Source organism: Schistocerca serialis, chromosome 3 (assembly GCF_023864345.2).
Source record: "Schistocerca serialis cubense isolate TAMUIC-IGC-003099 chromosome 3, iqSchSeri2.2, whole genome shotgun sequence".
Lineage (NCBI taxonomy): Eukaryota > Metazoa > Arthropoda > Insecta > Orthoptera > Acrididae > Schistocerca > Schistocerca serialis.
Window position 1 is genome coordinate 321024166 of NC_064640.1, and position 121896 is coordinate 321146061.

At 41.4% G+C, this 121896-nt stretch overlaps 1 protein-coding gene across 2 annotated transcripts; it reads left to right on the plus strand.

The window, feature by feature from the left end:
* Positions 1–39907: 39907 nt before the first annotated feature.
* Positions 39908–98721, plus strand: LOC126470129 (uncharacterized). 2 transcript variants are annotated; one of them, XR_007586134.1, is made up of 3 exons: positions 39908–40027; positions 76976–77035; positions 96903–98139. XR_007586134.1 is itself a non-coding variant. In XM_050097743.1 (3 exons), the coding sequence occupies exons 1-3, from the start codon at positions 40419–40421 to the stop codon at positions 96941–96943; spliced, it is 456 nt and encodes a 151-aa protein (XP_049953700.1). In that variant the 5' UTR covers positions 40046–40418; the 3' UTR covers positions 96944–98721. The 2 variants fall into 2 exon arrangements, 1 of the variants encoding a protein (XP_049953700.1); XM_050097743.1 differs by lacking the exon at positions 39908–40027 and adding an exon at positions 40046–40773 and having other exon boundaries at positions 96903–98721.
* Positions 98722–121896: the final 23175 nt, after the last annotated feature.

Sequence of the window (121896 nt, forward strand, 5' to 3'; positions counted from 1 at the left end):
TATTGGTGTAAAGTTAGTATTAATAAAGGGAACATCCCTCTGTGCTAACCACTTCCACTGCTTGGGCAGGGTCAGTTTTGAATTTTCTGATGGGAACCTGCTGTTTTTGTTTCATATTTGGTTTCTACCTCGAAACATACGTAGGATTTACTCAAACCATTGTCTGCCGTTCGTGGTAGATGGCACTGTAATTGACAAATATCAAGTGTGCCATCCTTCGCAATTAAGAACCGACGCATTTCATTTTACATTTCATTTACAATGTAAATGTAAATCTTTTTGTTCTAACGGTTGATATTTATCGAAATTTACTTTAGCGTTGCAAATTAGACTGTATAGTACAGTAAGCTCAGGCATTTCAATGTCTGGTTAGAAACTACGTTTAGTGCGATCCAGGAAAAACGACGTGAATGTAATAGCTTTCCGTTCCCATAGGGACACTTGATTTCGGTGAATCCCCTTGCCTCTCACCATTGGGGTGCCTGATTTCGGTGAATCCTCTAGCCTCTCACCATTGGGGTGCTTGTTTTCTTCGAGTAGCCATAGCACGTGCGCCTGTCACTATCACTTCCTGGACATTTGACATTGTTAAAATCTTTGTGGTTAAGATTCCGACGTAGCCGCGTAGCGGCAAGCGCGATAGTTACGACGGTTGGATGAAAGTACACACCAAAATCAGTCATCCTCACGGCGGTGCCACCGAAATTAAGCATTCCAATGGTTTGGGGGAACAGAAACCTACATTACCACACAATTAGCTTATTTGCCGTAAATGTCAATGTCTGTCCATGTTACTTGTACTGTTCAAGCACATCAGTCTGAACTTAAGTATCAATTATTAGGGCATAAAGGTTTTAAATGCAATATAGTATCAAATACGTCTGTTCTTAATTGCAAAAACAGGAACACTTGATTGTTGTCGATAACAGCGCCATCTACCACGAATGTGAAACGGTGGCTTGATTAAACGTACTTATTTTTTGGCGTAGAATTCTAATATATAATAAAAATTGTGGGGTTCCTGTTTGAAAATAGAAACTTGACCCTGTTCACGTAGGACTGGTGGTTAGAAAGTGGCCAGTTGTAGCACAGACAGATGTCTCCTTTTCTGATATCACCTTTCCACCTGAAACATTTTTTTCGTACAAGAGGCGTCGTTTTCGAGACGTTTAGTTGTCCTAAGTCGAAACAAACAGTCAAATTTGCCCAAACTTTTATTAAAGTATCCTGTAAACACTTGCAGAAAATTGGTCAAGAACTTTTCGAGATTTTTTTCTAACAACTTTTCGCCTTTATATAGACTATAGATTTCTGAATTACATGACAACTACATTGATGGAAAAAAATCGCAACAACAAAAAATAAGTAAGACAGATTGACGAAAGTTTGGTAATACATTTGTCTAGATAACATATTTAAGTGATTAGCATTGGAGGATCACAAGTTAATGTAAGCGCGAGATAAGCCATTGCAAATATGAAATGCTGGCACATTAATAACGGGTGTAGCTACCAGAATGTTGAAAGCGAGTATGCAAAAGTGCGTACATTGCACTGTATAGATGACAGGTGTCAGTTTGTGGGATGGAGTCCATGTCTGTTGCACTTTGTCGGTCGATACAGGGACGGTTAATGCTGTTTGTGGATGACGCTGGAGTTGTTGTCCGATGATTTCCCATATGTGCTCGATTGGAAATTGATCTGAGGATCGAGTAGGTCAAGGCAGAATGTCAACACTCTGTAGAATATATTGACTCACAACAGCGGTATGTGGGCATGTAGGCGAGCGTTATTCTATTCTATCGCTTGCGCCTTGTCCCGCGGTGACGCAGGGTCGGCCATGGTTAACCGGACTTGGCATGTTAATGTTAAGGGGTGGCCGGATGCCCTTCCTGCCGCCACCCCATACTCCCCTGGACGGAAGTAGTGTATCCCAGCTGTCTGCGTCTAGTGTAAATCGTGAAATATCGAGAATGTGTTTCAAATGTCTGGGAGTCGTGTAACTGAGGCGGGACGTGGGGACCAGCCCGGTATTCACCTAGTAGGACGTGGAAAACCGCCTAAAAACCACATCCAGGCTGGCCGGCACACCGGCCGTCGCCGTGAATCCACCGGGCGGATTCGATCTGGGCCGGCGCAGTAGGCGAGCGTTATCGTGATGGATAAGAACCCCTGGACTGCCGTTCATGAATGGCAGCACAACAGGTCGACCCACCAGAACTGACATACAAATTTGCAGTCAGAGAGAGTGGGTTAGCCACGAGGGTGCTCCTGCTGTCATACGAAATGGCGCACCAGACCATAAGTCCAGGTGAAGGTCCAGTATGTCTAGCACACAGAAGGTTGGTTGTAGGCCCTCAACTGGCCTTCTCCTAACCAACACACGGCCATACTGGCACTGAGGCAGAACCATCTTTCATCAGAAAGCACAACAGACGTCCACACTGCCCTCCATTCAGTTCTCACTTGATACCGCTGAAGTCGCAAATGACAGTGCTTTGAGGTCAGTGGAATGCACGCTATAGAGCGTCTGGCTGGGAGCTGTCCATAAGTAACGGACTTGTAACAGTTCGTTGTGCCGCTATGCTATCAACTATGTTCAGATTGCTGCTGCAGATGCAGCACAATTCGTCAGAATTATACGCCGATATTACTATGGTCTACCCTCTCGGTAGTGCCACGTGGCTGTCCGAAGCCCTGTCTTCTGGCGACCGTACATTCTCATCACCACCACTGCTAGCAATTATGTACAGTGGCCACATTCCTCCCAAGTGTTTCTGCAATATCTCAGAAGAAATATCCAGCTTCTCGTAGCCCTATTACACGAACTCGTTCAAACTCAGTGAGGTGTTGATAATGGCGTCTTTGTCGCCTTAAAGGCAGTCTGACTACCATACTAAAATGTAGACTTTCACGGCCGGAAATGTCATTTCCATTATAATTATCCGGGCTGTTACGCCGTGGTCGGCTGATGAATTCTGTGTCAATTACCAACATTTCGTCCCCGTCTGCGGGGGACATCTTCAAGAGGGTCTGTAGCTCGATTAAAGGTCCAACACACCCACTGGCTCGCTGCTGGACCTTCCATCGAGCTACAGACCCACTTGAAGATGTCCCCCGCAGACGGGGACGAAACGTTGGGAATTGACACAGAATTCATCAACCGACCACGGCGTAACAGCCCGGATAATTATAATCGAGTCTGACTACCATCAGCTCACCTCGTCCAGTCTCAAAGGTAACTAATGTTCACGACCGTTACAGCGTGTATTTAAAGCAAACCTGATTTGTGTCCTCATAGTGGCGCTACTAGCGCCACTCTTATGCGACTGGCGTGAAAGATGATTCAGCTGTCTCTACCATTGACCTTTTATGCAACCCGCAATGTTGCAGCTGGCCTTCAAAACCACATGTGAGATTTTCACACTCCCCCGCTTGCTAGGTGCAACATGTTAGTCCTACAGTAAAAATGGACAGGACCTTTTTGTAGGAAATTTAATGTAGCTAAATTTTGTACTAGGATACGTTTTCGTTAGAGGCAGTAATTTGCAAGTCATTCAAGCAAAACGTGCAAAAGCGACCATTCAACGCATCTCACACTCCCATACTCAGCCCCCGCTAGTCAGAGTTACGGCACTCCCTCCTAGCACTGTATAAATGTTGCGAAATCAGGAACTACTCCACACATTCGACCTTTTCTGGCTTTCATTGATTAGCCTTATTATACCACCGGCTTAGTCGAGCAATTACAGATTGCAAAAATTGACGTTTGTGTAAATTTTACCTAATAGTTTTGTGAATTTTAACAGTATAAAGTAAACAATTGCATCGTTGTTTTCGTCAGAGCTTCTGACTACAAACGTAATTAGTTTCATCGAAACGTTTACAAAAATCGTTTTCCGCTCGTTACCGTCACGGGCAAGTTTAAATCAATATGTTAACGAAATAGCTGACTATGCTTGTGGCATAATCGTCCAATCAATAGCGACCAAAAAAAGTCGAACATCGGGAATAGTTCGTGTAGTCGGAAATTTTTGTACAGTGGTAGGAGGGAATGTCACGAACAACATACTAGAAATCCTGACTGGTGAGGGATGAGTGTGGGTGGAGCTGCGTTTGATGGACACTTTTGTTCGTTTCCTTGAATAATTCTGGAACCGTCGACTCCGTCCAAAACGTATTCCAGTACAAAATTTAACTACATTAAATTTCCTACACTAAGATGCTGCTCATTTTTTCCGTAGCATTAACAGTTTCGTGTAGCGAGCGAGAGAAAATGAAAATCTCTCGCTCGGCTTATGAAGGCTAGCTATAACATTACGGGTTGCATTGAACGAAAGGGGTATGGGCAGCTGCATCATCCTTCATAGTCATTATAATCAAACTTTTGCTACTTGAGCCAGTGTAGACGTAAAAATATTTACCCTATTGGAACCCAACTGTATAGGAATGATGTTCAGATGTGCACTGCAGGATTTCCATTATTAGTAACGTTGTGTCATGACTTGCCGATAGAAGCTGGAACAAGACCTATGGGTGCAACACAAGCATCAGCGTGCATTACAATTTCAGAGAATCGACATGTGTCTAGACAATGTGACTTGGACTTTACTCTAAAGTTGTTTTATCGAAACAACAGCAATAGATCTGCTGCTCTTAGCGAGTATCAACGCATTAAAGGAATACGGAGAGGTCCTCTTTCTGCATCGTGGTGGAAAAACATAATTCGGAAGTTCGAATTGACTGGTCAAATGGGAATTACTCCTTGGAGAGGCCGATGGCAAATTGCGAAACGAATTGTTGAAGACGTAACTGTTGATATGGTTGAGAATGGTGAACCCACTTTGTGATCTCCAAGCAGTGCACAAGCTGTGTCACAACCGCTGAACATTCCACGGTCCACCGTTCGAAAAATGCTGGGAACAATAGCGAAATGGAATCACTAGGGGGTTGCAGGCTGTCGAGAATGCAGATCGTCGTCATATAAGAAATTTTAGTAACCTCGAACGCAAAATTAACAAATTTTACATTCTATGAGAAAATTAAAATATGATTCTTTCAATGGTTTATTCGTTATTTCTTTTCTGCACGTCCTTACTGAGAGGCACTGGGAGTCACTGGGATCTTCGTTATTTTTATGAGTAATCCAAACTTCACTAATTCTATGACAAATAAAAAAATACCAATTGTACTCATGAAATTTTAAATAGCTCACCGTCCAAACACAGAACAAGTAATCCGACATTCATAAATTGCGTTGTAATAATCTTTTACACGGCAATGTCTAAATACAAAACAAAATCAACAAAAGAAAAAATTGCGTACACTAGTTACATGTAGAATATCAGGCTCCATACCATTACTCTAAAATGTACATCAAACCTACAGAGAAATTAAACTGAGAAAAAAAACAACGAAATACGACCACAAGTTACATACTGGTTACGTAATATAGTCAGTCTAAGACATCATGTCATACCTCATTAACTATCATCACTTAAGCAATTGCCACCACTACTCGACTGTGAGTTTAACCTTATCCTTGTCCACCAGTACAAATACCTGCTGCTGAGCTAGTCAGTCCATCAACTTTGATCAATACACGCAGTAAATAGTTAGCAATAAGTGCTTGAATCCACCAGTAGCTCTCGTATCTTACTCTACTGCTCATTTCTCTGTTGTTACACATTTAGACGACAAGAACTTGCATTTCGACTAGCCTTCGTTACACTTTAATGTGAAGTATCACCACTGTGATAATGCAAATACGTGGCTTCAGTCAACACACCAACAAGATCATTACTGTCCACGACATCAAAATGCATCAGTTAATTCCGGTATTTGTTGTGCAATGCAAACTCTTGTCCCCTGTGACAACCTTACTGACCAATGCAACAAGAGCCGCTACGTTAGTATTACGCCACTGGCTAATAATTAAAGCATCATTGTACCAAATATTCTGATAAACATGCTACGTGAACTTGATAACCCAGAACAAACAAAAAAAAACACTAACTATTCTAAACACAAATATTAATGAAATACAATTACACTTGCTGTCCCTTCAGGAATGAAAAATATAAAAAAAATTTACACATTTACAAGTACAAATACATTATTCCCTATCTTGCGAGTCACATGGAATCATTTCATTCTGTGGTTTTCTTGGGGTCAAAAAAGTTGCTGACAGGTTCCCTAGAAACACTGTCTCGGTGTCAAAACTCTCACATGGTTACCCGGACGAAAGTCTTTAGGTCACTCAAATCGGCATTTTGAACATGCACTGAACAGTAAACTGTATCTCACATTAAACACAAATGTCATAGTCACTCTCAGAGTACCATCCACACGAATCTGGTCGTCCAGAAATGGCCCTACAACTACTATTACCCACGGTTCTGTCCTTTCAGTTCATGGTGTAATTAAAAGTCGTAAGTTCCAACAAACAGCACTTATTCCCGCACCAATTAAAGAAATGTCTCCTACTGCAAATGCAAATGTCAATGTCCCACTTTAGTTTCTTGCGTTCATACAATAATTAGTCACCAAACGACAACTGTCCTCTTTAAGTATACCAAGCGTCCCACGTGCAATTCACGAAGCACACTTAACAAGTCACTGCCAAAAGTTTATGGATCCCACCGTTCAGTGGTCAAGACAAAACAGAACAATCGTCCTGTCTGCTAAAGACAAAATCTTTTCCACCACTCACAACGTGGAACCACCAGTCCTTCACTTTCCACCTTATGGAGACATACGAGCAGTCATCTTGTTTCACGGCTCCACAGTCCAGTACTAGTTAATAGTTGCTGGTAAAAAATGCCCGCCGGACTCTGCCGCGCGTCGTTCATCCCGCGCGTGGCGCCGCCGCACGAGCCCTTGAGCAGAAGAAACCACCCGCTGTTGCCTCTGCGGGATACTGTCTCCAGTCGTAAGGGTGGCGGAACTTATGAATGGCCAGTGGTACGTGCGTGTCGCCCCAGGCCATTGACCTGCTGTAGTGGGCGCGTGGAGTGTACCTCGACCGGCAGTGGAGTGGCGAGCGCACCGGCTCTGTTGCTTCTCCCATGCCAACGTCAGCTTGGCTTACGTGGTACGGGCTTGTTCTGCATGAGCACCTCAGCGCTACGACACCCAATCAGTCAGACTCTTCCGTGCATCTCGCAACATTACAGACAAAAGGATATTCTTACAGTATTTAAATACTCATTGATTACATGTATGATCTATTAGATACATTGGTAATAAAAGAATCTTTGTTCCAAAAAACGTAAAATCATACACCCTAGTTTTCTACACATACAACATCAACATTTATCCCTTTTCTACATACAGCCCACACTTGTGCTATTGATTGTACCTGTCGTCCCTCATACAAAACATGAAAGTGTAAAAAAAAAAAAGAAGGAATAAGAAACAATCTATACAGCTCATAATTAAAATATCAAATAGTAGACTACTCTAACATCCTATCACAGTGAAAATATTAGAAACTGTTGATTCTAAAAGTACAATATACCGTGAACCTTTGTGCTTGTGACAGACTGAAATTAATATCTCTTTATATATTTTACCTTTTTATTATATATAACAACATTTCTAGGATATGTATCTACCATCCACATGATGTCAGATCCTGACCTGCCATCGAGGTTCATCCAAATCGAACAATAAAGCACAATAATGTTTTAGTTATGGATCAGTAGCATCCCCTTTACAGGAGTGTGCGCACTGATCACACTACTCTATGACTCTCACTCACCAGACATCACATTTTCCTTCTCATTCAATCCATTAATACACTAACAGAAGTCAGCTAACCTTAACACCACCACACTCACGACAACATACCATACCTTTGCTCCCTTATACTCAACCACATAACACATGAAGCTGTTTCGGAGATAGCATTCCAGTCTCCGAATTCGTCCTTTCACTCTGGCACCTCTCTCCATCGGCTAACCTCTGCATTCACTTTACCGATTATTCATCCTGCTAAATATCAACTTAGAATTGCGACATTTCATCTAAGAACAAAAAATACACAAATTATTCATCCTGCAAAATAACTGTACACATTCTTGGTACCGTTCTGATTAGTTATACTGGTACCAGGCTTCAACAACAACAACAAAAGTTATTTTTTTCATATTGCAAATGTTATGGTAAGAATTAGATTTACACTTATATTACATCTTACGTCAGTATTCCACAACGTTCACCATCTGGATCTCATACTCCCTTTATGTCCCTTCACGTTGTGCAGTTGTCCTCATCTCTTCATTCGTATTTCGGCTCTCTGTCCGTCCATTACTGCATCATTTCCTGGTCTTCCTTCGCCATTCGCATCAATCTCGATTGCAGCATACACAGGCCTCTCTGTAACATACCTCTAAGACATCTCCACATTATTAGTTCTACTCACCTTTATTTACCACTGTTTCATCACGTCGAATCTCTCTTTATTAATCACACTGCTTCACGTCGCTTCTCTCCTTAAATATCAACTTTATCCACTACTATTTATCACGTCGCTTCTCTATCTACCCTCTTTATCCACTCATTAATCATCACGTCGTTTCCGCTTGATCCTTATTCAAATGGCTCTGAGCACTATGGGACTCAACTGCTGAGGTCATTAGTCCCCTAGAACTTAGAACTAGTTAAACCTAACTAACCTAAGGACAACACTAACATCCATGCCCGAGGCAGGATTCGAACCTGCGACCGTAGCGGTCTTGCGGTTCCAGACTGCAGCGCCTTTAACCGCACGGCCACTTCGGCCGGCGATCCTTATTCATATGACAAAAAATACGTACATACACCACTCTGTCGACTCCTGTTCATGACTCATTCGACCAGTCTATTCCGTCATACTTCCTGACATCCCGCCTGAAAATTGTTATGTTCGATTTGACCCCGCACAACGTTATACACCACAAATAAATACGCTGACTATCTACCATAACTTGCCTACTTTCGATCTATTCTTAACTTTTCCATAATTTGATGTTAGAAATGTGGTGAAGCCCACGCGATTGTTTTCCCTTGATCGTCTCAATCAGTATAGCATTTTCATGGACAATCTGCCTCACTCTGAATAGTCCACTATACACCGTAAAGAATTTGCTAGTTAGGAATCTGTGCTTCTTTGATAATCGATGAGTTTTAATTAGAACCTTGTCTCCTACTGCCAATTCGATCTTTCCTTTCTGCTTCTCCTGCCTATCCTTAGCTGCTTTCTTAATACGCTCTATCGCAACCTTGACAATTTCTGTGTGCCTCTGCTTCCCTGATCGCGGAAAATCTACCAGCTCCCTGACTCGATCTGGTGGTGGTTCATTCTTTAGTACCGTAATTGGTGATAAACCAGTTGCTCCATGTGGTAGCTCATTGAGGATGTCCTGAAAATCTTTGAGAAAAATACTCCAACTTCTATGTTGCCTATGGCAATAGATCTTACACAACTTTCCCAGTTCTTTTACTACTCTTTCACTGGGGTTACTTGCAGCATGGTATCGGGATATGAACACCGGTTTTATCCTTCTTGTCTTCAGTGTGGTTAGCCATTGTCTGGATCTATATTGTGCTCCATTGTCAGCTATGAACTTTTCTACAGTTCCTACTTCTCGCAAAAAGTTTTTAACGATCGCTGCTGCTACTGTCCTTCCCATCGCACGTTTCAATGCGGTAAAAGTCACATACTTTGACACCAGTTCCACTGCTACTAAAACATATCTATATCCTTGCACTGACTTAGGCAGCAGGCCAAACAAATCTGTTGCTCCGAATTCCTTCAATCTACCTGGCACTATCGGAAAAAGTGGTGCTTTGCATGAGATAGTTAACGATTTTGCCTTATGGCACAATTTGCAACTACCAAGCACGTTCTTGATCCTCCTCTCCATACTAATGAAATAAACTGATTCCCTTAACTTCTTACAGCATTTCCTTGCCCCGTACTGCCCGTAACTTAGGTGCGTGTACCAGATCAACTTGTTGACTATTTCATTTGGTATACACAACACCCAGTCCTGTGTGTTCGGATTTCTACGGTAGTAAAGGACCCCGTTCTGAATTGTATAAAAGCGCGCTATATTGGCATCTAAGTTCGCTCTAACTCTGTCCTTCACCATTCTCCATGACGCGTCTTTATCCTGCTCTTTCGCGATATTTGTGAGTACCGCCCTAGGCCGGCCGAAGTGGAGCGCGGTTCTGGCGCTGCAGTCTGGAACCGCGAGACCGCTACGGTCGCAGGTTCGAATCCTGTCTCAGGCATGGATGTGTGTGATGTCCTTAGGTTAGTTAGGTTTAACTAGTTCTAAGTTCTAGGGGACTAATGACCTCAGCAGTTGAGTCCCATAGTGCTCAGAGCCATTTGAACCATTTATTTGAGTACCGCCCGTACGTATTTCTCGAACGGCACACCCTTCATATACAATATATCATATCTGTTCTCGTTTACCTCCTCATCAAAGCATTGACCATGACCTACTGGGTTCCTTGACAACGCATCTGCTACTATTTTCTGTGGCCCAGGAATATACATGACCGTAAACTGAAACTCCTGTAAATAGAGTGCCCACCTAGCGAGTCGTCTATGGTTAAGTTTGGCCGACATCAGAAACTGTAGTGACTTGTGGTCAGTTACAATTTGGCATCATCAATATGCTTTGCTTAACCTGGTCCTGCTTACTTTTCGACCAGAATTCATTTAAAAACTTGTCACAAAATATCTTGTAGCTACTACAGTCTTTAATAACTTCCTGCATTTTCGCTCTAGCCTCGTCCCTCAAATGGTTACACACAAACTTCATTTTGAGTTTTGAGGAACGGTCCCCACGATGAAGGTAATGAATCTTGAAATTGAAACAGCCACAGGCATGGATGTTGGTAATTATCAGGATCCAGAAAACAAGTGTACGTTTGTACCGACACGAAGTGCCTCCTACATTCTTCCTCCGCATTTATGTTTTCTGACCTTGGGCTATACCCAGTTGGGTTTGCCACCTGTTTTATCCGACACAACCGTTCTTCTAACTCTCTGAGTTCGTCTTCCTCTTTCTGCCTATTTTCGTTTTTTGAATTAATCTCACTCTCCCTCTGCAGTCTACCTGGTGGTGTTTCGCCTTCGCTTCTGCACGCTAATTGCAACTGTGCTAGTTCTTCCCTATGTTTCCTATTTGTTTCTAATTGTGCCTCTTTAAACTGTAATAGTGATTGTATCTCCTCCTGGTCGGCATAAACCTCTCGCTGCGTATTGTCAGAGCCTGTTCCGCCTCTTATACTGATCTTTTCTACATCTGCGCTAATCGTATTCATTCTGACCACTACCTACGCAACTTCATCCCTGTGTTTATTTAGCGCCACTTCCTGCCGGGTGACTTGAGCTTCCACGCTGTCTAATGCCCCTTGTTTATCTGCAAGTAAGTCCTCCACTATCTCTTTGATTCGCTCATCCGGCAACACGTCCCTACGTTCTGTAATATCGCTCTCTATTGCACTTATTCGTACCTCCAAATTATTGGCTTTTTCTTTCACGGCATCACATACTTGCATCACCGCATCCAGATTCTTCTCCCCCTCATCTAAGCGATTATTAACTGCGGACAGACGCTCATCGATAACTGTGTGTAGCTTCCTCATTGCCTCTTTATTTCCCTTATCCATTGCCTCCAATCTTTCCTTATTTGCCTCTAATCTTTCCTTATTTGCTTCCAATCTTTCCTTAGTCGCCCTATCTCTCTCCTTATTAACTCTATTCATCGCTTCCAATCTTTCCTTAGTCTCCCTATCCATCGCTTCGAATCTTTCCTTATTATCTCTATCCATCACTTCCAATCTTTCCTTATTCTCCCTATCTCTCTCCTTATTATCTTTATCCATCCTCTGTAAAAACTGCAGTAGCACATTGTCATTTGCTACTTTCGGTGTGCTCACCTCGTTCGCCTGAGAAACCGTAGCTTCGCTAAGGGTAGCTGCACTTTCACTGCATACCTGACCTAGTCCCGGCTCGCCCGCGTCGTCGGGAAAAGCCCCTGATTGTGAACAAAGCCCACCGCTTAAAGGATCACCTAGCCGCGGTCCGCTGAACAATTCAGCCCCTTCCGAGTGTTTGCCGTTCTCGCTCATTAACCCAAGGTCGACACCTACTTCCTGCTGCACTGCCACGTTCACCCCAGAATCACTATTCTCCATGGTGACTACACTTTTCGACTGCGACCTAATTACTACGGACATTACGCAAAAAAAAAAAAAATATATACAACGATCTTCCAGCCTTGGACGACGTAGCAAGCGATTACATAAAAAAAATAAAAGATCCTCACCAATCCAGAAAGAAATTGCAAACAAAAAAAATTTTACTTCTTAGCGCTATCACAATACATTCCATAAAAAAATCTTAACAGCAAACCCTAACAGCAGAATATCCTGGCAGGGTCGAAATTATGAGAGGCACCCACATGCCTTGCTCATACTGGGGCATCAAGCAGTGAGGCCTGCAAGATGAGTGGTCTGCCAAGCGAGTGGATTCATTCTTATCTATCAAGTAACATGAACTCTCGTACTCACAATTAAGTCACAAATTATCCTCCTGTATGAATAATACGCAACAGAAACACACATCTGACTATCGGTAATTTACAGAACTCTGACTGTTCACTACGCACTGGCAATACCACATTTTCTTTTTTTCTTTTATTTAACGGCTTTTATCAACACGTGGCCATCACACTAAATATGAATGGCGCACACATTATAAATTCGGGACATCATGACAACATACAATTCGAAGGAAAAGTCCACCAATCTTTTTCTTTTCACTATCTTATTTATTTCGATAAATTCTATAACCTAAACACACAAATTCTATAATTTACAACAATAACACATGAGAAATTCCGCCCAGTGGGCATGGCTTTACATTGGTGATTCTCTACCTTATGGTCTCGTAATTATTTAACGCTACAGTGCACTTTCTGGATAGGATGGTGGATCTTTTATTATATCTCACACTTCGACTCTCACAATCATCATCACGAAACTTTCCTCGAGATCGAGCGGTACAGAAGGAACAAGCATAACCCACTACCTCTGCAACTACCTAGCTACTCTCCCATGCAAACCACACATACCCAAATTACATGACATACACCACACTACAACATGGAATACAACACAATAAATAGTCACAACACTATCACTTTCAGCTTTTCCACTTCAATTAGTATTTATCCCAGTTTCACACGACACTGCCCCACTTTGTAATTCTTCTTTCCTACTATGAACTCTGGAGATATATGCACGTCTTCCTGTGCAATGCAAGCCAAGTGGCGTTGCTGGATAGACGGCTGACTCACCTTGTTTCTCTCTCAGAGTATTATAGTTTGAATCAAGCGTCACACGGAAACATATCTCGCAAAGTAATATTAAGAACATATTCATCACACACATGAGTCCTCAACTGATACCATGGACGAGGGGGTTGCAGGCTGTCGAGAATGCAGATCGTCGTCATATAAGAAATTTTAGTAACCTTGAACGCAAAATTAACAAATTTTATATTCTATGAGAAAATTAAAATATGATTCTTTCAATGGTTTATTCGTCATTTCTTTTCTGCACGTCCTTACAAATGATTCCACGAAGTTTCATTGTCCTATGATCACTCATTTCTCATGAGCCCTCTCACGTAGCGGAAGTTCCATTATAACAACGTGGTTATAATGAAACTTTCGCTGCTTGAGATGGCGCCAACGGCCGTGTCGCAGTGGTAACACCGGTTCAAGTCAGATCACCGAAGTTAAGTACTGTGGCTAACTCTCGGATAGTGACCGTTCGGGTCTGCCGCTCTGTTGCCAAGCGGGATGCACTGTCTTTATGAGGCCAACTGAAGAGCTACTTGATTAAGAAGTAGTGGATGCGGTCACGAAAGCTGACAACGACCAGGAGAGCGGTGTGCTGATCACATACCCCTCCAGTGATGCCTATCGATTGAGGATGACACAGCGGTCGGTCGGTATCGGTGGGCCTTCCACGGTCTGTTCGGACGGTAATTACGTATGTACAGGGTGTAACGGGTATAAGTGCAGGAATTTTTATATGTGGTAACTTAATACGTACACACATCAGTGTGACTGCTTTTTTTTCTCTGCATCAAACAGTCTTCCCATAAACACACCATATAATTTACTCCCTAATATTTTCTATACTGTCGTAACTGCATCACTAACAGTAAGTGGTCTAACCGTTTTGCGTCCACACGTCCACGTTTTAACACCTGACCTGCTGTCCAGGGAAAATAAGCATTAATGACTTGCTCTTGCCACATGTATTTGGAGGTACTAACCAACCTAAAAAATACTACTCTTAATAGCTGTAGTTTTTAGTTTGAAAATGAAGTAAATACTAATGTATTGTTGTTCAGTACACTCTCCTCAGTAACCAATAAAAGCAGAATGAGATTTTCACTCTGCAGTGGAGTGTGCGCTGATGTGAAACTTTCTGGCGGATTAAAACTGTGTGCTGGACCGAGCCTCGAACTCGGGACTTTTGCCTTTCGCGGGCAAGTGCTCTACCACTTTTTTTTTCATTTTGTTCGTTATTGATCGTTGTGTTTGGTCGTTGCGGACGTCGCAAGACATCCTGTTCAAGTTCGGTGGTTGACCGTTCGACTCAGTTTTTTATTACAGAGGCCAACCGGCTCTCTGACCGAACACGCTGAGCTACCGTGCCGGCACCACTGAGCTACCCAAGCACGACTCACGCCCCGTCCTAACAGCTTTACTTCTGCCAGTACCTCGTCTCCTACCTTCCGAACCTTACAGAAGCTCTCCTGCGAATCTTGCAGAACTAGCACTCCTGAAAGAAAGGATATTGCGGAGACATGGCTTAGCCAAAGCCTGGGGGATGTTTCCAGAATGAGATTTTTACTCTGCAGCGGAGTGTGCGCTGATATGAAACTTCCTGGCAGAATGAAATTGTGTGCCGGACCGAGACTCGCACTCGGGACCTTTGCCTTTCGCGGGCAAGTGCTCTACCATCTTAGCTACCCAAGCACGACTCACGCCCCATCCTCACAGCTTCATCCTTTCTTTCAGGAGTGCTAGTTCTGCAAGGTTTGCAGAAGAACTTCTGTAAAGTTTTGAAGGCAGGAGACGAGAAGAAGTAAAGCTGTGAGGAGGGGGCGTAAGTCGTGCTTTGGTAGCTCAGTGTTAGAGCACTTGCCCGCGAAAGGCAAAGGTCCCGAGTTCGAGTCTCGGTCCAGCATGCAGTTTTAATCTGCCAGGAAGTTTCACAACCAATAAAAGCCTCTGCCTTATATCCGTTACAGGTATATCACAAAGGGGAAAAGTTCTAGCAAAAATCTCGAAAAGTTCTTGACAGATTTACTTCAAATTTTTACATGATTCTCTAATAAATATTCAGACGAACATAGGCTACATCATTTTTAAGGAACAATGTACATACAGGTTTCCTGTTAAAACCAACTGCTGGAAAGAAACTGGAGTATTGTGAAAATGTGAGATTTCGTTTTCTTTGTCGCGATCAGCTTCAGCTGCTACCACAGGACGTTTAAACAGTTGGACAAATTGTTTCTCCCACATATATATTCTTTTTCCTAATTTGCAATTTTAAACAAAAATTGTACAGACAACAATGTGGTTTTATGTTTTCTTCCTCGCCGTCGGTTTTAACACAATGCAGGAAAGTCGTATTTGTAGCTTAACAGCTTAAGGTTAGAATACTACTATGGAATCTGAATTGTTCGAATCTTTGTAACCCTATGTGTTCGCTGATTGAACTTACATGAAATACTGTCATTGAAGCTACTATCCTCACATATCGAGCAGCGGGAGGAATCTCTCTCTTACCCAGTATACCAACAATGCCAACCGATTTACCTATTGATTTTAAGCGGCTTCAGTTCCCAGTCGAAGTTTTGTTTACAATATCAGTAAACAATGCTGTAACTTGAGGATGGGGAAGTAGAGATGGACAGAGAGAGAAGGAGAGGAAATTAAAATGGAGAAGGGAATGGAGGATACTGACAGAGATAGGAGACGGACGAGAAGATAAACAAAGAGAGGGGGGTAGAAGATGGACAAAGACAGGGGGCAGCAGGCATTACCTCTCGCCACGGACAGAGCAGTGGCCGACGGCCTTCACTTATCGACCGAGGCCAGCGGCGTTTGCGTAGAGTTGTCAGTGCTAACACACAAGGAATACTGCGTGAAATAACTGCAGAAATCAATGTGGGACGGACGACGTATATATCCGTTAGGACAGTGTGGCAAAATTTGGTGTTAATGAGCTACGACAGCTGACGATCGACACGAGTGCCTTTGCTAACAGTACGACGTCGCCTGCAGCGCCACTCCTGGACTCGTAGCCGTATCGGTTGGACCCTAGACGGCTGTCGAACCGTGACCTGGTCAGACGAGTCCTCATTTCAGTTGGTAACAGCTGATGGGAGGATTCGAGTGTGGCGCAGACCCCTCGAAGCCATGGACCCGAGTTGTCAACAACGCACTATGCAAGTTGGTGGTGGTTCCATTATGGTATGGGTTGTGTTTACATGGAATGGACTGGGTCCTCTTGTCCATCTGAACGGATCATTGAATGGAAATGGTTATGTTCGGCTAACTGGACAGTATTTGCAACCATTCATGGACTCGATGTTCCCAAACAACGATGGAATTTTTATGGATGACAATGCGGCATGTCACCGGGCCACAATTGTTCGCGATTTGTGTGGTGTACACTCTGGTTAATTCAAATGCCCGACATGAATCCCATCGAACTTTATGAGGCATAAACGAGAGGCCAGTTCTTGCACAACATCCTGCACGTACAACACTTTCGCAATGTTGGACGGCTACAGAGTCAGCATGGCTCAGTATTTCTGCAGGGGACTTCCAATGACTTGTTGAGTCCGTGCTGCGTCGAGTTGCTGCATTACACCGGGAAAAACGAAGTCCATACGACGTTAGAAGGTATCCCATGATTTTTGTCACCTCAGTGTGTATCCAACTGTCATACATATTTAACAGTTGCGAAGCACTGCCGGGTTCCCTAGAGTAAAATGTGAAGAACGCTGGACGTATCCAACCTCTCTAGAAAATACCCAAAGTTATTGATGAATAGCTATCCGGATAACATGATGCTTTCTGCCTGCTGTAAAGAGTTCATCAATTGAGTGAGAAATCGGTAATATGAGAATTTATTCTCCTTCGAAGGAGTAAAAAAAGAAAAGAAAGAAAGAAAGAAACAGTAGAAGCGACCAGGTTACGTAGTTCCATGACTCCTTATACCTTATACGAATAATAAATACATTATCGTTTTCCAAATCCATACTGGATTCTACGACGACAACGTTTTGCTCACAATAGGTCGTTATATCAGATTCAAAATGTTGTTGTTGTTGTTGTTGTCATTGTGGCTTTCAGCGCGAAGACTAGTTTCAAGTACCTTTCCACACGTGTCTCCCCTGTGCAAGTCACTTCAGCTCTGTGTAACTACTGCAGCCTACACCAATGTGACCCTGGTTGGTGCATTCGAGCCTTTGGCTCACTCTACGCTTTTTACTCTCCGTACTTTTTTCCATTACCAAACTGATGATACCTTGGTACCTCAAGATCTATCCTATCAATCAAACCCTTCTTTTAGTCAAATTGTGCAATAAATTTCGTTTTCCCCTGTTCGTTTCAATACCTCCTTAACAGTTATTCGATCTACCAATCTAAACGTCAGCATCCTTTTACAGCGGCACAGCAAAAACTCCTATTCCCTTCTTTCGTGAACTACTTATTTTCTAAGTTTCGCTTCGGTACAGGGATACACTCGACACAAATACTTTCAGAAAAGACTTCCTAATGTTTCAATTTATATTCAGTGGTAACAAATTTCTCATTTCAAGAAAGTCCTTTCTAGCTATTACTATTCCATTTTCTCCTTTTTCTCTACTTCAGCAGCCATCAGTTATTTCCTAACCGCCCTCAGCATCGTCTAATTTAATTCTAACACGTTCTGTTGCCCTTGTTATACTTTTGTTCATATTCATCTTACAACCGTTTTCAAAACTATATCCATTCTGTTCAACTGCTCTTCCATGCCCTTTCCGTCTCTGACAGGATTACATCATCAGCGAACCCCAACGTTTTTATTTCCTCTCCCTGAAGTTTGATACCCTTTCCAAACGTCTCCCTGGTTTCCTTCACAGCTTTCTCAATGTACATACTGAACAACACAGGGGTAGGTTACCACCCAGTCTCACTCCCTTCTCAACTGTTGCTTCCCTTTCATATCCTTCGATTCCTACAACTGAAGTTGATTTCCGTTCGAATTATAGAGAATCTTTCACTCCCTGTATTTTATCCCTGTTAACTTCAGCATTTTAATTATTGCAGTAAACATTGTCAAAAGCTTTCTCTAAATTTACAAATACCATAAATTTAGGTTTGTTCCCGCAGTCGGGCTTGTTTCTACAGCATTGAGTTTGTCCTCTAGCCGTACCTGCTTAGCCATTTTGCACTTTCTGTCAGTTTCATTTTTTAACCGTCTGAATTCCAAGTTGCATGCATTTCATACGTTCTGCATTCGTCAAATAAATTCATTATATCGTGCGTTAACCGAGAATTCCTACTGGGCTTTGTCTATTTACCTATTTGGTTCTCTAAGAATTTCTACTGGGCTTTGTCTATTTACCTGTTTGATCCTCTGCTGTCTTCACTACTTTGTAACTCAAATCTACTCATTCCTCTCCTGTCGTCTTTCTTGCTTTATTTCTGTCAATCATTGCCTAATGCTCAATTTGAAGCTCTCAACGACCTCTGGTTCTATCAGTTTATTTAGGTTCAGCCTCCATAGTTTCCTACATTTCCGAAATTCCCCCAGTTTTAATATGTAGTTCATCACCTGTGAATTATGGTAGGAATGTACATCTGCCCCTGGAAACATTTTGCAGTTTAAAATCTGGTTTCGAAATCTCCGTTTTACCGTTCCGTAATCAAACTGAAACTTCCAGCGCATCTAGGTCTCTTCCACATGAAGTATCTTCTATTGCGAGTGTTAAACTAAGTGTTTGCAATTATTAAATTAAGCTCTGTGCAGAATTCTATCAGGTGACTTCCTCTTTCATTCCTTTGCTCCAGGTTATACTATTCCACAATTTTTCCTTCTCTTCCTTTCCCTCCTATCAAATCTTGCATCACAATTAAATTTTTGGCTCCCTTAACTATTCGAATAATTTCTTTTATCTCATCAGACATTCTTCCAATCTCATCATCAACTGCTGAGACAGTAGGCATACGAACTCTTACTGTTGTGGTAGGCAGTTGCCTTCGTTGCTGCCTTGATTACTATAATGCTATCACTATGTTCTTCGTAGTTGCTTTCCTGCATTCCTATTCTCTTAATCATTATTAGACCTACTTCTGCTTTACCTCTAATGGTTTTTTGTGTTTATAAACCTGTATTCACGTGAGCAGCAATCTTTTTGTTCCTGCAGCCGCACTTCCCTAATTCCTACTACATCTAGCTTCAACATACCGCTCTCTCTAACCTACCTAGCCGAGTAAGGGAATAATATTTCACCTTCCGCCCCGTACAATGCCAGTTTTGTTGTTCCTGATGACGAAATCAATTTGAGTAGTCCCTGTCCGGAGATACGAATGGGGGTCTATTTTACCTCCAAAGTGTGTTACTCAAGAGAATGCCATCATCATTAAGCTATACAGTAGAGCAACATGCTCCTGGAAAAATTGTGACTGTACTTCCTCTCTGCTTTCAGCTGTTAACAGTACCAATATACCAAGGCCATGTTGGCTAATGATACAATACCAGATCACCCAGTGGTCCAGACTGTTGCCCTTGCAACTACGGAAAGTCTGCTGCCCCGTTTCAGGAACCTGGCCTCTCCATAGATACTTCTCTATGATGGCTGCATATACGGTACGGTAATCTAAATGTATATCGCTGATGCGTGCAAGTCACCCCACCTTGGCAAGAGCCTGGGTTCATGGCTGGTGTAGGGAGGGAGGGAGGTGTAGGGGGGGGAGGGGAGGGGGAATCCATACAAAGCATTTCGCGAGTCTCTTCCTCAGTTCCCTGTCCATGCACCCACAGAGAAGCCTCCTTTTCTTACTAGATGCCTCTTCTCAAAACCCCATTTCTCACTTTGTCTACCAACTTTATCCCTTCCATCCTCCTCCAGATCCATATCTCAAACGCTGCTATTCTTCTTTCTTCCTCTTTCATCGGTCTCCATATCTCAGCCCCCTACAAAGCATTTCGCGATTCTCTTCCTCAGTTCCCTGTCCATGCACCCACAGAGAAGCCTCCTTTTCTTACTAGATGCTTCTTTGGCAATTGCTATACGGGGTTTTACCTCCTTTATATCTCGTGGCGTCCGTAATTATGCTTCCCAGATATTTGAAAGCAGTACTTTTTCTGTACTTCCTGTCTTAACTTTATAGTTGATATTACGTGTCACCATAAACTTTTGTCTTTTTCCACTTCTTATTCCGAATACCTCACTGGTATTATTTAATTCTTTTAACATTCCAGTCATAGTTTTTTCGCTCTCTGCTAATAACACCATATCGTCCGAAAATCGAATATCCCTCCAGTCGACACCATTCTTCCTTAGAATGACCATTAATTTATTCTACCATACTCTGTCAAAGGCTTTCTCCAAGTCAATGAAAACAGTATAAACTTCTCTTCCTCTTTCAATGTATTTCTCACCTATACTTCTCAGCAGTCCAGTTGAATCTCTTGTATCTTTCCCTCATTTAAATCCATACTGTTCCACTGCAATACTTTTTTTTCCAGTCTTCCGAGAAGTCTTCTGTTTATGACCTCTAGCAGAAATTTCGCTGCATGAAAAACTTGTGGTTCTAAAATCCTAAACTTTCTTGGCATTGCTTTTCTTTTCAATCGGTATCGTTATTGCTGAGAAAAAGTCATCTGTCTATTCACCTTTTTCACACATCTTATTAGATAAATAAGTTAGCTCTTTCACACCACTACTCCCAAGACTACTAATACAACTCTGATCTTAATCCATCAATTTCACTTGCTTTATGATTCTTCATCTCCCTTAAAGCATCCTTTGTCCTCTTCTATAAATCTCTGTTTTTGATCAACCTCATACAGGCACTCTACATATCCTTGCCACTTTCCCAACACTTCCTCCGGTTTATGAACCATAGTATCATCCCTTCCATTTCCATACTTGTCCTGCTTTTCTGTTCTTCAAAGACTATGTCAGCAGCTAATCTATACATGTTTTCATATTTTTCTTCGTTTTCTACTTCCTCCCTTTCATCCATGTCTTCCTTGCCTGTTCTGTTTCTCTCGTGAATGCATTATTCAGCTTTCTGTGCACTCTTTTCCCTTCCTCAATTCCTACTGTCGCCCAGTGACTTCTTTCTTTCATCTTACCCAGCGCTGTCTTTGGCACCCATCTTTCCTGATTCTTTCGAACTTCCTCACCCCTACAAATTCTTCTGCAGAATCCTTAAGATTTTGTGTCATCCTCTTCCGTTTCTAGTTTGCACTCTCTTCGTTGGGCTCTCCATCCCATCTTGACATAAATGTGTTTTCCAACCAAGAATCCTTATCTTCTTCCTTTAGTCTTTCTAGGTCAACTTTCTCTCTTACTTTTCTTCCTCTCACTCTTTTCAACCTTATTTGCAAGTCCGCCACAAACAAGTTCTAGTCCAAATTCGTGTCTGCTCTAGGGTATGCTCTGGCATTTTTAGGCAGTTTTTGTACCTGTTCTGAATTATGATATAATCAGTTTGGTATCTGTCATCATTCGACATAGATATCCCTGTGTATCTTCGTCTTCTGGGATGTTCAAACAATATGTTTCCAATCAAAAGAGTATTTTGTCTGCAGAAAGCAGCCAGCCTTTCATCCCTGTCGTTCCTATTTCCCAACTTAGATCTTCCAGCCATTCATTCTTCTTTTCCCTCTCCTACCACTGCATTCATATTCCCCATTACGAAGATGCAGACGTTTCTTTTTTCATTATTCAAATTTCTTCAAACTTTTCATAATATTCCTCTACTTCCTCATCAGTGTGTTGACTTGTTGGCATATATATTTATATTAAAACAACATCCTTCTTGTAATCTCTTAATCTCATCGTCAACAGTCTCTCATCTATGTGCTTCACTTTCATTGTGTTTCCCATCAGCCATTTTCCTATCATAACTGTCGTACCATACCTGCCACTCTTCTCCCTGCCTAAGCTAAACAATTTGTACTGTCCATTACCCAGTTCTCCCTTACTCCCCCATCTCCCTTCGCAAATACTTAATGGATGTATATCCAGCCTATTCTTCATCATTTCTTGTTTGACATTTTCCAGCTTGCCTGCCCGCAATAGTATGAGCAACAGTGGTGTACTGAGTGATTAAAATTAAACTTTCGCTACTTGAGAGGGCCCCCATGAAAAACAAGTGAACGTAGGACAACGAAATTTCGTGTAAACATTTGTAAGAACGTGCACAAGAGAAGTAACGAAAAATCATTGAAATATGACACAATTTTATTTACACATGAGAGGGTAGCATTTGTTAATTGCGTACAATATTTACATTCCGGATTATAAATGTTGCTCATTGTGGCGACCATGTGCCTCTACCACAGCTTGGAACCGCACTAGAGGTACCGTATCATGTTCTTCCACCACAGTGCGGAAAGACGAATTCTCCACATTCCTTAAATGCGTCGATTTTTGCGAAGAGCAGCAGCACTATTGCTGTTGTTTTGATAAAACGGTTTTACGCGTAAAGTCCTGCTCACCTAGTCCAGAGTCACGTTGTCTGTTTGCAACAGTAATGGACGCTGATGCTTTTGCGACGTACCAGTACCAGCACCTAACGCCAAGTCACAACACTAACGCTACTAACAAAGCAAATCCTGCAGTGCACAATCTGAACATCACTCCTATAAAGCTGGGTACCCATAGCGTAAATAGTTTCCCGTCTACGTCGGCCCAAGTAGTGAAAGTTTACTGTTATAACCCCTCCGTGCTTCTTGTGACATTAGACACTTATTCGGTTGGACTAGAGACTCTGTGTGGCTGTCCCGACATAGGATTTCTGTAGTCTCCCTTTATCACTTCAGACGGAGTTCGCAGTGGTACCTCTCTGAAGCATGCTGTCAGCCTCTTGTTTTACTTCAAAATGGTTCAAATGGCTCTGAGCACTATGGGACTTAAATTCTGAGGTCATCAGTCCTCTAGAACTTAGAACTACTTAAACCTAACTAAACTAAGGACATCACACACTTCCATGCCCGAGGCAGGATTCGAACGTGCGACCGTATTATTTTAGTGCTGTCCATTTTAGCTAATACACCATTTCAATCATCCAGACGAGGCCCTAAATTCTAACTTCTCCTATTTGCAGAAAAGAGTAGTTTATATTCACATCTCACTGTTTTAAGAGGTATTTTGTTGCCTACAGTAAGATCGCTCCATATTATTTCATCCCTCGTAGTCCAACTGAAGAATTTACCTGTCTCCAGTGACAAGAAGAAATTACTCTTTTACTCAAAGACAATTCTCAAGTGAAGTCCCAGCTACTTATGAGGGTCCACTGGACATTACAAACTGCGGTACATGGTTCTTAATAGGGCGTGTGATCCACAAGGACGGCAATGCATGTCCTACAACGTGCTCCCGTGCTGACCACAAGGTTGGTAAGGAGCTTAAAGCCATATTGACTGTTGATTGACTGTGACTGTTTCCAAATATGAATAAGTTTTACAAATATGTGACAGGTAGCGGTATTTGTTAAACTTTTTTCATATTAGCAGGGAGTTCTTGTGGTAGGGCATCAGATTCCTCTACCGCGGTTGACAGCTACTGGATGGTCGAGGGTGTATGTGGACGTGCTACAATACGTCTCCCCAACGCATCTCACACTTGCTGGGTGTAATTTATATCAGGGGAACAGGCATGACAGTCCATTCGGCGAATATCCTGTCGTTTTAAGGGCTCCATCTACGCTCTTCGATGCGGTCTCGCAGGGACAGCGACACCTACAACGTGCTGACATTAGGAAAGTTTCCAACCGATTTCTCATACACAAACAGCAGTTGACCGCAGTTGCCTGGTGAAACGTTGTTGTGAGGCCTCGTGTAAGGAGGCGAAATGCGTACCATCACGTTTCCGACTTTGATAAAGATCGGATTGTAGCCTATCGCGATTGCGGTTTATCGTATCGCGACATTGCTGCTCGCGTTGGTCGAGATCCAATGACTGTTAGCAGAATATGGAATCGGTGGGTTCAGGAGGGTAATACGGAACGCCGTGCTGGATCCCAACGGCCTCGTATCACTAGCAGTCGAGATGACAGGCATCTTATCAGCATGGCTGTAACGGATCGTGCAGCCACGTCTCGATCCCTGAGTCAATAGATGGGGACATTTGCAAGACAACAACCATCTGCATGAACAGTTCGACGACGTTTGCAGCAGCATGGACTTTCAGCTCGGAGACCATGGCTGCGGTTACCCTTGACGCTGCATCACAGACAGGAGCGCCTGCGATGGTGTACTCAACGACGAACCTGGGTGCACGAATGACAAAACGTCATTTTTTCGGATGAATCCAGGTTCTGTTTACAGCATCATGATGGTCGCATCCGTGTTTGACGACATCGCGGTGAACGCACATTGGAAGCGTGTATTAGTCATCGCCGTACTGGCGTATCACCTGGCGTGACGGTACACGTCTCGGTCACCTCTTGTTCGCATTGACGGCACTTTGAACAGTGGACGTTACATTTCAGATGTGTTACGACCCGTGGCTCTACCCTTCATTCGATCCCTGCGAAACCCTACATTTCAGCAGGATAATGTACGACCGCATGTTGCAGGTCCTGTATGGGACTTTCTGGACACAGAAAATGTTCGACTGCTGCCCTGGCCAGCACATTCTCCGGATCTCTCACCAATTGAAAACGTATGGTCAATGGTGGCCGAGCAACTGGCTCATCACAATATGCCAGTCACTACTCTTGATGAACTGTGGTGTCGTGTTGAAGCTGCATGGGCAGCTGTACCTGTACACGCCATCCAAGCTCTGTTTAACTCAATGCCCATGCTTATCAAGGCCGTTATTACGGCCAGAGGTGGTTGTTTTGGGTACTGATTTCTCAGGATCAATGCACCCAAATTGCGTGAAAATGTAATCACATGTCAGTTCTAGTATAATATATTTGTCCAATGAATACCCGTTTATCATCTGCATTTCTTCTTGGTGTAGCAATTTTAATGGCCAGTAGTGTAGAAAAATTTGATTTAGTTCAAAAAGGATGTCTTAAACAAGGCATTGAAAGATTTACGTAAATGTAGAAGTATGGGAATGAGTTGAAAATACAAATCATTCATAAAATCTAGTGTCTGACTGGAAATTATCTACGACATTGAGAAACAGTTGACAAATGAAGCACTAGGGGTGATCACTTTGGATTCGTCTTTCAAAATTGTAAAGCTCCCTAGTTTCGCGCTGGAACCTCGGTTTCTACCGTAAGCCTACACAACACTTGAAATATACCAACGTCAGCATGAAAACTCCTACAGAAAAGAAAAACTTCATAGTAGAGAAATAAAGATAAATGTCGGCATATGATGGCCTAAGAGTTCCTTTACAGCAGCCTTGACCACCGTAGTTCGGATGACCAGACGTCTCGATTTTTCCGCCACAGTCCCGATTTTCACATAAATGTCCTGGTGTCGCGTGAAAATTATTCAGGACACATAATTGTCCCGGTTTTTAACCTAGAAACAAAATGCGTGCAATAATATTTCTCATTTAATTATCTGTGAAAAACAAATTTCATCGCAATAGAACGTAATATAAATATATACACTCCTGGAAATGGAAAAAAGAACACATTGACACCGGTGTGTCAGACCCACCATACTTGCTCCGGACACTGAGAGAGGGCTGTACAAGCAATGATCACACGCACGGCACAGCGGACACACCAGGAACCGCGGTGTTGGCCGTCGAATGGCGCTAGCTGCGCAGCATTTGTGCACCGCCGCCTTCAGTGTCAGCCAGTTTGCCGTGGCATACGGAGCTCCATCGTAGTCTTTAACACTGGTAGCATGCCGCGACAGCGTGGACGTGAACCGTATGTGCAGTTGACGGACTTTGAGCGAGGGCGTATAGTGGGCATGCGGGAAGCCGGGTGGACGTACCGCCGAATTGCTCAACACGTGGGGCGTGAGGTCTCCACAGTACATCGATGTTGTCGCCAGTGGTCGGCAGAAGGTGCACGTGCCCGTCGACCTGGGACCGGACCGCAGCGACGCACGGATGCACGCCAAGACCGTAGGATCCTACGCAGTGCCGTAGGGGACCGCACCGCCACTTCCCAGCAAATTAGGGACACTGTTGCTCCTGGGGTATCGGCGAGGACCATTCGCAACCGTCTCCATGAAGCTGGGCTACGGTCCCGCACACTGTTAGGCCGTCTTCCGCTCACGCCCCAACATCGTGCAGCCCGCCTCCAGTGGTGTCGCGACAGGCGTGAATGGAGGGACGAATGGAGACGTGTCGTCTTCAGCGATGAGAGTCGCTTCTGCCTTGGTGCCAACGATGGTCGTATGCGTGTTTGGCGCCGTGCAGGTGAGTGCCACAATCAGGACTGCATACGACCGAGGCACACAGGGCCAACACTTGGCATCATGGTGTGGGGAGCGATCTCCTACACTGGCCGTAAACCACTGGTGATCGTCGAGGGGACACTGAATAGTGCACGGTACATCCAAACCGTCATCGAACCCATCGTTCTACCATTCCTAGACCGGCAAGGGAACTTGCTGTTCCAACAGGACAATGCACGTCCGCATGTATCCCGTGCCACCCAACGTGCTCTAGAAGGTGTAAGTCAACTACCCTGGCCAGCAAGATCTCCGGATCTGTCCCCCATTGAGCATGTTTGGGACTGGATGAAGCGTCGTCTCACGCGGTCTGCACGTCCAGCACGAACGCTGGTCCATCTGAGGCGCCAGGTGGAAATGGCATGGCAAGCCGTTCCACAGGACTACATCCAGCATCTCTACGATCGTCTCCATGGGAGAATAGCAGCCTGCATTGCTGCGAAAGGTGGATAAACACTGTACTAGTGCCGACATTGTGCATGCTCTGTTGCCTGTGTCTATGTGCCTGTGGTTCTGTCAGTGTGATCATGTGATGTATCTGACCCCAGGAATGTGTCAATAAAGTTTCCCCTTCCTGGGACAATGAATTCACGGTGTTCTTATTTCAATTTCCAGGATTGTATTTTCACAATACACCGTAAAAGCCTACCGCATTTGATGTAACTCGCCTTATGCCTAAAGAAAGAGTAAGAGATATGTCGATGAGAACAGCAGGTATTACCTACCCCCCTTGTAACTAGCCGACCTTCCACTTTATGGCCCTCGAGACAAGTAAAACCAAAACCAAAGGAGGTATAAAGGAGTATCGCTTAAGACATTTCTCCTAATGTGATTGCAGTCACATGAACGTTAATTTTGTGAAGAATGTGAACGTTTCGGCGTATGTTAGCAGTGATTTTTGAATATTGTTTCGCATATACGCACGCTTGCCGTAGCGGTCTATAGTCAAACTAAATCTTAAATTTTAGTATGAAATATATAGTTTGTAGTATCTGATTACTGATGATTAATACTGCACAGTTTTAGGAGTAACAAATTGTACCTAAGTAAGGGTTAAAAATTATACCTAAGTACCCAATAAGGGACTAAACATTGCAGAATATATATTCAGGGTAGTACAGTGCAAAAGTATATATCAGTCTTTTTTATTTCCGAAGAAAAGAATTTTATTTATGTGCAATGGATCTACTTGTTCCCTGCCACTTTACAAATTGAAAATACATTCTTGCTACGGGTTTTTCAGGTGCTGTATCGTCATAGACCTATTATCGGTTTCAAAACATTTCTATAACGGACAAAAAAGGTACGCTTAAGTATAGTAATGAAGTTAAGTATAGACACAAGTGTCCCGGTTTTTTCTCTTTGAAATCTGGTCTGCCTACCTATAGTAGTATCGCTGAGAGAAACGCTTTGTAATAAATAAGTAAAATATGCAATGCGCGTCACATGCCATAGTACAAGGGCTGACTGAAAAGTAATGCCTCCACCTTCGTAACTCTTCAACAGTTGGCAGCATTGGTATGCGGCAGATACTGGCTTGTTCCGTAGTCTTTTCTCTAGAGCTCCAGTTGGCGGGAAACCTTAGCATTGAACATTTGTGTTGTTGTAGTATAAAGTATGGAACCTGCACAGACGGTCGGTCAATGTGATTTAAGCTACGTGCAGTCATTGAATTCTTGACAGCAGATGGTGTCATCCCAAAGGAGATACATCAGAGAATGAAAGCAGTTTATGGTGATTGTATTGATATGAGTACTGTGCGTCGTTGGGCGAGTAAGTTTAAAGATGTTGAGTCGGGAACATCTGACCTGCGTGGCAAAGAGTTGGACGTCCTGTGACAGCAACAACCGAGTTTGAAATGTTCAAATGTGTGTGAATTTCTAAGGGACCAAACTGTTGAGGTCATCGGTCCCTAGACTTACACACTACTTAAACTACCTTATTCTAAGGACAATTCACACACCCATGCCCGAGGGAGGACTCGAACCTCCGGCGGCAGTGGCCGCGCGCTCCGTGACATGGCGCCGTAAAACGCGCGGCCACTCCGCGCGGCCTCCACCGATTTTCACTAGTAAAATGTTGACGGATTGATTCAGGACGGTCGTCGTATCACTCAGAGAGAAATTGTAAGCACAGTCGACATTTCACTAGACGTTTGGGTTGGATTATTGCTTTGCTTGGCTATCGGAAGATCTGTGCGCAATGGTTACCCCGAATGCTGACTCCTGAAATGAAAGGGCACAGTCTTGAAATTTGCCAGGAACTCCTCTCGCGTTATGAGAACGAAGGTGACGCCTTTCTCCATTCAGTTGTGACAGGAGACGAAACTTGGGTACACCATTACGACCTGGAGACAAAACGTCAGTCTATGGAATATTGACACAAAGACTTGCCCCAAAAAAAGAAATTTAAGACGCAGGCCTCAGCTGGAAAAATCATGGCCACAGTGTTCTGGGACGCAGATGGTGTAATCCATGTTGATTTCCTTGATCGTGGAACAACAATACGGTTCAAACGGCTCTGAGCACTATGGGACTTAACAGCTGAGGTCATCAGTCCCCTAGAACTTAGAGCTACTTAAACCTAACTAACCTAAGGACGTCACACACATCCATGCCCGAGGCAGAATTCGAACCTGCGACCGTAGCGATCGCGCGGTTTCAGACTGTAGCGCCTAGAACCGCTCGGCCACTACGGCCGGCGGAATAACAATAAATTCAGAGCATTACATCACAACGCTGTGAACTGTGAAACGATGGCTAACAAGGGTCCGAAAGGAAAAGGGAAATGTTTTCTTGCAGCATAACAACGCTAAACCACACACTTCACGTGCCACCACGGCACAACTTAAGAGACTGAATCTCACCACGGTATGGCATCCTCCATACAATCCAGATTTAGCACCGTCTGACTTCCATCTGTTCACGATAATGAAAGATGATCTGCGGGGACATCATTATGCTTCTGATGAAGACGTTGAGAGAACTGTGAGAGCGTGGTTGCGGAAACAGAGTGTCGACTTCTTCCGTGAAGGCTTCAGAAAACCTGTGCATCGTTGGCAGAAATGTATCCAACTGGCTGGTGATTATGTGGAAAAGTGAATATTGGTAATTAAAGATCACATTCTAAGGATTATTTCTGCGTTTGACTTATTAAAACATTCCCATCCAAACCCAATTAACGAAAGTGGAGGCATTACTTTTCACTCCACCCTCGTATTTGAATCCACATATTTTGATTAAGCGGCGTTTACGCGTGAAAAGATGCATGACGTCCTTCCTCCACTACTTTCTCTCATTTCCATCTGTCATTACCATCTACACTGCTCTTCTTCTCGCCACGCTCCTCTAAATTAATTTTTACTGTTTTGTTTGTAACTTCTTTTAGTTTTCTCTCATTTCTTTTTTTTTCAGTGTTGAAACCACAATCAATAGAATGATGCTGCTAAGACATCACGAATTCGGGAGGATGACGTTTCAAAGCCGCGTCCGGCCATCCTGATTTAGGTTTTCCGTGATTTCCCTGAATCGCTTCGGCAAATGCCGGGATGGTTCCTTTGAAAAGGCACGGCCGACTTCCTTCCCCATCCTTCCCTAATGCGATGGGACCGATGGCCTCGCTCTTTGGTCCCCTCCCCCAAAATCAACCACCCAACCAACCAACGAAAGACATCAGAATACGCAGCCATTTATCTGCCCTAACGTTGAAGCCATTGAGTACAACAAGGTGGGTGATTCAGTCGCCTCTCTTAAATATAGAAGAGGAGAGGTCTGTGACACACTGGTTGAAATAAGCGAAGACGAAAATACGGACAATTTGCTGTTATTTTGGCAAACCTTATGTGTAATTTTACGTTCCTTTCTTCAGTGGTGTTCAGTTATGGTATTTTACTCCACATTAATTACGTCAGCAAAAACACACGAAAATTACACAGATATATCGAAAGTCATTGACTTACTCAGAAAGACAACAGAGTGTTCACAAACTACCGAGAGGACGACAGATTCCAAGGTTACCCACTACACGCTAAGGAACTGGCAAACCAGCTCGAGACTTGGTGAATTATTTAAACAACACCTCGCAGACCAGCCCGATATAAATAAACCGACTGTATATGGTACACAGCAGATACGAATGGACGGAAGAAGAAACAGTTCCATTATGTAGGAGAACATGAGAAAATTGAAGATTCAGAATCGCAGTACAAAATAGAAATATACTTTAAAGTACTGGATATTATGATATGTACTGCCAGTGAAACATTTAAACGGCTTAAAAGGCAAAGTGAGCTTTTATTGGTTGTACGACATCAGTAATATTAAAGACATATCATCTGACGTTCTAGATGAAAAGTGTTCCAAACCGTGCGACAGTTCTAGTCACGGCCAGGCTAAGGACAGCAGTCTTGTCAATTTTCAAGACGAACCGATAACTAGTCTGAACGTTGGTAAAGCCTTGTAGCACGCAAAGTGAAACTTTGAAACTCATACAAAGAATGTGGCTTTGCACGCAACGTAAGTATTACCTTACGAATTTTGCAAACACAGCCGGTGACAGTGGCGAGTGGAAAAAGATCATTTTCTGAGCTTAACGTTATTATAATGTACCTGAAGTCAACAATAGACCATTTACAGCTGTGTGAGCTAGCAACGCCGTGTGTTGAACATGAGCTTGCCGAATGTTTGGCTTTTTACGTAATCATAGAGGAGTTATTTTGATACCAAAGCAAGAAAAATGTCAGTAATATAAGTGTGTAAACAAATATTTATCATTGATTTTAGTTTTGATTTATTTATGTATGACGAGCATTTTCATTCATTTACTTAATACATATTTGTTGTAAGGTAGGCCTATATAACGGCGAAATAGGTTGCCAAATGTCACCCGCCGGTGCAAACTCAGTGCTGGAGCAGCTATTTTACCTACTACTTTTCCTTTTTCGCTGAGCCTCATAATTCATCTCAGAACTAGTTGATGTAGTTAAGGACGTTTCGTGCCTTTTGCAAATTTTGCTAACGCATGCGATCTACCAATCTTAAGGGTTGTCGTCAACAGTAGTGCGTTTGTTTCTTTGTCTTAATGGCGTGCTACGAATATGTACCACATGTGAAGGTAATGTCCATGTAAATACGCTCTTGTTACTCTCCCTCCGCACCACACGTTCCCTTCTGCTCAGGGAACGAGAAAAAGTGAACAGATTATAGTAATATTACTCTGAGAGTGACATAACTTTATTTTTGTTGACATAACTAATTTTGGAGCTATAACTCAAACTATATTACACTGTAAACGTTTCACTTCTGCTTCACTGAATGGTACCCCGTTCCTGGCTCTGGCCTTCTAGACGTATCCACGTCAGAAAGATCTATGAGTAACTGTGATATGTAAAAATACGACGTGATGGCTGAACACAGTACACACACTGAACGATACTGTAACACTGTACTCCTTCCCACTGTGCGAATTTTCAGGGGTATATTCAGCCCTTGGAACGAGATGGTATTCCCCGAAGGGACTGGCCCCGTCTTAAATCCCATCTAGCACGTGTGGGACGCTCTAGGGAGATGTATTTCAGCACGACCGCAGCCCACGTGCGTCTGCGACCATCCATTAGTTTCCAACTGCGTTAGTGGAGGAATGGAACAACCTAGCACAAAAACTCCATACCTACCTTGTGGCCGGAGTGGAAGCACGTCGCAAAGCATGCGTTGCCCTCAGCGTTGATGACACACACTATTAATAACTGTACCCCGCCTTTCTCGTTGTCAGGGGGACAATGATGGCAGTAACTTTTGTGTAATTATTCGATTTGAATAAAAGCGTTATTTCTGTTCGTCTCATTGCGTATTACTTTCAGTTACCGTCTGTACCATACTGTTAGCAGTTCTTTCTATGTATGGTCCAAGTTTCACCGAGCTATGTTACTGGACAGTGACATATCATGCCAAATTTATTTTCGTCATTAAGTTTTGCACACCAGTGTATCTCATTTAATAGTAAAAAATAATACAATTTAAGAACACACAAAGTAAATTTACTTTTTGAAGGTGACATCCTGCAGGTGAGATCCATTTTTGTGCAGACGTTCCACCGGTATCTTAGACAAAGTGCGAATGGTTCGAAGCAACATTTGAACAGGAATTTGGGAAATTGCTTCTCCGACCTTAACTTTCAGTTCTTTCACTTTGCTTTTAGGGTGACCACTCAAGAACAAACACACGCTGACGGATAAGAGGGTCTCGGAGGCCATAGAATGTCACCATTTCTCGAAATTATACGGTTGCCAAAAACATGGTGCACAGCAGCCATCGATATTCGTGCTGTGTGCGACTTCAGGCCGTCTTGCTGGAACTAGCCGTTGTTAATAATTTGTTTCAATGTCTGAAGTTTTTACACAACTAAGGATTCAGGCAAGGCGACTTGTCTATTAGATGTCACTGTAGTCGCAAGACAATTCTCGTCCTCAAAAAAATAAGGACATTTTTTGCCGTATGATGACACAACACGCCACACAGTAACTTTATCCTCGTACTATGGACGTTGATGTAACTGATAGGATTTTTTTGTGCTCAACAACGAAAATTTTCCTTTTAACAGATCCATTAAAACTGAAACAGCCTTCGTCCGAAATCTGCAGATTGTTGACAGACTCATCCGTTCACAGAATTTACGTCATAGTAGTTTGAGTTTCTAACCAATCTTCAACTTGTATGGATGGAAATGTACGTTATGTACCAATATTCTTCGAACATTTGAACTATGCAACTGTAAGGCCGAAGCATGACAACGGAAACAACTGAAATATTTGAAAACAAATAAGTCGTCAGGTCTGGATGAAATCCCAATTCGGTTTTACAGAGAGTACTCTATAACACTGGTCTCATACTTAACTTCGAGTTATCACAAATCTCTCGTCCAGCACAAAGTCCCATGCGAAAGGAAAAAAAGCGCGATTCCTGTATGTAAGAAGGGTAAAAGAACGGACCCGCAAAATAACAGATCAATATCCTTAACGTTGATTTGCCGCAGAATTCTTGAACATATTTTCAGCTCAGATATAATGAATTTACTTGAGACTGAGAAGCTTCTGCCGGCGGTTGTGGCCGAGCGGTTCTAAACGCTTCAGTCTGGAACCGCGCGCCCGCTACGGTCGCAGGTTCGAATCCTGCCTCGGGCATGGATATCTGTGATATCCTTACGTTAGTTAGGTTTAAGTAGTTCTAAGTTCTAGGGGACTGATGACCTCAGAAGATAAGTCCCATAGTGCTCAGAGCCATTTGAACCATTTTTGAAAAGCTTCTGTTCACGAATCAGCACGGTTTTAGAAAGCATCACTCGTGCGAAACTGTCCTTGCCCTTTTCTCACATGATACTGCAAGCTACGGATGAAAGGCAACAGGTTGATTCCATATTTCAAGATTTACGAATCATTTGGCACGGTACCCCGCTGCAGACTTTTAACGAAGGTACTAGCAGATGAAATAGGTTCCCAGATATGTGAGTAGCTCGAAGACTTCTCAAATAATAGAACACAGTACATTGTCCTCGATGACGAGTGTTCATCAGAGACAAGGGTATCGTCAGGAGTGCCCCAGCGAAGTGTGACAGGACCGCTATTATTTTCTATACACATAAATGATCTGGTGCACAAGGTAGGCAGCAATCAATAGTTGTTTGCAGATGATGCTGTGGTAGTAGGCCGCAATCTATGGTTGTTTGCAAATAATGCTGTAGTGTGCGGGAAGATAGCGACTTTTAATGACCCTATGAGCATACAAGATGACTTAGACAAAATTTCTAATTTGCATGATGAATGGCAGCTAGCCCTAAATCTTGAAAAATATAAGTTAACGCGAATGAGTAGGAAAAACAAACCCGTTACATTCGAATAGAGCATTAGTAGCGTGCTGCCTGACACAATCACGTCATTTAAATATCTGGGCGTAACGGTGGAATACGTTATGAAATACAACTTGCATGTGAGGATTGTGGAAGGGAAGGCGAATGGTCCACTTCGGTTTATTGGGAGAACTCTGGGAAATTGTGGATGATTTGCAAAGGAGAACGCATACAGGACGCTAGCGCGACCTATTCTTGAGTGCTGCTCGAGTATTTGGGATCCCCATGAGGTCGGATTAAAGGACGACATCGAAGCAGTTCAAAGGCGGGCTGCTAGATTTGTTACTGGCAGGTTCGAACAACGCGCTAAATATTACGGAAATGCTTCTTGAATTTAAATGGGAATCCCCGGAGGGATGACGACGTTCTTTTCAAGGATCATTATTGAGAAAATTTATAGAACCAGCATTTGAAGCTAGCTATAAAACGATTCTACTCCCGCTAACATGCATGTCGCGTAATATTTCTTGCATGTCAAACTTGGTGAGTGATTTGATGCTAGGGTTCTAATTCTTATTTGAGCGCATGTGCGTTCCCCCAAATTTTCACACATTTGCTAATCTTTGAGCGTATTTAATTTGTCTACTGGACTGATTGATAATTGGTTAAGGTGCGTAGCGTGCTCGCCGTTTGAACGCTTGTGTGTTGTATAAAAATTTTACTTAAGATTGATTGCAGTCAGGGATAATTAAGTTTGTGTGTAAAGCGTTAATTTAATCTGTTGTTACTGCATGCATTTCAAGGTTGTTTTACATCTGCGTTTTAGAGTGAGATGGTGTCTGAGTTTCTTGACAGGTCTAGCATGTGAACCGTCCTGATTTACCGGTGGTGTCCGAGTTGAAACTTATTCTTTTGAACTTCAGCTGACATTTTTTATTGGACTGTTAATTTTTACATTGTCATGATGATTGTAATAAGATGTATTTAAAATTTTTCACGGATGGTGTTGACGCCTTGTTTGCCCAGTCCTTCCATCCCCGAGGCAACCTAGCGGCATGTCGCGTTTCAACTAAGATACCAGCAATTAGGGCTCATAAGGAGGTATTCAGGCAGTCATTTATCCTTCTCTCTATTTGCGAGTGGTTTAAAAGTGGTTCAAATGGCTCTAAGCACTACGGCACTTAACATCTGAGCTCATCAGTCCCCTAGACTTAGAACTACTTAAATCTAACTAACCTAAGGACATCACACACATCCATGCCTGAGGCAGGATTCGAACCTGCGACCTTAGTAGCAGCGCGGTTCCAGACTGAAGCGTCTAGAACCGCTCATCCACAGCGGCCGGCTTTGCGAGTGGAACATGAAAGGAAATAGCTAGTAGTGGTACAAGATTCCCTCCGCCATGCATCGTACGGTGGTTTGTGGAGTATGTATGTAGATGTCGACTGAACGATGTGGACCTTTTATGACAACACTCCACGCAACTTCGATATCGTCTGGTGTACGAACGCTTCGCACACGGCCTGGCGGATTCTTTCTCATTGCTGAACCTGTTTCCTCAAAATCACGTATCGACGTGTAGTTGCATGTGCATATGGAAGGTGATCGTGGCGTCTTAAATTGCACTGACTGCGAAATTCTCTACGTGCATCCCCCGTATTCTCGTTGTTTCTGTAAAACGGTTCGATGGCAAAAGCAAGTTGCCCACCACTCCAAATGTTCGTTTTAACTAAATGGCAAGATAGTGTAAACTTGTTTCTATATGTTAATGAGCGTTAACAGTGGCCCAGGACAACCAACACAAACTTCAAAACATCCCGTTTCCTGGAATCACCCTCCACATTTTTCCGCAAAAAAAAAAAAAAAAAATATATATATATATATATATATATATATATATATATATATATATATATATATATATACCAATGTTAGATGGACTAACCACACAATCTGAGCAGCCGTCTTAGGTTGTTTGTAGATGATCAGAAGATCAAAACCATTGCAAAAAGATTCAGATAGACATGTATAGTGCGAAAATCGGCAGTTGACCCCAAATAATGAAAAGTGTGGTGTCATCCACACGAGTGCCAAATGGAATCCGTTAAACTTCGGTTACACGATAAATCAATCAAACCTAAAGGCCGTAAATTCAACTAAATACCTAAGAATTACAATTATGAAAAATTTAAATCGCAAAGAACATGTTACGGACAAGGCGAACCAAACACTGCGTTTTATTGGCAGAACACTTAGAAGACGCAACAGATCTACTAAAGAGATTGCCTACACTATGCTTATCCGTCCTGTTTTAGAGTACTGCTGCGCGTTGTGGGATTCTGACCAGATAAAATTAACGGAATACATCGTTAAAGTTCAATGAATGGCAGCACATTTTGTATTATCGAGAAACAGAGGAGAGAGTGTCACGGACGTGACCTGACACAGGATTTGGGGTAGATATCATTAAAATAAAGGCGTTTTTCGTTGCGGTGGGATCTTCTCGTGAAATTTCAATCACAAACTTTCTCTTACGAATGCGAAAATAATTTGTTGACGCCGACCTACGTAGAGGGAAACGATCATCATAATAAAATAAGGGAAATCAGAGCTCGCACGGTAACATCTACATCTACATTTATACTCCGCAAGCCACCCAACGGTGTGTGGCAGAGGGCACTTTACGTGCCACTGTCATTACCTCCCGTTTCTGTTCCAGTCGCGTATGGTTCGCGAGAAGAACGACTGTCTGAAAGCCTCCGTGCGCGCTCGAATCTCTCTAATTTTACATTCGTGATCTCCTCGGGAGGTATAAGTATGGGGAAGCAATATATTCGATACTTCATCCAGAAACGCACCCTCTCGAAACCTAGCGAGCAAGCTACACCGCGATGCAGAGCGCCTCTCTTGCAGAGTCTGCCACTTGAGTTTGCTAAACATCTCCGTAACGCTATCACGGTTACCAAATAACCCTGTGACGAAACGCGCCGCTCTTCTTTGGATCTTCTCTATCTCCTCCGTCAACCCGATACGGTACGGATCCCACACTGATGAGCAATACTCAAGTATAGGTCGAACGAGTGTTTTGTAAGCCACCTCCTTTGTTGATGGACTACATTTTCTAAGGACTCTCCCAATGAATCTCAACCTGGTACCCGCCTTACCAACAATTAATTTTGTATGATCATTCCACTTCAAATCGTTCCACACGCATACTCCCAGATATTTTACAGAAGTAACTGCTACCAGTGTTTGCTCCGCTATCATATAATCATACAATAAAGGATCCTTCTTTCTATGTATTCGGAATACATTACATTTGTCTATGTTAAGGGTCAGTTGCCACTCCCTGCACCAAGTGCCTATCCGCTGCAGATCATCCTGCATTTCGCTACAATTTTCTAATGCTGCAACTTCTCTGTATACTACAGCATCATCCGCAAAAAGCCGCATGGAACTTCCGACACTATCTACTAGGTCATTTATATATATTGTGAAAAGCAATGGTCCCATATCACTCCCCTGTGACACGCCAGAGGTTACCTTAACGTCTGTAGACGTCTCTCTATTGATAACAACATGCTGTGTTCTGTTTGCTAAAAACTCTTCAATCCAGCCACACAGCTGGTCTGATATTCCGTAGGCTCTTACTTTGTTTATCAGGCGACAGTGCGGAACTGTACCGAACGCCTTCCGGAAGTCAAGGAAAATAGCATCTACCTGGGAGCCTGTATCTAATATTTTCTCGGTCTCATGAACAAATAAAGCGAGTTGGGTCTCACACGATCGCTGTTTCCGGAATCCATGTTGATTCCTACAGAGTAGATTCTGGGTTTCCAAAAACGACATTATACGCGAGCAAAAAACATGTTCTAATATTCTACAACAGATCGACGTCAGAGATATAGGTCTATAGTTCTGCGCATCTGCTCGACGACCCTTCTTGAAGACTGGGACTACATGTGCTCTTTTCCAATCATTTGGAACCTTACGTTCCTCTAGAGACTTGAGGTACACGGCTGTTAGAAGGGGGCAAGTTCTTTCGCTTACTCTGTGTAGAATCGAATTGGTATCCCGTCAGGTCCAGTGTACTTTACTCTGTTGAGTGATTTCAGTTGCTTTTCTATTCCTTGGACACTTATTTCGGTGTCAGCCATTTTTTCGTATGTGTTCGTTTTTTCCCCGTGCTGTTCGAGAGTGGAATAATAGAGGATTAGTGTGAAGTTGGGTAGATGAACCCTGTGCCAGACACTTAAGTATGTTTGAAGAGTAGCCATGTAGATTTAGATGTAAATGAAAAAATATCGCTGGCCGGAGTGACCGTGCGGTTCTGGGCGCTACAGTCTGCAACCGAGCGACCGCTACGGAAGCAGGTTCGAATCCTGCCTCGGGTATTGATGTGTGTGATGTCCTTAGGTTAGTTAGGTTTAATTAGTTCTAAGTTCTAGGCGACTAATGGCCTCAGAAGTTAAGTCGCATAGTGCTCAGAGCCATTTGAACCATAAAATTACGCCGGCCGGAGTGGCCGTGCGGTTCTGGGCGCTACAGTCTGGAACCGAGCGACCGCTAGGTCGCAGGTTCGAATCCTGCCTCGGGCATGGATTGTGTGAAGTCCTTAGGTTAGTTAGGTTTAATTAATTCTAAGTTCTAGGCGACTGATGACCTCAGAAGTTAAGTCGCATAGTGCTCAGAACCATTTGAACCATTTTGAAAAAATTACGTGTCCCGCTGCGAAAATATCGTTCCCATATTTCGAAATGTCCATAAAATAAAAGTTGTGTTAGTTTAAGGTGTATTCCCGTGAGGCTATCGAGTCCGATGTAAGTCTCGAGAGCTACTCGCAAGAAAGGACCCTGCTGGTTCGCAGACGCTAGCATTGTTGTAGTTCACAAGGTACCGGGCATCGCTTTAGTTTCTTCGAATTGTGTCGGAAAACCGTCTATTCGCGTCCCCATCGGTGCAAGCCTAAATATTTAACGGTTCTCCGTCGGAGAGGATGTTTTTTTCGTCGTTTTCGAGAGCAGTTTCCGACGGCGGGAACCGAAAGGCGGGCTTTTCGAGCGGTCGATCGTCGCACGTTGCGCCCGTCGACACGCGTAGAGGAGCGCGGCGGTGGCGGAGGCCGGCGTATCCGGTTTTTGAAGCAGAAGAAAGTGGTGCGCTAGGAGACGTCTCCTTTGTTCGGAGCGGAGTGACCGGGCCGCGGCAGCTGTGTGTGTTTTTGTTGCGGCACGGCGCGGCGCGGCAGGCGTGCGTCTGTTGCCGAGCAGCGCTGCGGCGGCCGGGCAGCGCAGCCCGAGGCCAGCCGGGGAAACCGGTTGTGGTAGCTGCGGCCATCTCAGCGTGGCCGTGGCGGCGGCGGCGGGCAGGTGGCAGCTTCCTCTCGCGCGGGGCCCTCCCAGCGCGCCGCACGCAGGCGGGACCGCCGCCACTCGCCGCCTGTGCGCGCCACGCTCCACAGCCTTCCGCCGCGCCGCCGCGCCGCCGCGCCACCAGTAAGTAGCCGCTACTCTGTCGTCTCGCACACCCTCCTCCTCACTCTCGCTTATCTGCCGACGAGAGACGCCGTGTCCGTCTTTGTTTAGCGTTACTGTGTCGTTTCGAAACAAGTGAACGCGAGTCGCAAAGCTCTATTTGCTGCTTCACGCAAGTGGTTTATGAAATCCTCTTTATTTCTCCAGTTATTGTCACGAAGCACGATTTCTCGCGCACCGTTTCCGACTCTTACATCCTACGAACATCTGTCCTAGTGCAGTCGTGCGAGGGCTCTCTCAACGAACTACCGAAAATTATCAAAATCAGCCGCGCTCTGCGATGACGCACACGTCTCGAGTCTACTAGCAAAGCGACGTCACCCCCACCCACTGTAGCGCTGGGGACGCGTGTATGGTAGTAGGACGGCGGCTGTCGTCAAAATGTTGGGGAACATATGTCGGCAGTATTGTAAGCGACGTCCCGCGGCGGAGGATAGTGGTCCAGCCGGGCTGTGATTTGGGCCGCGCTCGAGCGTGCCCGTCCAGCTGGTATCCTGGTAGGCTGCCTGGCAACAGAGCCGGCCGGCGACCATTCGAGCCTACAAGGTCACCAGCCCTGTCTCCTTCCCTGGCTTGCATCGCCATTCTCTCCCTTCCTTTCTGCCGTGTAGCCAGCAGCGGGCGCACAGCCGTTCTTCTGGGATGGCTCTTCCTCCCCTGCGCCTTCCGGTGCTGCTGCTGCTGCCTCGCCGACTCGTCGTCTCCTCGTAAGTCCAACTTGCACTCTTTATCTCTTTCGATTCGATCTCGTCTTCGCCATCTTTGCCAGTTCTTAAGTTTTATAGAAATACTTCCAAATTTAAGCGGTACGCGCCCGTAACTGTGAGTGGTGAAGCAGTGATGGCGGGAGATTTGATGCAACAGGTCCTGTCAAACATTCTGTCACCAGTAAGTCCGTATAGCTGTAGCCGATTCTGCAACTTCTCGCTCTTACTCTTTATCGGCCATATGTCTACTAAGGTTTATATGCTACCGGTTACAGCGACGCGTTACTGTCAAGTAAAAAAAATTACTGTCCATTGTTTTAACGATATTGTGATTTTTCACGGCTCTACATTGACGATGTTCGACAGTGAAGTTAATGTAACTTTTTTAAAGAAATTTCGCGAGCAAAATTTTGGAGTTCTTGTCAGTATACTATAGCAATTATGAACAGAAATTTTGTAGAAGTTTCTAGATTCTACCAGAAGTGTGATGCGTACCTGAGTCATTTCCAGTACTTAATACCTCGGTAAGTAAATCGTTATTATTTCTTTTCTCCGGTAAATAAATCGTTATTATTTCTTTTCTCCGGTAAATAAATCGTTATTATTTCTTTTCTCCGGTAAATAAATCGTTATTATTTCTTTTCTATGCAGGCCTATGTTTACTTTTCCCTTTCTAAGGAGGTTGTCAGAGTTCTTCAGCCAAGTGGAATTAATTATTACGCCTGTCAGTCTTCAATGCCGATTGTGTATGAACTGTGCGCTGTCGTCACTAATTCACAAGCTACGTAAGAAAAACATTCTATAAAGGCATATTCTCACAGGTTCAGCTAGTTTTGACGAGACAGAAATTTGAAACAGAATTTCTAGTACGCGTTCGTGAAACTACATCGGCCGAAATTGTTAGTGACACTTTCGTTGTACATTTAGAACAATGTACGTAAACATAACGTGGGCTGCCTGATTAAGTCCCGGAGAAAAAGTATGCAATGAAGACAGCATTCGCTTTTCTTTCGGAACGGTATCGATGATCTCATATACGGGAATTCAGTTCGGGCACAAATGAATGTCAGATATGCGTTTTACATGTAAGAGAATGCAATTTCTGTAATGTACCGCTATATGACAGCCATATCTAAAAGGCGTCACGAGCCTGAATGTCATTTTTAAGAGCGACAGGTTATTTCTTGGAGAAGTGCTTTTTCATACTACCATACTTAGTAAATTTCATTACACTACCATAACATACAGTGTCACAGTAAATGTCTTACTTATACTCCAAAATGTCTGTAGATTTATTGATAATAGGTCTTGGCTCTTAAAGTATAATGCTGTTAAGTTTATGGAACTTGTAACGAGTCTGCAAAAGAGATAAGCATGTTTTTCACTATTTTGCTGCTTCCATTTATCTGAAAATTCTGCAATATCGTTACTGTTAATGTCACATTTCTTTTTTGTTTTTCTTTTTTTATATAACGCTTAGCTTTTTGTATATAACGCTTAGCTGTAGTAGCCAGATAAGCAGCGAAATGTTGCTGCACAAAAAATATATATTTCATCTGTTGCTAACAGCTGTATAGATACGCTTTAAATCATGTATCTCTCATAACTATCTCTGTAAGTAATTTATAGTAACATTCGTAATAACGAGACTAACACTTCGTTAACATTTATGACTGCTTTTCTCTGCATGCGAGATCAATTTTGATGCAGACGAAAATTGACGTTGTGCTACACTGCAGAAATAATAATGAAAAACGCTACTCAGAACCTGTTTCTTTTTGTGGAAAAAAGGAAGAAAGTATAGTTTAACGTCCTGTCGACAACGAAGTCATTAGAATCGGAGAGTAAGCTATGATTGGGAAAGGAAGTCGGCCGTGTCTTTTCCAAAGGAACCATCCCGGCACCTGTCTTATACGGTTTAGGGAAGCCACGGAAAACGTAAAAGAGAATGGCAGGATTGAAATTTGAATCGCTGCCCTCCCGAATGCGAGCCCAGTGTCTTAACTACAGCACCACTTTGGAACCAATCAAGTCAGCAGTGCTAAAAGACTATAGATGCGGTCTGTTCAGCTCGTTTTGTGGGCTTTTGTTATGGACCACTGAATGATGACCTGAAATCTCTGAAGTTATCAAATTATCGCAAGAAACAGCTTCCAGTTACCGCATGCGTTTGTACCAGATGTATTGTGTGTGCCATTTGTACACGGAGCTTTTGTGGTTCGTGAACCAATGTACGCTCCTAGGAACACAAATCCTATACAGAAATAAGTAACGAGAAACTTACATGGGCATCACGCACCCTTCCCAGGGTACCCTGCAAAGGGAAACTATGCAATTTAGATTCTGTATAAAGACTAAAGACCGGTTCCGCGCGTTGATTTGCGTAACAATCAAATCAAATTTTGATGTGTGTGTATGCGGGATGGAGAGAGAGAGAGAAAAAAAATGAAACATGCCGAAATTGCACACATCATTGGAAGTTAACTCTCACACCTCGCAAAGAACATCGTTGTCCATTAACTCCGGGCGGTCTACACAGCGTAACGTCGCTGTCGTCATCTTAAGGTAATTTGGGTAATACGTGTGTACGTCACCGGCAAGAAATGTCTACCTGCTACTTTGCACCATGTTTCTAGGCTATAAAACAGACTTAATTAAATCGAATCGCCCGTTGCGAAATAAAAATGTAGCAGTTATTAGTGTCAAGCAGCAATTTATTGGTCACGCGAACACAGAAGACATATTAAATGGTTCAAATGGCTCTGAGCTCTATGGGACTTAACATCTATGGTCATCAGTCCCCTAGAACTTAGAACTACTTAAACCTAACTAATCTAAGGACATCACACAACACCCAGTCATCACGAGGCAGGGAAAACCCCTGACCCCGCCGGGAATCGAACCCGGGCGCGGGACGCGAGAACGCTACCGCACGACCACGAGCTGCGGACGAAGTCATATTACATAGGACCAATGTGGCACTGTCATTTCGTTTGTTTCGATGATCATTTGCGAACATTACTTTAGATGTATACTCTAATACACAATGACGTAGTTTTCTAGAATATAAAGTTACCTAGGAACTTTAAAGATCTGAAATGTAACGACGCATTAACATTCTATTTTCAGTTTTCATTCAAATGTTTCACTGGTGTGTTTTTAGACACAAAAACAGTATACGCTGTTTATCCTTTGAAAAGCAATAATTCCAATGAAAAATTATTCATTTAACTGTAAAAATATGTTCCTGTGTAGTTGCTAATTATATATGGATATACCCGTAGGAAATTCATTTACTACCGCAAAGAAATACGCTGTAAAACAAGAAAGGGTGTCACGGCCAAAGATTAGAGGTTTTCTGTTGGTCATCAATTCCAATTCATCAGCTACCCTAATTTCACTTTTAGCAACAGAATGTAAAGCAAAACTAAAAAGGATTAACTATGGGTTAGTCAGGCACTATACGAGTAACTTGCAGTTGTTATCAGTCACGTTAAGCATAAAAATTCAGCAGTGACAATCCCTGCTCAAAGAAAGAAACTCATCTGAAGCATTACGTGCATTGGGTGTTAATTTTGCAAAGGTGACAGAAAGGAACAAGCTACATTGCGGATGTATTTCATAAATGGCATGAGAGCAGTATAATATAGAATACGAATGAAACAGTAAGATTAATTTTCTCCGTCCCCTTTTCTTATTAACATAAAGGAAACTGACAACTAAAGCGCACTGTCGAAACACGTAATACAATTTTCACACCAATAAATGTTTGTACCTCATAAATAGTCTAACATTAGATTATTCATCACAGCGTTTTTTTTTATCGTCGAAGAGCTTATGTACTGCTTCATAATTGGCCTGATTTATCCAAATTGAGGAACATTCTGCAATTGTTTTGTATGCATATACATTGGCTCCATGAGACCATTATGCTTTTTAAAACTTGGTCGCGCACGTAACAGAAAAGTTTACACTAACAATACTCTTAGTCTGATGCGAATGAGACAATGTGCGTTCCAATGAAAATTATGTCCTGGGTTAAAGCAGTTCAACGTTTTTGAAGAGGCCTGGTAATGCCACAAGTTTCAAGCTTGGCTCCGACGAAGAAGATTTGTCTTGGACGTCGACAAGCTGTTCTCTAAACGGCCTCCGCAGCAAGGATGGGTGAGCAGCATTGCGCTCTTCACCGTTATGGACTCGCTAATATGTAAACGGGGCTTTGCTGTGTGAGCTTTCCACGTGAAGTGCTAGCGGCAAGAAAAGTCGTGTCCATCAACCTATATAGGCAACGGATGACCAAACAGCACGACGCGTCTCTTTGACAAGCGTGATGTAGCGCTGTCGTTCGGACGTAAACACCCACACAAATGGAAATGTATGTTTTAGGATTTTGGAATACCGAGTGATCATTTTAGCTCTGTTGTGTCAACATTGGCCGAAGAATTTTATATCGGTTATATCACTTTACACAGAAGTGGAACAGCGTTGCATATCTGTATCTGAACATGGTTTTACTGTACTTGGGGGTCACATAATTCTTGAGGCTACAAGCGTTTCTATGGAAGCTTTTATTAATATATGGTAGTCACAAAGAGTGTCCTACGATTATTTAAGGTTTTCAAAATTGACACAACAAAACTGTTAGAAATTTTTTTATTTGACTTTCGATTTCGAGCAGAGTGATTTCTACTCCATCCATTCGTTCTCGCGATTTTTCCACGGTGAAAAACTCCATGAAAATATCTCATAAAATTAAGACAGTGATAAAAATAATATAAATTAAGACAGTGATAAAAATAATACGAGGTTCTTATTACAACTTCTACTTTATTTATTACAACCACATTTCGTCTCCCTCTGTTTAATTACATCAACTCGACATGTAAGGCACTACATTCCTTACTGGAGTGTAGCTGTTCTAGTCGGCACAATAGGTCGTCCTTACTTTGAAGGGTTTCCTAATTTGGTATCAGCTTGGGTTATACGCTGCTTCCCGCAGGAATTGAAAGGATTAAACTTGGCCTCGCCTACTTCGAGGTTGCTAAACAAATTACTGATGCATTTGTGAAGGAAGGAGCGTATGCGTCGACTGTAGCCCAATTAGAAACATCATTCCAGTATTCACCTCTAACGGTTTTTACGAAATCATGAAAACAACAACACCAGGAGGGCCATATAATAATACCTGAACTACACTTTTTCCGAACAGAAAAGCCGGCCGTTGTGGCCGAGCGGTTCTAGGGGCTTCAGTCTGGAACCGCGCGACTGCTACGGTCGCAGGTTCGAATCCTGCCTCGGGCATGGATGTGTGTAATGTCCTTAGGTTTGTTAGGTTTAAGTAGTCCTAAGTTCTAGGGAACTGATGACCTCAGATGTTAAGTCCCACAGTGCTCAGAGCCATTTGAACTACTTGAACCGAACAGAAATATAATGACAACTATAGCGCCTCCACGTCCAGTCCACACCCATAGCAAAAATGTATGTATATTTCTGAAAATGTCCTGGCGAAACTTACATGGAAACATTTACTGAAAACTTTCCGTCGATATCTGTAGGATGACTAAATTAAGACAGAAGCAGATATATTGACAATTGTGATGATGTCTGGTTATCATTGCGTCTACGTAGTGTTAATAATTCTATGAGGCTGGACATAAATGCAGCGTTATATCTTTTGAGGAACAAAACCATGCATGATGTTTTAGTCGGTGGCCGTTTGCGTCGTAATTAAATACCGGGCTGACCTTTTAGAGGCTGGTTCTTCATGGTTTTCCCAGATCAATACACATAATTATCGGGGCAGTTTCTTCAGCGAGGCATCAAGCGCAGTTAGATTTTCATTCGGTAAAATAAGTTTCAAAAACCCGTCGGGAAAACGTGACCTAGGTTTTCCATTGTTTCCCACTGTCTCATCAGGCAAACACTGGGAAAGCTTTTTTTCTAACAAAGCTGTACTATTTCGTAACTCATTCTTTTTTTCTTCAGAACTAGTGTAAAATCACTGATGATGTCGACGGAGTATTAGTTTAACTTCTCTCTCCTTTAGCGTAGCAACAGCTTAACAATAAGACCTGCAGTTGACTGGCACTCGCTGCATAAAATGGCAGCTAACTCAAAATGAATGAGAAAAAAAATGAAACATATTTCATGTAACTATGAGAAACGTAAAGCAGTGTAATCATCAACTGAGGAAATAGCTCTAAAAATTCTTGGAAGATCAAAAAAATGGTTCAAATGGCTCTGAGCACTATGGGACTTAACGACTGAGGTCATCAGCCCCCTAGAACTTAGAACTACTTAAACCTAACTAACCTAAGGACATCACAGACATCCATGCCCGAGGCAGGATTCGAACCTGCGACCGTAGCGGTCACGCGGTTCCAAACTGACGCGCTTAGAACCGCACGGCCACACCGGCCGGATTGGAAGATCAGATCGTCCATCTGACACCCTTACCAGTTTTGAAAAGGCTGACTAAGAGTAGGATGTAAGGAAGCTAGAGTTGAATATCTCGCCAATGTCGAGCTTATTAATGTCCTTCCACAAGCTCAGAAAAGAGAAGAAAGGGATGAAGAATTAGCTGCCGCTTTATCGAATGAGCCATGCCGGTACTCGCATCAAGTGATTTAGGTAACCTTGGAGGACGTAAATATGGATGGCGAGACGAGGATTTCTGACAACTTTCCTCATGAATACGACTTCACTCTCTTAATCATTGATTCGTCTCGCTCAGCAAAAGCTTAAGAGAAAAATCAGAAGTGCCACGGCATTTTAAGGATTTTTTTGTAACCAGTGCGAAAATGTCAGGTAGTATCAGCAAGAGTTTCACTGGGAGAGTTTTGGGCATCGTAGAATGGCTCCAGTCTTAAAATTACGAAACAGCGTTTACCGAAAACAGTGAACATCTTGTCTCGCCTAATAACGGTGGGCAAAATTAGAAAGTGTATTCACATCCGCTTAGGGATGCTAAAAATTATTTTGTTTTTTACTTATTGCTACTGAAATTTCGGGTATACTCAACTTCAGGTACAGCCTAAAATGGAACTCTGAACACAGAGATACCGCCAAAACATCAAGCGAATACGATCTGTGCTCATATCATAGAGCCGGCCGGAGTGGCCGAGCGGTTCTAGGCGCTACAGTCTGGAACCGCGCGACCACTACGGTCGCAGGTTCGAATCCTGCCTCGGGCATGGATATGTGTGTTGTCCTTAGGTTAGTTAGGTTTAAGTAGTTTTAAGTTCTAGGGGACTGATGACCTCAGAAGTTAAGTCCCATAGTGCTCAGAGCCATTTGAACCACGTCATAGAGAACACGAATAAACCCAAAACAATGTAAGAACCAGGACTCATATTTGTAAACGGAAACAACAATGTTTAATAATCACACGAAGGCTGTGGACCCATTCTATATCGAACGACTACAGTTGTATTCATGTCGTTTTAAACGAGGGTGTACGTTTTTCGTACAGGATCCGCGATTGACGAAGGGAAGGGCGGTAATTGTATACAAGGTAGCATCTGCCTCACAAGAAACAGTGACTTGCAGGGTACAGATTACAATTTACTCCCGTCTTTTTCAGACACGACATATTCTCTTTGCAATGACCTCGTCTGTCGCAATTTCGGAATCATCCTATAGAAGAAGTGACTTTCATTAACAAAGAAAATCAACAATCATGTCTGAAAGCGACTGTTCTCAACGGGTTGGCGTAACCCCAACTCCGTGTTTCTCGTGATAGAACTGTTTGAAGCTGGCTAAATCTGTTTCGCTTTTTCGCATTAGTTGAAAACGGAGTTGGTTTGATGGTCGGCGATTTGAGAGACGAGTTGTCGATACGGAGGTGGGTAACAAGCGCCAGATGTTGCCGCAGACAGGGCGGGAAGCGCCACGGGGAGCAAAATAAGTGCGGCCCTTATACCTGCGCCTCAGGGTCGCACGGCACTGCGCTGCGTTGCGAAGTTTCCGCAGCTCGGTTGCGCGCCGGCCAACGGATTGCTGCCTCCGTAACGAGCGCGCCTCGCAGCTCGGCGGTTGGCTCGGGCACACCCGCGCCGGTACCCGTTTAGCTTACGTATTTGACGATCATTGTTAGCGTCTTATGTGGCTAAATTCTTCATAGCGAAAACACGCCACAGAAACGTGGCTATACATGATCCCAGCCAGCCCTTGTCTTCTATTGTGTGTTCATCTCTGTTAATGCCTACTCATCACCGTGATCATTACCAAGAGCGTCGCCATGATCTTTTAGTTTCGCGATGTAAGGCGAAACAGTTTTGAAGTTTCACGAAAAAATATTGTGGGTCACTTGCTGCTGGTCAATTTTAGTTACGTGTTCCGGCTTTCTTCAAACTGACACTGCATTGAAACGTCTGCCTATGTGTTGGGTGGGATGCGAGCTTTGTGTGGGAAGATCAATTTGTTTCTAGGAAGAGTGGAAGGAAAAGCTGGACACGCCCGTGGTCCTTCTATATGCCACGACCGCACATTCTCCCATTCTTCTACACCTCAGCTCGTGTTCCATGTCTTAAAGATGTCGACGAGGTGTTAAATTTCCTTTTGATCCTCATCCCATCCTGATGACTGAAGAAAGATAGGCTGGTGTTTAACGACCCGTTAACTTTGAGATCATTTTAGACGGAGCACCAACTCAGCTGACAAGTATGGTAGAAACAAGAAGGTATGGCTATATTAGTAACCCATCATGTCATTCGCCTTTAGTGGTGTATTTTTATTTTATTTTTTTTACGTTCAGAAAATGTACATAACCGTTTAACATCATTCATAACTAATTTTTGCTCTGCAGTGGAGTGTGCTCTGACATGACAGATTAAAACTGTGTGCCGGACCGAGACTCGAGCCCGGGACCTTTGCCTTTCGCGGGCAAATGCTCTGTCGACTGAATTGGACTCGCATTCGGGTGGACTGCGGCTCAAATCCGCGCTTGACCCTCCGGATTTAGGTTTACCGTGATTTCACCTAAATCGCTTAAGGAAAATGCCGGGATGGTTCCTGTGAAAGGGCGCGGTCAGTTTCCTTCCCCATCCTTAATCAATCGGAGCTTGTTCTCCGTCTCTAATAACTCGTTTTCGACGGGGCGTTAAACCCTATTCTTCCTTCCGTCCTTCTACCGACTGAGCTGCCCAAGCACGACTCACGACCTCTTTTCACAACTGTACTTGCCCCAGTACCTCGTCTCCTGCCTTCCAAACTTGACAGAAATTCTCCTGCCTGACTAGCGGGACTAGTAACCCTGGAAGAATGGCAAATCAGTCGGTAGAGCAGTTGCCCGCGAAAGGCAAAGGTCCGGGTCTCGAGTCCCGGTCGGGCACACGCTTTAATCTGCCAGTAAGTTCCATCATTATCATCGCCTTTAATGATTCGGGGAAATCCCTCAAATCCGAAATAAGGAGGCTAAACGGTAATTTGAATCCTGTTGCTGCCGAAAACTAGATCAGTGCCTTACCTGCACTCAGTCTCAACGGGTAATGTCGCAGCTGGGCGTCGAACTGAGACCAGTGCATGTGCCACTGAAGAGAAGTACTGGTTGTGTTATGTAAGAGGTCTGGCAACCGCAGCCAAAAATCCGCATGGTGAGTAAAGCCTTCCACTCTTGCTGTTAAAATACTTTTATTAAAAAGTTATTATCGATTTCGCATCAGTAGAGAGGCATCTTCGCCGGCCAGTGTGGCCGAGCGGTTCTAGGCGCTTCAGTCAGGAACCGCGCGACCGCTACGGTCGCAGGTTCGAATCCTGCCTCGGGCATGGATGTGTATGATGTCCTTAGGTAAGTTAGGTTTAAGTAGTTCTAAGTACTAGGAGACTGATGACCTCAGATGTTAAGTCCCATAATGCTCAGAGTCACTTGAACCACTTGAAGAAGCATCTTCAGGTGATAGATTTTTAAGAAGTCATAGCGCGGTAAAGTGATTGCGTGGAACCAAATCCCATCGTTCATTGCCTAGATAAAACCGGTAGCACGCTAAAAACGGTTGTCTGTGATTAAATTGACTGGTATCGCGCGGCACCATGCCGTAGACATCATAGAAGTGTGCACGGCGCTAGTGTAAACTGTATCTAGACGATGAACAATGGGACTTGGCTCTAAGCAACCATTTTGCCGCGCCATGACTTTTTAAAAAATCTGTTACCTTAAGATGCATCTCTATTGATGCAAAACCGGTAGTGCCTTTTAATAAAAGTATTTTCACAGCCAGTGCGGAAGGTTTTATTCACCATGTGAAGTAACGAAGAGACGGACTAACGGATGATCGAGTGAGGTGGCGCGGTGGTTTACGCACAGGCTCAAAACCGCATAGCATGCGAATCGAAAGAATTTGCATCTCGTGTAATCCATATTGCTTTAAATGACTAAGAAACGTGTGATACCGCCTTTTTTCCATGTTCATTAAATCATAAAGTACATCGCAGTGTTATGTGCGTTTGGGAACGGTATGCCTGAGAATGTGTGGAACGTGCATCCTCGCATAATGAGAAAACGCCTAAAATCGCGTAGAATGGTCTATTTACGAGATGCAGGAATAATTGAGCGACCTTCCGGTCCTCGCAGCAATGTGTGAGCTAACCAGTATACACACAGGCGAGGAAGAGTCGTGTCCTCACTGGCCGGTTTACTCAGTGAGTACAGCATACAGCTAAGATACCTTGCCGCTGATGCAATTATGACTGCGTTTGATCGATCGTACGTTTACTTGGCTGACATTTCGATATCTGCTTGAGTCAGTCGCCGAGTGGCTCTCGTAAGTGGGGACTCTGTTGCTGGTATACAATAAAGCTTATTAATACACTATGAAAGAAATGAGCGCCAAATTTCTAGGAAATATTGCTGATGCTGGTCAGGATGAAACTGTAATGGAAGATCAGTGGTTTCATTCTGGTATTTTTTTAGTATTTTATTTTCTTCTTTTGTTTAGAATTGTAGTGAAAAGTAACGACGAAATGGGCGCCGAGGGTCAGTGAAGGAAATATGGCAGCGGCCAGGTAGCGTTTGAACTTGGAAAAGGACGTTATTTCATGATCGTAGAACGTTATTGAAGAACTAATCATGTGATTGTCAAGGCGGGGAGCAAGGTGTGGGCGAGTCAGAGGTGGTTGTTCAAATGGTTCTGAGTACTATGGGACTTAACACCTGAGGTCATTAGTCCCCTAGACTTAGAACTACTTAAACCTAACTAACCTAAGGACATCACACACATGCATGCCCGAGGCAGGATTCGAACCTGCGACCGTTGCAGCAGCGCGGTTCCAGACTGAAGCGCGTAGAACCGCTCGGCCACAGCGGCCAGCAGAGCTGGTGATCATAAGGTCTGCGATAGGAAGGGATATTTGCTTAGCCTTATGTGCTAAGAACCGACATCATTATACTGACAACCAAAGTAATCAGTTTCTACCTCTAATGGGGATCGTATGATGCCGCAAGCCGTATCCCAGGCTTTCTTAATTACAATCCACATAATACAATGACTTTCTCCACTGTCCTCTTGGCTCTAAAACGTAGTCACTCGTTCATCGAAGACAACTTCCGAGATGTAATCACATGTGGGGCTGCTCAGCGCTTTTCAGGACAAGAAAAAACATTCGAGCGAATGTCAGGTAAGAACTGTAAGATTTGTTGATGAAGACAGTGAAATTAATATCTGCTGCGTTGTTGTTAACGTCAGAAACGTTTAGGTGGTGTCATTAATCTACAGACAGAAAAACCTACGAGTCTACCGTAAACCTATTTTGTGAAAAGTAGGCCTAATAAAAACTAAACTTCTCATAACGGTCGTAATTATCTAAGGCAACAGTTTTCATTACAACTAAATGACATGTTCTTCCCGGTATTCATTCCTCACTGCAATTAGATATGGAGAATATAGAGCGTCTGATCGCCGTTGTGGTAAGAGCAAAGCCAATCATATACGAATAAGAAGTATGTGTATGTGTGATATACAACATAAACTAAACACCAAAAAATGATAAAATAGTGTCGAAATTGGCTCCAGTATTAAAAATGAAAACAAAAATGTTCTTGGTAGACAGCGGTCTCCCATTAACTGCTTACTTTTTGTTCTGGAAGCTCACAGCTGTCCATGTTGACAGTAATGCTCCAGTTAAACGACTGGTTGAGCTGTTTTTCCATGTCTTGTAGATGCAGCACAAAGATTTCCAACAAGTGAAAGGACCAGGAATAATATCACATATCGCTTGCGATAAAAAATTTAAACATTTCTTTCAATCATCACTTTTGATGAAGTTCTGTCAACAGCACTGATGACACAAAACATGTGCTATGAATAAATTTTTGAATCCGAGTTTAAGAAAAAGATATTCTTAGAGTTTTGAGGGAGATCTCCAGGTCGTTTTTCCGAATGCCCAAATGCCTATTTACCGTCCTTTATCTGAGAATAACTCCTCTAATCTTTTACCGCGAAATGAGAATATTTCGTCTTTAGCTACATTTTGCGGAGCGAGTCTTTAGTGTGTTAGATATTCAGAGCATTAGCGTTATACCAAAGCTGTAACAGTTTGTGCAATAAAGCAGAAGCAAGTCTGCGTCATTATTGACTAACAGACCAGGAGTTACAAGAAAACTAGCATTACGGACGCTGTCCCGACGCTTCAGTGTTGCACGTAGATGTGGAACTAGTGTCTGAAACATCTAACCGATGCTGGCGTTATTGCTTTCTATTTATCGAGAAAGACAGCATCCTTAACTGCAAGGTAAAATGTGCGAAATGGCAAAACGCACCAGAGTTATCCTGCGGGCCTGCTAACGGATCGCGGAGTATTTATCTTTATGTTCGCCACTAGGTACGGAGTAGACGGCACGAATATAGAGCTTTTGCGTTTTACAAAGGAAAAAAGACTTCAGAGATGAAAGGATCGTAATCAGAAACCGGTACCGCAAGTTTCTGATTATGGAGTTGTTTTATTTCGGTGCATGCAGCGTCAGTTGCACGCAGCTGCATAAGAGGAGAAGACATTACGGTAAGTTTTCTGTGGTGATTTCTTACTTTCCTTTCACGTAAACTGTTCTGTTACTTATGACTAATAGATTCACCCTTCGCCGAAAGTGAGAAAGGAGGGGACCATTCTTTTATAATTTTGCACAGTGACCGTCAGATTTAGACAAAGAAGATTATGTTTCCGCACTATGAGGGATTCAAAAGAAAAAAAAAGAGAAACGGCTAAAAATGTAGCAGTGTTTTGCTCTATTTTCCGCGAATGTTCCGTCGTTTCTTCTTATTCTTCTTAGGCCCAGTTAAGCATAGTTTTTTTTAAACACTGTACCCTAGTTTCTGTCAGCCTGTAGTATCGCAGATTCTGGGGCAACGCATACACTAATGTTTGCTAGAAATTTTGTTCCGTTAGTATACAATAATGTTCCCGATGTAACCGTTTTCTTTGGATAGACTTTTTTCTGTTCTCCATGCACTATTGGATATGCAGCTTCGAGATTTTGGAACGAGACGCAGTATAAAAAAAAAGAAAAAAAGAAAAGAATGAATATGGCAAATTTCGAACTATAGGTAATTATCAGAACAATACTTCTCGTGGGTAAAGTTCTTCAATTTTTTGTAATATGTAATTTTTCGCAGTTTCTTGGAGATCACAAAAATAATGATAGATGCCTAGTATCCTAATTCTATATATTTTCTGAAGTCTATGTACAAGTGCAGCCACTGAAAGGTCGATTGGCAGCTACGTCACACGCACACGCACTCTCTCTCTCTCTCTCTCTCTCTCTCTCTCTCTCTCACACACACACACACACACACACACACACACACACAAACAAACACATACATGCGTACCCCACGTCTTCCTGGACGAAAACTAGAGAAATGGTTTTTTACAACTTTGCTTACATCTCTCGCCATTTCTGCTCTGCGAAACATATACAGTTCTGCAGTCACGCTAGCGAAAGAAAGATTTGCAGTTGAGTCCCTTATATGTTACTTAAGCACATATCTCATGTCTGCAAAGCAGACAATGATACACTGGAGACTAGTGAACTGTTAAAATCAGTCTTTTACTATTGCCTCCGTCGTTTTCAACAACAAACCTAAGCTTTTGTGAAATGCAACTCAGTCAGTATTCTGGCATAACAGAATCTTGTGTTAAATTTTATTTCTTCCTTTTGGCAATTATCTGCACCAAATATTTGTGACCATCTGAGTCACTGCACTGAAGTTCAACAAAAAAAAAAAAAAAATTACGCAATAAATAGAACCACCGGGTGCTAAACTAACTAGACAGCTACCGTCATGAACGTGCATTGCACTTCCAGTTATGCAACTCTTAACACTCTACTGTCCCTTAAATTTCAGTTTGTCAGATAAGCTAAACGTAGCGAACACTCCATAAAAGAGTGCGACATTATGCCTCAATAACGCCTTCCTCAGTAGTCTTCTCTCAGCTCCTTCCAAGCTCCGTGTAGACTCCTGTCATTCTGTTATACTAACATCAGTGGGAGGAACTGCCGGAGACGTGAAACTATGACGTGTACTCGAATTAACCAATAGTTTATGGTTGGAGAGACAACATCACGGTTACGGTTGTCTGCGAAAACCAGTTACAGGTGTTGACCACTGACGCATTGTGTATACGAATGGTGTTAACCCCCTCAGCATCAGCCAAGGCCTGAAGATGCTGCACTGAAGCACCGAAACTGGTAGTCATACAATAAATGACATTACAAGGATGGCTGTATGTGTTTCATTTCCATATATAACCAAATGGAATCCTGCTGTCTGCGAAAGGCACGTGTTTGGGTTAAAGTCGTGGCCCACATCTGTCACAAATCTTCAGGATCTCGTTTGTAATCGTGAGAGCAACAATTACGTTATCGACTGATATTAGTCTATGCCTACTAACGAACAACACTTTCTTAGGATGTTAGAAACTGTCACTTCGAGAACTGTTAACCGAAGACCATTCGCCTCCATTTCTCAAGTACTTTTTGGAATTAATTAACGTTTCTATTTGGTTCTAAATGAAACATTGGACAAAGAGAAACTATACATAAATAGTTTTTTCGTTGACCGCTGTAAAGAATTTTCAGGTCGTTATCACATTCACTGGTGAGGATCTCAACGGCCTTGCCTTGCACAGTTGCTCGCCAGTCAGCTCTATTCGGACAGCTGTGCATTTGACGACGCTATTGTGCAAGTCTGTATTCATGTCCTTGGGTGACATTCTTATCATGGCTAGTACTTGCCCCTTTCTTGGAAGAGAACTGTACAGTGGAAACTTACTTTGAAAAACAAAAGGTAGACTGAAGCCAAAGGCCCCTTTCACACATACTGCATCACTGCAGAAATCAGAAGACAAAGACTTAATATCGGTAGAAGGCTACAGCGACTTCATTCTTGAGAATCATAAGAACGAAATCCACATAGTAAATGATACTAACACCGTGCAAAAGTATGTGATGATTCTCTTTCACAAAACATAATGTTGTCACGGTGTGATTACTAAAATACTTCTCCTTAATACAGTACATTCCTAGGGAAATTAAGTCTTAAAAAACAATAATATCTAAAAAAATTCGTTCAGAAGCGGGACGCTGTACAAATGAATGAAGTGTATATTAAGAGTCATTGTCGTACCGCATCTGCAACTGTTTCAGCTCCGTATCTGATTTGGAGTGAACGTGTTATGGGACGGTAATGGATCACAACGTAACATACCTGTCGTTGCCGCTGGTGCCAACCGGGTTACACTTCTTCTATCGGTCTGCAGAGCCTTAGTCTTCATATTTCTTCACAGAACGGACAGCGTCTTTTCTGTCGTTCAGTGGAAACTGCTTAGTTATCTCGTTTCGCAACGTGCGTCGCCTCTGACTGCTCGAAAATTTTACTTTTTCTGTATCATTTCATCCTTTGAAAATAGTTATATACAGTTTCATTTCGGTTTTCATACTTCACTACTAGACAGAGAGCAGGCCTACCTACATCACTGTCGCACATACATGGCTTCTACAAGTTTTTGATAAAGTCTGGTTGTGGTTAAGACCAGGTGTCACACAAAGATCAGTTAATTTCTGTATATTTCGAAGAGTCAGTTTATGAACTCAGTTAGCGCTCGATGGCATTGCAGAAGTATTGGCATAACTGATACTCGGAGAATTTAGGATCTTGGACAGTAATTCATGTTTAATTGTTATCTTTGCACCACTGCAGCTCTATTGTAATAGTGTTTAGTGAGCAGTTTTGTTGCGGGAAGAAAGGCATATTTGGTGGGAAAGAGTTCACTCACGAAGGAACGCTAGTGGTCAGAAACAATACTGAATCTTCACAATTCATGGTGAGTCTTGCAGCAATCATAGGATCGAAGGAGGGCGAAACAAAATTTCCGTCTTAGACTATAACAAGCCTACATGTTATTCGCAGATTTTCGATCTGCACAAATCAAAACAAAACTGTTCATCGGCTTCGGAACAGCCAAGATAAAGAAACCAACCAATGTTCTGTGGTTATCTAGTTACAGTTGCCTGTCTAAAACTCATGTTAAGGACCTTCAGCGCTGCTTCCACAGGGAAAGCAACTAATGCTAAATGAGCAAAAAGAATTGTTAGAAACCGTAAGATTTAAACTTCGACTGTAGTGACATCTATAGTCAGGTAAGTACGAAACAATGATCAGAACATTCGTCTCCCTCCAGCCACCAACAGCTAAAATACTACGTCTTGCTAAAGGAACGAAATCGATCCGAGAAATGGAAGACAAAAAAAAAAAATGGTTCAAATTACTCTAAGAACTGTGGGACTTCATCTGAGGTCATCAGTCCCCTAGACTTAGAACTACTTAAAGCTAACTACCCTAAGGACATCACACACTTCCATACCCGAGGCAGGATTCGAACCTGCGACCGTAGCAGCAGCGCCGTTCCGGACTGAAGCACCTACAACCGCTCGCCCACAGCGGCCGGCAAAAATGGAAGACATTTATAGTTCCAGTGTACAAGGACAAGAGGACACTCCAAGTTCATAGTCATACGGTCCAAACGCGATTATAATAAACAATAAATAAATCCCCGGTAAACTACTGAATTAGAGTCTGCCTTCAGTCACAAATTGTTAGCTTACTGATGCTGCATGATATTTTCCGAGCTCTGGAGCCACATCCTTACGTGCTTTCCCCAAGTTTTACGTACAATGCTTGCATGTAGGTGACGCTGGTCCAACTACATATGAGCAATTCAGTTAAAGGATTACGTAATTAGCACCGAAATTATGACATTACAGCTTTAAATAAACGGTTATTTCACTGCTACTTGTGCCTCATAATTTAAGTTTTCTAAGTTTCTCTAAATCCCATTACACGATGCGAGGATTATCATTCGAAAAGACCCACTGCCATTCGTGCACCCCTTTAACGAACTCTCATGAACTTAGATGTCAACACGAACGCTTCCTGCATATACTTGTCCTCATTTGGTTGTCCTCACAGCTAAACACTCTTCTGTGAATGCTTCGCACCTGTATACATTTGTCTGTTGTTGCGCTGAATCGTTTTTCACTGCAATCATTTATCCACTTACTAATTGTTGAGCTCCGTGGCTGTGCATTATATTATTTTAATAAATACAGCATCCAGCCACTTTATTATGTAACTTTAGTTAAGCTAATATGCGTTTCGGGCTTTTACTTGTCTTCAAATGGTTCAAATGGCTCTGAGCACTATGGGACTTAGCATCTGTGGTCATCAGTCCCCTAGAACTTAGAACTACTTAAACCTAACTAACCTAAGGACATCACACACATCCATGCCCGAGGCAGGATTCGAACCTGCGACCGTACCAGCTACTTGTCTTCAACTAGCGTAATATTTATTTGAGTCTTTAGTCAGTTCATAGTTACAACATCGATAGGAAATTGTATGCTGCAGCTGCCTTTCTACTCTGCTTGTTGTTATTCCAATTTTCGCATTTATGGGTGTGTCACAAACACTTTTTTATCTCTATTTTGCCCAAAAGCAGCCCAGTGCCCGCCATGTTCCCGACTCGTTAGCTGACAAATTCAATAGAGAATAACTTAATGATGCAGTCAAAAATCGACTAATATTTTGATGGCGTTATGTTTAAAAATGCGTAAGCTTATTGCATGGCACTGTACCGCCACTTGGTGCTACTGCCGTCTATTGCAGAACAGCAAAATACAGCATTAGTGGTGTGTTGATTGTCACAGCCACATCGATTAATATCAACGCGTAACGTCTCAAAACGATATGAGATGTAACAAACACGTAGTGTCGGTAGTAGGGAAGGCGAATGGTCGACATAGATTTATTGCGAGGATTCTTGGAAAGAGTAGCTCATCTATAAAGGTGATCACATGTAGAACACTAGTGAAACCCAGTTTTGAGTACTTTTCAAGTGTTTGGGATACCTACAAAGTCTCATTAAAGGAAGACATTGAAGTTGTTACCTGTAAGGTTTATCAACACCTGTGTATTATGGAGATGTTTCGTGAACTCAAATGGCAATCTCTGTGCGAAACACTGCTGACAAAATTTAGTGAACTGGCAGTTGAAGCTGACTGCAGAACGATTCTACTGTCGCCAACTTAAAGTTTCGAGTAAGAAAGTAAGAGTGGAACAGGAAAGGAAACGACTTGTAGTGGTAGAAGGCATCCTCCGTCATGCATCGTATAATGGCTTGGGGGTATGTATGTTTCATTTCAGGATTGAAAAAATTCATATTAACTGTTTTTTTTTTTTAAATCTGCTGTTGATGTTTGAAACGAGCCAACTTCAACAAAAAAAGTCGCGTACAAAGACGACGAGAGCTGGATCGTAAACTGTTACGAATTTGGCTCAGAGGTCTTAGATGAAACGATGGATTGCAACCCGTAGCGCAGCGTTTCTGGTGTTGCATTCTTCATCCCGAAATTCGAACCGCTCACCGGAGCGGAGACTGTACCTGCGCCCAAGGACAGGCCCGGGAACAGCTCCAATAGACGGGCCCACGCGCCGGGGAAAGGCCTCGACACGTGTTCGTAATCGTACCGCTTCTGTTGCCCATGTGTACACAGCGAGCTCTGGGGGTTTCTCACATACACTAATGAAAGGAAAATTCAGTACAAAGAAGTCTTCATTTTACTGTCTGATTTAGATTGTGTTATGGGCAATGGCTGAAATCCTTCCAAAATGGCGTTGAAGTCTCTGGAAATTTTAAGTCGCGGTCAGTTCGCTTAAAGTATAGATGTGAAGAAAGGCATCCAGGCACTGGAAATGAGTCATTGAAACTACTAGACGCTTCAGAAGCGAACTCAGTTGACAAACCGGTTATTCGGTGATTTTGGTTTAGTATTTTACTGCAAGGAAACAATGATATTTTCTCACTATTGTAGTATCTCTATTTTCCTGAATTATAACAAGTGGGTACCGATTTATATTTCTTTGTAACCTGTTATTCATTACCTTTACCATGAAACGTAATTAATAAAACTATGGTTAAAATGGGACTTAGCATCTGAGGTCATCAGTCCCCTAGAACTTAGAACTACTTAAACCTAACTAACCTAAGGACATCACACACATCCATACCCGAGGCAGGATTCGAACCTGCGACCGTAACGGTCGCGCAGTTCCAGACTGCAGCGCCTAGAACCGCTCGGCCACTCCGACCGACAATAAAACTCTAATACCAGATAATCGCCAGGAATGACGTAATTGTGTACTGTAATAGAATTAGTTGTACACTACTGTTTAGCATTAGTTCTTTCTTTAAAGCTGCTGTCTGACAGTGTATCTGTCGTAAGTTTGACACAAGGCATACTTACAGGTCAAGGTGGTAGCACTCAGGCTTGAGGTAGCAGGATATCGGTGTTCATATTCGGCAGCTACTGCAGCTCATGCTAACAGGTGTGTGGATCGCGAAGTAAAGGCGGCGATACGACCGAAGGAAAAAATGAACTAGAGTGAGGCACTGATCGACCCCATGGGGTCTAGCAGAAACCTGTATCGTAAGTCTCTGGTGGAGCAAATGAAGCCGATTTTCGTTGAACACACCCATCATTAGGCTCCTTCGTGTAGCGGTAAATTTTTTTTTTAAGAAAAGGAAGAAACTGTCGCGAAGCTCTCACAATTTGACGCCCCAATCATTATACGACTACGTCTGAAATTACCTGCTCCCTTATTTCAGCAGACCATCAGCTGCGTTCGAACGGCTGAACTGATCCCATTCGAGACCACAGTACTGCACAAAAATTTGAGATATTTGCAGTGAAAGAAACATAAAAAATCCTTACCAGTGGTCAGCAACACTAGCTACTTTACCATAGAAACGGCCAGCCCTATTTTAACACCGTTGACAAGGAGCCAGAAGACCTAGGTCACTCATACTATCTGTTTTCAGTTGTCCAAAGATACAGGCATCTTCAACGGGGACGCTTTAAATTCGAAGGACAGCTGAGTAGCTGTTTGAATAAAAAATCAGCCGCATCGTGATTGATTTATTGGCTATAACGGCTGAAGGGAGACGACACGCTCATCTGGAATCATTCTCGAACTACCTTATGTCAAAATCATCCATTCGCAAACAGCTATATTAATTTTTTTGAAAATCATGTTGATTTTTATAACGGCTCATGCAAGTTCAAAGGTGAGTAACAAATCAGATAGTTATTCTGAAGTATCCATCATTTCCACTCCCATTGGTTCTAACTCTTACGTTAACATGTAGCACACAGTCTTCTGTGACTTCCATGTCGATTATTATCACCGAGGTATGTGCAGACCGCTTCAAATTACACTGCGGCTGGGCGACAAACTGCATTTTGAGCGTACGAGGCAAAACGTTTACGAAAATTTCTGTTCCACATCATTATGTTTACCACAACAGTCGTTTCCTTCTACTAAGCCAGGCGGCCTAGAAGTTAAAATACTGAACTCGTATCCAGAAGGACGAGTTATAACTCCCCATTCATCTTAATATAAAGTTGCAGTATTTTCCCCGAATCGTCTCCAGACAAATGTCGGACAGTACTTTTAACATGACTATAACCGATCGGAGTCTGCAGCATTGTTTTGCATTGACCTTGATGCTGACAGTGTGTCCAAGTCTGAACACAAATTCTGTTTCTCGTACTTCATCTTTGTAGTATGTCTGCAGTTCACGCACTACTTGGTTTTCGTAACTCTTATCGCTACTGCACAGAACGTTTCTTGCAAAAACGGATGCAAAAGAAATGAAAACTGGTAATCGTGCTTAGCTTTTGGGCTACAAAGATGCTGCTTTTGGAGAAGTAGCATTCTCTTTGCAAAACAACAATCGTGACTTCTACATGTTCGTTCTCTTCTTCATTTATTCATATGCACAATTAGACTGTTGACTGGATATGTAATTTATCGATTACGGCACCTGGTCGTAGCGCACCTGGATCTAAGGGAAGTGGTCGTTTCTTGTAAGGATGTCTACTAAAAGTACCCCTACTTTCTCGGTCATTAAAAGTAAACTTTTTTGTAGGAGATACACAAGAAAGCAGATATACATGGTTTAGTTACATTTTAGTGAGAAATGAAGTCCATCAATTCCCCAGCGCTGCGTGGAAGCAAACATAAGCGGACCAGAACAACTCTAGACTTTTACGCAGCATAAGCGCAATGGAACGAGATGATCATAGTACGAGGAGACATCAAAAAGTAAGTTACGCTTGTCGCCCCACCCTACGACCATTATACAGCAAGAGTGATGCATTGTCAGAAGAGAGACATATTCTGGGTTCTGTTGCGATACGGGTAACAGATTCATCACAGTGTGGGAGTGAAGTAGCGCGATAACTGGAAACTTACTTCTAAGTTGAAGTACGTGGGATACTATGATTACTGTAAGCTAAACATGTAAATTGGCTACAGATTCACCGTGAAGTCCTGGCGGTACGTGGACCAAATGTCCGCCTCCGTAGCTGAGTGGTCAACGAGGCTGTCTCCCATGTGGAGGACTCAGGTTCGACTCTCGGTACTGCCAGGGACTTTCCCTTGGTGAGAGGACTGGAACAGTGCACTTAACCTCGTGATGGCAGTCGAGGAGCTACTTGGCCAAGTAGTTGCGGCTCCCGGTCACAAAAACTGGCAACGGTCGGCAGAGCGGTGTGCTGACCCCACGCCCCATCCAGTGGGGCAGTTGGCAGAGGAGGACACGGCGGTCGGTCGGTGCGATGGGCCCGCCAGGGCCTGTGGACGTAGTTTACGTTTTACATGGACCAAATGTAATTTGGCCTCCGGCCGTAGTGAAATGGTGCCAACAATTTGACCAGGATCGCACAGGAGTGGGGATACTGATTGGGAAGGAAGGCCATCGAAGGCCATCGACATCAACGACAGACAGCAATACCCAGGCAATCGGGGAACTAATTCGCAGCACTCGAAGATTTTGCGACATTAGGATGTTCACACGGTTATTTTCAAATGGCTGCGTGACCAATGAGAAAAAAAAAATGGTTCAAATGGCTCTGAACACTATGGGACTCAACTGCTGAGGTCATCAGTCCCCTAGAACTTAGAACTACTTAATCCTAACTAACCTAAGGACATCACACACATCCATGCCCGAGGCAGGAATCGAACCTGCGAGCGTAGCGGTCGCGCGGTTCCAGACTGTAGCGCCTAGAACCGCTCGGCCACTCCGGCCGGCGACCAAGGAGAGGGTTTCTATCTTCGAAGAATTAAACGATTGGTAAAACTTTCCAACAGTTGTTTACGTAGACTTGGTGGCAATGTTGAAAAATAGTGTCTTGTATCTGTGACACTTGATGTGTAGTGCATCATTCAATAAAAGTTACTTGGCGTGCCATAATAATTTGTAACTTACGTTTTGAAATCCTCTTGTAAGTATGTAAGAGGAGTGAGGGTGTAATCAAAATTCTACTCTGTATTCAACCTGGAAGAAATCACTTTACTTGTCGGTTACTGGAAAGCGCTGGAAACAGAATTTCAGGCAGAAGAGTGTAATCATCATAGAGTAAAGCTTGGTCTTCCAGCGCACAGTCATAGAGATAAGCCGGGGAATGTACAGATTATGTTACTGAATAAATACAAGTTGACAGATGGCCAAACCTGAGATGGACAACTAGTAAAATCTGAAGCTTTACATGACAGTGTATTATCTGAGTAACCAACACTGAGTGCTTTCTCGTTCACCCCTATTTATACTCTTCTTTGTATTTAGAGAGAAGTCTTCCTTTATTTGTTAAGCTAATGAAAGAAGAGGAAGGTTCTTGACATATGGCAGTTCAAAAAATCCTCTCTCCAGATGGACTATATGACTCCGTCTAGCGGTATTATGTTAGTGGCCAGCAACAATTCGCATAGGCAAATATACGGGGGAAAGCTTGTAAGAGTGTTGTGGGGTAGGTTGTGCTGAGAAATACGTCGCGACGTTTCCGAGTAAATTACCACGGAGGTTAGTCGTTACTCGCGCAGATTCGAGTTGCCTGTCTGATATAATTAGTGTCAGTTGCTCTCTTAGTGTAGATGATAGCGCACGAGATTGCCCAGCCTTTGGCTCGGGTTCGATCCTTACTATCGTCCTATGCCCAGTTTTTATATCGCTCTCTTGTTCGGTTTTAGAAAACCAAACGAAGAACACCTTTGGCAACACCGTCACTAGCGGTCCGCTTGAACATTCGCGCGTAACGGCCTGATTGGCTAACTTCAATGCTAATTAATTCGGAATGGGGGCAACGTACCGAATTTTTGATTCAAATGGCTCTGAGCACTATGGGACTTAACTGCTGAGGTCATCAGTCCCCTAGAACTTAGAACTACTTAAACCTAGCTAACCTAAGGACATCACACAAATCCATGCCCGAGGCAGGATTCGAACCTGCAACGGTAGCGGTCGCGCGGTTCCAGACTGTAGCGCCTAGAACCGCTCGACCACTTCGGCCGCCCCGAATTTTTTTCTTAACAATTATTTCTCAGCACAACCTAGCCTGCAACACCCATACAAGCTTTCCAGACTGTTTCTGACAACCGTGTAGATTGTTTTTGAAGTGTTATGTTCTCTGTTGTGCATGACAGATGCGTTAATATTTAGAGTTTAGTTGCACCATCACAGCATCGTGTTTGCTCAGATATTGCATTATAAACCCGAAGGACCTAAGTTTGGTCCCCATTCGGTCATGGAATTGTTTTCTGGCAGTTGAGATGCCTTTTCTCTCTTATGATGTTTTGTGTGTGTAGAAAAGAAGCAACATCGTTGCTTTGTTTATGCACTGAATTATAACTGGTTGGCTGAATCGTTTCTCAGACTGGAGGCAACGATGAACTTAACACTTTCAATAGGACCACGTCCAATGAAGCATTGCGCTGCTAAAGTTAATATTCTGGTTGATCTCTGATTTTCATAGATACCAGAGTAATTGTGTAGAGACGGGGAAAAAAGAGCTTGAGACATTCTCGTCGACATTGTAGCGTGTTACAGCAAGCCTAGATTTGCTTCTGGAAGAAGTCGATTGGTATTACGACACGTACAAAATATGAGATCATTTTATTATTATTTTAAATATAAATATGAACTAAAAATATAAGATACCTAGCTTGGAAACAATCCCTGTCCACAGAAATGACGATACGTATGTGTTACTGTCGCTGAACACTGACTGTTATTATTGACGCAATACAGAACGATGGTCTCATCTCTCTGTACAATTAACTATAAACTTTGATATTTAGTTCTGACAAATAGTTCTGTTCGGTCGCAGCCGGATCTGACGAGCTAAGGCGATGCTGTCATCGTAGGCGATGATTAACGAGTGGGGTGAGCGGCGCTGCAATCTGGTGTAAGTAATCTTCCGGCAATGGCGGCGTATGGAAACTCTTGAGGGCGTGTATACGCCGTCTCTCATTCGTTGCTGCGTCAGGCAGTGACTGTCCTTACTTGTGTTTCCGTCGTGAGGTACCAACTTTGACATGGGACCTTGCTCTTCGGACGACACCACGAACAAACGTATGACATTTATTCGCAATTGCAGAATCTTTGTGATATTTGGCCGAGCGGTTCTAGGCGCTACAGCCTGGAACCGTGCGACCGGTACGGTCGCAGGTTCGAATCCTGCCTCGGGTATGGATGTGTGTGATGTCCTTAGGTTAGTTAGGTTTAAGTAGTTCTAAGTTCTAGGGGACTGATGGCCTCAGAAGTTGAGTCCCATAGTGCTCAGAGCCATTTTTTTGTGATATTAGCTGCATTAGGTATGGGGTTGTAGATGGTATGACATGTGGATGTTATGGTCTACATCTACATCTACATCTACATCCATACTCCGCAAGCCACCTGACGGTGTGTGGCGGACGGTACCCCGAGTACCTCTATCGGTTCTCCCTTCTATTCCAGTCTCGTATTGTTCGTGGAAAGAAGGATTGTCGGTATACTTCTGTGTGGGCTCTAATCTCTCTGATTTTATCCTCATGGTCTCTTCGCGAGATATACGTAGGAGGGAGCAATATACTGCTTGACTCCTCGGTGAAGGTAAGTTCTCGAAACTTCAACAAAAGCCCGTACCGAGCTACTGAGCGTCTCTCCTGCAGAGTCTTCCACTGGAGTTTATCTATCATCTCCGTAACGCTTTCGCGATTACTAAATGATCCTGTAATGAAGCGCGCTGCTCTCCGTTGGCTCTTCTCTATCCCTTCTATTAACCCTATCTGGTACGGATCCCACACTGCTGAGCAGTATTCAACCAGTGGGCGAACAAGCGTACTGTAACCCACTTCCTTTGTTTTCGGATTGCGTCCTGCAAACACGCTCGGATAGCCGAAATGCCTGTCCGCTTGCTTAGCTGGGTGGTAACGTGCTTGCCTCCCGTGCAGTGGACCCGGGTTCGATTCCCCGCCGGGTTGGAGATTTTCTCCGCTCGTGGACGTAGTGTTATGCTCCTGATCTTTGGGCGTCGAGTGAAATAAGACTTGCACTTTGTGACCGAACTTCCCCGGATGGGGCCTCCCGGCCAGTGATACCACACGATCATTTCCACTTTTTTTTATTTTATTTCTTTTTTTTAAGCCAGCGCAGTAGCTCAGCGTGTTCGGTCAGAGGGTTAGCTGCCCTCTGTAATAAAAAAAAAACTGGGTTAATGGATGAACGATGAACTTGAACAAGCGTTGTGGGCCGTCCGTCGCGAACAAATAGAACGAACAATAACGAACAAAATGAGATCAACAACAAAAAAAAAAAAAAGGGTTAACCCGACCGCTCGCGAAAAGCGAGAAATTGGGGTTCGATTCCCGGTTCGGCACATACTTTTATGTCACCAGTAGGCAATATCTTCATACCTAATGCAGCTAATGACAAAAAGATTCCGCAGTTGCGAACAAATTTCATAAATTGAGTACAGCTGCAAGTTCGTCACCAATGTCTGTTACTTCAGACAGTTTTAAAATTAAGTATTACAAACTGGTGTACAGAGAACAAATCTGTAGTTCTTTGTGCTTTGCGTTAAGTGTCGAGTTCTATATTCCGTGGCATAATTTAGCGCCTTGTCGCGCTCCACTCAGTCTCACCCACGATTCAGCTACACTATAAAAGCATTTGTGGATCCACAAACTACGTAAATAACAAAAATGTGAGCTACATCCTTTTCGATTACCGATTACAACATTACTGTTTAACCGTTTTGGGAACTCCTGCCTTGACTTTAGAAATGTTGGCTGCTAAAGCAGCGTGTCAGTATGTGTGAAGGCTCGTCGCGGGATTTTCTGGGAACATGACTGGTGGCGAACGCGGGTTGTTGACTGAGGCTGGCGGTTCAAGGTTCTCATCCCGCGCCGTAACGGTCGACCGCGTCCCCCGTCGCCGCAAGCCGCGCCGCGCAAGGTACGCGCCTGCCAACGCCTGCCCGCTCTCCCATAACCTCGCCGCACTCTGCAAATACTCTCTCTCTACACAATGTCTCCCGGCCCTACTCAAAATTTATTTCATTTATGAGAACTTGAAACCCCGCAAGTGTTTATAAGTACAGCGATGAGAGAAACACTGCAACTAATGAAAATTTCGTCGTATGAACGATTCATTTCCGTTAAGTGCCTCTACATATGACGGCATGCATTTCTTAAGAGTATAGCATACAATTTCTCATACAGTGAAACCGACTGAGACAGTGCATTGGCTACCGCTCTGCACTCGCATTCGAGGAAAGTACTGCCTGAAATTCCACAAAAGACATTACTTTCATTATTTCCCTAAATGACTTTAGTCCAGTACCAGTATGATTCATTTTAAAATGACGCTCCCGGTTTCTTCCCCATCCTTGTCCAGTCGGAGCTGATGTTGCGCCAAATCAAATCCAGGCTGGCCAACACTCTGGCCTTTGTCGTTAATCCGCCTGGCGGATTCGATCCTGAACCGGTGCGCCGCTCCAAACACGAAAGCGCGCGCCTATCCTGGTTGGTCAGCCACAGAGTCGATTGATTTCAGTTAAACCTGAATTAGCGTAACGAAACATCTAACGCCAAAAGAACGTCGCTCACTAATACGCTACGACAAATGGTTCTTCAGCAAAGCGATTACTCTTGTTCCATTTGTGTTAAAGCAGTGCACCTGTGAGGCGGTGGTGTACGCATCCCATACTGAAGACGCCGTTTTACGTGCTGTAACTATTTACTTGCTGTCATCCTACAGCACTGAGCTGGCCAGTGATTGGCTGCACTATGGTCCATATATCTGCTGTTATAAATGGGCAGCGCTCCCTGCCATCAACACGGTTCTGATTCAGTTTCTGACCAGTGTATGTGATAATCCATGACACTGCGTCGGGAACCGAAACTGTAGCGAATTCTGAAATGTTATCTTCTGGACTTTTCAACGTCAGATGTTTCAGTATTGAATATTCACTCGCCTGACAACTGCATTTATATTTCTGCATGTAAATGATTGTTTTTGATCATTGTATGAACTTAAACGTGTTTTAAAACGATCTCTTGACCCTCTTTTACTTCCTCTTCTGTTTTTAGTCTGACCTAGTATCAGCATGACCGTCCTTGTTTTAAAAAGGAAGATAGTATCCTAGTAAAATGAAGCCACACGTGTATGGGAGGCTCAGGCTTCCAGTTCTCACTGGCTGCCCTGACTTAGGCTTTCCGCAGTTCCATTTACTCTTATCTACGCGAATGTCAGGAGGTTCCTTCAGCTTTGCCATGTTCGTCATTTGGATCAGGCATTAGTAGCTTAGAGAAGAAATAGCACCGTTGTCCACCTCCCTCACCCCAGTCTCCCTACCCCTTTGCCTAAACTGAGGTGGTCCACCTTGGCTAGCCTCCTAACCGTCAACTTGACCCGAAGCCTCTAGCGAAGTGAAAAAGAAATACTAACTCCGCTTTAAGATGATAGCGTGACAGAGAGAAACCTTCAGGAAGGAGCAGAGGGTTTATTTAAACGTCCCTTTAGTGCACCGACAATGTATCAGTGTTTCCTATCTAAGACAGCAGAATGTTAAAAATGTGTTACACAATCAGAAAAAATGCGCTTTTAAGATTTACTATCAGCAGTAAAACAGAACATAAAATCAATTTAAAAAAGAATTGTACTGTAACATCACTAATAAGGTTATAATAAAAAGCGTTACCCTTATTTTGAGGCGGTAAAAACGTCTGCCTCAGTGACAAACATCTGATCATATTATGTGGCTGACGACAAATTAACGAGCTACTTTGAAAAGGTAGTAAATGCAGTCAGCGTGTTAGAATTCTCGGGGCCATATATATTGTCTGTGCTGAATAACGAAGTAGAACTTGTTTCGATTCCTACCCATATCTGCAACTAGGAAGCGAGAAAGGTGTAAATCCTGATCTCGACTCCCTGTGATAAAAGGTACGAGCCATTGCCATTCCCGACGCAAAGTGCGTCATTTAATGGGGCAGTAAATTTAGATGTTGGGTAATTCGATAAAATTCTTTCTCGCGTACAATCCATCTATATAAAATAAAGCCGAAAAAAGTCTCCGGGAAAATGAGAAATCGAAGAATTATCGTATTCTCGGATTCATTTTGAAAATAGTAACATTTGGGATTCCATCTTGCTTGCAGTGTTTATTTCCTTAACTTCCGTCCACGACCTTCATGTCCACTACTTCCTGTTTCTTCCTTAGTGTTGCAGTAAGTAATGCTACTTTTTGGTGTATGTAGTGAAATTAGTCGTCAACAAAAGTGGTGTCTTCTTGTCTTCCAGAGGTTGCCGGTTTAGTAGCCAATAGGTACTATGAAAATTTTACACTATGTGGTTCCAGGTGACCTGTCCATACACGTACCGAAACCAAGATCTTGAACTTCGTCTATCAGTTTTACCATTTTTTTTATTATTATTTGGCAAAAGAAATTGCAGCGAAAGAAAGAAGAGTGGTAGTTCGTTTTCAGAATAATTTTCCTTTAAGGCCTTCGTTTCTGTGCCTTAGGTGTTTAGAGGACTACTTTTCTTGTTCGGAAGAGTGTTTTACAGGTGTAACTTCAGCTTTCAGAATGGTCTCAACTCAAGTCAACCGTCATTTTCGGTCACTGCTGCTGGAGCACGGAAACTGATAGAAGAAGACTGACGCGCACATGCGTGCTTGTGTGTGTGTGTGTGTGTGTGTGTATTGGTTTGTTTGTTTGTCACATCACCAAACAGAGGATTTCTTGGGCCTGGACCTTGAACGCTGAAGCCAGTCGCCGACCTAGATAACGAAGTGGTTAACATAATGTAAGTATTGCTCATCAGTGTGGGATCCGTACCAGATCGGGTTGACGGAGGAGATAGAGAAGATCCAAAGAAGAGCGGCGCGTTTCGTCACAGGGTTATTTGGTAACCGTGATAGCGTTACGGAGATGTTTAACAAACTCAAGTGGCAGACTCTGCAAGAGAGGCGCTCTGCATCGCGGTGTAGCTTGCTCGCCAGGTTTCGAGAGGGTGCGTTTCTAGATGAGATATCGAATATATTGCTTCCCCCTACTTATACCTCCCGAGGAGATCACGAATGTAAAATTAGAGAGATTAGAGCGCGCACGGAGGCTTTCAGACAGTCGTTCTTCCCGCGAACCATACGCGACTGGAACAGGAAAGGGAGGTAATGACAGTGGCACGTAAAGTGCCCTCCGCCACACACCGTTGGGTGGCTTGCGGAGTATAAATGTAGATGAATGAAGATGAATGGCTGATATTGCTGTATTGCTTGGATCAAATCCCCGTTTGACTATTCACATGTAAGTTTTCGTCCTCTGTCTACACAAATGTTTGGTCTCTTTCTGTTAAACTCTAGACCTCCTTCCTTCTTTCCCTCCTTCCTTTGTTGAAACGTAGGCACACTTTGTCTCGTGGTGCGAGAAAGTGCTCAGAAAGTTTCATGATGGCATGTAGCGCTATTTGAATAGCTTTTTTACAAGCGACAGTATGACAATCAGGTCGCGAAACAAAAAGCGGGTGTATGACAAGAAATATCTACCTATAAAAGTACGAAAATCCCAATCTTTCAGAAAGAGAATACTAGTGATGTTCTTCAGTTTCATGAAACAATCGTTTAAAGTGATAAGCGAGTAAATGTCTGTCTCGAAACGAAGAGACGCTTAAGCCAACCCATTCAGCACCGAAGCATGGAGGTTGGCTCTACGAGAATCATTGCGGGTGCACTGAAGCACATCAGTCAAAAATTGTACTAATTATTGCGTTTCAGAAAATTTTGAAGGTTTTGAGCACACTCTCCCCGTTCCTTATAGCCTTCCTCTTCAGCTCATCTCATTTTTCTTGTTTCTGTAAATGGTGAAGCTTCTCAAAGAAAAGCAATTTTCTGCGAACGTAGAGCTGTTGAAGATGGGAAATGAATTAGTTAAGGTGCCATAACACGAAGAAATGCAAGAAGTGTAGCGAACAGTATTTTGAAAATTTAAAGTGACTGGGCTTACTGCAAAATGTTCGTAATACCTTTCGCATTTTTCTCAAATGGCACACCTTCGTTCATATAATCAGCTATAATTTCGAGGAATTTATCAGTCCTGTCTGCCGGGAATCCTTTTTTTTTTTAGTTCATCAGCATTTCTAAATATTATATAGTTGCTTGTATAAGGAATCTGCAATCGTCTATCATCGGATCAGATAAATCATTTGTGTCAGAGTAATCTGAAAAACAGATGAAACTGCTATGCGACTGCTCTACTAGCTCCGTACAGGGCTGTCGGCGAGCTATAAGTCACAGCAAAGATTCTCTCAGCAGATAAACATGACACCGAGTTCAAAGATATGAAAGACTCGGGAAAGACGTAGGTTCCCCGTCGGCCTTGCCACTCCTACTATCTGCAAATGGAGCGTGTCGGGAGTGGCATTTGTACTTTTATCAGTTGATAGTTGGGGAGCGTAGGTAATTATTAGCCAGTGTGCATCAGTTATCTAATTTTTAAAAACAACAGAGTCTGGAGCATGAAAATAAGTAAAATGAAGTGAATATTTGCCCCCTAATCTAATGCAGCAATTTATCATTTTGACAGGTAAAAGAGATCTTTGGAATAGTTGTTTAACATGCACACCCGGTTACGTGACGTAACGCGTCGCAAGTGGATCGTTGTTAACGTAAGACTTCCGCTCGGCAACAACTGCGTTGGAAATCCAATATGGCCATCTTGTTTAAAGTTCACTCAACGTTCTAAAAACCATCCAAGAAGCATCTTTACTTATTCATAACCGTGAGAAATCTTTCTGCGCCTAAGAAGTAGAATCTCTATTTCTTAAATTTTTTGTTCTATTACTCATTAGCGATTCAACATCACGGCATGGAGTACTTCACGATTTCATCAAGATCCAGAAGGAACTTTCGCGTGGCCTTATTGAACGAAATATTTAGCTGACCGCAGAGAATCTGATCATTACATTCGTAATTCTTTTACTATCCGCACAATGTAACTTGGCACTTTTGTGGGGCATGTTGGGAGCGTCTGGTCCGAAGTCATCTGACTTCAACTGATTCCTCTACTTCCAGAAAAGTGGCAAGTTACATCATGAAAGCCTTGATATCAGGGCGTGCTGAAAAGTAATGGCCCCTAATTTTTTATTCTGTTCTCAATATATGTTCAGGTATTACATGCTACGCACATTACTCAGTCGACATTCTCGCCTCGCTGACGCAAGTTGCAGCTCTCTGCCGTTAGAAGACTCCGCATCGTAGCGTGTCACATGGGGGTGTGTAACGTAACTCCGGCAGTGTGTGAGAAACCGAGTGCTGTAATCGACTTTCGAATTCTAAGATTTTGTCCACACATGGGGCACCTTCTTCTTTAGCATAACAATGCCAGATCACGCAGAAGCGCTGTGACATCTGCAACAATCTGACGCCTTGTGTTCACTGTCATCGATCATCCTCCATACAGTCCAGACTTGGTCCCATCCGATTTTCATGTTTCCAAAACTTAAAGAACACGTTCGAGGACTTCACTTTGATAGTTATGAAGCGGTGCAAGCAGATGTAAAGTTGTGACTCTGACAACGAAGTCAAACCTTTTACAGCGACATTATCAATAAACTGATCTCTCGTTGGGAGAAATGTGTTCGTCGTCAGGGTAACTATTGAGAAATAAATGTGTAGACATATGTAAACATTATGCTAATAACAAACTGTAAATCTGTTTCATGTGTCTGTTCGAACATGGTAATTTCCAAAACTACTGGATGATTTTTGTGGGGTTTTCACAGGTAACTTGAGCGTAGCTTGGATCAACATATAAGCTTTATTTCATCAAAATCGAATGACGGAAAAATACATATAGCGATTTAAAGTTTTATCCACAATCGTCATGTCTCTGTTTGTCTGTTTGGACACGCAAATCTCCAAAACTTGTTTGACGACTTTCCATCAGGCTTTCACATGAAACTTCTCATGAAATTCCAATCACCAACTTTCTCCTCCGAATACGAAAATATTTTGTTGACACCGACATCCATAGGGAGAAACGATCACCATGATGAAATAACGGAAATCAGAGCTCGTATGGAAAGATTCAGATGTTCGTTCTTCCCGCGCGCTGTACGAGAGTGGAATAATAGAGAATTGTGAAGGTCGTTCGATGAACCCTCTGCCAGGCACTTTAATGTGATTTGCAGAGTATCCATGTAGATGTAGCTTGGGGCAACACACACGCTTTATTTCGTAATAATCCGATTCGGGAAAAAAGATATCGTGCTTTAATGATTTATTGCGACATAAGGAATCACATTTCCTCTTTGAAAAAGCTATTTACTCTTTGACGTTTGAACTGTATCGTATTTGAGAAAATGCTTTTATTGAATGATTTGTTCCATGTAATACGATTCAACATAATGAATACAATGCTTATACAATCCTCAACATGTTTAATCCATACGCCGGCCGGTGTGGCCGAGCGGTTCTAGGCGATACAGTCTGGAACCGTGCAACCGCTACGGTCGCAGGTTCGAATCCTGCCTCGGGCATGGATGTGTGTGATGTCCTTAGGTTAGTTAGGTTTAAGTAGTTCTAAGTTCTAGGGGACTGGTGACCTCATAAGTTAAGTCCCATAGTGCTCAGGGCCATTTGAACCATTTAATCCATAATTACAAACTAATATTATTAAATGCCAAAGTAATTCTCTGTGTAACGTTTTCACGACTAAACTGCTGAAATCGCGATTAAATTTTATATGGCGATAGCCTGAACTCTTGAGAAAGAACGTAGACTAATTTAGGAAATAAAAGGAGGAAAATAATTTAAAAAAATATCGACCCCTAAGAGAGTGAAGTAGGGGATAGAACATCTTTCTTTACACCAGTGAACATAAACTTTGTTTACAAAATTATTAAATCTTGTACATAATGTCCACCCTGTGTGGTGTACAGTTACTTCAGGAGCATGATGCATAGATGCACGCTCCTGCCAACGTCTCTACGCACGCAATACTCGGCAGCGCTGCTGCACAGGCTGCCTCGTCGTGCATTGGTGCACTGGTGCAACGGGACGGGGGGACAGGCAGGCATGTAAGGGCACCTGGCACTATTGGATCACTACTCATCATAGCAAAACCCCCGATATGTGAGCGCAGCCGCAGGTGACAGCTAGGAAAGAATAAAGATATAGAATGTTAATAAAGCTTGTTTTATTTAAAAAGCGTTTTCACATAAAAAATTCGGAGGACTACTTCTTAGCATGCCCTTGTAAGGAAAAAAATCTATATGTCCCCAACCATGGCGTAGCTTTCGTTACTGCTCTGTTCTCTGACATCATCGTAGTTCTCATTCTGAATGAGAATCTCGGCAATATTCCCTTAATTTACTTTCCCATCAGCGATGCGTGCTTTTGTTTCCTCCTGTGAACGTGTAGTCGTTGCATGTACTCCCTTTCTTTTTTCTTATATCTGTAGGTGGAACGTTAAGCACCAACAAAATAATGGAAAAGAATAGAGCATGCATTCGAATTTTGTAGCATGGTCACATCGAGATGACAACCACTGTTCATAAAGCCTGTCCCGAAGTTCTTTCGATCGTGCCAGATTCAAGAATTCTCTCTGTCCTGGGAGAACCGTGGCTGTAGGGACACTGCGAGAATTGAGACGGTGTTGTGCCAACAAAATCCGATCTTCGCTGTACTGGTTCATGTTGGGCAATAACGTAGAATAAGTGTCACCATGATCTGTGGAATAATTTCGGATACTGCGGCTTTGTAAGGCATATTTATCGTGTCTGTTCCGTTAAGTAGATAAACTGGAATCCTGTGCTGTCATGAAATTATTCTTCTTTGACGCTTTTATTGTCGACAGAAACCAATTCAACGTTGGTGATGGTTTATGAGGCATCTGCTCCTTCATTTTCGTCAATGAACGTATAGGCGGTTGAATTCGTAAGTGATCGCATTTACATGGAAGACGGTACTATTGAATGAAGCCCAGAAACTGTAACTACAGATGAAAACACCGAGAAAGTGTGCATAGCGCTACCGGAAGATCGGAGATTAAAGCTGCATGAGGCAGTTGATCCGTTGATTACATATCTGGACGTAAGGTTGCAAACCGATACGAGATGGAACGAGCACGTAAAGTCGGTAGTGCAGCGGGCGAATGGTCGACTTCGGTTTATTGTGAGAATTCTAGGAACGTGTAGCTTACCTACAAAGGATATAGCGCAAAGAACAGTAGTACGACCCATTCTTGAGTACGGCTCTAGATTTGCGTTCCCCAACAGATCGGATTAAAGCAATTCATTGAAGCAAAGAGGCGTGCTGCTAGATTTGTTACCGATGGTTTCTATCAACACGTGATTATTTCGTAAACTGAAATTGGAATCTCTGGAGGGAAGATGACATTCTTTTTGCGAAACACTATTGAGAAAATTTAAAGAACCGGCATTTGCGGCTGACGACTGCAAAACGATTCTGCTACTGCCAACGTACGTTTCGCATAATGACCACGAAGACAAGATAAGGAAATTTGGGCTCGTTTTCCCCTCGCTCCATTTGTGGAGTGGAACAGGAAAGGGACTGGCTAGTACTGGTTAGGGTAGCCTCGATCATTCATCGTATTTTGGCTTCCGGCGTATGTACGAGTATGTAGATGTAGATGTAAAGGTCCGTTGGAAATCAGAAAACTGAAGGATGTAAGGTACGAATTGTGGGATATTCTCGCCATTCGCCAGATTTGGCAACATCTGACGTCTACGTGTTTCGTACTTAATGAAGCGTATGGCTGGTGGCTGGACAGCTGAGGGTCCGACGAAGAGTCTAGAGCTGATGAATATATTGAACATCTAAAAACGCCCTTCAGGAATACGCCAACTGGAAAAAAACTTTGGGCTACAGACTAGTTCGAAAAAAATGCATTTTTACCCAAAAAATTGTATTTTACAGTCAGGTTTAGAATTTTTTCCTTGCCCTCATGCAGCGTACAGTTTTAATTATTAAGAAGACTCAGAACGTTCGCTGAACATTTCTTCGTATGTTAAAATGAACAGCTGGTTTCCCAGTATCAGACAGGTTTTCTTTTATTACTCTGTTTTATTGAAATAACTCATTTTTAAATCTGAACTCATTTGTTCACGGGATGTAATGAACGCTTTCATGGCAGCCTAAGGTTCCACAGAAAGCAATCTAGAAATATTGAATACTGAGCTGAAGAAGTTCTCGTGTTTATAGATATGTTTCAGTTCTCGATGGACAGGAGAATAATTGTCTTTAGTTTGTATCGCAGTAAATTATGAATATTTGCAGTAAACGCTTGACCAAGGTTCTTCTTTGTTGCAGGTATGGGGCTTCGAACGACAATAGCACGAATAGAAACCAAAAGACAGGAATCTTGTGTTGGTAAGTAACTTCAAAATATTGTACTGTAAATACATGAAAGTGTGTGTACCACAAGTAATACATGCTCTTAAAGTGAAAAACGGTGCACATTCGTAAACACCGTCCTGATTTTAACGTACTCGACAAACACCCTTACTGTTCATGTTTCTGTTTGAGCTCCGCCTGTGAAACATCTTTTTTTTTTTTTGTTCACGTTAAACAGTACGCCATTTATACAACTATTGATATCTAACTTGTCAAAACTAATAAGTAGAGAGAATAAGAAAGAAGTTAACACGGAATAAGTAACCACTGAGTTCAAACGTTTAATTATTGCTATTCTGGTCGGCACTATTTTAAAATGGTGTGGGCGTCCAAGCCGTAGTTTTAACACTAGGATATGAGAACTTATTTCCATCATCGTAGATTTAGCAGCAAAATGTCCAAACATTTATTGACTTTTAGAAGGAATGCTAACAATTACTGAACTTCACTTAGAAATAAAACCCGTTTCAGTAATTATTTGTCTATCGAAATACAGTATTAAACTAAAAATCTAAAAATGTTTTAATGAAATTAAAAAGAAATTTAAAGTACTTTTGTTTAAAGCTGCATGACGTATTTCATGGCATGTCCTTAAGTTTAACCAGGCGTCTGCTTTTCAGAATACTTTAATGAAAATATTTGTCGGTTTATTCATTGCACAGTGTGTTGTAAGAAACAATTATTGGTACAACTGCACTGTAATATTAATGAAACAACAAAATTAGATTTTCTCCTACATTTGACCAGATTATAGACATAACTTTAATAAAATAAGAACATATTATTTTCGAGGGAAGATTTAATTTCGTGTACTACACAGAAGAGCATTTTCTGTTTAGTGAGAAATTTTCAGGTACATACATATAGCTATATCTGATCAGTAAGCTCTTGGAAACTTTCCAGTCATGTTACCTAATCGTAAGTGCAGATATTGGCAGGTCTCTGTTGTCAGTCATATTAAAAACAGCGACTTTTATTAGTTTTTGTACAAAATGGGGGCACAGCTTAAAATGACGATCAGAAAACGTTGTGAGGGAGAATAGTTCAGCATTAGTACAAGCCTGTAGAATTTTTTTAGCAAGATCTACTGTAGGAAAGAAAGCTCAAGTACATTTCTCAAAAGCATGGTTGGAAGCTGCAGAGTAATATGATCCATTTTGATACTAGGTAACAGGAAACATGCAAGTTTCAGGTTTCAGTCGCAGCAGACTCCACATCCTTGTTCTCGCAGAAAGCAACATTCCACGCTTCGACTAGGTAGGCGGCTGAGAGACCCTTTGGCGGCCTCTTTGTGGGAAAGATGCCCATCAGTTCTGCCAACGTAACTGCTGCGCTCCCAGCAGCTGCAGAACGCTCGTCTCTGGCGGTCGTTGCTTAGGTTGTGGTGTGAACGGTGTTTTACAGTACGCCACTACATCACCTTGACCATGGAAATCAAATTAAACGCAGGAGGTCGCGTCGCGAAGTATTTTAAGAGGTGAATTCATCAGTGGGCGATTACCTTCTGCCTGTGAGGCGGATTTGTTGCGCAAAGACGTCGCACAGGTGATAAACTACGAGTACAGAAAAGTTTAGCACAAAAAAAAAAAAAAATCTGGCGCATAAAATGAACTCGTTATGGTAGCCTGCTAAGTTCTACATCTCTTAAGCAATAGACAGCTGATCCGTACCTTGTTAAAGACCTACATCTTGACCTACAGACAAAATGTTGGCAGTTTATTTGTAACTGCACAACTTTCTGGTCGCGAGAAACGACAAATTTTGTTGCGCGCTTAGCGAGACTGTGCTGTGCAAGAGAACGAGTGAGAGAGAAGAGTTGCCGGTAACCTTGCACATGGAAAGTCGGCTCCTCGCTCGTGAACTAGGCATTATTCCCTTCACGCTGCGAGATCAAGGTCTCTTTCGATCATCCACACGTGGAACGGTGCACAGCCTAAGCACCTGTAGCTGCCACTTCACTCAGACCAGTTGCTACTTACATCCTATACATTTTAAAATCTGTTTAATAGTGGTAACGTAATTATTTTGAAACGCGCTTTTATAAACACATAAAAGGGAAAAATGTCCACTACCGAAACAAGTAGATATCAACAGCAGAAACGGATAGCAAATACTTACTTAAAAGAATACTGACAAAACCCAAAGCTTGTCGACATTTTGTGCTGTAAAAAAAGTGATTATCGCACTGACAGTGGAATTCCCAGTGGCAAATGGTCCCTGCTACCTGTACCAAAAGGGTCCGAAAGATGCATTTTCAGGTAATTACATTAGTTTAGCCCTACCCTCCTTTAGAGGGAGGATCGCATTAATTTTAACAACAGTTCTAATATTAGGCTCAAGTACTGGCTTAATGTTTATTTATGACAGCCGATGGTAACAATATCTAGAAACTATTCCTTTCTGGGCTAATACAACAAAAAGCAGGAAGATTGAATTTTAACATCCCATCACTAACACAACACTCCACAAACAACTGTATTTCGAAGACCAGTAAGATATTAAATGAAAATTACTGTTTATTTCAGTTTAAAAAATAGCTTTCTGTGAGCAAAGATTACCACCAGTATACGGTTACCAGTAATGAAATTCGTCTTTACTTATTATATACTGTAACAAGATTTTATACTTGTTTCTGGCCATTTCTAGAAACTCAGGCAAGTTTGCAATAATTTTCTTCACATACCATCTAAGTAAATTCGATTATAAAAAATGTTGCATATGGATTTTGTGGTAGCAAAATATCATCATGACTTAGCCACCACCATGTTATAATAGTTTTTGGTTGGTTTGAACATTCTGGTGTTCTCATAGCATTAATGAATCTGGAAGGTTACATTATGAATTTTGTTTTCAAAGTTATGACTTTGTAGTATGTACCACTTTTCTATTTTAAACATGATTTTGACATAATATTAACTACCTGATGTATGCTGAGAAGTGCATAAAACTGAATTTTCTTAAAGGTGTTCACTCACAACTGTATTAAGTGTATGATGAACCACTACTTATTAAGCATGGTAAAATTCACTAATTAATTCCAATAAATTCATCTTTAGCTTATTACGAAGGCTATATGTGTTATACATATTAAATTAATTCACTGTATATATTTCTTGGCTCCAAAATATGCAGTTGTTTCTTCTCCTCCCCTCCACACTTCCTTTAGCACTGGATGCCAATGATGAGTCATTTTGTTATGAGGGGAAAGAAGAATGGAAACTGAGTGTTTATACTAAATTCCATTTAGCCAAGAACTTCATAATTTTCCTTGAGCCTTTGGCTTGCTATTCCTTAATTGGTAAAATGGTCAGAAAATATCAACATGAACAAAGTCTTAGCCCTTATATTGTCAGATACATATTATTATTTGTTTGTTATGTGTACTCATAGAATAAAAAAGAAGAATATAAATTTTCACATTCCTTTCATTCACAGATCATTTGTACTTCAAATTGAAATGAATGAAAATTGCTCATTTGTCTGGACATTCCATAAAACAGAAAAGCCCATAACTTCAAAACTATTGATGCTAGACAGCTGAAAAACTGATTTCTTAGTAAAAGTCAGGTTTTAATCTTATATTAATGTGTAACACCGTAATTCTGTAACATTTGCTTGATTTTACGAAAATCCAAAAACAGATTTTGGAAAATCTGAAAACACCCATTTTGAATTTTTTGAAAAAATGTTTTTTCACATGTATGTTTACAAATAATGGCTTAAAATTCAAACTGAAGAGAGAATGAATTCTTAAGATACAAAATTATTAATATTTTATCATATGAAAAACTAAGATATTGTAGTAACAAACTGTGGAGTAAGTCCTTTCTGCCAAAACCAAACTGAGGAAGTAGCTCACAAGGAATTACATTACATATTTATTAATAATATAGTAAAATATAATAAAATATTTCAATAATAAGAATTATTTCAAATAGAAACAATGGCCTAAGAATGATTTTAACTAACATAATTTGCATTTTTGTGAGAGGAGCTTTAAATGAGGTTTTCTGACACAGAGGATAAAAATAAATCAAATTAAAAGCTGCACAAGGCCAACACTTGAACTGTGATACTTGGTGTTGCACTTACATGACAAGTTAAATGAAAAAATGAATTGAAAAAAAGGAGTGTTAATTACGATATCTCATTTAAGGTCAATCTATAAACTCCTCCAGTAGGCATCCTAGACTCAACCTTTGTTACAATGCAATTAAATAGCACATCTAAGTTTTTAGGGTTTTGATAAGAAAAACAAAAATAATGCAGTACATACCTTCAGACAAACAACATTAACTTTCAATTTCTTAGAGTGATTGGTCTTTTCAAAAATTGTAATCAATCTGCCACCAACTTTAAGAACTGATATTATTGGTTAAGAGACCTGTAACTAATCCAGCTTCAGTTATGCTCAAATCTTGCGAGGAATTATGCTGTTTAGGAATGGTTTGCTGCTTGCTTAATTTACTATTCAAGGAGTGCAGGTTAACTGCAGTGTGAAATTCACACACTGGTATGAGAAAGTGTGTATGAGTTCCTTGGATGATTTTTAAATGGCTGAATTGGGACAGTAACAATATTTCATTGCATACATATTCTTCTGTTATACGTAATGCATAATGGGTACCTGGAATGGTTTCTTGAGTAAACTTGTGCTTGGATCTCATGATTTTATTTTCAAATGTCTTTTTTAAACTTGCTTTAGCAGCAAGTCTTTTGAAATTGTCTCTCATGTCTATTACAAAATCTTTCAACATGTGGTGTGGCAAAAAGTGCCATTCTGCATCAACATTTTTACCATTCTTCTGAAGATATATGTCAAGATATTTTTCACCACTTTCATCAGAACATTAAAACATCTTTCATATACTCCCATGCTAAGCAACTTCTCCTTTGATGCTGAGCACAAGACTGAGTGAATAACATTTCAATATCACTGTATTGCATTGTAAGCTGTCAGAAATGGATATATTTCTCATGTCTGAACTCAGTATTAGCCTCATTATACTACACAACAAAACGATGCAGTGTGGCTTGGCTGGTGAACCAGTTGCAGGACTGTATTTTATCTTGAAGGAGAAATGAAGAATTTTCAACAATATCACAGGCTATAACAACCTGTACTCCCTGCAAGTTATTTGGTATAACCAGAAAACTGATTTGCTTCACTTTGTACACCAAACCTGAAGTAGAATCTGAGGTCACAGATCTTCAAAGCAGCTTCACTGATGACTAATTTCGTGTCTTCAGTAAGTACCTAACAAATTAACTCACACCTGGTAAGAGTATTTATCATATATGATACACGCAGTCATATCTGCAAACACTAGAATGAACAAAATATCGTCTAGCATTATGACAAAAGCTACAATTAAATTCTATATGTAATAATTCTTGACCATTCCTTGAATCATGAACTGCATGGAAAATTAATGTGGTTACGTAAAATATTTCAAAATTTATTTTCCTATCAACCCATCCTTCCACCATCTTCATATTTTATCAGAAACAAATGGATATATTAAGAAACTCATCAGAGAACACATCAGAGAAATCGGCGACATCAAGGTCCAAAAATAACCAAAATTGTTTGATTTAATATTATATGGACTGACCCACAGATCAGTAGACTTTGCCGTAGTTGTGTTATTTTTCTGGCAGCTGCATACTTGCTAAGGCAAACAATACTGCAATAAAGTAGGACTGAAACACAAATTGTAGCACTATTCACTATTATTGAACATATTAGTCAATAGGATATTTTGAATCACATGAGGCATTTAACCATTCATTAACAGTTGGAGTAACTTTTGTTAAATAGCTTCACAGGTCTTCAATAGAAACAAGCATTAATGCCATATATCTCAAGGCACCCTTCATGAGGGAGGTGAAGTTTACTTCCTCTGTGCTTCCCCTCAATCAACAGCAATCTTTGTGTGAAGCAGACATTCATTACTCCACTACCCATTCCTTCCTTCTATGAGAGATCAAACATAACTGTACAGTATTGTTACTGAAGCATTTTTTCAGTATCCAGAGTATGTAACAACATATTCATTATATCATAGTAAAAATTGTTCAGGATTCAAACACGTTGTGCACTTGTAAGTCTGCTTCAACAGGATTAGAGAATCATTCAAATAATGACTAGTATACTTTAAAATTTATTCCAATGAACAACATGCATTTCAAAAAATCTGCTGGAAACTCATGCAGTTAAATATGGGCAATCTAAAAGCCTGCCATGTTTAACATTTTTTAATTAAAAATGGTAGATATTTGATTGAAAACTCCCCTGCAATTCAGCTTGCAGCAGTTTGCTAAGAGTAGATGAAAATGTATGCATAGCCACCATTTGACAAATTTTGATATTTATATCACCAATACCTGGTCATTTCAGTCTGCTTCTTTTCAGTTTTTTAAACAATAAAAAGGTATTTCCCATTTTTACATGGGTGCCAATAGGTTGTTGTTGTCTTTAAGCAATGAACGAGTAACATGCTTAGTGAAATCTGGAACTACAGTAACAAAAACTGCTTTTATTTATTGCCAAAACTGAGCAGATCCATCAAAGCACATTATTATTCTCTGACATTTATATTTAAGAGCAACGTGAAAACATGTCTTATTGTAAGTAATTCAGAACAATTATTTGATAACTGTATTGCACTGCCCAGCCATTGACTAAGTTGCACGATGATATTATCGGAAACCCAGTGATGGTAGTGGGAATCATTTCTGTAATCTATAACAGAAATCTTACATAGAAACATGGAATTACTATATTAAAAATGTATATCTAATGTATATGTTACAGTGGACATAGAAGGTTTCTAGAGTTTAAAATTTTCGAGCTTTGAGATGGGCATATGTTAATGATACAAAACTTCATGAACATCTACTTAATAACACGTTAGTTCATCTTTGGTAGAACACCAGTGAACCTGTGTGGTATCGATTTCACAAGGTTTTGGTGCATTTCTGGAGGTAAGTGGCACCATGTATCTATGCATAAGTCATGCACTTCTGGTAAACTATAGCCCAGGATTTGTGAGCATGGAGTTGGTACTCAATAGTGTCCCAATTGTGTCCATCGTGTCCAGATCAGGAGAATTTGGTAACCAAGACATCACTGTGAGTTCACTATTATGCTCCTTAAACTACTGTAACATGCTTTTGGCCTTGTGATGCAAACAATTATTCTTCTGGAAAATACCATCACTATCAGGGAAGAGATCAAGCATGAAGACATGCAGGTGGTCCAGAATAAGGTTTATGCAGTCACAGATATCATGGTGTCTTGGATTACTACCTCGGTTGTCATGGAAGCACTGGTGAATGCCTCCCATAGCAAAATACTGCCACCACCATCCTGAGTCCATGATGAGGTGCATGTTTCAAGCATACATTCTCCTGGATGATGGCATATCTGGTTGCAGTCATTGGCATAGTGTAAAACATACAAGATTTTTCTGACCAGGCATGTTTCCATCGATCTGTGGTCCAATCTTGATCATCCCTTGCCCACTGCAGTCATAATTGATGATGTCATTCGGTCAACATGTGAATATGTAGGGACCATCTGCTGAGGAGTCCATGTTCAAAAGTGTGCACTAAACACTGAACTCTTAAGTTATTGTACCTCCAACAGCGCTGTACTTTGTCATCAGACTTGCCACAAATTACTGCTTTTCTTGCCTTATAGAGAGGGCAGACCTCCTACCTCCACACTCTAATGTGTGGTGTGGATGTCGAACATCTGGTCATTGCCTGTCCATGGTTTCATTATTTTTCAACCACTTTTCATAGGTGTTCATGGCAGTATTATGCAAACATCTGACCAGCTTCGCCATTTCCAGGTGCCACACCACAATAAATTGGCCTTTGTTGAAGTCACATATGTTAGTGGAATTTCTCATTTATGGGCCATACCATCACTGGAATGATTCCCCATTCGCCTTTGCTTCAGTTATATACTGTCCTTACCTTGTCATTTGCCCACAATGCCACTAGTCAGCAATCTCACCGTGGGCACTTGTCACAATGCTTTGGCTTATTCGTGGATGTATTTTAAAAAGTGAGATAAAAATGTTTCATTAGAATAATATAAAAAGGAAGTTAGTAAGAGTTTAGTTGACATATTGACTGAAAAAGAAACAAAAATAAATGAAATTAAAAAGAAATGAAGAAGGTGCTCATTTAGATGAGCTTAACGCAGAAGAATTCTTATTAGATATTTAATCTCTAGGATGGAAGGATCAGTATCTTGAATGAAAGTGACAAAAATTAGAAAAATAAAGAACTGTGACATTAATTCAGTATCATCTAAGATGAGGGATTTTGAGAACCACAGAGAGTATAACTCAATCTCAAATAGTCATTGTGATAATTCATAGGGTACTTCAGTGCTACACAGAGGCACTCTTTGTAACAGAAGTAAGAGGATTACAAGTAATTCCCAGAGGATCAGAAAAAATAATGTAGCTAAAAGCTTTCTAAGAAAATACTATTCTTTTGGAAGTTTGTGACTTGAATGCCATTGTTCCCGTCACTATAGTTAAAGTTAAGAGACAATCTTTACTTTTCACATGTCACCTATATCCAGATGTTGAAGGGAAGTTGAAATGTAGCACATCTTTTCTCAAACATATTTTTGGGCAAAAGAATGTTCCCACCCAATAAAACATGAGCATTATTGGGAAGTGTCAAAGATGATCTCGGTTTGTACAAGTCCGGCATATACCAGATTCCGTGTCAGTGTGCGAAGACTTATATTAGACAGACAGTGCACACCATCGAAGATCGTTGCTGAGAACATCACAGGCACACTCGACATAGATACCCCAACAAGTCGGCCGGCGCAGAGCAATGTTTGTCCGAAAATCACGAAATGGACTACCGACATACCAGGATCTTGGCACAGACATCTAAATACTGGGACAGCGTCGTTAGAGAGTCTATCGAAATTCGTACCAGGGAATGACTCATCAACCGAGATTGCGGCTGTAACCTCAGCAAGACATGGGAAACAGTATTGAGTCTACTTAAAAATATGCTCAGCCGCAGTGGTCCACAACCCCACGATGACTACCGCAGTCCACTTCACCCCTCCGCCGCCCCACAGCGAACCCTGGGTTACTGTGCGGTTCGGCCCCCGGTGGACTCCCACAGGGAACGTCTAACAGCAGACGAGTGTAACCCCTATGTTTGCGTGGTAGAGTAATGGTGGTGTACGTGTACGTGGAGAACTTGTTTGCACAGCAATCGCCGACATACTGTAGCTGAGGCGGAATAAGGGGAACCAGCCCGTATTCACTGTGGCAGATGGAAAACCGCCTAAAAACCATCCACAGACTGGCCGGGTCACCGGACCTCGACCCAAGTCTGCCAGGCGGATTTGTGCCGTGGACCAGGCGCTCCTTCCCGCCTGAAGCCATGCGTTAGACGACACGGCTCACCGGACGGGCTTAGCCCATGTTAGTCATCTTAGATATTAGTGTAACCACATGGGAAATACGTTATTTAGTAAAAGCCTTTTCTTCTAACCAGATAACTCAGAGGAAGAAGCTTGTGTTGTGTAACAAAACGTATTCTTAGCAATATGTCATATACTTGAAAAACTTCGACAGTATTACTGTTATAAATCAAATACTCACCAAAATGTGAAAGGGAGGGCTTAAGATTCACCAAATACCATCTGCCAAATAGTTATGTCGTTCAACAATACAATGCAGCCTTTACGAAATACTGAGGTGCCGTATTGCACATGAATATGAATTATCATTTTGTTGCCCAATCCCTTTGGTAAATACTGTTTCTTCCTAAACTAATATTGTAACATCAATTTGTACTTGTTTAGATTTACAGTTGTTGTCATGTTTACGTCAGTTCTGTTTTGGATTGCTACTAAAAGCGCATAATTTAGTATTCATCATATTACCATATTCTGTTGTGCACTAAATTATTCAAATTGTTATCCATATAGCTAAACTTCACTTTATTTTATATTCTTCATTAATTAATCTTCGTTTAGGTTTACGATATTTGTTATAATTGTCTAACTTTCCTTTTTTGTCCCAGTCTGAAATACGTGTTGTGTGCTGAAAATGAAATTTTCATTCTGTTGAGCTCATAAAATGTATGTAGACATATCCACAAGTCATCTTTATCATTATGACTCATTTTACAGAAGGTGCCCTATTTCATTAAGAGGTTATGAGGGTGAGTCAAATGAAAACCTTAAATATTTTTTAAATATAATTTATTGTGCAGAAGTGGTACAAAGGTGTATCACTTTTCATCATAATCCTCACCACGCCTATTGCAAGTCCTCCAGCTCTTACAAAGTGCATAAATTCCTTTAGAAGAAAATTCTTTTGGTAGTCTACACAACCACTCATGGCGTACCTCTTCATCAGAACCGAACTTCTTTCTTCCCATTGCGTGTTTGAGTGGTCCAAAGATATGGAAATCAATTGGGGCAAGGTCTGGTGAGTATGGTGGATGAGGAAGACACTCAAAATGCAGGTCTGTGATTGTTGCAACTGTTGTACGGGCAGTGTGGGGCCTTGCATTGTCATGTTACAAAAGGACACCTGCTGACATCAGTGCACGTCGCTTTGATTTGATTGCAGGCCGCAGATGATTTTTTTAGGAGATCTGTGTATGATGCACTGGTGACAGTGGTCCCTCTAGGCATGTAATGCTCCAAAATGACGCCTTTTTCGTCCCAAAAGAGAGTCAGCATAACCTTCCCTGCTGATGGTTCTGTTCGAAACTTCTTTGGTTTTGGTGATCAGGAATGGCCCCATTCCCTGCTCGCTCTCTTCGTTTCCAATTGGTGGAAGTGAACCCAGGTTTCGTCCCCAGTAACGATTCTTGCAAGGAAGCCATCACCTTCTCGTTCAAAGCACCGAAGTTCTTCACATGCATCAACACGTCGTTCTCTCATTTCAGGAGTCAGATGCCGTGGCACCCATCTTGCAGACACTTTGTGAAACCGGAGTACGTCATGCCCAATGTGGTGTGCTGACCCATGACTAATCTGTAAACATGCTGCAATGTCATTCAGTGTCACTCGGCCGTTTTCCTTCGCTATGGCTTCAACTCTTGCAATGTTCTGTGGAGTCAGAACTCGTTGTGCCTGACCTGGACGAGGAGCATCTTCCACTGAAGTCACACTATTTGCGAACTTCCTACTCCATTCGTAGACTTGCTGCTGTGACAAACATGCATCACCGTACTGAACCTTCATTCGTCGATGAATTTCAATATGTTTCACACCTTCACTACGCAAAAGCCGAATAACAGAACGCTGTTCTTCCCCGGTGCAAGTCGCAAGTGGGGCGGCCATCATTATGCTGTTTCTGCGACGGTATGTGTGCATCTGCACTACGCTGCCACCTACAGGATATTCTGCACGCTGTTTGTAGCACACTTACCAACTCACAGGATAACGGCGCGAAATTTCGATTTGTTATTAGAAATTTAAAGTTTTCATTTGACTCACCCTCGTATATACACTGGTGTGCGTAACTTTAGGGCGATTGATCCAGAGTGCATATGTGTTCCCACCTCTCGCCATACTGGGGACTGTCCAGCATTGTCAAACACGATCGTTTTGGTGGTCCGTGTGTTATGGTGTAGGGAGCCATGGGTGTACGGACCTCCAAATCTTTGAACATTGTACATTCACCAATCAGTGTTATTGTTACACTGTTCTCCTTTCATTGTGCTTCTTTTCAGGAGTACATTTGACCCTGAGTTTATTTTTGTGGATGACATTGCATTGAACAGCACAGGTGTAGGAGCTCTTGGAACGAGAGGATATTCGACTTACCTGCCTATTCCCCCAAATTAACTTCCATTGAGCATGTGTGGGGAGACGTATTGCAGCTTGTCCCCATGCACCAACAACCACCCAGGAGTTGTCAGCTGTGCTGCTGGAGGAATGGTACGCCCTACCAGAAGAACCCCTTACCAACCTCGCTGCCATAATGGGAGCACATTGCAGAAGATGCATTGCAATCCTTGGTGATCACACTCCTTATTAAGAACCACGTCCCACCTTTTGTAATGCCCATAAATAGTAGGGACTTCAGCCTAATCATTGTCGTTCAATAAAAAGAGTCATTTCTGTTGGTATCATTTTGTATTTCTTTCAATCATCTTCTGTAGTATAATGTAGAAGCTCTTTCTATTAAGTTGGTACATAAGTTCGTAGCGTTTTTGTTTTGCGTTTTGGTATCCCGGTTGCTAGTGGTTTATTTGTCGATCGTCATTTTCCATTTGTAGTTCATTGTCGCTATTTCTGTTCGCATATTGTCATTTTGCCATTTGAAGATAGTGAGTGGAGCTGCGGACGCTAGTAAATGGAGTGCCAAGTGGAGATATCGGAATATTTCCGACACACGAGGTGTATTCAGAAAATTCCGGAACTTTGTCCACAAAATTTTTCTAAGCTTACCTTTTACTTAACTGTGCGCGGCCTCCTACGAAATACTCTCCACCAGAATTGGTACACAGCTCCAAACGTCATTTCCACTCCCGGGAGCAGTCTTGCTGGGTCGAGCGGAGCGCCGTCTGCTAATTTTCTTTTATCTCATCTGCCATTGCAAAACCTCTTCCTTTCAATGGGGTTTTCAACTTTGGAAATAAAAAAGTCCGCAGGGCCAGGTATGGGGAGTACAGAGGATGAGGCAGCACAGTGATTTCGTTTTTTGTGCTAGTCAGACACCAACAGGGATGAATGTGCGAGTGCGTTATCGTGATGCAAGGGCTCATTTCGCTCCAACATGCCATATTTCAGACCACTTCCTCCTCACATTTTCTCATAGGCATCGCAATACGTCCCCATAGTACCATCGATTAACAGTGTGTCCCTATGGCACGAATTCATGATGAACTAATCCTTCAAAGTCAATGCAAACTATGAGCATGGCTTAGACATTTGACCTAACGTGAAGAGCTTTTTTTGTTCTTGGAGAACCTTCCCCGACCCATTGCAAAGATTGAACCTTGGTCTCAACATTATAACCGTAGACCTACGTTTCATCACCAGTTATGATTCTCTTAAGGAACAGCTTGTTCTCATTTGCGCTACCCTAAAGCTCTTCACAGATTGCGAAGCGAAGGTCTTTCTGGACCTGACTCATGAGCCGTGGGATGAACTTGGCGGCAACACGATGCATCCCACGATGCTGTGTCAGGATTTCATGACATGGCCCAACTGATATGTTACATTCTTCTGCAGTCTCTCGGACGACCAGTCTTCGATTGTCACGCACAGTCTCGTTGACGTTCCTGACATGAGCGTCGTCGGTGGACGTCGAAGGGCGCCCTGAACGAGGGTCATCCGTAACTTCCGTCCAGTCATTTTTAAATCGTGTGAACCATTCGTAACACTGAGTACAGCTTAAGCACTTGTCACTGTAGGCTTCCTGCATCTTTGGTGTGTCTCTGTAAAGGTTTTCTTGTGTTTCACGCAAAATTTAATGCAGACGCGTTGCTCCTCTCAATCTGCAATCTCGAAATTCGCAAACTGTGTGACGCAATAGAGCACTGAACAATAATTACAGACATACAGCAATGAAACTTCGGTAGTTATAGATTAAACACAGGCGTGTGCAGAGATGCCAACCTCATTTCGCTCCAACATGCCATTGGCGCGAAATTACGAATGTTCCGGGATTTTTTCAACACACCTCATATTCTACTATTTGAGTTCAATAGAGAGGTGACAGCAGCGGAGGCAGTCAGAAACATTCCCACAGAGCACGACAAGGAATCGGTTTTCTCGTTTGAGGAGTATCATTTTCACATTTGTGACTCTCCACGTTCAGGAAGATTTGATGAAGATCGTTTGAATGCGTTAATCCACAGTGATACACGCAAGTGTACGCGAGAACTGGCAAATGTAATGAACTGTTATCGTTCCGCCACCGTGAGACATTTGCATGCAACGGGAAAGGACCAAAAATCCAGTGTATCTAACCGTATACTCTAAGTCAAAATCACAAAAATCAGCGTGTAGCCATATGTGCATCTCTGCTTGCTTGTCATCAGTTGGCTCGCGAACAACACCGACCATTCCTATCCAGTATCGTTACTAGAGACGAGAAATGATGTCTTTATGCTAACATAACGAAAAGAAAGGAGTTGTTTGAGCCCATATAAAGTAGCAGTTCCCCGTACAAAGACCTGTGCGCATCCACAAAAGATAATGTTATGCATTTGGTAGAACATCGACGGTATGGTGTACCACGAACTATTTCCTCGAGGTGTAAGCGTCACTGCTGACATTAATGTCGACAGCTGAGACGACTTGCAGACGCAGTCCAAGAACAACGCCCAGGAAGACTGCGAAAAGAAAGGAATGGTTCACCCCAAACAAAGTAGCAACTCCCTGTACAAAGACTTGCGCACGTCCACGAAAGATAATGTTATGCATCTGGTGGAACAGCGACGGTGTGGTATACTAAGAATTGCTTCCCCGAGGTGTAACCATCACTGCTGACATTTGTTGTCATCAACTGAGACGTCTTGCAGACGCAGTCGGAGACCAACGACCACGAAGACTGCGTGAAGTGATGCTACTCCACGACAACGCCCGCCCGCATTCTGCTAGACTGACGAAAAACGCTATACAGGAGTTGGAATGGGATGTTATTCGGCACCCACACTATTCACCTGATCTTGTACTCTCAGATGATTTTCATCTTTTCCGCTGTCTACAGAACAACCTTCATGGATCGCACTTTCCGGATGCAAATGCGCTCCGAACGTGGATCGACGAGTTCTTCGCCTCAAAAGAATGTGATTTCTACAAAACAGAGGTGGAGCCCCTCCACGCCCACACCGGCATGATGGCCAACTCAAAAGGTCTACTGCCATTTCTGTATAAGGGTTAGTTTTCACTAAAGTGAGGTGTCGCAGGATGTGGGTGCTGCGATGTTTGAATACGTCTTAAGGTTAACCATTAATACTCTCTCCTGGAGATAGATTGGGTCGAGTCGAACGAAGGGTAGCGGTTTGAAGGGCAGGGGAAAAAAAGTACCAAGGCAAGAGCCAAGGGAAAAAAACCTCTGCGATAGTTAGGTCGGGTGGTAAGAGCAGTAGCGGTTGTCTTGCTGCCTGCGATAGGTCGTGCAAGGGTAGGCTTTGTTAGTAGTGGGTATCATCCATGTCGATACCTTTGACTTTGTGCGATGGTGTTGCTCGGCGGCTGCCACTGGGTGCCGTTGTTGAGCTCTCGTTCAGCGTCAACAACCTGCAACAATTAGATTTATCATCGTATTTATGTCCGATAGGTCATATATCGGATGCACAGTGTAGGGTGATGTTGGCGAATTGTTTGTGCGTCAGTGGGCGAGCTCGCCGGTGTCCCTGCTGTGGCCTGTTGGTCGGCTCTAATAGCAGCTGGTAATTACCAGTCAGTGTTGCTGATATGCTGGGGCTTGCCGACGTTTGTCACTTGTTGGTGTATGTTAGTTTACCATAGGTGGCTATGCCCTAGCTAGTAGTGTGTTTGGCCGCTTGTGCTTCCACCTATGGTTGTGAGTGATTTCTACAGTCGCGGAATCGAAAAAGTTACCCCAGCGTTGGCGTTGAAGGAGACTATAATATTGATGACTAAAGCCTCTGTCGTGAGAAAACTTACGGAAAAACGCTACGAACTTATCCACCAACCTAATACACGTGTTAAGTTTCACCGAGCTACATTACTTGGTAGTTACACATCATGCGAAAGTTAGTTTTGTCCTTTAAGTTTTGCAGACCAGTGTATTTGCAATATGTTACCGTGCTAGGAACATTTTACTTCTGTGATATGCAGGTGTAGCTGTTTTCTGTTGTTGTCACAACGAACAGCAACAAATATTTCACAATACCAGCTTACAATCCCAATTGTTGAGTATTTATGAAATACTGCAGAACGAAGATAAAAAGTGAGTAAGAGCTTAAGGAGTCATTAATATAAGGGACAGTCAAATCTAAATGGGACGATGGGTAAAAAGTAAGTAAACTGTTTATTATTTCGAAAGTAGTCGCTGTAACTGTCAGTACATCAATCTCACTATGAGATCAGACCGTCAGTGCTGTCATGGCAAAACGTTAACGGTTGCCTACAGAGCCAACGAAGCACACTGACGGCCACGAATGTCTTTCTTCAGGGCTCCAAAAATATGGAAATCGCATGGGGAGAGATCGGTACTGAATGGTGTCTTAAGGGTTTCAGAGTGAAACTTCTGCAGCATAGTCAAAACAACAGGTGTGCCAGCTTCGGGAAAGCCACGCTGGACTTTTTCTTTGACTGCAAGGGCCCGCTGCTCATTGACTTTCTGGAACACGGCGCCGCAATTAATGCACAGCTGTACATGGACGCTATGTAATAACCGAAACGCGCCATCAAGTCCAAACGTCCAGGAATGCTGACGGACAGCATGATTCTGTTGCAGGGTCATGCCCATCCACATCTTGCCAAGGTTGTTTCGATTGTGCTGCACAAGTTTCTCTGGGAAGCCCCTACACATCCTCCATACAGTCCCTATCTCTCCGCATGTGATTTCCATATTTTTGGAACTCTGAAGAAACATATTTGTGGTCGTCAATTTGCTTCGGATGAAGAGCTGCACACGTGGCTACAATCACGGTTCAGTAGGTAGCTGCAAACATTTTTCCATCGAGGTGCTGACCATCTTTTCTCACAATTGGATAAATGTGTTAACAGTTATGGCGATTACTTTTGAAGCAATTATCAGTATACTTTATTCCACCTGCCTCGTTTTCATTTGACTGCCCCTTAGATTACAGTGACTACACAAATAGGGAGTATGCTGAACAGAATCCTCAGTGAAGTTATATCTGTGTGTATTCATTACAGATGGGATGGAACTTTTATTTCCGGTTTCTTGTGACTTCATTGTCAGTTTTTCTGAAACCTCAGATCATGTAACATAGCGAAGTAACAGAGCACTCAAATTTAGAAGTGGACTGAAAGTTCATTTTTCTCATCGTTTTACTTAGTCTTTCAAGTAAATACTGGGATAGTTGCTTGAAAAACTATGTAACTGTTTATTTTCTGTATACTCGCCAAACTCAGCTAATGGCCAACCTGTAACAGCTTCACAATTATGCTATAAAAATAAATGCTTGGATTTACCTTCTCCAAATTTTTACTTTCAGCATAGTAACTCTGAACTTGTCATTGTCAACTGCACTATTCTTTGACTGGTGTACAAATAATGGCATGAATAAATGTAACAACTCTCCATAGCTGATGCACTGAGTGCTAAATAGACCTACAGGCGAGACCGAAAATTTAGCCAAGCTTTTGGGCAGTGTTCTTGTTAAGAGGTAACTGATACAGAACACATATGCCCCACCCATACACATTCTCAGCTACATTAGTTCATGATGTGGCATTCCTGAAGGAAATGCTGAACATTCTGAGACATGTCACATTCTTAGGAAATTTTTAAACCATTCACAATTAGAATAATATTAATTAGGAAAACACTATTCATACTATCCACAATTTATAATAAGTGTTTAATTATCTCACAAAAGGTACACCTTGTTCAACATCATCTCTGCTATAGCAGTACAGATGTTGATGGCAGTTAATGAGTATGGATTTACTTATTTTCTAAAAACTTGCATTTACAAGTGTCTTGTATAACACAAACATAAAATATAACAAACAGGGCTTTGACTGCATGATACTATCTTAACTAGTATGTAGTTACAACGCTGTCACCTCAAGAAGAAATTACTGTATAATATACATGGTATTTATCATTCGGGTTGATAGGCCATATGACTAGATTAGGGATCTAAGGAATGTATGATTCACAATATGTGATTTTATAATACCATTATACATAGGTATCATCAACCTGAAGGTTTGTTTAGTTACAACAGTACTTTATGAGTCATAGTCTTACTGGAGATGGTATGTCCTCTCTTTCACTGGCCCGGAACAACTTATTCAGACAGGTATAGGAAGGTACTACTGACTAACATAGTATCTGAACCATGCCGTATATGGGCATATTGTACAGACACAAAGCATTACCCGTGTTAAAAGTCACATTAATTGCCAGAAAACTTTTGTGACTCATGCACCTCCTAAACTAATCAGCTGCTTGCCCACTGAAGATGCATTTGACTGACAACATTCACATTTGCAACTGATTCTTACCACACCACAGGGCATTCCTGGATGAAACAAAAGTGTGGTAAAGTTAAGGTTTCCCATTCTTCAGTTTCCCACAGGTTAAAGTTTTTAAATTCAATATTCACATTATTCTTTTGTGAGCACAACTAAGACAATTATATATGTAACATTTTTGCTTAATTGATACACCCAGAAAATTCCAAGCAAATATCAGAAGAATTTGTAAGAGACTCAAAAACATAAGAAAAGGAAATATAGTGCATTATATAAAACAGAAGTAGTGTTTTCTGTAGACATGGGTAGTCAATTCACATTAAATGCCTTTACTCTTTTCCATTTACCCAAAATAAAAATTCTGAATGCAAGTAAACTATCACTGATGGATTCAAGACAATTTAGGGAAGGGAGAGGGCTCTACAAATAACAGGTTTCCAGAGTATATAAAATATTATTTTCACTTGTTTTGTTCGGATTTTTCCATATCAAAACAATGCAGTTTTGATCCAATATTTGACATAACCAATTATAGGCAAACACTCACTATGAAAATTCTAATCTGCACTGTATTATCTAGAAAATACTGAGAAGGTGTATTGTATTTAATTCTTGTAAAGTTGACAAAATACTATTCTAAGTCTTATAGATGATACAGCTTACTTCATAAGCACATTCAGAGCAATAGAATTTTTTTGAATTCAACAAAATGTGGACTATGTACGACAATTACAATTTCTTATTTTTACCAGTGTTTCCCAATAGCAGTAGCAACATCAAGAAGAACGAAATCCATGGTAATAATATTTTCTTAAAACTGGGAAAGGTTGGCTATCCTTTTAATTCAGCACATAATATATAAAAAAGGAAAGAAATATATAATAAACCTTCCAATATATGAAATACAATAAGTATTTGGTAATGAAGACAACTATGGCCAAGCTGAGATTCTTTGTACAGAAATGCTTTCCTCCTTCCTTGTATTATTCTTACAATTTTTTTGCTTAATACATTCCTTATTGCATAATAGCTTGAACTCAGAGTTACCACAACAATTTCACACAGAGCCATCAGATCCTTCCTGTCACAAGTGAATAAATTAGTATTACAAGTGATATCTCAAATCATTTTTGAAAGTATCATTGATATACCATTGAATGTGTATAATATACCCATAAGAAGCATATTCAAATATTTATTACTCTTTCTCATTTATTTGTGGTAATTCCCTGCATGACACATTTAAAATTTCGTTTTTGTAGAAAATCTTCTGAAAAATAGTGCATGAAACATTTTTAAATTGAATGTCAAGACAGTTTGGTGATGGAAATAACCAGAGATGTTATACACACAATTCCACAATACATTCAGTGTCTGAACTACAAAACACTGTACCAAAAGGTTTTATAAATCAACCTCTTTAAACTTATGATGCCATGTATACTGTTTGAAATGCTGATAACTGTCAGGGGGTGAATGTATACAGTTGGAAGGTCTTCCAGCAGCTTTTAAATTGCTCTGTTTAAGCCAGAAAACTATTGAGCTTTATTTATTTAAGGACACCAATATATATTACTGTGTATGCCACTCATATTCTTGTATAATGTAGTTTCGAACTCGCCATTTATTTATAAATAGTTATTGTGGTTCATGACTCTGTATCTCTTATTGCAGATGAGGACTGGAGAGAGATTTCTTCACAGTTAAATGTGTAGTGAGGAATGGTAACTCCACCACCGTTGGCGTGCAACTATAAACTTTTGCCAACGGTTGCGGAGTTCCTTAACCTCACTACATTGGATCAACATGGCTCAGGCAGTAAGGACAATGAAGATCACCAGAGTTCTTATGGAAAAATAGAAGCAAAGTTGCTGAATGGAACTAGTCTAAGTTGGTAGTTGTATGTGCATCGATAGTTTGTAGTACATAAACATTCTGACTGTCTTCATTGTGAAATTGTCTGTTGAAATAAAGAACAATTTTCTGCCCCTTTCATAAATACATAACCTTAGTGAGATTTAAGTGTAGCTTAAACGTTTAAGCACAGGATTTATTTGCTACAACTGGAGAGCAGCACAAATTATAAGTGATGATTGAGTGGCCAGTCTACATTTCTCCTGATGTGATGCATACATGATATTGTGAAGTCAGTTTGACAGCTGGTTATGGAAACTTCAAGCTACTTAACTGAACTACACATGCAGTTTTCGTATTGTGACACATATTAATACAAAATTTGTGAAATTTTAATATGAAAAAGTAATCAGATTAGAACTTTGCCCTCTTATTACTTGACAGTGATACTTTATGATGTAGTCCCTGTTGATGCTATAGTTATCATGTGAATATGCAAGAGAAGAAAGGCAGCAAGTCAGAAACTCAGAAAAATATTGTAAATTTTTTTGCGAATTGTAATACTTAACTTGCAGGGCTAATAGCAGGAAACCTAGGGGATGGTAGTAAAATATCAGTGATTACAGGTGTCATAACAAAAACTTTTATAACCTAGCAAGGATAGGAAGAAAACAAGTATTAAGAGCAGTTAGGGCTGAAACAAACATTCAGTTTGAGAAAGAAATTAGATAGAAAAATTATAGCACACTACACTCATACAAGCAACTTTAGTTGGTAATTTCTTGAAATTACTAGAAATTTTATTTCCACTCAGTTATATTTCAGTCTGTGTAAAATGCCAGCTATCCATCTTGTGTCAAAATATTCAAGGACTGAGGAGTAAAATTAATGAACTATTTATTTGCTTTGGTAAATTAGAGTCTTCAGCCTGGTTGATGTAATCTGCCTCTCAGAACGTTATGGGGCCAGTGGTATGGATATTTTAAGTGTTGCAGCATTAGTTTAGAATCTCAGTTCTGTTGAGTAGAAATGAATAAAGGAGAAATTGTCACATTTATCAGATGTTATCACACATTTATAATAATATAATAAGTACTTGTCTTTGCAATCTTTTGTTCAACTAACACATTCCACATTAGGATGTTAATCATTAAATAATCTACAGGACATGGAACTAACCAACCTGCAGAAAATTTTAACCTGTTCATAAATCACCCAGACGCTGCATTAGCCTAGTTAACAGTAAACCAAATAGCAGTCGTTGGTGATTTTAACATAGATTTTCTTAAAATCTTCTACACTAACGTTATCATTCTAAATTAATTCCTAGTCAGAATTTTCGAACTTGAGTAGATAATTCCTTAAAAGAACCATCAACAAAATTTTTTATAGAATAGTCTAATGAACATTATATTATAAAAAGAGTGGTATGTGGCCTTATATATCACAACATACAATTTCTTGAGTTGTAGCCTATTGTTAAGATTGATCAGGACCCAAAATCTATTGAATCTGAATTGAGAAGGGTAGTCAGTAAGCCACAAATTTATTATTTTAGGAAAACCTCAGAAACATCAACTGCAGTGGTGTATACAATACACATGACATGAAAGACAAATACAATACATTTATTAATAAAGTTCTTAACTTATTTGAAATCTGTTCCCATCCAAAAGTATCCCTATTTAGATCAAAGTGTAGAAAAATTCCATGGATTAATCAAGGAATAAATGCATCTTGTAGGACAAAAAAGGTAAATATTTTTCTGTCAGAAACCATTTGCATGTTGATTCTACAGCTCATTACAAGGCATGTTGATACTGAAGAAAGCAATATGGGCATTGAAGCAAAAGCTAAACAGGAAAAAGGTAGTTACCACAGGTGACAAAATAAAGACAATATGGAATACAGTGCAGTATGAGACTGGTAAGACCGAGATGAGAAGGTGCAGACAGCTTTAACAGTAGAACGCCTGCAGAGGTCAGATTACCATTTTTTTTATTTTGAGGTTTCTATTTCTTTGTTGTTTAAAATAGTCTGTTCCTTGACTTTATGACTTTTAATGGTTTTAGAGGAGGCTTAAGTTGCCTTAATTGTTTTGCATTGTAATTATAAATTTTTAAGGTAATTACTCATTCACCATTGGTTCTTGATGGTGATTGGTAGACTGATTCTCATAGAAATGCAGTTTACCCAATTTATTTGTAATGACTAACCTAATATAGTGTTGTGTGTAACAGATTTTGCACTTCGGTTTGTAGTGACTAATTGTTTGACTGGTAAGTATAATGGATTGCTATCACAGTTGTGGCCTTTCTCATGCTGAGAACAAAGTATTGGCTGCTCACAAGATTAAACTTAGATATTTTCTCAATGGTTTGTCTTACCTGGGATATTAGCATGGGACAATGTGCTACGCTATGTCTCAAGGCACCTTATTTACAACAGGGGAAATATGTTACATCATACAGCTTCTTCACTTCTCTCAAACTGGCAAAAGAGCTGAAAAAGATTGGTAGAAGTGTCGTTGGCATTTGGAACAGGATTAGAGGGTAAGTGCCACCACCTGTGAGAAAAGGTTAAGATTTACTTCATTCAAGCGTTATTTACAAGGGTGATGACATTAATCTTCCATCTTACCAAATGAAAACTAAGAAAAATTTGTTTATTCTTAGTTCTATCCGCCTTACTGTAGTAGTCAATGAGGCTGCAGAAAGGAAAACTCCAGAAACAGTAAGTATTTACAATAATACAAAATTCTGCATAGATGTTGCAGGTCAAATTTTATGCAAATGTAGCATACGAGACATGACGAACTGCTGGCCCTTAAGTGTTTTCTGTAACATTGTAGATCCGGCTGTAATCAGTGTCCACACTTCGTACAAGTTGATAACTGACTCTATCATCTACAACTGTTTTATAATGAAGTTGCAGAGGAATTAGTAGCACTGTTCAGGAATTCTCGCCCTCAGAAGTTACAGATTTCGTCCATTTTGTCTGAAACTTGCCAAGTTGGATTGTACAAGAAAAAGAAACTAGCAAGTCATGTCTAGGCAAATGGATATGCAAAAAATTGCGACTAAAGTTCTCTAAATATACAGAGTTCTCCATATAGTTTTGTCTAATAAACCACTATTAATTTATTAGACAATAAAATTGTAATTAGTGAGTAGCTAAATAATTCTATGGTAATAGCATTTGGCACCACTGTTACATGATTTAAAACACAAACACTGAAACTGTAAGCAATTTTTATACCACTACTGCTTTGCCACTTAGTTTTGTATGGTGTAACATAAAAATAAAATTTAACATGTTCAAATCAAAATGTTCCCACAAAATTATTATATATGAAAAATAATAAAAGCATTATTAAATAATATAATACGAAATATCGTTACAGTTTGAAAAAAAAAGAAAACTTAAAATGAAATGAAAATCGTGGCAGTCAATATTGACCTCAACTGGGCATTCTAGAGGATAGTTCGAATCTTGGTGTTCTAGTGTTAAGGATAAATGATACTTTAGCAACAGATTTGAGCACTGTTGCAAAAGATTTTAACAAATAATCCGTAGCTATTACAGAGAAGTTGCGTTACCTGGCTCAGTAAATGCTAGAACTGAGTTTCTCTAACTAGCTATTATAAATATCTTTAGTCGTGTGAATATGATCCTCGCTGCACCAGAAGAAGTAATTTAATCATAAACTCTTCAAAATAAAAAATAATGGTTATGACAAAATATCAATTAAGTTAATTAAAGTGGTGTTCTGAGTTGATAAATATGTTAAAGTTATTTGTGTAAACAATTATTTATCACTGGGTCATTTCCCAGTTAGGTGAAATATGAGAAATTAAGCCTACTGTACACGAAAAGAGATAAATAAATACCACCAAAATTATATCTAATTTCAATTTTACCAGCATTCTCAAACATTTTATAAAATATAACAACCGATTACAAATAATACACTCACGCCCATAAATTATGGATAATTGCTACAGAAAACTGGAGCTAATAGCATAGCCACACAGGGAACACACATGACACAGATTTGTAAGTCCATGGTATTGGTGATAAGTTGAGAAAACCGTCCCGAAACACATGTGCTACAAAACGCCACTGTTCCCTGTGCATGTACCTGGACATCAATATGGGATATGATCACCATGCACATGTACACAGGCCGCACAACGGGTTGGCATACTGTCGATCAGGTGGTCGAGCAGCTGCTGGGGTATAGCCTCCCATTCTTGCACCAGTGTCTGTCGAAGCTCCTGAAGTGTCCTAGGGGTTTGAAGACGTGCACCTATACTTCAACCGAGAGCATTCCAGACGTTTAGGTCTGGAGAACAGACGGGCCACTCCATTCGCCTGATATCTTCTGTTTCAAGGTACTCTTCCACGATGACAGCTCGGTGGGGGCGTGCGTTATCATCCATAAGGAGGAAGGTAGGACCCACTGCACCCCTGAAAAGGCGTACATACTGGTGCAAAATGACGTCCCGATACACCTGACCTGTTACAGTTACTCTGTCAAAGACATGCAGGGGTGTACGTGCATCCAATCCAATCATTATCCCACCCCACACCATCAAACCACGACCTCCATTTAGGTCCCTTTCAAGGACATTAAGGGGTTGGTATCTGGTTCCTGGTTCACGCCAGATGAAAAGCCAACATAACATGGGACCACTGTTCCAATGACCATGTATTGTGTTCTTCACACCAGGCTTTACGGGTTCTCCTGTTACCAGGGGTCATTGGAATGCATGTTGCAGGTCTCTGAGCGAATAAACCATGTCTGTTAAGTAGTCTGTAGACTGTATGTCTGGAGACAACTGTTCATTGGCTGTGGTAAGGTCCCGAGAAAGTCTAGCTGCAGAACTCCATGGCCGTCCGCGGCCACTGATGGTGAGATATCGGTCTTCTTGTGGTTTGTAAGCTTTGGACGTCCTGTACTGTAGCGCCTGGACACGTTTTCTGTCTGCTGGAATCGTTGCCATAATCTTGAGATCACACTTTTTGGCACACGGAGAGCCCGTGCTACGATCTGCTGTGTTTGATCAGCCGCCATTCGCTCTAGTATTCTACCCATCATAACGTCATCAATATGGGTTCTTTGAGCCATTTTCAACACACAGTCACCATAACACGTCTGACAATGTCTGTACACTTACTTGCTGCTCCGTACTCTGACATGCACCAACACACCTCTGCATACGTGGACTGCTGCCAGCGCCACCGTTTGACGACTGCAGGTCAAATACACCGAATGGTCATACCCCGAGGTGATTTAAACCACCAGAGCGTTGTTTCACCATGTATCAGTATTATTCTTAATTTAGGAGAATGAGCGTATATTGTCAGTCACATTGTGGATTTCTGAATAGCTCCTAATATTGTAATTGCCATTTACAGACAGCTGGAATCTACTGAATTTGTTAGACAGTAAAATACAGGCTATCAATATATTCTGTGATGTCAAAGGTGTTTGACTGTACTAATCACAGTACTCCTTTAAGTAATTAGGGGTTAATGGGAACTGCATTAAAATAGTTCACTTCTCTGACAGGAAACACAAGGTTACTGTAGGAAAGAGTCTTTATTATGCTATCAGTTCTCATCCAAGCGGAAACTAATTACATGTGATATGCCACAAGATTCCGCCTTAGGGCCCTTATCTTTTCTTGTGCTTTGTTAGTGTAGATGACATAAATATTGCAATGAAGAGCAAATAAAGTTTTGTTTTGAAAATACTAAATAGTGAAATTTTCATGCACATTACTAAATGGTTTCTGTCGGTTCTTTGTCCCCAAACTTGGAAACGACACCCTGTCCACAGTTCAGACCTAATAAGCAGTTTCCTGCAAATGTATGTCTAAAATACAATAAGTAGATGCTAGAGGATGCCTGTTAAATTCATGAGTTTAAGTTTTATAGTTAATTCAACTGGTCATTGCAAACCACACAACTGCTAAAGCATCTAGACGAATATTAATTGGTAATGTGGATGTTGTCATATTAAATAACGTAAAATCGAAAAATCTGGCATGCTTTGGTTACACTTATTCCAGGGCCATTCAGAGCTAAAGTTCTCCGAGTCCAGAATGATACAATATGAAATATTTGTGATATGGACTCAAGAAAATACTGTAGAGCCTTGTTCCAAAATTTGGGGATAATAACTACTGCTTCCCAATACACAGGGTGATTATAATTAAATTTCCAGTGCCAAAGGTTATAAAAAACGAACCAATTCTCAGAATAACGTCAAATTTGACCGGAATATTATCGAAGGAGGAGGAAACGTTATAGAGACAAACATAATTACGAAAATTATGCCATAGCACTGTAAGCGGTGGAATATGCGTCTGAGATGCTTGGCATGTCTGTCTCCACGCAGGATAGCACACTGCTGATAAAGCTCTTTTAAAAGAACGATGACTGTGCGCCAGTAGTAGCTCTGTAGAAGTTCCAGACACTCAATGGCGTTGGTTCGATGTCTGCCTATGGTCTGGAGAAAATGATTACGAAATTCTAAAAGACAGGTTCCTTTGAAGTGCAATATGGCAGAAAAAGGAAAACATTGACCCGATGTCATTAGAAGATGTGGGCACAGCATAGTAAGGTGGGGTTCAAATGGCTCTGAGCACTATGGGACTTAACATCTGTGGTCATCATTCCCCTAGAACTTAGAACTACTTAAACCTAACTAACCTAAGGACATCACACACATCCATGCCCGAGACAGGATTCGAACCTGCGACCATAGCAGTCGCGCGGTTCCGGACTGAGCGCCTTAACCGCGAGACCACCGCGGCCGGCAAGGTGGGGTTGAGTGATGGTGTACAAACATTCAGCACACGGGGAATTGCGAGAAGTTCGGATATGCCTGTGAGCACGGAGCATAGAGTTTTATGAAACATCCTACATTGCTATCCATACAAAATTATCCGTGATAGGAGGTTCTTCACATTGACCTCCCAGTAAGACAAATGTTTGCTTTACAATTTCTTGCTCGAATGGAAGTGGGCAATGAATGGCCGTGGAACATTCTGTGGGCAGAAGAAGCCGATTTTCATCTCCAAGGTCGTGTTAATACACAGAAATGCAGAATATGGGCAATTGAAAATCCTCTCACACACTAACCAATACTGCTTCATTCTACACAGGTAAAAGGTAACTGTGTTGTGTGGGTTGACGACATCATTAATCGTAGGGCCTTATTTTCTCAAGATGGGTGCTGTGAGTCCTGTTACCTGTGCCGTCACTGGATAACGCTGTGAGAGTCTTTTGTGCACTGTCATTCCAATCACTCAACAGATTGGATGTATGGGTAGGATTATTTATGTGCAAGATGGTGTTCCTGCACATACTGCACAGCCAGAGATCCAGCCACAGCAGAGGCATTTTGGAAATGCTAGAATTATCAGCCGTCATTTCCCTACAGCCTGGCAATCCAAACCACCTGATCTTAACCCATGTGACTTCTGAATGTGGGTTTATCTAAAAGAAACTAACTTAGCAGAAATGAAGGCACAAATTATGTGATGCGTTCCGAACATGAACCCTGCGGCACTCTGATCTGTTGTGGGAAATGTTGTTTCTCGATTTGAACTTGTGTCTTCAAAACGGTGGACAGAATATTGAAGCCGGCCGGGGTGGCCTTGCGGTTCTAGGCGCTGCAGTCTGGAACGGAGCGACCGCTACAGTCGCAGGTTCGAATCCTGCCTCGGGCATGGATGTGTGTGATGTCCTTAGGTTAGTTAGGTTTAATTAGTTCTAAGTTGTAGGTGACTGATAACCTCAGATGTTAAGTCGCATAGTGCTCAGAGCCATTTGAACAGAATATTGAACATGTCTTGGACCAGTCCCATGGCAGCTAAAAGCCGATTTCATTGTTGCTTTTCATGTGTTTCTTTGGAATCAATGGGAAAATTTTCCTTCAATTTTTATTTTATTTTGTTTCCATTACGTTTCACTCTTCTTTGATAATACTCTGTTCGAACTTCATGTCATTCTGAGAAGTGATTCTCTTTTTACAGCGTTTTGAAAGTAGAACTTTAATTATAATCACTCTGTATTAATTCCTTAATGAAATTTGCATAAATAATAAGTTCAGTTTCAGGAAAGCCTAAAGGCTCTATTGGTAGTCAACACTTTGTACTCCACTGACAAAGTTCTTAGTAGAAGCAACTGACATATATGTTGTTAATGGCATCAAATAATCCATTTTTTATGTAGCGTCTGATTTCTGCACATCTTCAGTGAGTAATATGATCAGTGTACATGAATAAGTGTGATAAACTGCTTCTGTATGATGGCACAAGGCTACAATAGTCCAAGAATTGCATTTTCTACTTCATTATGTATATATGCTACCTCTCAGAAAAGTACTAACAGGGTGCAGAAATAATAGCCAAATGTTCTCATTTCTTTGCTATTTGTGTCTTAAATGTAGTCTGCCTTGTTTATTTATTTATTTATTGTTCCGTGGGACCACATTAAGGAGAAGTCTCCATGGTCATGGAACGAGTCAATACATGAAATTATAACACGATTGTAGAAACAGATAAAATGAAATATAAGAAACATATTCAGGCGACACATCGTTAGTTTAAATAAAGAAAATCAAGAATGTAACACTGGAATTTGCTTAATTTTTTAGCTCTTCCAGGAGCTCCTCGACAGAATAGAAGGAGTGAGCCATGAGAAAACTCTTCAGCTTAGACTTAAAAGCGTTTGGCCTACTGCTAAGATTTTTGAGTTCTTGTGGTAGCTTATTGAAAATGGATGCAGCAGAATACTGCACTCCTTTCTGCACAAGAGTCAAGGAAATGCATTCCACATGCAGATTTGATTTCTGCCTAGTATTAACTGAGTGAAAGCTGCTAACTCTTGGGAATAAGCGAATATTGCTAACAACAAACGACATTAAAGAAAATATATACTGTGAGGGCAATGTAAAAATTCCCAGACTATTGAATAGGGGTCGACAAGAGGTTTTCGAACTTACACCACACATAGCTCGAACAGCCCGTTTTTGAGCCAAAAATACCCTTTTTGAATCAGAAGAATTACCCCAAAAAATAATACCATATGATGTAAGCGTATGAAAATATGCGAAGTAGGCGACTTTTCGTGTTGAAATGTCACTTACTTCGGATACTGTTCTAATGGTAAATAAAGCGGCATTTAGTTTCTGAACAAGATCCTGAACATGGGCTTTCCACAACAGCTTACTATCTATCCGTATGCCTAGGAACTTGAACTGTTCCGTCTCGCTTATAACATGCCCATTCTGTCTGATTAAAATATCAGTTCTTGTTGAATTGTGAGTTAGAAACTGTAAAAACTGAGTCTTATTGTGATTTAGCATCAAATTATTTTCCACAAGCCACAAACTTATTTCATGAACTACATTATTTGATAATGTTTCAATATTACACACAAGATCCTTCACTACCAAGCTGATGTCATCAGCAAACAGAAATATTTTTTAATCACCTGTAATACTAGAAGGCATATCATTTATATAAATAAGAAACAGCAGTGGCCCCAGCACCGATCCTTGGGGAACGCCGCATTTAACAGTGCCGCATTGGGACTGAACATCATTACCACTCTCAATATTGCGGAGAATTACCCTCTGCTTTCTGTTCTTAAAGTAAGAGGCGAACCAATTGTAAGCTACTCCCCTTACTCCATAATGTTCCAACTTCTGCAGTAATATTTTGTGGTCAACACAGTCAAAAGCCTTCGTTAAATCAAAGAAAACACCCAACGTTCGCAACCGTTTATTTAATCTGTCCGAAACCTCACAGAGAAAAGAGACTATAGCATTTTCAGTTGTTAAGCCATTTCTAAAACCAAACTGTACGTTTGACAGCAAATTATGTGAATTTAAATGCTGCAGTAACCTTGTATATACAACCCTCTCGATTACTTTAGCAAACACTGATGGCATAGAAATAGGTCTATAATTATCAACATTATCCCTGTCTCCCTTTTTATAAAGTGGCTTCACTACCGAGTACTTTAATCGGTCAGGAAACCGACCACTCCTAAAGGAAAAGTTACAGATATGGCTAAGTACTGGGCTAACATACATGGAACAATACTTCAGTATTCTGCTAGATACCCCGTCATATCCATGAGAGTTGTTGGTCTTTAGTGATTTAATTATTAATTCAATCTCCCTCTTGTCAGTATCATGGAGGAGCATTTCAGGTAACAGTCTCGGAACACTTTTTTTCTAAGAACGCTGTATGATTCCCTGTTGGGACTAGGTTTCTATTTAGTTCACCTGCTATATTCAGAAAGTGAGTATTAAATACTGTACATATATGTGACTTATCAGTAACACGGACATTCCCACTATGCACTGATTCTATATCCTCGACCTGTCTCTGCAGACCAGCCACTTCCTTTACGACTGACCATATGGTTTTAATTTTATCCTGAGACTTAGCTATTCTATCTGCATACCACATACTTTTTGCCTTCCTAATAACTTTTTTAAGCACCTTACAATACTGTTTGTAATGGGCTACTGCATCTAGATTGTGACTGTTTCTAACGTTTTGATATAATTGCCACTTTGTTCTACAAGATATTCTTATACCTTTAGTCAGCCACCCAGGCTGCCTGTTTGTGCTAGTACCCTGTTTTGAACGTTCTAATGGAAAGCAACTTTCAAAGAGCACGAGAAGAGTCTTGAGGAAAGCATTATATTTATTGTCTACTGTATGAGCACTATAAACATCTTGCCACTCTTGTTCCTTGATAAGGTTTACAAAAGTCTCTACAGCAACTGGATCAGCTTTCCTAAAAAGTTGGTAACTATATTTAACAGCAGCACAAAAATCTTTTAGACTTAAAATTTGTGCATCATGATCTGAAAGGCCATTCACCTTTCTGCTAGCAGAATGCCCTTCTAGTAATGAGGAATGAACAAAAATGTTGTCTATGGTTGTTCTACTGTTCCCTTGCACTCTCGTTGGAAAGAATACGGTTTGCATAAGATTATATGAATTAAGGAGGTCTACCAGCATCCTTTTCCTTGCACAATCACTTATACAATTTATATTGAAGTCACCACATATAACTAACTTTTTGTATTTCCTATAAAGTGAATCAAGAACCTCCTCTAGCTTTAGCAAAAATGTTATGAAATCTGAGTCTGGGGATCTATAAATAACAACAGTAAGAAGTTTAGCTCCACTAAATTTAACCACACCTGCACAACATTCAAACACCTTTTCAGTGCAGTACTTTGAAACATCAATTGACTCAAATGGGATACCGTTTTTCACATACATGGCTACTCCCCCACACCGCAAAGAGCTCCTAGAAAAGCTGCCAGCCAACCGGTATCCTGGTAAAGGAAGCCTCTGAATTATCTCCTTATTTAAGAAGTGTTCATTTTATTTGTTACACCTTAGACAATAAGACCTTTTCATTGTCTGTGATATCACAATAGATTTGTTGTGTTGAGAATGGTAAAAATCATACGGTAAATGATCCAATGAAAAGTACGTGGCGTTTGTGATTTATATGTGTGTCATCTCTGCTTCATCTTTGTATTGAAGCATTTCACACTAGTATGCAATGTTTCAGTAAATAATATTGTGCAACTTGTAAATATTTTGGCGTGATTGATCAAGTCTTTGTGTCTGTTGCTAGTTAAGGCAAGAAGCAAAACCAAATTCTTATGGTGTATGAAAAGGTGGACTGTGACAAAATTGGTCATTTTTATTACAGGAAACAATTATCCACTGAAATACATAATCGTGGTAATAAGCTTCTACCTTGAGCAGTCCACCACCAAAAAGCGAGTTGCAGTATAATGAATGAGCTTAAAGAGTTATAGTTTCTGGAAGTATTACAAACTCCAAACCCTGTATGACATTTCTTAGTATTAAACATAAAATCTAAGATACATGGAGAAGCAGTACTGAGTGCATCCCCAGCATACTGTGGCTAATCATAAAGTTTTTACTATCACATTGACAAGATCAAGCTACAAATTTAATGATGGGGTTAGTACTCGAAGTATTCACCCTTCAGTGCAACATATTCTCTAAAATACATAGAGGAACAGTACTGGGTACATCCGCACCATACTATGCATAATCATAAAGTTTTTGTTATCACATTGAATAGATTAAGCTGCCAATTTGCTGATGGTGTTAGGCCTCAAAGAATTCACTCTTCAGTGCAACATATGTTTCCCTATGATGGATGATTCATCAGTGACCTTGGTTGCAGAAGTTTGCATATTGGCCCTTCAGGAAATATTGCGCTTCAAAAATCACCTTTTCATCATCATCGAAATGCATGAATTGCAATGGATCTTCATCTAAAGAAAGAGATGAAAGTCACTAGGTGCCATGTCAGGAGAATATAAGGATTAAGGTAAGTTTTATAAGCCAAATAAGAAGCATGTGTGACTGCATCTCTTTGCAGGGTGAGCTGGAGTGCTGTCATGGAACAAAAATACAAAATTAGACAGATTTCTGCGACACCTCTTCTTGATAGGCTCCTGTAACTTGGTCAGGGGTTTTGGTAGTATGTGCCTCTGATTGTTTGCCCCTTACTGAACCATGGCAGTCTCAAAAATCACTCAGCATCACCTTGCTCAATGATAGTTGGTTCTTTGCCTTTTTCAGTTGTGGTGAAACCTCGCATTACAATTCTTTGGTTTTCACCTTCGTCTCAGGGTTAGAGAGGTGAACCGACCACTATCATGATTAGCAGACTAAAGAAATCATCTGCATTGTCCTGGCACAGCCGTAACATTTCCGCTGCTGCGTTGGTTCTGTGGGCTTTTGAATGGGTGTGAACAGTCGTAAATCTCAGCAAGTGATGACCTATGTGTTGTTCAAAATACCACGCAAGATGTTGAAAACTCAAACATGACTGATTTTCTAGTATCTCCTCGATTGCAATACGCCTGTTTTCGAACATAAGACCTTTTACTTCTCTTGTGATTCTCAGTTTTTCCCAGAGGGACGATCTGCCACTTTGCTTTTTGTGTTTGACTTGTTCGATCACAATGTAAGCAGCTGTGGTATCTAAGCACTGTGTACTCTACTACAGACTCAGTATGGATTGTTGCAGCGTTGTTCCCCTTCAAATGGAGAAAATTAATTACCATAGTTTATGGTACTCTACTTTATCAGTGGGCTGTGACATTTTGTTTTGACTGCTCTAGTGGCTCGCTATGTGAAATGATAATTAAAACTTTATGACTAACTCTCTTACATATCACACTGTACTTGTCACTGGGGTACCTGATGATTCTGCACTGTGAAGAGAATTTTATTAATCCATTCCTTTCCTGTGTTCAACAACGCTGATCATTCATTCTGTTTCCATGAATCTACTATACTGAAGAAGTAATGTGTCCGCATATGCAGATGTAGAAAGTTATGTTACAGGAACTTATTATAGCATTACTTGTTCTTGTAATTCAGTTTTGTGATCAAAAAAATTTACGAGATCATTAGAGACGGAGCACAAGCTTAGATTACAGAAGGATGGGGGAAAAAATCACCCGTGTCCTTTCAAAGGAATCATCCCAGCATTTGCCTGGAGTGATTTAGGGAGATCACTGAATACCTATATCTGGATGGCCGGATGCGAGTTTGAGCCGTCGTCCTCCCGGTTGTTAGTCAAGTGGGCCACTACTGCGCCAGGTCGCTCGGTACCAAATTTTACGACTGGTACACTTTCCATTTATTTGTCTTTCATCATTTAACTATCTTCTGATCTATGTCTGAATCTGTGAAAAGCCCTATAAAACTACCTATAAATTTCTGGACTTCTTTGGCAAATTTGTCTGAGAAAATAAAGGTAACCCTTATAATCCCACTTTTGACACTTCAGTATTCAATTATTTTACAGTAGGAAGTACCAGTTCATGTAACGTTAATACTGAAATTCATTTATGTTGAAGAAAAGTCTCAGAAGATACCCATACAAGCATTGCGTCTTACTAATTTTCTTGAATGTTAATTACATATCTATTTCAAACACACATATTTCCTCTGATGTTTCAGCTACCTAGGTAATTAACAAAATATGTTCATCGTTTTGTTTTGCAGCTCCTTGTATTGGTCGTGTTTGCAGTTAAAATTGTTGGATGTCAGGTCCGCCAGTTATGCAAAACACCGTTTTTTCTCAGTACCCAAACATGTTCCGGCACCACTGTGCCTTCATCAGTGGGTTTTCGTTTTTATTTATTCTGCAATGTGAACATTTTTTAAATGATTATAAAATTATCTTCATCTTTAGTTCAAACAACACATCGTTTCTTTTTGTAAATACCTTTGCATTTGGTGTGCATGAATTTTCTGGGTAACTTGTGTGTTAATTACTACAGGTAGCTTGTCATCTGCAACCGAACGATGTTGATGAGAAAGTTTTTTCTTGGGAGTTAACCTATCTTCTAGAATGTAATTTAGTTTGTCGAGATGTTTTCGCGCCTATATTCGTTTTTAGTTATGTTTTCGTGTGGCAAGCACCTCCATTCTCCGCACCTTGCCAAAACACAACATTAACACAAACATTTCACACAAAACAATAGAAAACCTCATAACGGAATCAGAACACATTATACAGGAACAAGAAAGACTGAGCACACCAAATTTTAATGCAAACTTGTAAGAGAATTAGTAGCTGCAGAAATAAAACAGATAATCAGAACACACAAATTCAAAATTATTTCTAATCGCAAAACATCAGAGGAAATCGCAGCCAGCAAACTAAAACAAAAATTCAAACGGAACAATGCCGTAGTAACAAGAGCAGACAAAGGGAATATTACTGTAATTATGGTTGAAAAAGAATACATAGAGAAAACACTAGATTTTCTCAAAGACAACAACATCACAGAACTAATCCGTGACCCAGCAGGAAGATACCAGAAAAACATTCAACAGACACTGAAAAACATCAATAATACATTCTCAAAAAGCCAGGTAAAGAGGATGGCACAGAAAAATCCAAAAGCACCGACCCTAAATTCCCTACCAAAGGTTCACAATGATAATATCCCATTAAGACCCGTCATTAACTTCCAGAATGCACCATCCTACCACCTAGCCAAAGAAACACAGACACTACTGAAAGAACCGTACACGCTTGATAACAACAGGAATCTGGAAAACTCAAAGAAGTTAATCGACAGAATCAAGAACATAGACATACTGGACACAGCAAACCTCATATCATTCGATGTCACATCAATGTACACTTGCATTCCAATAAATGAAACAATCAACATCATCACACAAAGATTAAAACAGCAAGGAAACATGCCAGACACACACAACCTCACAAAATTATTTTGTATTCAACAAAATTCTCAGCATGAAGGACTGCCAATGGGATTACCAATCAGTGGCCTCCTAGCTAACATATTCATGAACAACCTGGAGAACATGATCTTCAGACACATAATAAAACCAAAAAACTACAAAGTTATATACAGGTACCATTATGTCGATGAGACAATATGACTGACTGATGAACCACATACACACATAGAACAGCTACACAATGAAATAAACAATTTATACCCAAAAAGTAACTTCACATTAGAAATAGAAACTAAGAACACACTACACTCTCTAGATCTCACCATACATAAAACAAACAACACACACAACTTCACAATGTTCAGAAACCGACAATTTACAAGCACCACCATTCATAACCTATCAAACCACCCATTGACACATAAGAATGCAAACTTCAGATTTATGCACCACAGATTAAACAGAACACCCACAAACAAACAGAACTACACACAAGAACTAAACACAATAAAACAAATAGCAGTAGAAAATGATTGTACTTCCCATATGTTGGACAAGTTAAATCAAAAACTATGCAAGCAGTACCAAATGAACACACCACACACACACACACACACACACACACACACACACACACACACACACACACAAACCCTCACCCAGCACAGAACAACACAAAACACCAAAACACAAACAATGACCACACAGAAGACACAACAGAGCAACAACACACACAAAAAACTAAATGGAACATACTCACCTACAATAACAAGATTTTTCACAGAATAGGCAACACATTAAAGAAACAGGGACTCCAAGTAGGATACAGGACCGAGAACACAACACAGAAAAAAATCATGACACAAGAAACACCCATGGATAAATTTAACACATCAGGAATATATGAACTCACATACAACACTTGCCAGTCAGTGTACATAGGACAAACATGCAGAAACTTCAAAACAAGATCTTCAGAACATCTCAGAGCTTTAAAAAGCAACAGCTCCCGTAGCACATTTTCTGACCACCTTGTAGCCAACAATGACCACCCAGCCACGTTAGAAACAGACTTAAGAATACTAAAACCCAGCCACCGCCTACACAGCAGACTGACCATTGAGGAAAACTTCCATATACAGAAGGTAACAGCAGAAGGAAAACAGGTCTTAGATGAAGACACTACACTCTGCAAGGGCACACTTTTTAAAACATTAAAGGAACTTTACAAATAAAAACAGCACAAACAGATAAAATCTACACACATACACACACACACACACACACACACACACAAACGCACGCACGCACGCACGCAAAAAAAGATACACTAAAATCTGCAAAGACGCACCATTTACACACAATAAGAATACCATATAAAAGACAACACACACAGCTAAGAAGCGCGCACGCAAACACACACACACACACACACACACACACACACACACACACACACATAGGTAAAATGCAAACAAAATTCTAATTTGGCGCCGAACACTCTGGTGAACAAATGAACACTGACTGGGCTGGGACACACAACAAACCACAATCACACTGTGTTTTGGTGAGGTGAAAATTGTTTTTACTACATTGTTTGTGGAAAATACTTGTTATAGTTACGTTTGCATAACAACACCTCAGCATGATGCGGAGAATGGAGATGCTTGCCAAACGAAAACGTAAGTAAAAACGAATATAGGCGCGAAAACATCGCGACAAATTAAATTACATTCTAGAAGATACGTTAACTCCCAGCAAAGAACTTTTTCATCAACATCGTTTGGTTGCAGATGACAAGCTACCTGTAGTAATTAACACACAAGTGATCCAGAAAATTCATGCACACCAAATGTAAAGGCATTTACAAAAAGAAACGATCTGTTGTTTGAACGAATGATGTACATATTTTGTTATCATTTAACAAAAATGTTCACATTGCAGAATAAATAAAAACGAAAACCAACTGATGATGGCACAGTGGTGCCGAAACATGTTTGGGTACTGAGAAAAAACGGTGTTTTGCAGAACTGGCGGACCTCACATCCTACAATAATAACAAAACATGCTTGGGAACAATAGGGTTTGATTCCACCTGACCGTGAGACTGCACTGACATGTCACACTTGTCAAAACTGATTCTAACAGAAAGCATCTTCAAAATTAAACTACAGTTAAACAGAGACAATAAACAAAATCTACTTAGCAAGTGACAGCAGATGTAGGCAAGAAGAAAATGTGACATAGATGCTAGTTTTTATTTATTTCTTTATTTACGAGTATAGTTCCTTTGGACCAAATTTAGGAGAAAATCTCCAAGGTCACGGATCGTGTCAGTATATGGAATTACAACATGAAAGTAATTACAGGTAAACTAAGATGTTTATGAACCCAGAAAAAGCCAAACCATATGTTTAAATAAACGCTAGGAATCAGCTTAATTTTTCAAAGAACTCCTCGACCGAATAGATGGAGTGGACCATAAGGAAACTCTTCAGTTTCGATTTGAAAGCGCATGGATTACTGCTAATGTTTATGAATCCTTGTGTTAGCTTATTGAAATCGGATGCAGCAGTATACCGCCTACCTTCCTGCACAAGAGTTTAGGAAGTGCGATCCAAATGCAGATTGGATTTCTGCATAGTATTAACTGAGTGAAAGCTGGTAATTCTTGGGAATAAGCTGATATTGTTGACAAGAAACGAACTGAGAGGCCAATGTCAGGATACCCAGACTAGTGAACAGGGGTCGACAAGAGGTTCGTGAACTTACACCACTTATTGCCCGAACTGCCTATTTCTGAGCCAAAAGTATCCTTTGAGAAAGGGAAGATTTAGCCAAAATATAAAACCATACGACATAAGCGAATGAAAGTAAGCAAAGTAGACTAATTTCCGTGTCGAACGATCACTTACTTCCGATACCATTCAAACAGTAAAAATGGCAGCATTAAGTCTTTGAGCAAGATCCTGAATGTAGGTTTTCCATGACAGTTTACTATCTATCAGAATATCTAGAAATTTAAACTGTTCGGTTTCACAAATCATATGCCCATTCTATGAAATTAAAACGTCAGATTTTGTTCAATTGTCTGTCAGAAACTGTAAAAACTGAATCTTACTGTGATTTAGCGTTAGTTCATGTTCTACAATCCATGAAGTTATGTCACGAGCTCCACTATTTGAAACCGAGCCAATGTTGCACACAACATCGATTACTACCAAGCTTGTGTCATCAGCAAATAGAAATATTTTAGAATTACCTGTAATACTAGAGGGCATATCATTTATATAAATCAGGAACAGGAGTGGCCCAAACACTGATTCCTGGGGCACCCTACATTTGACTGTACCCCACTCATACCCCACATCACAGCCATTCTCATCCCTGTGAATAATAACCTTTTACTGTCTGTTGTTAAAGTAAGAGGTGAACCAGTTATGATCTATTCCCCATATTCCATAGTAGTCAAAGTTCTGGAGCAATATTTTGGAATTAACACAATCAAACGCCTTAGTTAAATCAAAAAAATATGTCTAACGTTTGAAATCTTTTGTTTAATCCATACAGTACCTCACAGAGAAAAGAGAATATTGCATTTTCAGTAACGACTTCTAAAGCCGAACTGTACATTTGATAGCAAATCATTTGATATAAAATTACCAATTATTCTTATATACACAGCCTTTTCAATAACGTTAGCAAACACTGATGGCATAGCAGTAGGTCTAAAATTACCTACATTATCCCTTTCTCCATTTTTATAAAGCGGCTTTACTACTGAGTACTTCAATCGTTCAGGAAACTAACCATTCCTAAAGGAAAAATTACAAATATGGTTAATACACAGCTATCAGTGCAGCACAGTACTTGAATATTGTGCTAGGCACTCCATCATATCGATGAGAGTCCCTATTCTTCAGTGATTTAATTATTGACTCAGTCTCCCCCTTGTCTGTATCACAGTAGAGTATTTCAGTTTCAATCTCGGAAAAGCATTTTCCAAGAAAGTTACATGATTTTTTGCAAAAACAGACATAATGTCTTATGGGATAACAGCAATCAGTGATTTTATAATGTTACTTTAAATCCGTCTTGATTGCAAATTTTTTTTTTTTATTATTCATATGACCGGTTTCGGTTCATTCAGAACCATCTTCAGATCTGATATTTAAGTTACAGGAGTAACCCGTCCAATTCAGCAACTTTCACAAGCTACGACGGATTTAAAGTAACATTATAAAAAGTTACATGATTCCCTATAGAAAATAAGTTTTTATTTAATGCACCAGCAATGCTCATAAAATGATTGTTAAATACTGTGCATATACAGGGTGTTTCAAAAATGACCGGTATATTTGAAACGGCAATAAAAACTAAACGAGCAGCGATAGAAATACACCGTTTGTTGCAATATGCTTGGGACAACAGTACATTTTCAGGCAGACAAACTTTCGAAATTACAGTAGTTACAATTTTCAACAACAGATGGCGCTGCGGTCTGGGAAACTCTATAGTACGATATTTTCCACATATCCACCATGCGTAGCAATAATATGGCGTAGTCTCTGAATGAAATTACCCGAAACCTTTGACAACGTGTCTGGCGGAATGGCTTCACATGCAGATGAGATGTACTGCTTCAGCTGTTCAATTGTTTCTGGATTCTGGCGGTACACCTGGTCTTTCAAGTGTCCCCACAGAAAAAAGTCACAGGGGTTCATGTCTGGCGAATAGGGAGGCCAATCCACGCCGCCTCCTGTATGTTTCGGATAGCCCAAAGCAATCACACGATCATCGAAATATTCATTCAGGAAATTAAAGACGTCGGCCGTGCGATGTGGCCGGGCACCATCTTGCATAAACCACGAGGTGTCCGCAGTGTCGTCTAAGGCAGTTTGTACCGCCACAAATTCACGAAGAATGTCCAGATAGCGTGATGCAGTAATCGTTTCGGATCTGAAAAATGGGCCAATGATTCCTTTGGAAGAAATGGCGGCCCAGACCAGTACTTTTTGAGGATGCAGGGACGATGGGACTGCAACATGGGGCTTTTCGGTTCCCCATATGCGCCAGTTCTGTTTATTGACAAAGCCGTCCAGGTAAAAATAAGCTTCGTCAGTAAACCAAATGCTGCCCACATGCATATCGCCGTCATCAATCCTGTGCACTATATTGTTAGCGAATGTCTCTCGTGCAGCAATGGTAGCGGCGCTGAGGGGTTGCCGCATTTGAATTTTGTATGGATAGAGGTGTAAACTCTGGCGCATGAGACGATACGTGGACGTTGGCGTCATTTGGACCGCAGCTGCAACACGGCGAACGGAAACCCGAGGCCGCTGTTGGATCACCTGCTGCACTAGCTGCGCGTTGCCCTCTGTGGTTGCCGTACGCGGTCGCCCTACCTTTCCAGCACGTTCATCCGTCACGTTCCCAGTCCGTTGAAATTTTTCAAACAGATCCTTGATTGTATCGCTTTTCGGTCCTTTGGTTACATTAAACCTCCGTTGAAAACTTCGTCTTGTTGCAACAACACTGTGTTCTAGGCGGTGGAATTCCAACACCAGAAAAATCCTCTGTTCTAAGGAATAAAGCATGTTGTCTACAGCACACTTGCATGTTGTGAACAGCACACGCTTACAGCAGAAAGACGACGTACAGAATGGCGCACTCACAGACTGCGTTGTCTTCTATATCTTTCACATCACTTGCAGCGCCATCTGTTGTTGAAAATTGTAACTACTGTAATTTCGAAAGTTTGTCCGCCTGAAAATGTACTGTTGTCCCAAGCATATTGCAACAAACGGTGTATTTCTATCGCTGCTCGTTTAGTTTTTATTGCCGTTTCAAATATACCGGTCATTTTTGAAACGCCCTGTATCTGACTTATCATTAACAGAAATATTTTTCCTACGAACTGACTTTATATCATCGACCTTGTGCTGCTGACCAGACTCTTCCTTCACAACTGACCAAATGATTTTAATTTTATCCCGTGAATTAGCTATTCTATTTGCATACCACATAGTCTTTGCCTTCCTAATAACATGTTTAAGCACCTTACAGTACTATTTGTCATGGACTACTATAGCTTGATTGTGACTACTTATAACATTCTGACCTAATTCCTGATTTGCCCTACATGATATCTTTATCTCACTAGTCAACCACCCAGGCTACCTTTTACTGCTAGTACCCCGTTTACAACGTTCTAATGGAAAGGAACTCTCAAAGAGCATGAGAAATGTGTCAGGTAAGCATTATATTTGTCATCTATGTTACTGGCACTCTAAACATCCTGCCACTCTTGTTCCTTAACGAGGTTTAAAAAAGTCTCTACTGCCACTGGATTAGATTTCCTACATAGTTTGTAATTATATGTGACATTTGTTTGAGTACAAAAGCTTCAGTGTCTTCTAATTGGTCAAATAAACAAATACGTTGGATCAAATATAATTAGAAAGTGAGTGAAACGTAATTGTGAATTAAGTTTGAAAATCATCAAGGACCTCATTTAAAGGACGATGCAACAGAGCAGTGTGTCTCTTTGTTCCATGCAGAAAAACCCCTGGTTCTAACAGGCATTTTTACGTTATCTTTTATTCGTGTCTAACGTGTTACGTCTGAATAAGTATATACATATACACATATATATATATATATATATATATATATATATATATATATATATGTATATAATTTCCAGAAATACCATATATATATATATATATATATATATATATATATATATATATATATATATATATATATACAGGGCGGTCCATTGAACGTCGAACGAAAAAATTACAATGAACGAAACTTATCTAGCTTGAAGGGGGAAACCAGATTGCGCTATGGTTGGCCCACTAGATGGCGCTGCCATAGATCAAACGGATATCAGCTGCGTTTCTTTAAATAGGAACCCCCATTTTATTACATATTCGTGTAGTACATAAAGAAATATGAATGTTTTAGTTGGACCATTTTTTTCACTTTGTGATAGATGGAGCTGTAATAGTCACAAACATGTGGATCAGAATTTTAGACGAACAGTTGGTAACAGGTAGGTCTTTTAAATTATAATATAGAACGTAGGGACGTTTGAACATTTTATTTCGGTTGTAAGAATGTGATACATGTACCTTTGTGAACTTATTTCTGAGAACGCATGCTGTTACAGCGTGATTATCTGTAAATACCACATTAATGCAAGAAATGCTCAAAATGATGTCCGTCAACCTCAATGCATTTGGTAATACGTGTAACGACACTCCTCTCAACAGCGAGTAGTTCGCCTTCCGTAATGTTCGCACATGCATTGACAATGCGCTGACGCATGTTGTCAGGTGTTGTCAGTGGATCACGATAGCAAATATCCTTCAACTTTCGCCACAGATGGAAATCCGGGGACGTCAGATCCGCTGAACTTGTGGGCCATGGTATGGAACTCCGACGACCAACCCACCTGGCATGAAATATGCTATTCAATACCGCTTCAACCGCACGTGAGCTATGTGCTGGACATCCATCATGTTGGAAGTACATTGCCATTCTGTCACGCAGTGAAACATCTTGTAGTAACATCGGTAGAACATTACGTAGGAAATCAGCATACAGGCACCATTTAGACTGCCATCGATAAAATGGGGGCCAATTATCCTTCCTCCCATAATAACAAACCATACAATAACCCGCCAAGGTCACTGATGGTCCAGCGTGGATTTTCCGTTGCCCAATAGTGCATATTATGCCGGTTTACGTTACCACTGTTGGTGAATTACGCTTCGTCGCTAAATAGAATGCGTGCAATGAATTTGTTATCGTCCCGTAATTTCTCTTGTGCCCAGTGGCAGAACTGTACACGACGTTCAAAGTCGTCGCCATGCAATTCCTGATGCATAGAAATATGGTACGGGTGCAATCGATGTTGCTGTAGCATTCTCAACACCGACGTTTTTGAGATTCCCGATTCTCGCGCAATTTGTCTGCTACTGATGTGCGGATTAGCCGCGATAGCAGCTAAAACACCTACTTGGGCATCATCATTTGCTGCAGATCGTGGTTGACGTTTCACATGTGGGTGAACACTTCATGTTTCCTGAAATAACGTAACCATCCGGAACGGTCCGAACACTTGGATGATTTCGTGAAGGATACCGAGCAGCATACACAGCACACGCCCGTTGGGCATTTTGATCACAATAGCCATACTTCAACACGATAGCGACCTTTTCCGCAATTGGTAAAACGGTCCATTTTAACATGGGTAATGTATCACGAAGCAAATACCGTCCGCACTAGCCGTATGTTACGTGATACCATGTACTTATGCCTTTGTGACTGTTACAGTGCTATCTATCACGAAGCGAAAAAAGTGGTCCAACTAAAACATTCATATTTCTTTACGTACTACACAAATATGTAATAAAAAATGGGTGTTCGTATTTTAAAAAACGCAGTTGATATCCGTCTGACCTATGGCAGCACCATCTAGCGGGCCAACCATAGCGCCATCTGGCTTCCCCCTTCAAGCTAGACAAGTTTCGTTCTTTGTAGTTTTTCTCGTTTTATGCATATTTCGTAAGATATTTGGCCCAGTCACTATCAATGGACCACCCTGTATATACAAGGTATTTCAAAAATATTTTTACAAACTTTGGGGATAGGTTTCTTACTCCAAAACAAGAAAACAGTTCATACAAACATTTTTCCGAAAATCGATCTGTTTCGAATTAGTAAGATTCATCGAATCGTGGACTGTTAGCACCCTTTCAAATACTCCCCAATTGCTTTGAAAGGTTTTGCATTTTTGCATGACTAGTTCGTGGGGTGTTCCTGCATCTGGATAGTCTGTATTGTTTAAGATGCCTCCAGAGATAATAATCCAAAAGACTGAGATCGCAGGTATGTGCTGACCATGGAACTGGCCCTGCTGTACCTACCCATTTGTCATGGTAGATACCGACCAGTGCATCTCAAACACTGAGACTGAAATGTACAGGAGCTTCATCACGAATAAACCACATGTTTCTTCTTATTTGGAGGGGCACATCTTCTAGTAGGCCATGGAGGATGTTCTGGATGCAGTCTCTGTAAGTAAATATTTGCAAGAAGTGGCCGTATCGGTCACCTACGATTTCAGCCCCCCACATTAATCTTAATCTGATGCTGATGTCTAGCCTGTACTGTAGCATGAGCATTGCAATCAATCCATATGTGTTGGTTGTGGTAATTTGTTATTCCATCTCTCCCAAATGTTGCCTCATCCACAAACAAAACTGAAGAGACAGATAACAGATTGGCAGTTTGTGCAACAAACCATCGGCAGTTCTCCTTTGGTGGGTATCAGCAGGTGTAAGGCTCTGCACACGTTGAAGTTGATATGGATACATGAGCTGCTCGTGAGGTATCCTCCAAGCTAAACTTGGCGATGTCCCACATGCCCCGCCAGGGTCACTTGTCTTGCACTGGCTCCTGGCTCTTCTTTG

Bases quoted from the DNA above. Each gene is read 5' to 3' on its own strand.
- LOC126470129 (XM_050097743.1), top strand. From the start codon at position 40,419: ATGGTAGTAGGACGGCGGCTGTCGTCAAAATGTTGGGGAACATATGTC. The intron at 40,774-76,975 runs GTAAGTCCAACT...TCTTTGTTGCAG, and splicing joins CGCCGACTCGTCGTCTCCTC to GTATGGGGCTTCGAACGACA. The intron at 77,036-96,902 runs GTAAGTAACTTC...CTCTTATTGCAG, and splicing joins AAGACAGGAATCTTGTGTTG to ATGAGGACTGGAGAGAGATT.